At 37.0% G+C, this 121,896-nt stretch overlaps 10 protein-coding genes across 18 annotated transcripts in view; 3 read left to right on the top strand and 7 right to left on the bottom strand.

The window, feature by feature from the left end:
• The first annotated feature begins 257 nt into the window (after window positions 1–257).
• Window positions 258–10,092, top strand: LOC116248348 (origin of replication complex subunit 4). The gene is made up of 17 exons (XM_031621089.2): window positions 258–437; window positions 770–860; window positions 935–991; window positions 1,984–2,031; window positions 3,081–3,131; window positions 3,283–3,326; window positions 3,459–3,522; window positions 3,637–3,723; window positions 4,622–4,713; window positions 4,807–4,891; window positions 4,966–5,054; window positions 5,163–5,272; window positions 5,864–5,956; window positions 6,038–6,102; window positions 7,971–8,114; window positions 8,774–8,862; window positions 9,649–10,092. The coding sequence occupies exons 1-16, from the start codon at window positions 328–330 to the stop codon at window positions 8,813–8,815; spliced, it is 1,272 nt and encodes a 423-aa protein (XP_031476949.1). The 5' UTR covers window positions 258–327; the 3' UTR covers window positions 8,816–8,862; window positions 9,649–10,092.
• A 5,430-nt stretch (window positions 10,093–15,522) lies between these two features.
• On the top strand, window positions 15,523–18,669 carry LOC116248575 (alpha-1,3-arabinosyltransferase XAT2-like). 2 transcript variants are annotated; one of them, XM_031621449.1, is made up of 6 exons: window positions 15,523–15,800; window positions 15,974–16,060; window positions 16,231–16,302; window positions 16,554–16,628; window positions 16,772–16,831; window positions 17,281–18,669. In XM_031621449.1, the coding sequence occupies exons 1-6, from the start codon at window positions 15,644–15,646 to the stop codon at window positions 18,471–18,473; spliced, it is 1,644 nt and encodes a 547-aa protein (XP_031477309.1). In that variant the 5' UTR covers window positions 15,523–15,643; the 3' UTR covers window positions 18,474–18,669. The 2 variants fall into 2 exon arrangements, with proteins under 2 accessions (XP_031477309.1, XP_031477310.1); XM_031621450.1 differs by lacking the exon at window positions 16,772–16,831.
• Window positions 18,670–23,945: 5,276 nt separating this feature from the next.
• LOC116248624 (alpha-1,3-arabinosyltransferase XAT3-like) lies at window positions 23,946–26,734 on the bottom strand. Its single transcript, XM_031621523.2, has 6 exons — window positions 26,456–26,734; window positions 26,198–26,287; window positions 26,013–26,057; window positions 25,823–25,882; window positions 25,627–25,677; window positions 23,946–25,405 (listed from the first exon to the last, which is right to left on the bottom strand). The coding sequence occupies exons 1-6, from the start codon at window positions 26,628–26,630 to the stop codon at window positions 24,225–24,227; spliced, it is 1,602 nt and encodes a 533-aa protein (XP_031477383.1). The 5' UTR covers window positions 26,631–26,734; the 3' UTR covers window positions 23,946–24,224.
• A 6,260-nt stretch (window positions 26,735–32,994) lies between these two features.
• On the bottom strand, window positions 32,995–42,085 carry LOC116246902 (CDP-diacylglycerol--serine O-phosphatidyltransferase 1-like). 7 transcript variants are annotated; one of them, XM_031618813.2, is made up of 13 exons: window positions 41,762–42,085; window positions 39,779–39,966; window positions 38,166–38,231; window positions 37,795–37,854; window positions 36,447–36,537; window positions 36,011–36,065; window positions 35,818–35,897; window positions 35,589–35,705; window positions 35,394–35,478; window positions 34,872–34,963; window positions 33,574–33,827; window positions 33,395–33,483; window positions 32,995–33,288 (listed from the first exon to the last, which is right to left on the bottom strand). In XM_031618813.2, exons 2-13 carry the CDS (start codon window positions 39,934–39,936, stop codon window positions 33,161–33,163), a joined length of 1,275 nt encoding a protein of 424 aa, XP_031474673.1. In that variant the 5' UTR covers window positions 39,937–39,966; window positions 41,762–42,085; the 3' UTR covers window positions 32,995–33,160. The 7 variants fall into 7 exon arrangements, with proteins under 7 accessions (XP_031474673.1, XP_049932323.1, XP_049932320.1 ...); XM_050076366.1 differs by lacking the exon at window positions 41,762–42,085 and adding an exon at window positions 36,643–37,519 and having other exon boundaries at window positions 39,779–39,792; XM_050076363.1 differs by having other exon boundaries at window positions 36,011–36,537; window positions 40,152–42,085.
• A 16,909-nt stretch (window positions 42,086–58,994) lies between these two features.
• Window positions 58,995–81,271, bottom strand: LOC116246918 (DExH-box ATP-dependent RNA helicase DExH3). Its single transcript, XM_031618838.2, is given in 20 exon segments — window positions 58,995–59,907; window positions 59,993–60,084; window positions 60,087–60,102; window positions 60,424–60,576; window positions 60,656–60,715; window positions 64,121–64,429; window positions 65,455–65,603; window positions 65,722–65,791; window positions 66,106–66,309; window positions 68,147–68,341; window positions 68,645–68,917; window positions 69,021–69,188; window positions 74,676–74,806; window positions 74,889–75,048; window positions 75,152–75,340; window positions 76,086–76,181; window positions 77,355–77,603; window positions 77,702–77,789; window positions 78,253–78,410; window positions 80,656–81,271. Coding segments are annotated over 20 exon segments (3,621 nt in total). The 5' UTR covers window positions 81,061–81,271; the 3' UTR covers window positions 58,995–59,451.
• A 2,673-nt stretch (window positions 81,272–83,944) lies between these two features.
• On the top strand, window positions 83,945–85,965 carry LOC116246919 (T-complex protein 1 subunit delta). The gene has a single exon (XM_031618839.2). The coding sequence runs from the start codon at window positions 84,147–84,149 to the stop codon at window positions 85,746–85,748; it is 1,602 nt and encodes a 533-aa protein (XP_031474699.1). The 5' UTR covers window positions 83,945–84,146; the 3' UTR covers window positions 85,749–85,965.
• A 4,391-nt stretch (window positions 85,966–90,356) lies between these two features.
• Window positions 90,357–94,748, bottom strand: LOC116248331 (fructose-bisphosphate aldolase 1, chloroplastic). Its single transcript, XM_031621068.2, has 6 exons — window positions 94,480–94,748; window positions 92,988–93,257; window positions 92,796–92,905; window positions 92,523–92,613; window positions 91,080–91,349; window positions 90,357–90,923 (listed from the first exon to the last, which is right to left on the bottom strand). The coding sequence occupies exons 1-6, from the start codon at window positions 94,642–94,644 to the stop codon at window positions 90,645–90,647; spliced, it is 1,185 nt and encodes a 394-aa protein (XP_031476928.1). The 5' UTR covers window positions 94,645–94,748; the 3' UTR covers window positions 90,357–90,644.
• Window positions 94,749–97,758: 3,010 nt separating this feature from the next.
• On the bottom strand, window positions 97,759–101,841 carry LOC116246675 (uncharacterized). Of its 2 annotated transcripts, none has more exons than XM_031618493.1 (7): window positions 101,732–101,841; window positions 101,183–101,377; window positions 101,001–101,055; window positions 100,769–100,819; window positions 99,429–99,520; window positions 99,253–99,330; window positions 97,759–98,229 (listed from the first exon to the last, which is right to left on the bottom strand). In XM_031618493.1, the coding sequence occupies exons 2-7, from the start codon at window positions 101,236–101,238 to the stop codon at window positions 98,082–98,084; spliced, it is 480 nt and encodes a 159-aa protein (XP_031474353.1). In that variant the 5' UTR covers window positions 101,239–101,377; window positions 101,732–101,841; the 3' UTR covers window positions 97,759–98,081. The 2 variants fall into 2 exon arrangements, with proteins under 2 accessions (XP_031474353.1, XP_031474352.1); XM_031618492.2 differs by having other exon boundaries at window positions 101,677–101,839.
• A 1,981-nt stretch (window positions 101,842–103,822) lies between these two features.
• LOC116246891 (uncharacterized) lies at window positions 103,823–107,326 on the bottom strand. The gene is made up of 2 exons (XM_031618796.2): window positions 106,970–107,326; window positions 103,823–104,611 (listed from the first exon to the last, which is right to left on the bottom strand). The coding sequence occupies exons 1-2, from the start codon at window positions 107,135–107,137 to the stop codon at window positions 104,063–104,065; spliced, it is 717 nt and encodes a 238-aa protein (XP_031474656.1). The 5' UTR covers window positions 107,138–107,326; the 3' UTR covers window positions 103,823–104,062.
• Window positions 107,327–120,535: 13,209 nt separating this feature from the next.
• The window catches only part of LOC116247040 (uncharacterized), a 3,579-nt gene continuing 2,218 nt past the window's right edge, over window positions 120,536–121,896 (bottom strand). The window contains exon 2 of the mRNA XM_031618986.2: window positions 120,536–121,420. Coding sequence (XP_031474846.1) covers window positions 120,872–121,420 — 549 coding nt within the window. The 3' untranslated portion in view covers window positions 120,536–120,871. The remainder of the gene's footprint in view (window positions 121,421–121,896) is intronic.

Raw genomic sequence — 121,896 nt, 5'->3', positions numbered from 1 at the left:
CTCAAACTCGAATTGAAATGAAATTTTCAGTTATAATTTCTCTTTGTGTTCAACAGTTTAGAATTTTGATTATAAAATTGAAACATAAATTAAAATTCGGTAATTGATAAATTAAAATCAATCATAGATAAAAAAAAAAAAAATCTAAAATTCTGTAGGGCGTAGTGAGTTCAAACCCGATCCAATTTCTTCTACCAAATCCGACTATTCAAATTCGGGGCATCTCCCATACAGTACTCCAATCCAAGGACGCGCGCTCTCTCGCCCCTTCAAATTGGCGGGAGAAGGAGCGGCAGAAGAGAGGGAGAGGGAGAGGGAGAGAGGGATATGGCAACGGCAGATTCTGCAACGGATGCCCTCATTCTGATCAGAACGAGGCTCTGCGATCCCAAATTCATCTTCAAATGCTTTTCCTCTGATCCTGATAGCAATTACAGGTTCGATTTCTTTTTCACTGTTCCCCACATCCATTCTTCTGCCATCATCGTCGCTATTCTCTCTTGATATCTCTATATCCATCACTTGAATGTGTATGCCTAGTCATAATCGTCTTCGCCGTCTTTAACATCATTATTACCATGACTACTAACATCTTCTTAGTCCCAGCACTGTCTTCACCCCATAATCCATAAGATGCATTGACTAGGTTTTTTAGTATCGTTGGCCATAGTACCATCATTATCGTCTCTAAGTTCGTCCTCACAGTAATTCTCACGATCATGGCAGCCCTCATCATCTATAGAGTATATTCTTGTATTTTTTCATGCAGCAAGCTAAAATTCGTACTCTCAAATGCGGTGACCGAAGCCTGCAGCAACTCTGTCCTCCTTCTCGGCCCTAGGGGCTGCGGCAAAGCTGCGGTGAATCTCAACCCTGCTGATGGCTGTCACTTTGATGATTATGACGATGATCTTATTCGATTTTTCTGTCGCAGGTATTAGATCTTGTCCTTGATGATTTGAGGACGGAACACCCTGATTTGGTATCTGTGGTAATTGTCCTTTTTTGCTTTCTAGCCCTTGACCTGATATATAAAATTTTCTTCCTGTCAGTGTATTTATGAGAGGCTTAATTGATGGATTGCTTCTGTCGAAGGCTCTATGCTTTCTTAAAACGATTTAAGATGAAAATTGCAATAAATGAAAACCTAGTCCATGTTGGAAACAATGTAAAACATGATCGTGGTCTACGACTCAGTGAGCCCTGATTGCAGGCGTTGACGGTACACTACCATTGTCCTGTAACTGTAAGTGCATTAAACGAACTGGAACCAATCGTCTTTGCGTATAGAGGGCAATATGCAATTTATCCAGATAGGCCGCCATTTCTTGCTAATTATTGTCTGTTGTAATTACGTACAACATTTAATAAACATGTTTTTTCAAATATCACTTTACAAGTTAAGCTTTAGGATAAGGGGAATATTGGTGCACGCTAGAAACAAGAGTTTCAACAGTGATGGTGTGGGATGTGCTATTCCTATGTATATGAACAATGATAAACACCTTCTGGATAACAATTGGTCAGAAAAATTTGTATGTATGACCTGCGCTTTGCCGAGTCTGCTAAACTATACAACTAAGTCACATGAACTCTTAAAAAGCAGTTGCGGCACCAAAGTCGACATAACTTGAGTGCAGGTGTGGTAAAGGACAATTTACTTTATTTTTTGTTGAATCATTCATAGAAACATGGCTTGCTATTTGTTAATTATTAATTGTTAGCTTTGTTGTTTGTGGACAATTTTTTGTATCTCATATATATATCAGGAGTGGATATATATATATATATATATATATACATATATATATATACATACATTATATTTGAAGAAATATAAACATGCAACTACAGATGCATGAACATAAGATTCTGTTCATGCACTTTTACTGGTGGTGCAGGCTCAAGTCGTTTATGATCACTTGATTGCTTTGACCTTGAAATGTTAAGTTTGCAAACTTCTGATGCATCTATTTTTTTCAGGTTCGACTGAATGGAATGCTTCATAGCAATGACCGTAGTGCACTCAAGGTCTTCATTATTTGATCCTCTTTTCTAAGTAACTTATTTCTTCTTTTCCCGAATTGCTCTTATGAGAAAATTACAAACATAAGAAAATTGATGTAGGTAGCGCTCTAATATGCCTTTTATGCTTAAATGTTGCTATTCCGTTGTCTGAAATTTGAATAGTTATTGTCAATGAAATGGCTGCCTCATTCAAATAGTCAAAACCTAGAACTATATTAATGATTTCTTGTATTGCACATTTGGTTGTTTATGACATAACAGAATAGTGAATTGTTTCCTACACTGAGTTTTTGGCAAGAAGTGATTGTTGGTAATATTAATTTATGAAAATCGATTGCGATAGTTTGTCCTCTTTGAGTGCAAATCCTACTGCAGAAGCTACCTTTTTTTTCCAGACGAATGTTTCTGTTGCTTTGTGACATTTATGATCAGTATTATAGAATGTATAGAAAGCTGACTCTCGTAGTTGATTAATCCTCACAAGTTAATTCATTGTAGTATAGCGGTTATAAAAGCAAGGACTTTTTTTCATCTTTACCTTAGGCAGATGTTATCATTTATTAACTGCAAAACCTGTTTATATTAACCATGTACTTGAATAGTTTTGTTAGTTTGTGTTTTTATCTTATTTTGAGGTTCTTGTACTCTGTTAATTTCATTCCCAAAAAGAACTTTTTCCAAGCGTAATGATGTGGAGGTAACTGATGCATAAAAACACATGTTCATGAGTACACATGCATGTACATATTTTTAATTAAATGTCGTCATTTGATGAAGTCAAAAAGCTGATCCATGTAATTATCTCCATGGAACAAGCAAAAATCTGTGAGTATATTGGTTGCATGCTCTGCTACATCCTAAGGAGGCTATCTGACACAAATTATGTACATACTCATGTGGGCGTTTTTCATACTTCATTCATGTGCACAAGCATGGAGTCCTTTCAACATCCTGGTCGCTCCATTATTCAATGTTGTCTATTTTCAGTTGATTCTATTGCAATAATGAATAAAAGTATTCATAATATTAATTTGCATTCGTTATTGTTGTAGGAAATATCTCGGCAGCTGTGTGTGGAACATCAATTAGCATTCTCAAAAATGGTGAACATTTACTTATTTACTTTTTTTTTTTTTTGAGGGCCGGGTGGTTGGGGGGGGGGGGGGGGGGGGGGGGTAAAACTTAACAGAAACTTGTGAAACATTTCAGTGTCTATTATTGGCATACTTTTGAATTAACATGTCTTCTTTACAGGCCTCGTTTGACGACAATTCTGAATTTTTGATTACGATGTTAAGGTATGCACACAATATTTGTCAGAAAATTAAATAAGCTACCATCATCCAGCATTTTATTCGTCCAAATTCTAGTTACTTACATGAGTTTCTTAGTCTTACTCTTCACGTTCTGACATCAGACTTGTTTTGCAGAGAATGTGCATTATCACACAAAGCAATTGTATTTATACTTGATGAGTTTGATTGTTTTGCACAAGTAGGTTTGGTTCCTTCCTGTTTATCCCTCTATTTTTGCTGGGTGTGAGCTCCAGTTTTACTTCTCTGTATTCTGTAAAAGCACATATGTTTTGTTTCATCATGTACATTACAGGGGAGGCAACGGATTCTGTACAGTTTACTAGATGCACTTCAAACGGTACCATCACAGGCTGTGATCATTGGTCTGAGTTGTCGTCTGGTATGTAATTTAACTCTTTATCTTTCTCTTCCTTGCTGTATCAACAACCTCAAAAAACAAGATGAAGCAAAGCCAGGAACACTCAAAACTCGTTACCGTCATCAGAAAAATATAAAATTCAGTTTTATGAAAGGAACTGTAAAAACAAATTCCTGGGAAGAAGAAAGGAAAGCAGCACAGGCAATCTTCTCAATATGTCCATAAACTACAATTGTGCGAGAAAAGGTTGGCAGTCCACTGTTTGCCGTTATCTACGAATGGAGTTCTGAACAGGTGAGATTGACCTAGAAAATGCATGAACAACTAGTCATTTAAGAGGCAAGGGGCCTAAAATCTTAACAGTTCTCTGGTTAAACTTGTGACATCTGAGGAATGTAGTCATCACCTGTTTGGAGGCCCAAGTTAAGGATAGCTCATCAGGGGCACTAGTTGAGACCCTTCATTTATGAACATCACCATTTACATGTTTCACTTTGACTCCCACTTTGATGGGATTGTAGGTGGCCAATCTGTTGCATGGATAATTGAGTTAATTGGCTTTATTTCTAAAATGAATGTACCAGATGGTGAAAAAGGACTTTATGTGCTTTTTGTGCTCATTTTTGTAATTTGAGAAATTGAATATGCTTGATAAAAGAAAGAACTACATGGAGTATTTTTCAATTACATATCTATCCACTCAGACATATTTCATGTGTACATTTTCTTCTACTTGGCAAGCATTTTTCTTATGAATTTTCATTCCTGGAGCTTCTAAGTGGTATAATGTACCATAGTGCAGTAAAAATTTAACTGAACAATTGTCTACTGTTTCTTGATTCTTGATTATATAAGCAGCAAAACGTTCAATATCTTACCTGTGATTATAACTTAAGTATGGTCTGGGCTTAATTTACAGGATGCTGACCAGCAACTAGAAAAGAGAGTTAGATCACGTTTCTCACACAGAAAGCTATTGTTTTTTCCTCCCTCTAGAGGGGATTTACTGAGGTACGTAATCATCTGGTGCTTGACTAATTGTTCCAGCCAACTGGCCTTTTGGTCTGAAGCTTTCATTTTCATTGACGCTAATGTGTTTTGCAGATTATGCAAGTACATCCTAAGTTTGCCCACAGACTCAAGTTTCTCCAATATACATTTTGCCTCTGAATTCAACAAAAAGCTTCATGTATCCTTTTAAGGCTGTTTTCTTGGTTGCACTTTAAACTTCAAAACTAATGGAGTTATCCTTGATGGAGGCAGAAAATATTGGAAAATGAAAGTTTTGCAGGTATTCTGGATTCAATAGCAGATACTAGCGCAACATCTTTTTCCAGCCTGTTGCATTTTCTGTAGGTCCACCGAGTTGCTGTCAATAGCCTATTGCTATATGTTGTTGCTTTGCTCCTTACACAACCTAACCTCAGTGCTTAATTTTACTAACTGGAAGATGTTGCCAGATTTCGTGCTGTTTCTGACATGGATCTAAGGAAAGGGTACCTTACATTTGAAAATTTCCAGAATTCCAAATCATCTCTGCAGAGGCAGCCTAAGATGGACACTCTTCAAGGTGAAACCAGACTAACCTGTGATGATCAAATACAAATTCTAGAAATGTATATCAGCTTCAATTTTGATTAGTTCTTATATAATTATATATCTTATCTACCCGGTGAATTTTAAGGATCAATATCACATACCACCATGACTAAAAATTTGAACTTCAGAATAAAGTTTTGTACTCTAATTCTAGCAATTGCATCATGATGCTTTATGATCCAGTTTCTTATTTGCTTAAATTTTATTTAGTTAATCAAACAAATATATGCAACACATGCAGATATAAACACACACATATATGATTATATCGACTTGGTAGCATGTGTAGGTTCTCCCTTGCCGTAATGTTTATATGCTTAAGTTCAGCTCACTTTAACAAGGGACTCTATGACCAAGCTCTGTGAGCAAGCTTTAGCTGCACTTTTAGGACCATGATGGAATATAGCATCTTCATAAGTGTATGCTTATGTCTTCTAAAAGTCGAACCGAAATTCCAACTTAAAATTCCTAAATATATATCTATTATAGTAGGCAAGTCATGGTTGTTGGTGACTCTTCATTCTTGATGGATTTTGATTTTTTGGTATATCTCTTTAAGCAGATGCCTCGATCTTGGAGCTATACATTCTTGTGTGCATGAATAGACTTGAGAGCAAAGAATCTGAATCATACAACTTCAATTCAATAATGAAAGGTCTGATTGTTATACGGTTATACCATATTTTAGATTGTATTATACAGCTCATGTAACTGAATAAGTTGATGTTTATTGCAGAATATAAAAGTCTCCATGTTGCACATCAAACCTGTGATTATTATGCACAACAAGTTTGTCTGAGGGTAGGAAAATATTTCTTCCAAAAGGATCCCTCCCTTTGCTACAATGCAAATTCCTTTTTTTTTTTTGCTTATTTTTATGATTATTTGTGACAAATTCTTCAATTTTCTGATCACTGTTTTCAATGTCTTACTTGCATATCTGTTGGCGGAATATTATTTAAGTTGGAACAGAAAGGATCCTGCTAACTCTTTATTGCCAATCCCTATCTTTGTGATATGCTTTCAAGTATATTAACTGTTAAAAGTTGAAAGTCTGTGCCTCAGGAGGAAAGAATTAGGGAAGGGAAGGTGGAGGAGATAGAACAAACTTGAAAAAGTGAGAAAATTTGCTTGTGCTGTACTTAGAGGTTAAAGAAATGAGCAGGACAAGGCACTACATTAGTAATCAGGGGAAGGGACCTCTGTCTCACATGCCTATATATACGAGATACTTTGAGAAGCATAATTCACATAGACAAAGAAAAAAAAGGGAAGCTTGTGATTCACCTTTTTTATTTGCTTGCACATGTACGTGTATAATTAACTTTCCCGTCCCTTTTGGAGTAACTGTTTTGGAGAACTTCATACTGACTTAGAAACACAATTGCTATCTACAAGCTCGAATAAGAACAAAGTGCAGAAACTATCATGGTCACTTTCCAAGATGACTGACAATATGAAGACCATGTAAACTGTCCTTAAACATTCTATTCTATTACTTTTCCTGGCAACAGTAGTTACTTTTGACGTAGACAAGGAAACTGAATATGTCTCAATGCTTTCATGATCCGTGGCTCTGTTGTTTCAGGTTCTTCTTGATTAAACCTTCTTGATTAAACCTACTTTGGAACACTATGAATGTTTTTCTCCCTGCAAAGCCTATAACAGAGGTGTAGGTGCTGTTAAGACTATTTAGTTCATTTGATGATTTAGTGAAACTTCTTGCCTGTGCAGACATTTAGCAAGGTTGAGTACATTATAATTAATAATTAAACCAATATATGGTCATTATTTGGGTCCAAATAATGAAATTCGTAGTGCAAATCAGTCCACTTGAAAGCTCTTCGTACAAATTATTAGATCACAGAGTTTTCATGCTGAATAACGCAGTGGATTTAACTGTGGACTTATTGTTGCACTGTGGGCTCGTGCTGTGCTGTCAATACTGGCACACACCTCTACTTGCATGGAGAGCTTAAGCAAACAGAGTTGCAATTTTGTATGCACTTGTTGAAAGGGTTTCACTACCCCCCGTTAGAAAGTCTAATAGGCAACATGTGGGCAGTGTTATTGAGTGGGCCTGTTTATCAAATCAATGGCAAACATGAGATACCTTTGGGGAGATACCTTATCCATGGAGAAAGTTGGCCTTCCAACACCATCAAATAATCCACTTATAAAGCAAGTTCTGAGGCCTGTTTTATCTGAAAGAGAACTTCAGAAACTGTGCTAGAAAACTTGTTGACAAAAAAGATATGCATCTCCACATCTATTTTTCCAGAAAAAGTAATCTCATTTGGGTGTGGAAAACTGAGCTCACATCTCTTTTACTGGATAAGCTTGGTTTTTCAGATTTTTCTTTGCACTCAGATCTTTTACTGAACCCTATACTTAGCTATTCCTAGAATAGTTTCCAACCCTTCATATGTAGTTAATTTGGCTCTAAAGGTTTCCTGGCTAAGAAACAATTTTCATAGTTACATAGTAGCACTTAGAAGGGTCATATACAAGTCTTTGGACCATGTGAAAGGAGTTGGAACTTATATGGGTTTAGTGAACTGTCAGCTGCTTGGAGGGGACGACTGTTAACTAAAATTCATCTACTGACTATCGGTTTCTTTTGCAGGCTTTTGAACACCTTATATAGTGCCAACTTGTTTCTTTTGCAGGCTTTTGAACACCTTATAGAGTTGCAACTGATAGGTTTTACAGACAACAGGAGTCGTACATTATCTACTGAATTTCGTCCTGTGAAGCTCTTGGTATCACCTGATGAACTTTATCATGGATTGGAGATTAACCGTAATTGTCCTGTAAGTTTCTTAATTGGAGACCTAAACCAAATGCTTATCTTCTCATGTTGTGATCTCTACTGATTACACTAGCATGCACAACCATTCCAAATTGGATCTTGAATTTCAGCAGGTTCACTTTCTGGGTCAGTGCAATTCATCCTAGGTTGTCATCTTGGTGATGAGAAACCTGGAACACATCTTCAAATGGGCTTTAATAAAATTAAATTTAGCAACAATTAGGCCAAGTCTTGAATTTTTTGCTTCAAGAACTGTGTTGTCTTATGCAACTGCAAACTGTGGTTTGACCAATACTTTCAAAGTGCTTTCTCATGAACCTTTCATGCATACATATAATTATTGCTATCATAAGAGGGTACAACAATAGAAGAAGCAGATACAAGGGCTCATTTAGCAAATGGAACAGATCTGCCCAAAAACTTGGAGCAGATTCATATGACAGTTTTTTAAGTGTTCTGTGAATATGTTCCAATCTTTGGGCCAATTCATGAAACAGTTACATATTGTTCTGTTTTCCAAATAGACCCTAAAGGTACTTCAGTATTAAATTGGAATCTTGAAAAAAATTTCACGTCTAAAATACCTACTTTTTATATGTTCGAAATTTCAGCAATGGTAATTCTAACACAATTAATTTTGTTTTTTCTTCCTCGATCAAGACCATTCTCCAGAAATTGTTCAATCGGGAGACTTTCAAATGATTGACTATTATTGGTGCTTGCTGGCATTTGTGAAGGGATATCTACTGGTGAGTTTTTCTTATTGAAGTTATTGAAACGCTTTCTCTGTGACCATGCTAGTACGAAAATTGCAGCAATCCTTTTATGATGTGTGTTTGCGTGAGGGAGAGAGAGACTGGGCGGATGTACAATGCTTTTAGGTGCTACCAAATCTGACCAAGTATATTGGCCAACAAAATATGTAAGAGTACTTGAGGTGCTTATTTTCTTGCTTTCTTTTCTGATTTACCGACATGAAGAAATTGAAGGCTGAAAGTATGTAGATCACAGATCAATAAGACGAACTCCCCGGCCAGGACCCTCGTTTTAAGGACCTATCACCTACGTGTTGGCTGGGTCAAAACGCAACTGCCTGTGTACCAACTACAACCTAATCCCATTATTCCAACCTAATTAAGGCTATTTCTGACGAAGCTTTCCTTTTACATATATAATAGATATATTGGAAATTATAGCACTCGAACAGACTGGACAACGGCTGGTCATGCCTGATCTGGATAGAAAATCCATATTTATGCATTAGATCAGAAAATGTTTCTGACCAAAAGATAATGTTCTCTCCTCTGAAAAGTGTAAACATTTTTAAATTAAATATGCAAGTCTAATTCCGATGAGTACATATGGGATGCTATTTGAAGCATCTAATTATAAAGAAAATGTAAGCTCTTTCTTTGGGATTGTTGCGTCATTGTTTTCAAGGCTTTCTCCACTTCTATTCATGACTTAAATGAAAATTCGTGCCTACCTTGTCAGGACTAAGAAACCCATTGTTGCCTTTTATTTGTATATTGCAGATTAGTTCTTGGAGATTAAATATGCGGACGGGAGTACTTTTTCAATGAAACAAGTGCCCTTACCAAATAAATAATGAAAAACTCGATATAATGGCGGGCACGTATTTATTCAGATGACGCCAACCATCGAGTATATGGTTGCAAGAAGGTACTAACTATGTTTAAGTATCGGAAGGATGGATGTCTTGGTATATTCCAAAGTTCGGGATGGATTTGTCAATCACAGAAAGGTTGTGATGGATGTGTGAATTGCCTATAATTTAAGGATGCATTTGGAAAGAACTCAATTTTAAACACTCCCTTGGTTGCGTCTTCCTGCTCTCAGGTCTGTTTTCTGTCCTGATATTTACTTGTAAAACACTAAATTCAGTAACTTCTCATGAACATGCGCCCGTTTTCATGCAATAACACTAGCACATCTCCGTTACAGTATATCTAAATACAATATTGGTTGTCACATCCTTCTCTGTTTCTGACTGTGATCTTCTACAGTTGCTGCTTAATGAGCTGTGGCTGACGCAACTTAATTGCTTCCGTATTAGGCAAGCCAAGCTGTCGGTGCACACACAAACTATATATAATTTTACCAATTATTTATTTGATATATATATATATATATATATATATCGAGAGAGAGAGAGAGAGAGAGAGAGAGAGAGAGCCTGATGACCAAGTTGTCAATTACCAACTATTTGACAAATAAAAAAATCAAATGCAAGAAACAATAGCAAAAGAACTGGCTTGGTGAAGTTTAATATGCTAATATTAGGTAAATTTTATTGATCTAATAAGCAAATGGGGTCGGCAAAGAGGTAAAGGGTCTTGGCTGCTGGACAATCGGAGTTCGAGTCCCCTGGGCACCACTTCTGCAAGCCCAAGCTGGGCGTACCTCCGGTGGTCTTCGAGGCCTTGCGGGTCTTCTCGCTGCTGTTCTAACAAGGGCTAGGGGTTGGCACCCAAAAAATGTAAATGCAGGCTCCTATGATCAAACGGGATTTAGAACCAAAGTTTTTATTTATGAGGGATTTTAATATGGATTAGAATAAAGTATATGAGATTTTCATACTATAAAACTCGTACATATGAAATTTAAAAACATGAACTAACAACAAGACCATATACCTTTTTGTCACAAATATTACCCCTCTATGGTTATTTTCATGAAAACCAACTTATCGATAGGAGTTTTTATTATGATGAACGATAATATCATCATTATTGGGTATAGTCCTAATTATACAAATATGTTCAATTTCAATGATAATGTACAAGAGTTTAGCAATGGAACATGCTTGGCATTTTCTTTCATTCGGATAGAAGCAACGGCTTATTACTGGATTGTACCTGTCTCAAGTATTGGTGCAGACTTTGGAACACTTGTTCAATTGGTTCAAGAATCTACCTCAATATTTGGAGTATATTGTTAAAACACTCATACACTGTTCTTCATGCAAAAGGACCACAAACTCACGGTTTTTACATTGAACAGTAGATCTGAACTTCACTATATTGAGATCCATTGTTTGTTTACATAGTGAATTTCACAACATTACAGATATCTGAGATTACCTCGGTTTTGAAATCTAAGGCGATACATCAAACACAGTCTTAGGTTGTGTTTGTTTCACTGCCGTTATGAGATCCATGGTGATCTGAGATTATAGGATCTTAGATCCATGGATTTAAGATCGGACCCTCCCTCCATCTAATCTTAAATCCATGGTTTTTAACATGTAACATGAATTTAAAATCCACGTTACTCATCTTTTAATGCAGCAGCAGAGCTAAGATCCGCCGCTATCAAACGTAACCAGTTATTTGGTCAAATCCAACTCTAATAATAGCATTTAGGGGCTTTTTGATTCACAAGCCACCTGCCAGTGCCGAGTCCTGATGGTTGGCATTTCTTTTTCACTCTCTTCCAAATTCAAAATTATCACAACCACCCTATGGCTATTTGGTCGTAGATGAAAAAAATAAAAAGTCCAAAAAAAGCCTCCTGCTTTCACATTTCTACTTATTTTTTCTTTTTTTTTTTGGAACTAATAATAAACAACAATAACAACTATAACAATAGAATTTTTTTCCGAATGCCCATTAACGGAGATTGCAGGAACTAAGAAAACGATTGATCGTTTGTCAAGCACCACAAGAGTTTTAAAAAATCAGAATTAGATTGCTTGGTGGTTGTGTTTGAATTGGCAATATTGGTTTTCCTTACAGTACAACGGGCCATCATGTCTGCTTCTAGCACCACGCCATCTCTACTCTCACAATCATGGCTTCCACCACACAGATACTTTTCATCGATTAAATAATTCCCCGTAGTCTCCATGCCTTTGATTCTTAGATTTGTTTTATTATCAAGTTGCTGCAGTTCGCTGGAACAGCAGCAAACCCCAAAATAAGTAATACAATTCTTGATTTAATATGTATGTGTGTGTTATTGTATTTCTCCTATCATCTGTCCATATGGATGTCTCACATAACATACACAGTCTGATGCAGGGGCGGAGGGAGGGGGGGGCCGTCTAGGCCATGACCCCACCCTGGCAAAATGAAAAAAAAAATTACATTGAAAAAAAAAATATTTTTTAATCACTCTATGTATTTTTTATATTTAAATTTAGTTTGGCCCTACCTAAATCCAAAGGTTGGACTGTTCTGGCTCCACCACTGGTCTGATGCATTATATATGTACATACACACATATCTGTGTGTATTATATGCATCATCATTGTAAGATTTTTTGGTATCTTGTAAAACTTGTCAGCCAAATTAGAGAAACAATCTATGAGGCCTTTAGGACGTGAAAATAAGAGAGTTGTTGGCTGTTGTCATTTCAAATTTCTCATGTGTTGCCTACTCATATGTCGTGCATAATAGATATGATACTGAATCTGAACTAAACAACGAATCTAATCTCGTTCGAGCACACGTGGTCGCGAATGAAAGAATGTAAAAAGTGAAACAAAATTGTAAAATATATATATATATATATATATATATATATATATATATATATATATATAGAGAGAGAGAGAGAGAGAGAGAGAGAGAGAGAGATGCCAACTGCTACTAAGACCGCCATGTGACGCAGGGTCCATTAGCACGTCGATCTCACTAGCTTCCCCACCGAACCACCCTGATTCTCTCTCTATTACCAACAAGAACTGACCGTTGGAATTATCTACAATTTTTCCTGATATGTATATTTTTACTATTTTTCTATTTTACATTTTGATTTGGACGTGCGTCTGTAAATATAAGATTTTCATCGCAATCCCACGAAGCCAACAATGGAAAAATATATCCAGACGCCTTTTTATTCGATACTCAGAAACTCGCCCTTCCTTGGTTTGATCCGGTTTCAGATTAGCCGATCCATTGATTGAATGCCATGCTTGAACCGGTACGTGTGGGGTTTCCAATCAGGGTGTCTCCTAGATGACACGAACCGGACGCGTTACGAGACGCTGCCGCACAGGCATTACGTATATATTTTAATATTTTTACCGACATGCCATGCATGTATTGTAACAACGTGGCCCGTTCCCACACTAGGCTCGGGGTCTCGGTTTGACGGATCCCACCACTTCCCTAATAGTTTCAATTCCGTGGCTGGGGCTATTGATTTGATGGATCCCAGTACTTTGTCATAGTTTTGATCTCTATTTAACAATTCCTTTTATAAATCCTTTAAATTCTTCATAATTTTAGACAGAGACTAAATTTGAGTGATGTTATAATTTGCTCCTCTTAAGACACACACGTTAGTGTGTGTGAGTTCTCATGTTTAAGTTTTGAGCGACTCTATGATACCATTGTAACGACTTGGCCCACTCTCACACCATGTTTAGGTCCTTGTTTGATGGATCCCAACTCATCTCCTATTAGTTTTGGTTCATATCCAAAAAAGGATAAAAACCATGACAATAAATCACTTAACAACATCATTAATAAGTCTCTTCAGTTTTTTTTTTTTTTACAATATTGAATACAAGACTAAACTTTTGGATCATTACATATATATTTGAACACAGAACAAACTTTTGTTGGTTGAAAAAGGTTTCTTTTTCTTTACCCCTTGCCTTTCTGAGAAGACATATTCGGACAATTTTGGATAATTATATGCCAATTTTTTAAAATAATAGTATAAACTTTTATTTCAAATATTTTTGCTTTTGCATTTCCTGAACTGCATGAGAAGAAAATCTTGCATATTTTATGCTGATTATATGCTGATTATCACTAAATAAACTCTGTTGGAGCCGTTAGAAGAAGAAGGATTTAGGCAAAATTGTTGAAATCAGATTACGGATCAAAATATTCTTCAAGAAAATTGGCCTTAGCCAAATTGGTGTCCTTGAACTGGAACCATTGAAAATTTTGAATTCCTAAAGATGCAAAACATGAAAGTAAATTTTTTAAAAAATCTAAAATAAGGATACTGAATAGTTAGAAAATCATGAAATTAAAGTGGTGTGCAGAATGATTTACAAGCTCCAATCAATTGGAATTGAGTAATTAAAAATTACTAAGCAAAACGTCAAAATTTTAAGTAATTCAAACCTGGATCGGTGCACCTACCACATTCAAACGTCTCTCTCTCTCTCTCTCTCTCTCTCTCTAGGCATTCATATAAATAAGAGTCTATAATAATCTAGACAAGGAAAAATAAAAGAACCTTCTAATGCATGTTGAGTCTGTAGGTCAGCCTCAACATTTCTTTTTCATTGACAAATCACTGTGTTAGGAACCATGTGTTACTGAAATTTCTATTATTATATTTGCAGATCTCCACTGCCAATGAAAGTTATGACATCTATTTCAAAAGAAGTAAAAATGGAAGTCCTCAGACGTAAACCCTTAAAAGTGGTTGTGTTTTCCATATGCCTTCACCATCCGATCCTGTCAAATTGATGAGCTCAGTTGAAGTTTCTACGAGCAACTAAACAAGAACACGAACAGAACATCCAATGGATTTTTTTTAGGCATTGCGTTGGAGGGTCAGTTTCATCACCTGTTTTTAGCCTTTTCTTCTTGGAAAAAATACCCAATTGGCCCATTGCATTAATTTAAGCTTTTTTTGCAGGAAAATATGGGCCTTTTAGTACTTGTAAGGTGGCATTCCACGTTATATGTTAAGTCTTTTCACCTGTGACAGTGAAACCTGGTATCATGCACAACAGCTCCTCGAGCTCGATTCTAACTCACTTATCAAAACTTCGCTTGTTTATTATAGACGAGTCCAGCTTGAGTTCAAATGTATACTCAAAACGTTAGGCTAGTTGAGTTTGAATTCTACGAACTATACTCGTTTCAACTCAGCTTGACTCAGTACATAATGAATACTGAGAGGATAGTTAAATGAGTAGCAACTAAATGAGTTAATGAGTCAAAAGAAACAAGATATAAATTTAATATAACAAGTTAAACGAGCATGAGCTCGACACTGTACTGGATTGAATTTATGTTATAGAGCTCGAGATGTCTTAACTCGTATGCAGTCTTAACCGTCACTGGTAAAATGACGTAACACCCAAGTCGCCAAGTCGCCCTCTTTTTCCTCCAAGAGCGCTTTGTGAGTTAAGTCATAACAGGAGGGCTTGAATAACAGGAGGGCTTGAAGAAAAGACTGATTTTAAACAAAAAGGGTGAATCTGTCCTAAATTCAAATCAGAAGATAGATTTTAAAAGTGGCAAAAGAAAAGAAAAGACTGATTTTAGAAACTTGCCTATATGGTAGGGAGTATTATGGAGAAATCTCTCGCTTTTCTGAACAGAGTTAGTAGCACATCACTATTTCTTTGTCCGAATATAGGGAGAGAAAAGACGGCCCCCCATGGATGAAAGAAGAAGGAAAGTGTTGATTAAAAGACTACGTGCTGAAGCCGTATAAGAGAAGGAAGGCTTAGTTGGTCGAACGCACATAATGTTTCACAAAAGGTGAGAAGAAGAGAAGTAAGAGAAGAAGAAGAAGCCTTCCTCCACAATGAAGCAGCAGCAGCAAAAGGAGATGAGTTTGCTGAGGAGCCTGAGCCGCCATGAGGCCAGGAAGCTTGGCTATGGTGCAATTGTGGCAGGATGCGCCCTCCTTCTCGTCTTCTTCCTTTCTGTCTTCAGTGCCTTGTTCGGCCCTGTGCATAACTGTAAGCAACTTCTCTATCTCTCTCCCCCCCCCCCCCCTCCCGCTCTCCTCTCTGTGGAGACACATGCACTGCCATCATGCATTTCAAGTATTTCCATCTTCATGGCAGTTCACTGTTTTTCATCTTGCATGGCAACTGTTACTAACAGTAGAAAAAAACAATGGGTTTTGCAGATGAACTGAAGCTCTCCGTTGGGCCTGGCGAGTTCATGGCCAAGATTGAAAGCCCACTTGTTCTACAACCGACAGGTCCAGAGGCAGGTATTGCTCGTCATGAAAACTCAATGCAGTTTCTTGTTTTCTTTTTTTCTCTCACTGTGGATTCCTTTTGTTCTCTTCGTGAAATCTGAAATTTGTGGGTTGCAATTCATGTGCTAGTACAAAATTTCTTGTTGAATATCGCGTATACTTGACACCCATTATATCCGCAGAAGGATTAAAATTGTCAGCAGATGACCTGCGGGTGGAGAACAATAAGGAAACCGCAGGGAGTTTTGAACAAGGTAATGTTCTACTATGAGTAGAAATAGCTTCTTAACGGCATTCTGTGAGGCCAACTATCTCTATGATTCTTATTCAATGTCTTTCTAGTATCACCTGAGTTTGATGAATTAGAGATCATCTTTGCCACTCCCACTGTCCTCAGGTTGGCTGCACATGAAAGCTGAAGGTTGCCAAATTGGCATCTCATTATGCCTTTGAACAAAGAAATTTCTGCATTACAGAGATTCACTGACTATTAGCATTTCTGCAGTGGAATCGGAATTGTCAACAGGGGACAGTAGGCAAAATACGGCAATCATTGAAAAAAGAGACAGCATTGAAGCAGGTGATCTGCCTTCATGACTACTAGCAGTATCTTACTTTTTTGGAAATTGAAATATCATTGTGTGGTATTAGGTACACTAATAGTTAATATTGCTGTCATCGACTTCTTATTGAACGACATCTTTCAATAATTGATTGTGGCAGAGAAACTGAACTCCACACATGCTGGTCCAAGCATGACAAGGACAGGAAATCCTCATTTAGGTAAACAAATATGTTTGAGACATTCAATTAGGTAAAAAGATCGTGCAATATGGACAATGTCATTTTCTATTTTGGTTTTACATAACAACCGCATGGATGTCATTGTGTGGACATATATATGCAATCCATTAGAAACTAGACAAAGTTACAGGAACATCGATATGCTAAAATATTGTCATATTATTAATTTAAAGTTCAAATGGTGGATGTTTAAACCAAAGATAACGTGTCTTCTGATAATCTCGTTAGTCTTAGACTCTGGTTTTTGCCTTATTTTGAATATGTTTCCTTCTTACTTATGCATTTTTGTATTTCTGAAATTTTATATGTAAGGCCGAAATTTCTTACTGTGGTAATACCAACTAAGCATAAAGTTTATTTCAGCATCATTTACATGATGGGTATGTGCGATTTCCTAATCTTTTTGTTGTCTTTGTGTGGTGATGCAGGATCAACAGATCAGGAAGAAAAGAAGATGCCAATTTGTGATTTCTCCAAGCCAAAGTCAAATATTTGTTACATAGAAGGCGATATAAGAATTCACCGGAATTCATCAACAATTCTGTTCGTGAACCCTCGTGCCGAAGTTCCGGCCGATGGATTCTGGAAACTCCGACCTTATGCTCGGAAAACCGATATGCAAGCGATGAGTGGAGTCACAGAACTGAAAGTAAAACCAGTATCGAGTGCTCAAGATCTTCCTTCTTGCTCAGTCAATCACAGCGTTCCAGGTCTTGTGTTCTCCACAGGTGGATACAATGGTAACCTCTTCCATGACTTCACAGATGTTATAGTCCCTCTCTTCCTTACTTCTCACCACCACAATGGAGAAGTTCAATTCATCAACACAGATGGCAAGTCTTGGTGGCCCAAAAAATTTGGCAAGATACTTAAGCGTCTCTCTCACTATGATATCATTGATCATGACAATGATTACAGAGTTCATTGCTTTACAAAGCTAAGAGTGGGACTAACAGTGCATAAGGAGTTCAGCATAGACCCAACAATCAAATCTTTCAATGGCTACAGCTCCATGGAGGAATTCAGGAAGCTAATGATGGATTCCTACTCACTAAGCAGAGACAGAGTCATTCAAATCAGAAACAGGGAGATGAAAAAGCCAAGGTTATTGATCCTATCACGAAGGCGAACCCGAAAGCTCAGGAATTTGAAGCAGACAATCAAATTGGCAAAGAACTTGGGGTTCGATGTCGTCGTCGCCGACGACGGCCTGACACTAAACATGGCAAAATTTGTAGGGGTAGTGAACTCCTGTGATGTGATGATGGGTGTTCATGGCGCTGGGCTCACCAACATGGTGTTTCTCCCAGCTGGTGCAGTGGTCATTCAGATTGTTCCTTTTGGTAGGTTAGATTGGATCTCCACCGCCTTCTTTGCAAGACCTGCTAGAGACATGAAGCTCAATTACTTAGAATATAAGATAAACATGGAAGAAAGCACCCTAGTGGAACAGTATCCCTTAGATGATCCTGTTCTAAAGGACCCCATCTCAATTCATAAAAAGGGTTGGAATTTTGTTGAAGAAGTGTACTTGAGACAGCAAGATGTAAATCTAAATCTGAGTAGGTTTAAGAGTATTTTAGTAGATGCCCAAAAGCTTCTGCAACAACAAACTAGATGATTGATGCAGAAGCTTCTATTATTTGTATGATAGCTTCACTCTCAATTTTTTGTTCTCTTGTATATCAAGCCAAAAATGGAGCTCTGCTTCATTTGTAAGAGAGCTTCTTGTTCTGCTTCTGTATTGGAGTACAGCAGAAGATTTTCAGTTCTTCTGCTATATATCCAAGTAATTATTAAAAGGAAAATTTCTATTTATGGACCAGATTTTACATTCAGTGTCAGAAAAGACCTCAAGTTTTTTTTTTTCTTGAACATCTTCTCCATTTTCTTCTGGCAACCATCAAATGCAGTAGTACACCCTAGTTGAAAAACAGAGTAGCAGTTGCTTTGTCATTGTTCAAACAAACTGCTAAACATCTTGTAGCCACTTATCAAGAAATTTGAAAAAATGAGTTTTTTTTTTTTTTTTACTTTTAGACAAAAATTTGGATCATTGTTGAAAATTTTCTTAGCCAAAAAGTAGTGAAATAATAAGCATGTGCCTTTAGTTGGGCTGTCTGCATCACAAGCTAACCTCTTTATTATTATTATTATTATTTTCATTTTCTTTTGGTAGAAAAAATACACAATGAATATGACGATAACTTCTTCTCTTTTTTTTTCTAGCGAATAACAACAGCGTTAGGTCCATTGGTTGAGCATGAAGACGAGGGAGTTGTTCTTCTGCAAATTTTGAATATTAAAGAAAGAAAGGAAAAAAAAGGAAGTTGGTAGTACATGAAGCGTTAGGCTGTTGTTTATATAGTAGGGTTGCGTGAAGATCCAGACATTATCACGAACCTGCATGATAAATGTCAGCAATCATAAAAGAATAAAATGATTGACTAAAGAATATTATATAAGCAGAAGGTTAACTGAACCTCTCTTATTTTATTCTCGAGGGGTTGGTATTACTGATAGGGCCCAGTTGATAAGTGGCTACTATGAATTTTGAACTTCCATGCTGTCAATTTTTTATGCTGTCAATTTTTTATGATGTAAAACTTAGGGTACTGATATAAAAGTTGAAATATAACAAGGGCATCATCCCGAGCCTTCATTCTGTCGATAGGATTAACCTCTCGCTCACCTGAACCTATTATTTACTTTAGGTGCTCCTCTCTCTTTCTCTCTCTCTCTCTCTCTAAAAGCATTCATTCTGTCGATAGGATTAACCTCTCGCCCACCTAAACTCATTATTTTAAGTTAAGTGTTCTCTTTCTCTCTCTCTCTCTCTTTCTAGAATTGAATTAGAGCCGGATCACAGAAACCTGAATCCTGATGTGAAATAGGTAACACAATAATGGGATCCAATTTTGGATCTGAATATGAGAGGAACTTGTTAACTGCAGTGGAACTCAGGAGTACTGAAAGTTTGTCATGTATATGATGAAATCAAGGGTGGCAGAAAAGCGTATTGGATCTTGACAAAGGTGGCAAAATCGTGGAGTTTTCCTGTGAATACTGCAGCCTGAATGAGTTTTAATCTGTTCAAACTGGATAAGATGTTAACTGTTGCTTGAAGTCTGATCCAGATCCAGATCCAGAATAAATTAGATTTATCAAATAAGTATAATTGGAAGTTTTTTCGATGACCCAAATGCAGAAATGGTTGATTGAATCCAAACTGTTTGTCCAGTTAAAAAAAAAGATCCATTTACGGCCCTGCTATTGATATTAATGTAAGTAATTCAGATATGGATCAGCTAAATCTATTGAAAATCGGGTCCTAGTTTGAATTTAGCAACACACCCAGTGCCAAACCAATTCGATTTAAAAGGCTGATTTAAGAGAGGCACGTGTCATTGCCTAATACTTTTGAAGGAAATTTAAGAATTTTCTTATTATTATTAGTTTTATATTTTCCATTCGTTTATTTAAAAATAAAAGTCTTTAAATTTTCCTTTATGGACTCACAACAAATTTGTCTAAATTGCTCGATTCTGGTTCAGGTCCAGATTTAAGTCTCATTCTTTACTTCTACTCATTGATAAAAGTGTGGTCGTCAGTTTGATTCTCATGAGCAAGTACTCCTCTATACTGCAAACAGTAGATGCGCCACACTCTAGTTGACATGTGTACAATTCTCCACCAGGTACCGAAACAGCTTTGCACTTTAGGGACAAGTTTATCGAATCACCATGAGACCATCGAATCTGGTTGGAAGTGTGTGGGTCCAGTGTAGGAGAACTAATCTGGAACTGTTTAAGGATCCAATTTTTATAAGATATTTGGAGTATGATAGATGAGATGGCACTGGAAATGTAAATAGTTCGGATCCAGGTCTGATCTTCTGTTTTTCAGATTGGTCTTAGTCAGACCTTTTCTAATCAGATTCGGTCTCACATTCGAGTTCAGATTTGAATTTTTGAAACCAACTTCAGATCCAAAAAAGGTGAAATCCAAGGTTTACATGCGTACAATCAGATCAGGTCCTTATCAATACTTGGATTGACGTTAATTAAAAAATGGTACCTTAAAGCATACACTGGGTTCGAGAATGGTTGGGATTCAGATCCATTTCTCTTTACTAAATCAAATGAAATGGATCCAGTTTCAAGTCTATAGCCATGAATCTTGTTGGCATCATGGGTCTGCTCACTAGGAGCAGAGCCAGAAAATTCTGGCTAAAAAGCATTAGGTTTAAAAATTTAAATTTTTAAGAAACACCAATAAGTAAATGAGAAAAATTGTTCAGAAATATCTATAATATAAATTTTGGCTTCCTGCAAGGAGGTAAACATATATATAGGAATATAATAAAATTACTAAAGGTTGTAACAAAACCAGAAAAATTTGTTGGAAGGATACTTGTTTAAAAATACTCAAATTTGATAGGCACTTACATATACAAGGATAAATATTTAATATTTTTATTTAAAAATAAAGAATGTTTAAGAGACTAGTGTGGGCAATTGCCCGCTCCAATCACCATGTGACTATGCCCCTGCTGAGAGATACTAATGCATAGTAAAAAAAAAAATTGTATATGTGAGTTAGTGCAGGCAGCTGCCAACACTAGTCCCGTGTAGTTTTACCATTGGCACTGTACAAATTTTACTTTTACGATTGGGATTCTCAAAAAAAAAAAAATAATTACCCTAAATGTTGTTGTCATTGCCATTTGTGCGCTCGTTTGGTGAGAGAAGCCATATAAAAAGGACCTCAAGTTGAGGGAGTAGCACGAGTTCGAATCCCATGAAAAGTATCTTTCTTTATTATAAGGTCGGAGTTAGGTGTATAGCTCAATATACAAAAGGCACCGGAAAGATTTCGCCAATCAAAGGCCTGCCAATGATGCCGGTGCCGGAGTTTTTTTTCTTGACGCCGGAGTAGGTGCAATCATTTTTAAACAAAAAAAAGAAGAATTTTGGGTGACTGATACCTGTTAATGAAAATGACCGCCGTGGCCCCGGCGGGGCCCACTTGCATGTGTTGCATTAGGGATGTAAACTTCTCTCTCTCTGTCCCTCAACCAATCGGGTTGAGCGGCCCGTTATAGTTACGAGTTAGGGGTGAACACGAGCCCGAGTTCAGTTAGCTTGAGCTTGACTAGGCTTCAGCTTGATAATAGTTCAACAAAAGCAACTCGAGCTCGACTCGACAGTTATATGTTGAGTTCGAGTTCGAGTTCGACTCAATTAAGACTCGACAAACTCGTTTGAATAAAATCGATATTCATCGTTACGTGTTGAGTTCAAATCGATTAAGGCTCGACAAACTTATTTGAATAGAATTGATATTCATCTTTACGTGTGGAGTTCGAGCTCAACTCAATTAAGACTCGATAAAACTGTAAACTCGTTTGAATATATCGACTTGATTAAGTGTCGTATCGACTTGATTAAGTGTCGAGCTCGACTCTTATGTGTTGAGTTTGAACTGAACTCAATTATTTAAACGAGTCAACTCATGAACTCGAGCTCGACTTTTTTTAAGCAAATGACTTTACTCGAACTCATTCACAAGCCGAGTTTTAACGAATCAAGCTCTAGCACTCAACTCGCTGTACACCCCTCCAAGGTTTTATTCTTATGGCATTAAAGAGTGCTTACCGTGGAATTAGAGGTGTCATTATGAACGTCGGATGAATCTGTTCTTCTCTTTCTCTTTTCTCTCTCTCTTTCTGTGTGGTTATTATCCCTCCCTCCTACCCCCATCTGAGTAAAAATGGAGCACTTTTTACGAATTACTTTTTATTGGACCATGTGCTTATTTATAATTTCTCAAATTTTAGACTGTTATAATGCTTATGATAAATGCTAGGTCTGGCTTTCTTAAAGTTCTCCATCTTCAACTTGTTGAGATTGAGATATTATTTAATATTAAAAATTACAAAAAAAAAATAAAAAATTACCGTTGCAAATAGAGAACAATTAATTTGTCAATAGAAGTTGCAAGTGGGATGGATTTGGTACGAAGGTTTTTGTCGGTAGCTTGCAGCCGCAAGATTTGGACATGTGCCTGTGTGCAAGTGCATTTGTGTGTATTATTTAACGTTACTTTAATCACGATTAATATATGTAATTGAATATTGATATATTTAATTGTATATTCCAGATTGGGCATCTATACCTGACCTGCTTTTGCAATTACCCACCTCCAAAGAAGTTTTGTGGCTAACTGATATTCGACCTACTTATTTTTTGGGCTTACATGATTGGGTAGTTCTCTAGGTTTTTCTTTTAAAAAAGAGACTCCTAAAAGTAAATTTTTAAAAAGGGAAAACAAAAATAAAAAGTGAATTTTTTTTTTGGAACTATGTCTCTGATCTATACATGAATCACACTGCGATATTATAAAAAAGTGGTCGTTCTTGGAAACATGTTGGTGGGCTTAAAAAACAATAATAATACAATAGCTAAACAAAATATAGTGCTTCAAAATGTTATATTATACATGTGGTTGGTTAAAAGTATCCCCATTTCGCATTACATGAAAAAGGCGCAATTTTAAAATATTGTAGCTATATATATATATATATATATATATATATATATATATATATATATATATATATATATATATAATGAGGGACGTGGTTCCCCTACGAAATGCCGGTAGACATACAAGTAAAGGAGTAAAGGTTGCATGTGCCATTATGTGTAGGCCGCTTACGTACTTAATAAAAAGAAGGGGAATGTTTTTGTAATTATAAAAAATCCATGTTCTATGTCGTCATTTTATTTTTTTTTTTTATCTTATCAAAAACATATCTTTTTTTATGTGAATAAAAATACTTTTGTCATTAACCATACTGTGCACCCATACAAACATCTCACTAGTTTCAACGGTGGGATAACTTCTCGCTCAACCTAATGAAAAATGACCATTTAATTTACAAAATAACTATCCCCATGACTCTCAGAATTTAGCGACATTACCGACGTTAAAACCCACTGGCAACTTAAAATTTTTTCACGTCCACTGATTTGTACTGCAACTGACAAAAACTCAACTATTGAAAATATTTTGCTATTGTAACATTGAATAAGTTTGGCATCATACATTAAATAAAGATGCAAAGCGTTTGAGAGGTTCTTTTCTGGCTTGATGGGGTACCTAGAAAATATATGATTAAGAAGTAAAAAATCGAGCTACTGTAACAAGTTCGTAGAAGCAAATACATCAATTTTTTCTGATGCAGAAGCTTCTTGGCATCTACTGAAGCATTTGAGAGATTCCTTACTGGCTTGATGGGATACCCAGAACATATATAACCAAGAACTAAAAAAGGAGCTGCTGGAATAAGATTGCAGAAGCAAATACATCAAATTTTCTGATGCAGAAGCTTCTTGGCATCTACCAAAACGCCTTTAAACCTATTCAAATTGAGTTTTACGTCCTGCCTGAACAAGTAAATGCCTGCAGCAACGTTCCAACCTTTCCTGTGCACCGAAATGGGGTCCTTCAGCACAGGATCATCTGAAGGATACTGTTCTATCAGGCTGCTCTCTTCCATGCTTATGTCATATTCCAAGTACTTGAGCTTCATGTCCTTTGCAGGCCTTGCGAAGAAGACAGTGGAGATCCAATCTAGCCTACCATAGGGAACAATCTGAATGATCACTGCACCGGCAGGGAGGAAGACCATGTTGGTGAATCCAGCGCCATGAACACCCATCATCACGTCACAGGAGTTCACAATTCTTGCAAATCTCGAGAGATCTCTTGTCATGCCGTCGTCGGCAACCACGACCTCGAAGCCCAATTTCTTCGACAATTTGATCGTCTCTTGCACATTCCTGAGTTTTCGCGTTCGATTACGTGATAGTATCAAGAGCCTTGGCTTTCTCTTCTCCCCATCTCTGATTTGAGTTACTGTTCTTCTGCTCAATGAGTAGGAATCCATCATTAGATTCCTGAATTCCTGCATGGAGCTGTAGCCATTAAAGGATTTGATTTTTGGGTCTATGCTAAATTCCTTGTGCTCAGTTAGGCCAACTCTTAGCTTTGTGAAGCAATGGACTCTGTGATCATTGTCAAAGTCGATGATCTCGTAGTGAGAGAGTTGTCTTAGCAGTTTGCCATACTTGTTTCTCCACCAGGTCTTTCCGTTCGTGATCATGAACTGCACTTCCTCATTATAGTGGTGGGAAGTAAGGAAGAGAGGGATTATAACGTCTGAGAAGTCATGGAAAAGGTTCCCATTGTATCCAGCTGTGGAGAACACAATGACTGGAACACTGTGAGTCACTGAGCACGAAGGAAGATCCCGAGAATTCATTAGTGGTTTCACTTTTAGCTCTGTAACTGAACTCATCGCCCTTTGATCGGTTTTTCGAGCATAAGGTCGGATTTTCCAGAATCCATCGGATGGGATCTCGGCGTGAGGATTTACAAAGTAAATTGTTGAGGAATCTCTGTCAACTCTAATGTCACCTTCAATGTAACAAAAATCTGATCTTCGTTGTGACAAATCACAGACAGATATCGTTTCCTCTTTCATTTCTGCAGTTGCATCACCAAAAGAAAGGAAATGAAAAAAATCGAAGAAACTCAGAACTATCAACTTGTTGGTAAGTGTAAATCGGGTTACAGAAACAAATCGAAAGTTTTTTATATCATGTATATACTCAAATATATAAACTTACGATCTTAATGCAAAAAAGTAAAAATGAAAGATTTTCTTATGGCCAAAGTAGATAATTAACCTAATTGTGGATTATCACCTGTCCTTGTCATGTTTGGACTTGTCTTTGTCTCCAAAGAATTCAAGTTCTCTGCAACAGGAATAAATATTGTAAGATATATCACAATAACAAGTCAATGGCAGCCATGCTAGCTATCTATATACCTAATTCCACATAATCTCAATTAATCCTAAATAATTACGTGTTATATTATACATTATCAATTAAAGATCACCTGATTGTAAATGGTCTTTTCTTTCAATAACTGTGACATTCTTGGCTTCCCTTGATTCCTCTGCAAGGGAACAGCTATGTGAGGTCAAAGTCTCAATGCAGAGAGATAGCTTTACTGTGCTCTATGGCAAAACGAGGTGAGATGTTGAACATCCGAGTGACAGTCATAAAAATGGTCCACTAATCATTACCTGGCTGATTACTCTTCCTGGTTTTATTCTCCATTTCCAGACTTTCTGCAGAAAAAGTAGATGCTGCATGAACACCAAATGAAAATATGGAATTTCTTGTATAATGCGCTGCATGACCTTACAGTTTACCCCTGTAACTGTAGCCTTCCTTTTGCTTTTAACACATTCGAGGATTGATCTTTTACCTGACAGTGGTTTCATAGTTGATTCTTGAACGAGTGGGCTTTCAATCTTCGCCAAGAACAGATCAGTCCCAATATTCAGCTTTAATTCATCTGCAGAAATTACCATCTTCTCTCCTAAGAAGTCTTACCATATGCAATGATCATGAAATCCAGTAAACAGTAAACTTAAACACAGATAAAAGTGTCATAAGGTTAAAGAAATCAACAATGCATGTGCATGCGCGCGTGCATGTTGGGAGAGAGAGAGCAGTTCTTTACAGTCATGCACAGGACCAAAGAAGGCACTAAAAACAGCAAGAAAGAAGACGAGGAGGAGGAAGCATCCCCCTGCAATTGCACCGCAGCCAAGCTTCCTTGCCTCATGGCGGCTCAGACTCTTCAGCAAACTGATCTCCTTCTGCAGTTGCTGCTTCATTGTGGATGAATGCTTCATCTCTTACTTTCCTTCTTTGATATTCCCACAAACTACAAGATTCGCGCTGCCACTGAGCCTCCCTTCTCTTATTAGACTGCTTCTTTATGGGATCAGTTTGCAAGTCATATTCTTTTGATTCCTGTAGCGGTCCCTCAGGCCCCATGCCCATAAATAACTGGTGAGATTCCGCTAAGCCAAGTGTCCTATCATGAAAAACAGATTAGAAGGTTCTTAATTAATGTTTGCTACTCAGAGAGAGAGAGAGAGAGAGAGAGAAAGTTTCAAATTATGTAAAAACGCAGAAACATTAATATAAAACTTAAATAAATTAAACCCGAGCACATTATTTTTATAGGGTCATGAGTATTGTCATTAAGAAATGTCTTCTTAATTAAATATTAACAATTTTCTTATTATCACATAGAATTATGAAAAGGGTAGTAATCGATTATTGAATTTTTTCTTAGCATTTCCCATAATTATGTAAAGGGCATGTACTGATGATATTAGGGAAGTTAAATGTTTAGTTAGTTTCAAAGGGTACAATTTAGTCGGGCCATGTAAAATCGATTCACGTGGGTACTGTAATTTTACGTCTTAAAATAATAAGATACCGATACCGAACTTAAGTTGAAGAGTGTATCATAGTCATTGCTAATGTCAATACAGTCTAAGATTCTAGAGGGAAAGCCTTCGGATCTCTCTTTCGGGCGATGGATTGTTAGTCTCTCACTCACCCTGAAATGTTTAACTACGGATGATCATGTGCTAAAGATTGTATACTTTGTATTTAAAATGTGTTCACGAAATTAATTGTTGGTGTTTTTTTGTTGACGCTCCTAACCGTATAGACTGTGATACTTGTAGCTGCATAGATTATGACATCTATGATTCAAATCTTACATATAAGATTCATCACAGTTCGATCATTTTATTTAGCTAAATTGCAACAAATTAAGAAAAGTTTGTTAATTTTTTTAGTAAATGAAAACTATATCTACATATTCAAAGAAACTCAGAAAGTTACCCAGTTTCTACATTATAACTGCATAAAAAAGCTAATTAACGTACATTAAACACGATCTGGGTTTTTCTGATAAATGCATGGCTATCTATCTTCTGGAACCCCACGGTTCGAGGCAGCAGGCGTGGCTGGGATTGACCGAGACAACGTTTAGGTGAGATTCTTTAGTTTATGTAGGTTGGTGAAGGAAGGTCAATGACAATGCACGAGATTGAAATATGAAATATGACCAAAAGGAAAAATTAATATGAAATGAAGAGAGAGAAAGAGAGAGAGAGAGAGAGAGGCTTTGAACTGCTTTTTTTTTTCTTAATTTTTCTGGTTGAGAGGGTATCAATTTTAAGGGTGGTTGAATGAGTTGGACGTGATAACAAGAACCTCGCTGGTGTGGACTACAATGGAAGGCCTACACTTTGCACCCTTCTGACGCAATCTTAGTGCATGGTAGTTAGCCCCCCTCCTCTCAACCAATAAGTATATATATATATATATATATATATATATATATCATAGTTAGCCCCCTTCCTCTCAACCAATATATATATATATATATATATATATATATATATATATATATATATATATATATGTGTGTGTGTGCGCGTGTGTGTTCACTGCCATGCATGAGACGATTATACTATAAGCAGGACGGGGTTCTTACCATAGAAAGGAATCCTGACTCAATCACTGATATTATTTTTGTGACAACTCGAATTTGCTTTATTTAGACGTGTATGCTTCATTGCTTTTCATTTTTTTACATATAAATGCCTTCTCAAGGTTTGAAATTTAAAGTTACGGTTTCTCTTAGCCAGAAAATTTTGGCTCTACCACTGTCTCGGGTTAATATAAATAGACATAACTGTTTTTATAATTGATTAGAAACTATGAAGCTGGAAATTTTAGTGGAAGCGTACTAATATGTAATAAATAAAAAATTACCAATGACTGAAATACAGATATATTAGATTAGTCGATCAAGGGCACTAATACATGGTGAGCAAGCTCGCTCTCGGATCCACAGAAAGGAGTACAAATTTAGTAGATGATTAAAAGTTAAAAATTTAACAGTAGTTAAACAAGCAATAGCAATGGTTTTTTATGATGAAATTGTTTATAGTACTTTTAATAACGAAATTTTTACTTTTAACCATCCGGCAACATCTAACATTCAACAGATTTGATTCCTATATATATATATATATATATATATATATATATATATATATATATATATATATAAAGCATACAGATTTAGATGATTCATAATTTGAATATTTCTTGAAAGAATACGCAAATTTCTCTCTCCCGTATATTAATTAATAACAATGACTGATATCATCTCTTTCTTATGTTAATTAATAACAATGATCGAATATCGTGACATAATGAGAATGCAACCCACTGTGTAAGTGCTCCCTGAGTTGGCCAGCCTGGTATGATTGAAAAAGTTGGTAGTTTCCCTTGTTATCGAGAATCATGACTCAATCGATATTGGCAGTGGCAACAACAACCTTTCAACTACATGATTATTTTTTAAGAATTTCTTTCTCTTCCTTTGGACCAATCATATACTTAGAAGCATTTTAATTTTATGTATGGGCCCCAATATCAAATTTCATCAACAGTGTGGAAACATCTACATGACTGATTGGTAGGGCAAATAATCAAAGAGTTAAGTGCGTAAACGTATCTTAGTTGGTCATTTTCAAAACCTACTTTCAAGACGTATGTACTTTCTAAGAATGAGACAAAGTATGTATAATTAATTATAAATAAGAAGTATTTTTATTCTACCTCAAGCCTCAACACTGAGCGGCAAGGTGGATTATACTCAAGGGGTTTGAGGTTTGAATCCCAATGTATTAATCTTTTGTGCTGCAAAGGTAGTAAGCACGACACCCAAGTTAAAAGATGTAGCTTACCTTAAAAGCATAAGGGTATGACTTTGGAGGTTTTATGAAGGATGATTTTCTTCATGTAAATATTATTTTTAAAAGAAAGAGAAGTAACCTTCTATGTTTAGAATTCTGATTCTCTGAACATGGTTTGTGCCTGTCTTACCAGACCCGATCGACAAGACCAAAATCCAAATTAATTATGGTTGTTCAGTTCATGAGGCAGGCTTGATTTGACCGGGGACCGATCTACTGCTGATCTATGACCTGCCCAAGTAGCATTTCTCTGGATCCAGTTCTATATGGTCTGGATATGGCCTCAGAGAGAGAGATATGTATCCAAAATAACAGAAACATGGTTCTTCCATCTCTTTCTTGCTACTAATTGTTGTAACGTAATTAAGCTTTTAATTAGGATATAAAGTTTCAATCTAGCTAGATTAGTTCGTCAGAAAAATGTGGTAAAATAAAATAACTAAAATGTACATTTATATATCGGGTTTGTCATGCATAGAATGTATTGATTGAGTAAATGTGTAAATTATGCATATTGGTGATTATAAGCGGTTCGATCTACTTGGTTAATGTTTCATTTCTTTGTACTCGCTACCAAAAATCTGACACCGACTTTGGTAGCCCATCTTACATTTCATCTTTCTTTGTTGAATCTGAACTGAAAGGAAACCAGAGGACAGACAGAGATGGGTAATAAATAAGGTTGTTAAAACAGATAGTTCTGCTGGCGTCTACTCTCACCGGGGAGTCTCCACATTGGTTTATAGAGGAGTAACCATAGATTTGATAGCACAACTAGCTCTTCACTCACACACATATGGAGAGAGAAATGGAAAAAAAAAAAAAAGGGTGAATGACGCCCAACTGTCTCATGTCATATTTAGTTTTAACAGCTACGAAAGAAACAGACAAAGAAAGTCATGAAAAAAATGGAGAGGGGAGAGAAATCTCATTATCTATGTCATTATCAATCGTACAACACTTAGGCCAATACATCAGGTGGGCTGTATGTGGGGATTCTCTAGCTTTTGAGAGTTATCTGGCCATCTAATTGTTGGTAGACGGCAAAAGAAAAATAAGAAAAAAAAGGTGATAGATATTTTTGTGATTAGTATTAGTTCACAACTTTTTCTCACTAATGTTTTTCTCTCAACCTAGATGGGTAGGTAACTCTAAATCGAAAGACTCATCATTCACTCACTAATATATATACATATATATTGAATGATAACTCCAGTTTTTTAAGTCAGTATTTATCGTTTGATTCAACATGATGGATGGTTAAGAGAAAAAAATAAGAGAAAAACCACCCCTTTTTCATTTTTAACCCTAGAGATTGTGCCGCATTGAAGGAAAATGATCGATTTTCACCATAAAATCGTTGATTAAACCATGGATTTGTGCAGCGGTGGCTGATTCCCATTGGGAGGAAAGAGTTTTTTTTTTATTTTTTCTCCATAAGGTATGAAGTCTTTTGTTTTTTTACCATACATTCATATATTTTTAATTTAGATTCATAGATTTGATTGCTTTTCTTTAAGTTTACCATAGGTTTTCGTTTTTATGTGAAGATATGGTTATGCAATTATGATATACATTATGTTATGTTATGTTTGTTGAGCTTTCTAGAATGATATTGTTATGAATTATGATGTTTATGAATGATGAATTGTAACTTTATAGTAATAATAAGTCTATCATTATGTAAAACATGTTTTTTTATAAAGAACATATTATTTTTAAATTTTACTGATTTTTATGATTTTTTTCAGAAATTTTTTTAATTTTTCTAATTAATTGAAAAAAAGTGATATGGTTACGATACGTTATGATATTTTACGATACAAAGTATCTTAAAGCCAGACCGAGTGTATATGTATGTGTGTGGGAGAGAGAGAAAGAGAGATAGAGAGTGTGTGCGTGAGTGGCACTCAACTCACAATTTTCTAAGCTTTTTGAAAAAAAAAAAAAAAGCTAACGATATATGGGCATAAAATTGAATGTCTCTAGCTTTCAAAATTCATCCAACCATCTAATTAGAGTGGTCTGATCCATCATAATGGAAGTTTAAAAGAAAAACAATAAAGAAAAGGTGATGGACATTTTCATCATCTAGTATTAGTTCATGTATTTTTCTCCTTCTTTTCTCTCAACCATCCATATACTTTAGATGGACAGCGCTACATGGATGGATGACTCTAGATAGTCATAGTCATCATTCACTAGTATGTGTGTGTATATATATATATACACTAAGTGACTAACTTTTTATAGTCATCCAGTTAGATCCATGTAAGTAAGACCGTTTTATCTGGTTTTCTAATGAGAATTATTCATCACACATGATAGACAATTAAGAGAACAACAAAGAAAAAAAGTGATAAAAAGTTAAGGGTATTTTCTTCATCTAGTATTACTTCACCTTTTTCTCATTGTTTGTCTCTGAACCATTGATTTACTTAAGATGTAACACTGAGCGACTATAGATAGCTAAAATCATCATAAAAATGTATGTTATCGTGTGAATTTTTAATATTTTAAATTCATGCCCCCACCTGTATGCAGATTTGCAAGAGTTTAAGACGGAATTTGGCAACAAAAACACTCACATTCGTAGCATTGTATTAATATCCTCTAGCCAAATACCCCTTAAGGGAATGCCAACTTATTCTCTCTCTCTCTCTCTCTCTCTCTCTCTCTTTTACTGTGGCATAGTTGAAAAACTAGCTTTACACATTTTAAAGAAGCTTTTGACAAATCCTTGCCAATAAACACATTCAACACGTTCAGAAAGATGTATGATACAATTACACGGGAGTGCAAAAAGCTTGACTAGATGAGACTTTTTTGAGATTTTGAGTCGATAGTTCGTTGAGTCCTATAGTGTTGTCTATGCATCGGCTGTTGCCCATTTGCTTTTTATGCAAGGATTTTTAGAACTCAAAGTCCATGACGGAAGTCAGAATCATCAATAAATTCTTGAGAATTTCAAATGGAATTATTTAAGCAAGTGAAAATCTAAGATTCCATAGTGAGAGACGCGATTGAAGATGTATCTGATTACAGAACTAATTCCTCACAAAGACCCAGCTCAATCTCTCGCCTTGGCTCAACACCAGCTTGAAATTGGCTGCTCTCACCATGAAAGCAGCAAGACCAGCAGTCACGATAGGACTTAGTCCGTGATTTCTGACAAGCAGTCTGAGAATTACACCATCAGAAACAAGAAAAGCTCTCTGTGTACAAACATCAGTATGTCAGCAGCTAAAATATGCAGCCTTGGGTGCTAACTAATACAATTAGGAAAATTTACACTTTAATAACTAAAAGAATAAGACCCAATTTTGCCAAAGTAAAGAAAATGATCTGTGACCGCAGCTGCTTACTAACGATTTTTTGCTTCATTGCTGGTTGAAGTGGAAAACTAACGAAAGAAACACAACCAAACAAGCCAATATGGAATTAGATTATTTCAGAATTTCAAGGTCATAACATTCATTCCAAGAAAGTCAAAAAAAATAATATACAGAAGAAAATATAATAAATATATACAATATTTCTCAGGCGAGCAAAAGAGAGTGAAAGAATTAAGGAAAAATGGTGGGCTATCATCAGCGCATTTTCTTCCTCAGGCTACGATGGAGATGCCATGACCATACAGCAAGGAACAGCATGATCAATAAACCAACTGAGCCCCAAAAAACTATTAACCAAGAAGGCATTGAGTTTGGATACAGTCCTGTGAACATGACAGATACAACAAATTATGTAACTCAAAATAAAATAAAACTAACATCACATATTCTGGAAAAGTAACCATATTAAGAACAAGTCAAACTGTTTACCCCGGCCAAACTTGATACAGATAAGAAGCTCCACAATGCAGATGGCAAGAGAAAGCCAGCAAAAAGCTCCCAATTTCTTAACAGGTTTCCTGTAAAGGAAAAGAACAAAGATGATAAATTCTGCCGTTATATGTGTCAGTGTGTGTGTAAACTATAAAGAAACAGAGATAGAGAGAGACCTGTCCTTTAAGTATGAGTTGTACTCACGAATGGTTGGCAGTGCAATCAGCCACCAAAGGATCAATCTATAAATAATCACAGGGTTTCGAGGAGGAATCCAGAGACAAAATTTCAGGAAAAAGGTGTTCAGCTCCACGGTCAAAAAAACAATGCACAATGACAACACTTGTATGAACCTCCAAGGACCAAGAAGGGGATGCCACTCATCCTTGTCCCATTGTGCAGGGGTAAATTGTCCCAACGTTCTTTTCACCTTCAATCATAGGAAACCGCAGTCGCAATGAAAATTCTGCCGGTTGAAATTTTAAGAATATATATAAAGTAGAGACTGAAACTCAATAGGCCTTGAATACAAATATCTAAGACTGAATAGAACCACTTCATGAAACCCAGTGGAAAAGCACAACTGTCTGTGAGACCATGCCAATAAGGAGACAGAACTGGTGTTCTACTCGCATGTTTTTGTACTGCCATCAGTACAAGATAAAGGATATAAAAATAAACTCGTGCTGCCAACATAAGTGATCACCCTAAAGTAGTCCATGAAAAATTTAAAATGGTCCCATTTCAATAGTTCAAATCTATGTGCAGTTCTCTTCAACATTCTTCATTGAAAATTAAAGTGAGATAATAATGAAAACCAGGATCAGAAATACACAGGTTCAAAATTTGTTATTTAAAAGGCATAGAAATGCCAGTGAGATACCAAATTCATGTGCTTCAAGTTACTGTTAGGAGTAACTTTCCATTCTTCCCAAAATGCAAACTAGGATCCACTAGATGATGTCAACAAATAGTTTTTTGATCATTCAAGATTAGTCTCAAATTGTTCTGCTCAACTGCCTCTTTCTATCAACAAAGGGTTTAGAGAACACTCGAGGAACATCCCAAATGCTATTTTAATCAAGTAGGGTGATCATGTTCATAATGTGCTATTCTTGCTTGGCAATGGTTGGTCACATATCATGTTGGCTGCTCATCCTTGTTGAGAACTGATGCAGAAGGAAAAACAGAATAAATCTCAAGGATATCAATACTCTGAATGCTCAAAGTTTGTACTGGAATTAACTAAGTCTAGAGTTTACAGTTGAATAATACGATATAGATTTACTGACTACGCTAAAATGCAATATAAATTCAGGCTGTTTTGCTCCATCATTCAAAAATAAGCCTATATATATCGTCCAAAATTTTCCAGCACAAAATGAACTTAGATCCCAAAAAGGTGCTTTATTGACAGTTTAACCAACGGAAAGAAATAAATAAATATAAAAACTTGCAAAAGAAATTTAAATACCTTTCCGATGATGTTAGGCTGTCGACTTATCCCCACCCATTCATAAGTTCTTCCATCAAAGTACCTCACAGTCCGCATTCCTGCCCAAATACCTGGCAATGGCATGTAGAGAATAGGAGTCACCTACTAAAGGGGAAATAACATTGATTTGACTGCGAAGCTATAAGACAACAAAGACTGAACATAAAAAAGTCATTTGATATGTAAGAAGTTCTAGAATGAATAGCTTGAACAAGAGGCACCCAAAAAAGAACAGGAAGCCTAGGCAAGTAATATGCAAAGATGAATCGAGTGACAGGCTTAACAACAATAGAACAATAACACTTGGTGCTTCTGATCACTGACAACTCTATTGACACCCAATAAGAGTTGCTCCATTTGCATGCAGAACTCTCCATAAGCAACAAAAATTTCATTCAACAGATCCATTATTTGAACTTCCTTAAAAAACATAATCAACCAAGACAAGAAGGGCACGCATGCAAGTCACACGTAAAGAAAGGTCAGTTTCCGAAGTCTAACCAAACCAATTGCAGATAAGTATATCCAATATAATACTATCCCACCAACACTCGTTGAAGTTAGGCAACATGTGTCGAAATGTAAGCTGCAAAATGAAAACATGAAACTGTTGGAATGTGGACAAAGATATATAAATTAAAAAACGTAATCTTAGATGTATAATGCTTGAAATCGAGTTAGCTTTATAAGAGATACCTCCATCATTTCAAAGCCAATGGATAAAACCCATAAAAGGGGCTGATTGCGGATCATTATTGCCTTGCCCCACCAACCGAAGATATGAGCAAGTACAAATTCATCAAACAATGTTTCCTACAAAAAATTGATCAATCAAGATCAATAGACTGCAAACAAGGAAAAAAAAAAGTGTGCAATCCAATTAAATCATTATCAAGAAACAATGGACAGGATGGTCAAACCATACATAAACATTTTTAAACCTGCTTGTTGGGTTATCTGACAGATAAATGCGACAATCAGCACCATATGAGCGCTCAGGAAGCTCTGCAAAAGTTTATAGGAACAAATTAGGCTACAGAAATTTCATAAGTCCAGCAAGTTCGAGAAATTCAAAAATATATATATATATAGCCTGAAATATTAGAAAAATACTTTACCAACACCAAGGTCTTGATGAAGAAACTTCATGAACTGCCGAGCATCATCCCGCTTCTGAAAAATTTTAAAGGCTGACAATTTCTTAATAACATAAGCTTTCCTTGGCAAACTTATAATAGAGACTTGATAATTGACAGTGCTAACCTCAGACCTTTCCAGAATATATCCTTTCAAGAAAATAATGTATTTTCCAACAATACAAAACATCACAAGAGCAATTGTAAACAGAAAATACTCAGAACCACCCCACAGAAAACAAAAAAAAGTAAAGAATATCCAGTAATATCCACATCTGCAGAATATAAAAGCATACTGGAGTGATAAAAACATGCTAATGTTAAGAAAAAAAAAATGTATCCTTAGTAGCACATATAAAGTTAACAGACCGCAGTTAAGAGTCCAATATGCAAAACAATATGACAGAAGGGAAGCAACCTGAAAGAGCAAAAAAGTGAGAGCCACAAGATAAATAACTGCCATTCCATGCACCAACCGCCAAATAGCTGGATGTGGCCTAATCAAAATTCTGTTGAAAAGAAACATAAAATGGTGTACATATCAGGAAATCCAACGAATCATCAATACTCCACACTAAATCTGTTAAAGTTAAGAACTCAGCAATTGCACTTACTGGTTACGTACAGCATAAAGTGTAATGTTTATGATGTCAACTAGCACTAATGAGGATTCACCCCCTGAAATGAGATTCTGCTCATTGGTTGCCATCTTCGGTTGTCTCTACCAGTTTTAGAAAAATACTTCTGTTTTGAGAAAAAATTTAAGTGCCATCTAAGCAGACATGACGTCAAAGAAATGTTGATGTATTTCTATAATTTAAAAGGGGCATGGGATCTATTATTTTCCAATCCAAACTATATATTAAGCTATTATAGGTTGCTACAGTGGTAAGCGAGACAAGCCACCTGATTTATGTGAAGAATTTGAAGTTCAAGACATTATGCAAGCACATCGAGGTTTATTACATTTGTGCGTGTGTGTTCAAACTTCAAACATGCACTATTGTACAAGTTGCTGGCTCTGGGTTCACTGGACGCATACCTGCATGAATTAAACTGCTTTGTTGCTCACAGAAATGCCACTGGACCATCACTGTGCAACTTTTTGAATGGGGATTTGAGTCTACCTACTTATTGCAACTTTCACCAAGTCATAAAGTCCACAACACTCAAATCCTTTCAGAAAATGTCCTGAAAAGGCTTTTTCCTTCTACATATTTCTCAGTACATCCTATCAGCATCAAGTGCATAGATACAGATTTCTGAAGTTGTAATAATTCAGAAATTAGCCTCATAGTCATAGACTATTTTCAGTGTATTCCTGCCGCTCCCGAGGTCATCAAATTGCTAAGAACAGTTTAGAAGGTAGTGCTTACCTATCCTAACATAACATAACCTATGTAAGCATATTCAGACCGAATTTACCATGGCCTCATTCCACGTCCACCAGACACAGAAGGTAGATATTGAACAGCCATGCCCATGACTTAGCTGCAACCAAATCCAACATGACTTAAAGATCTCACACACATCGACACACAAAGTAAATTATGGGAGCTGCAGGACAAAGACCAAACCTTCAGGACAACAAACAAATCCTAATTAAACCTACTTTCTGATTCACAAGCTGCTAAAATGTGCATAGAGACAAGAAGAATTAAGCAATTTCCATGTGAATCGGTATCCATACATGTTTAGTATGACCTCAATGTAAAAAAGATAAAATGATACCAAAAGATCACATAGAAGTAAGAGATGCAACATACGTTGAAGGTGCCTGAAGCAAACAATAGGCAAGGAAAACAGCAATCATTGCCAAGACACCCCTGTGGAACCACGAAATGTACAAACATGTCAAATTATGTTCAAAAAAATATCTTATAAATAGAAGAAAACCAGCCATAAAAATTACGAAAGGTTTAAAATAACAGATACATTGAAAGGAGCCTACTTGTATATGACTTAGTGTAGAGAAATAAATTATTTTTCCAGACAGGTTTTTGAATTCTTTTTTTCTCGTGCAATTATTCAAATTTCCTTCCAAGTTAGATTTTCTTGTTTTTATAACGTTGTGAGTCTCAAAGCAAGGTAAACAGCCAGAAGAACGTATTCTTAAAAGCAAAAGAAAAAAAATCACCTTTTCACAGATGTGATGACATCATAGGCTACACTCTTATCTGGATCAAGAACTCCACTGGACCAACTGAAAAAAGCGAGGCCTTCCAAATTAACATATAAACTAGAATCGTTCTATATGTAAATTGCACCAATGCAACTTAAATGGTAATAGCTGCATAATATGTACATGTAACTGATGATAGCTTTTGAATACAGAGTTTGATAATATAGAGCAGTAAACTAGCTGGAAAGGAATAGAAAACCTTTCTACAATTGCTATCAGGTGTCAGCCGACATCAAGGCACGGAGGATGAAATCCATGGTCCATAATCACCATACATTGACTCCAATTAACTTAGTGACAGTCAAATGGATTCTTAACATACAAATTTCAATTTAGGCTATAAACATTTAAAAACTCCATTTCCAAAATCTAGCAGTGCAGCTTTAAATATAGTCATGGATAGACATAAGCATGAATCCTCATTTCAATAATGGATTTCACCAAAAATATGGAACGAAGAACTATCTGGTCTAGTGTATATATTTTTCGTGCAGTTTAAAAGAAGTGGGTTTTTTTTCTACTGCTCACTCTAGTCTCCTATTTGAACATGAAAATTTCTGTTAAACTAAGCAAAAGAAATAGACAAGAGCATACAATGAGAAAGATAAGAAAAACACAAAACAAGAAAAGCCGTTACAGAGAACATATATACACAACAACCAAGCACCAGTCTGATGGAAGAGCCTGGGGAACTGCACTGCTGAATATCAGTCACCAATTCATACGGGGATCTCGTATACACTCAAAACCAGGCAATAAACCATTGTAATTTGCAACATAGAGGTGTGACTCCACTGCTGAATATCAGTCACCAATTCATGTGGGGACCTCGTATACACTCAAAACCAGGCAATAAACCATTGTAATTTGCAACATAGAGGTGTGACTCAGTTCAAATTCCACACAATCGAGTGAAGGTGGGCCCAAAATTTAACTGGGAAAAATTACACTAATAGAATGATGGTTCCTGAATGTATAACAATAGACAGCAGTAAGCAAGAAATGGTGCCTTTAGAGATGAAGCTTTTCAATGGCAACCACAACAGGACCTCAAAACCAAGGAAAAAACTTAAGCTGACTGCAAAGGTTGTGCAGACAAAGTTTAAATAGAAATGCCAGCTGCCTAAATTGTACAAACCTAGGTCAAAGGGACTGTAGATTACTAAGAAAAACCCTCATTCCAAAGCCCTAAAATGCACAGTTCACACATTCTTGTAGGCCATAAAAAAGCAATAGTAAAATGTGTCCCAGAAAATGTCATCTTATACAAGATTGTCTAGAGAAAATACTGTCTGTAATGGTGAACCCAAATCAACATCCCCCCCCCCCCAACAAAAAAAAAACAAAAAAAAACAAAAAAAGGAAGAAAAGAAGTCATCCATTTATTTTTTGCCTGAAATGAGTACTTTAGAAATATTCCATACATGTACATGTGCATCACATTGAAATATCACAATATCACAATCCAATGCTTAAAATGTTTCTAACAAGTAGTGCATGAGATCAGAAAGATTACCAATAAAGAGAAGATCCTGCATAAAAATAATAAAAGAAGTGTTCGAACTTACATGAGCAGACAAGCCCCAAGAAGTAACAAGGTAACGGTGTGAGGCCTGTATGCCCATGCAGTCCATGGATCTATATCATTAACTGCACTTGACAATGTGAGATCACCATTTCCTTTAACACCATCCTTTCGCAATCTATAACATCCATTGGATCCCATAAGCAGCACCCTCCAGCAGGTCACACTCCTCTACAAAGTCATGAGTGCGTTTAACATTAGACTATCGTGAACATCAAAATAAACGCTCGCAAAGACTTATCTTAAAGCAACTAAATTTATTATGTCAATAATAGAATAATCAATCAACCGAAATAAAAAAATAGCAAATTATATTATCTCTTGGATAGACATATCCTGTAGATATGAGATACAACCTTCAAACTTCTTGATCGACCAGGATATATTAACACCTCACAAGAGGCAGCACAATCATGTTGACATGCAGGACCACCAATGCCTACTTTCAGACCGCAAGTTGCAACCTTACATGTTAATACATGATCTTGGCAAGTGGGGTGATGATTTACCTTTCATTTCTGACAAGGCAATCCAAAAATGATGACATTGGAAATTAGGAAAATTGAAGCTCTCAATCCATGATTCAGATAATAGAAAGCTAATATTAGAAACTATGTTGATTAACTATAGATCAGCAAATCTTACTGCTCAAAGAATTTGAAGCAAACCCCAGTTGCCAGTTGCATAGGTGACTCCTAAACTGAAGATGAACATGACCAAGAAATAGATGATGCGATTGCATATGCAAGTAACAAAAGAACCATCTCACCTTGTTTATGTAAATCTTGTGGTCAAGTAACCCATACCATAATATGTTGGAAATACAACTATGACCCAAAAGTTAATAGTTCGAAACAATTGAACCAAGCAAAGGAAGTGGGCAAGCGGGTTAATGACAACCTAGAAGTGGACCAACTGGTCCAATTTGGTGCATCTTTACGGGATAAACCCAAAACAGAAACCGAAGTGTAAGAAAAGCAGGTGATCGTGTGTAGAAATTCCTCAAATGTCGTTTTGAAAATTTGCTGGATGCGGAAGCCCTTAAAAAACGAGAATGCAGCCAAAGAAATAAAAAATAAATAAAAACTGAATGTAGATTAAAGCAATGCCTCTACGACAAGGAAATCGCAGATTTGTAGGATCGAAGTGTATTCATTTTAATGGTCGTGTGAAAGAAAACGCACAAACACACAAAAACACGCATATACACAGGGCTGCAGTTGGGAAATCATGAACTTCTTTATTGTGCATTCACGTTTTGAGACGAACAAGCAACTGCTCTTTCTACAAGATTCTTGTTCATGTCTTAAAATGAACATCCTGGTTGTAAATCAAAGCCCTAGAAACATAAAAAAAGGAGAAAAAGGATTTCAGACAAAACTTGGTGCCTGTCTATAATCAGAAAAGCACGTTTCAAACAAGCATCTTACAACCAGGATTCTAAAAATATCTCATCATGATCTTAATCATTTAATACCATGAGTTCATGTTGCAGATCTCCCACTGCAAATAAACAAGACATCATGCATGCCCAAGAAACAAACTCGTCTGTAATGAACAAAAAAAAAAACTCAAAACTAAAAGCTCCTACAGAAGAAAAAAGATACATCACCACTTCAACTTCCTGAACTCTCTTCAGCTTATATACCAACACCACCATCTCTAATGAAGTTGCTTAGTGCTAATATAAATGAGCAAGAAGAATACACACGAGCACCCACAGACTACAGAAACAGCTGAAAAACAATGCCAGCATCTTCCTCATCAACAAACTCAAAAAGCAAAACAAGAAAACAAATCATAAATAAAGCTCAACCAGAACACGCCAGCAGCGCTTCTCACGAGATAGACGGCCGACAGCTAGAGCGCAAGATGAGAAGACATACGGCGTTATATGACAGTCATGAACAGCGTGGTCTCTTTTAGTGAGAGAGAAAGAGATGATATCACTGCGATAATAACATACATGGGGTATATGAACAGAACTGTTTTCAGGCCAGGACGGCCGACGGGTCCACGCCCCCCAGCCGTCGGATCAACACGCCAAGAAGGATCTTAAGCCGTCCCCTCCAAAGATCTTCTCTCAACCTCTAGAGAGAAAAAGAGAAAGAGAGAGATCTTCCCCTGTTGCTGGCCGTACTCAAGCACACACGAATACACGCCACTGTAGGAAGAGATAGAGAGAGAAACGCCTGGGTGCGTGAGGTTGCAGGAGGTGGCGGTGATGGTGGTGGCTGAAGAGAGAGAAAGAGAGGGAAGGGAGAGAGAGAGAGAGGTTTAGGGGGAGAGGGAACAGGTGGTGAGGTTTTAATAAGGAAGAGGGCTGAGCTGGTACGGTGGTCAAAACTCAAACGTCTCTCTCTCTCCTCAGTTTCTCACTCTACTTCGCTTTCTCTCTCTTGTTTATCTTTCTCTCTCTACCTTCATGGTATTCTTCGATCTTAATTACGCACGTACGCACAAAAAGCCACGTATTTCTCCTTATTTACGGTCCTGTCCTCCGCGGCTTCCTTCCGCGCTTCGAATCGGTATGGACTTTGAATCGGATACAGGCCGAGTCGATACGGATATCGAACCGCTTATCAGAAATTTTGTATTTCGAGGTGCACGCTTATTTAAGTCACAATTAAAAAATTGCGACTAATTTCCAATGCAGGATTGCCACAAAAGGCATGCAACCTTTATTTTTTTAATATTGCGGTTTTTTTCTGTAATAAATGAGCATCAGAAAAATCAAAATTATTTTGAAGAAAAAAGGCAAGAAATTTGAAAACGACGTTAAAAACGTTTTATATTAATTAGTTCTTTTGTGATAGTTGACAGTTACGTGGAAACTCGGTCTTAGTTCGGAACTTCAGGTGGTTTTTTGCAATTTATTAAGTAGATTGGTGCGTCAGGATGACGGGGCGGTAAATTTTTACTATAAATGCAAGAATGCCATGTTGGATTCTCTAGAGAATCTTAACGTTAGATTATAATAAGGGACACGATGGTCTTTTAACATATAATTTTTAAAATTAAGCTTTTTTGGCACTTTGTTATTTATGAAATTTAAACACGTAAGCACTCTTTTTAGTTTTTAATAATTAAAAAAAACTGATTGAAATATGGGAAGAATAGATTATAAGTGCAAATATATTTAAAAAACCTTTTAGTATTTTTAAAAAAATATAAAGTAGGACAGGGCCTATATATATATGTGTGTATGACTTGGCTGTCTTTTTCAGCTGAAAATTTATGACTTACCAACAAAGGGATACTATGAGAATTCATTTTGTGACAGCCTCATCATGTTACCTCCTTTTAAGACATGCTTTTTATTTTATTGCTTTCATTCAATAAAATCATCAATGTATCTCATCATATCATAGTCACGGTCCTATATAGTTGTCTTCTTATATATTTATATATATACATGTATATAATCATCCAACCATTTTGAGTCATATTGTCCAATCACAGCATTTCAATACGATTAAATGCATCGTACGGTGTGCTGTGAGAGATTAGAGAATTTTTATATTCAAACATGTATGAAAGAATCCACAAATCTTGCATTCAACGGTCATGATTAAATAGAGGGCGGGATAGTTGAAGAATTTCACTTCTTCTATACATATAAGATGATATGGCATTTTCATCTTCTAGTATTAATGTTTTTTTTTTCTTTTTGTTTTTCTTTCAATCATAAATATAAAAAAAAAATCTGAAATTGTTTTTTAACTATTTAACATCTAAGTGTTAAACACTTATTAGTTATATATATATATATATATATATATATATATATATATATAAGAGAGAGAAACAAAAACAGAGAGAAATAAGAATGAAAGGGTGGGAAAGAGAGAGGGTCGCTTTCCTACTGACAAAGGCAAATACACAAACTCTCTCTGCACTTGTGTTTCTCATAATGATTGTCATCATTTGTATGTTTTTTGCATGAAGGGGGTGTGACAGCTCCCTCTTTTAATTAATTTTCTCATATTTACCGATTCAGACTTTCTCACCCACAAGTATTTTCCAATTGCTGCTGCGCCTTGTTCCTCAGTGATACCAATTCTCATCCTAAATGCCGCATATTTGATTGCATCAATGCATTTAAAGGGCCCGAAATCTACAATGCCCTTTAATGTATTCGAGACTGGTAATGTGTCAAATTTTAACTGTTCTTAAAAATATTTTAATAATTCTTTACTACATTTTTCATTCCTTTTTGTGAAAAATGTTATATTTTTGGTAGATCCGCAACTGATTCAGTTGGATTGGTGAATCGGACGATTCACCGAACCGGTTGCCTCGCAATACGGTTCACAAACCGATTTTTACAATCAGGTAAGTTGGGCATACTTCTTAATAGACAGAAACATAAATGTGTTTGACCCGGGAATGATTTCCAAGATGGTCCAAACTCAGATCCAAATCCGTTTTGATCCATGCCAATATCCAAACCCTTTATTTTCATTGCATGTATAAATAAAAGTATGAAATCTCGTTATGGAGGATCCAATCTCATGCATTTCATGCATCTAGTTACCTACCCATGTCAAATTGGTAGCTTCATTTTATGTTAGATTTGAGGACCAGGCATTTAATTACCTTGGATATTATATCCCAGGTAATCTCCAATTTTATATCCATGTATACAAAATCTTTTGTTCAAAGATCAAACCCATACTTTTTGTCATAAAGTTTCTCAAAATATATGGGAGCCACCACTTTGAAATTATGTTAACTTTTTACTGCTTTCTGGAAATACTTAACTTTTGTTGGGTCTGAACTGAGCAATTAGTACTGTTCTTTCCTTTTAACAAAATCATAAAGGGTAGGTCGCTAAAAGGCTAGGGAGAATGTACTGAGGCTAGGGAGACTGTAACTAAGAGTGAACATAGTGTCCAACAAGTGTTAGAAATAGATTTGGCCTTTCTTCCTCAGCCATCTTTTTAAGGAACAACAGTGGTGCTTGGCTGGGACCATGTCATCTTTCTAGCTATCCTCCACAATATGTCACCTCCTATGAAGAATCCAATCTTATCATCCTCTCTCCTCGCTCTTTGAGCTGGCATACAGCGAGAGCTCGGTCGTCAATTTGATTCTGATAGATATTCGAAGCATCCGCGCTCTTTGAGCTGGCATACACGAGAGCTCGGTCGTCAGTTTGATTCTGATAGATATTCGAAGCATCCGCGCTCTTTGAGCTGGCATACAGCGAGAGCTCGGTCGTCAGTTTGATTCTGATAGATATTCGAAGCATCGTATCAAGCTACTTTATGCTCAGGCGCAATCCTGGACTCTGGAGGCAAGGGAAAGGATGGGGAACATCGCTTCTTCTGAGTCATTGGTCTCTCTTTTCCTCTCTCACATATTTTTCGATGATGTCATGTTGTGTGACAATATTATCATAGTAATGAGCATTTTGAAATTTGAAATACTATGTACTTGGTGTCTTACATCTAATTACGAGTATGTTTTTGAAGTTACGTGACCTAAGATAGGACATGATCAGAAATTATTGAAGAAGTGGCAGGGTCATATGGTGGTTGGTGTGGGCAACTGCCCCCACGAGCCCCACAAAATGTATCTATTTAATTACTGATCAGATTTAGAGTGTCTGCACTATTTCATAATTGAATTCAAATTTTCTGGATCTGGTTGGGATCTGATAAAATGGATACCGGGCCGCACATAAATTCTAAATCGGGGCGCTTGATTGAGTGAGATTTGATAAAGGCTGATCCGACCCGAACCAAACCGGTTAAGTCTCAGAGAAAGGGCCGGCGGGCCGGACGTCATCATCAACATCACCAATTATTAGAGCACGGGGACAAGGCGACACGGGACGGGGACTGATGGAAGGGCATTTCCGTAAATTGGTAGCAGAATGCAGGGTCACACGCGACCACGTCGCTTTCTTTGGAAAGGCGGGCCCCACCCTTCCCTTCTCACGTAACGCCGCGGTGCCTCGTTTACAATGAGGCGCAGGACCCAGAGGCCACATTTCCCGAGTGACGAAAATGCCCTCGTGCGGTCTTGGAGGAGCGAATCGCTGGGACTCCTTCGTCCCGAGTCGGCTCGGCTTTTTGCTCGGACCCGAACTCGGACTTTCATGGGGTTCCCTGGATTCGAGTCTGGAGCAGGGGAGCCAAAAAGGATCTTGTGCACAAACTAAAATCTGGTTTTTTTTTTTTAAATCAAGTTTGGAAGTCAGTACTTTTATTTTTTTAAAAATTTTAATTCATAATTAATTAATTAATCTGAAATTGACACCTATAATACTATATATATGTGTGTGTTTGTGAAAATTATTAAAAAGAACGAAAGAAAAGGGATGAGTGTATTCTTGGACAAAGATTATAGACCCTTTATGTTTGTGTCAAAAAATACTTGTGCACAAAATATAATTAAACATCCTAATATATTTGTAAATACTAATTTAACATAAAGTAGGCTTCAACCTAAGTTGCTTTTATGAGAAATATGGAGTTTTATCATATTTTGTATTATTTGAAAACACATTTAAACTAAAAGACAATATCATATATATAAGGCTAAATCATAAAGAAGTGCACTAATGATAAATTCCTTCCTCTGTATATGAACATTTGCACATTTAATGGTTTAAATCGACCGAAGCAATGGTGCTCTTGTATTTTCACTGATGACTTTTCGTATAACTTAACAAAAATGCATCCCAAGGAACTCATTTTCGTATATGATGCGAGTTTGCGTACATATGTGTCTGTGTTTGTACGTTTTTGAACATATGCTTAGAAGATTAGTGAAAGATATTTCTTGCTAAGATCTTTGAGAATCGTGACGAGGAGAAAGTGACATGGATAGAAGCACCATTACGTAGGTTCGCTTAGATTGCAAGCTATAGAAAGATTCCATGTGCCCCCAAGTGGAGGGGGCATTGATCCTTCAACTTCATTTCCCACTTGAGCTCGGCTCGAACTTGGTCTCGACTCGGTCTCGACTCGATTGAGACGAATATATCTCAAGCCTGGCATGATTTTGTTACAAAGAGAAAAAAGCACATCTATATTTATAAAGCACATTATCACTTACTCGCTTCTTCAAGCTTAATCGGGTTTAAGGGCCCATTTGATGGGCAGGATATTTCTTGTAGCAATGAAAATAAAATTCAAACTTTTAAAAATTTTTCTTGCTCATCAAACTTGAGAAAAAAAGGGTAAGCGTTTTGTTGGTTTTCAGAGATTTCTTTTCATAATTTTTTTTCCACCTCAAAGGGTGGGAAAAAATTTCCAGGATGAAAAAGGTAACCGTTGGGCTCTCAAGCATTCATCAATCCAACAATTTTCTTTTTTCGTCTTTCATTCATATCAAACTGGGAAATTCGTTCTCTTGAACATAAACCCAAGTCCAGCAAACACAAAGGGGATTTAGAAATCTGGATTTTGTTTTCATTTCTTCAATTCTTGAAATAAGTTTCTGGAAGCTTCATTTCAACTCCATATTTTCAATGCATCAAACGGCCCCTTAAATGAGTTTGAGTCACGGCAACTAGAACTCTAACCTGAGTTGAGCCAGTGGAGCCCACCTGTACTTGGTACAGGTATATTTACAGCCTTTCTACAGTTGAGGCACATTAAGGCAGGGTGAAGACGGTCTCTTCCAAGATTTACCTTAGAAGAAAGTTGGTACCAACACTGTCAGTTAACAAGTACTTGAAGGTCCACTGCTTTTGGCAAACGATACAGCCAAATAGCAAATGATCAAGAGGGCTTGATCTAATTTTATTAAAAATTAGTTTTTGACAATTAAATAATTAAAAAACCCAATAAAAATCCAAGATTTCCACAGCGGCACACACAGCCCATGGGGGCTCTAAACTGATAACGAGGCTGGACCTGTGTTCAACTACATGAGGTGCCCCTCCGTCCCTCGAGGTTCCCAAAATGGCCATGAGCCTCCTAATTGTACTTTTAGTAAGAGGAAGATCTTCTTCCTCATGATCGGCCATCCGCCCTCGCATTAGTGCTGCCTGACTCCTGACCAATCCATCTTTACGATTGTCAGAAGAGAGTATGGGTCACCCAACATATAGAATGGTGACTCTAGCTGTCCAAAGTCACCCAATTGAACCATTTGATTTACTCTGATGGATGGTTGAGAGAAAAACAAAGAGAAAAATGTGATAAGAATTTTAACCATCTATTATTGATTCACATACTTATCTCTTTTTTCCCTCTTTCAACCATGTATGAGATAGTCTCAAGAGTGAATTTTCATCATTTATATATATATATATATATATATATAAAGACCCAACTTCAAGCAATCATACAACATTTTATTATAAAACAAAGCTGACAAAGAAGTTCAAGTATAGATGGGAACAAGAAACAGCTTTCATGGAAGGCTGTCTATTATTGACATCGAAATCTGTCTTTGTAAGTTATTCTAGCGAGATCTAATTGTACAGATATGGTTGACCAGTATATATGATCTCATAACACTATAAAATACACCAGCTATAAAATTTCAATATTGGTTACTTAAAATCCACATTTTCCCATTAATTTTCTTATGTCAAACTGAGAGCTATATGAAATCGCAGAATCAGAGACTTAAGGACTACATATACGTAAACTTTTTAAATTACAAGGGACCGAGATATTATCCTTATGTGTAAAGTATTTTGGTAAGTTAGAGCCTCTGCTCCTCTGGCTTATATGTGGTTGCGCTACAAATTTATGCAATTATGTTTGGTTAAATCAACGTCTCATATTAGGATTTAAAAGCGACTTCTGATTAAATTAAATAGTTTGTAACCATACAGAGCGATGCATTAACATCATGTTCTTTGAGAAGAAAACTTGGCATGAATCTTGAGCGGCAAAGCATAGCTGGTTGAGCTGCCCTCAGTGAAAGCTCGTCATAATCAATTAGATTTCCATGAAAGTGTTGCCATGCATAGGTGGATTTAGCTCTCTCCGGGTACTCAATCAGCCATGAGGGTTATGCAGGGGAGGATTTAGCTCTTTCCGGGTTCTCAAGCAGCCACGAGTGCTGTGCAGAGGAGGATTTAGTTTTGATTCAGGCTGTGAGATGAAATACTCTTCTTGCTCATCCAAAAGGAGAGACTCAGAGTAAATTCTTGCTGCCATGCCTTATAAAATAGATAAACTCATCTTAACTCAAGGGAATATGTATCAAGGAAATATGTATAGATTGATATCATGGCAGCCCAAATTTTACCTCTCTCTAATGCCACTGTATAAGGAATGCCCATTTTAGGAACATATTCTTAGTGGGCAGTTCAAGATCTAAAGTTAGTGAATGCATTAAATGAGGGCATTACCTAAGGCATTTAATGAGGAAGTTATTGGTTCCAAGGGAGCAGACATCATTGTGACATACTTTATGGATGCTGGTACTGGCACCTGCACTATGTCTAATGATATAGTTTATTGAGGGGCCCTTCTTGGGAAGATGAATATTGGGAAATGAATCGCCTTTGCATTGGTGCGCTGTCTGCCTAGTTGGAGGAATTTTTATTTTATCTCTTGCACCCTTTTCCACATAAATGAAGAGTAGATCTTTCTTGGTGAATGCACCAGATGCAAGTTAGATTTACTAATGGAAATGTGGTCCAAATGCGCTTCTAGTTGCATCCTTCAAATTAATCCTAACTTGTTATGGTTTTATCAAAAAAAAAAGAAAAAAAAAGACAATTCGACAACTTTTTTCTTAGGAAAATTTTTAAGAAACAGGTTAGCAGGAGGCTAACAATCTATTACTTTGAAAAAGGGCCCAAACACCTACTGTTCTCTGCATCGAGACTTTGTGTGGGCACCTATCAATTAAAGTGTCAAGATCTGTAACATTTGCAATTCAGGAGAGTAGCACCCATCGAAATCAAACTACCGACACACCTTTTATGTGACTGCTTGTTTGTCCAGTTATACTACGCTCTTTGGGGCATTTAAGGAACATAGTTATAAGAGTGTGGGTAAGAAAGGTACTTAAGTTCATGATGTAGTTAATATTAATGTACTTGATGTTCCCTTTTTTTTATTAATTGGTGAGCTATCTTTGGTTAAGCATTTTATCTTATGTATGATAAATTGTTTTTAGTTTGAAATTCATTTGAAATAAGGGTGGAAACACTTTTTAAAAAAGCAATGCCACAGCTTTTTTCTTATGAAAGTTTTTAAGGAATGGGTAAGCAGGAGGCTGACAATCTATCAATCAGAAAAAAGGGGCCAAAAGCCTACCATTGTCTTTGCCCCAAGGTCGTACGCTGCATCGAGACTTGGGTGGGGTATAGTGCACCTATCAATTAGAGTGTCGTGATCATAATATTTGCAGCTTAGGAGAGTAGTACCCATCAAAATTGAAATGTGACCGCCTGTTCGTCCAATTATACTACGCCCTTTGGGGCACTTAAGGAACATAGTTATAAGAAGGTTGGTAAGAAAGATATTTAAGTTCATGATGTAGTTAATATTAATGTACTTGACGTTCTTTTTTTTATTAATAATTGGTGAGCTATCTTTGGTCAAGCATTTTATCCTATGGATGATAAATGGTTTTTAGTTTAAAAATCATTTAAAATAAGGGCGGAAACACTTTTTAAAGGCAGAAATTTTAACTCATCAACTCCCATAAATAGTAAGGGTCCATGTCAGACCGACAACAACGTGTTTTCTTGTTGATGATACAAAAAAAATAGGTGTTTTTTTAACTATTACCAACACATTTAGCATGTTTAAGAACATTACTTCTTCAATTCAAGGTTTATTAATAAAATGACATGCAAGCGCGCACACATAGAGTACTGGCATGAATTTTAGAAGTTCAAGATGCCTTGATTTTTGGGGGCATTGGAATAAACCCTGGTTAGAAACCCCAACTCCTCAAACCTTTTTGAATTATTTCGCTGAAAGGGGCAGACTCGATGTGTTACGTCACACTTTCTCAATAGTAGAGCCAGAAAAATTGGTTAGAGGGGTACTTGTTTAAAAATACTCAAATCTGGTGGGGCACTCATATATATATATATATAAAGAAAAATATTTAAGATTCTCATTTAAAAATAAAGAACTTTTAAGAGACTGATGTGAGCAACTCACCAGTCACCATGTGGCAATTGCACGTTCCCAGTAAAACCTTTATGGAGCTGTGCTCTTATACCAAAAATGGGGTGAGTTGTACATGCAAGTTGAAGGATATGGCTATCTCACCACCTCGTACCAATGTAATTCTAAAACTGCCAGCAAGGAGAAGAGAGAAAATTGGCTCTCATTTGAGCAGTGAGATAGCCTCCCGCTCACCCAAAATCAGCTTCTTTCATATCAAGGTTATGGTCTCTCTCTCTCTCTCTCTCTCTCTCTCTCACACACACACACACATACACACACACAAACACACACACACACAATGTATGCATGCAAGATGGTATAAGAAAAACTACACTTGATTTAGCATATGTCTCTTCTTATTGAGTGTTTAATAGTGACAATTTTCATCAGTGAACACTTAATAAAGAGAATGATAAACTCATAAAGTAAGTAATTTGTTAAAATTGGTAAAAATTATCATCCAATTCCATGCATATTGTATATTAACGATGAGAAGCGTATGTGTTTATGCATGCTCGAAGTCCAGACAAACTAACGCGCATGTATGTAGTATGTATATATGTGTACGTCAATCTTTAGAATCAATCTGTTTGGCCTACTTGCATGCATAAATATTCAATATAAGTTCGGTACCGTACTAAATAAACCTGTGTCCAGCCCATTAGCTTCCTAACAGGGATAAGGGAGAATTATTGGTTAGGTAGCCAACCAAGTATGATGCATCTCTCTAGAAGGAGAAAGTTATATATATTCGCCCTTTTGAGGTGTCACTTTTGATAAAGAAGATTAGGTACTAATAACCATACACTTTGTAGTACAATCATTAGGACTTTATGCTTCCTGATTATCTGATTAAGGTTGTTAATTCATCGCCTTTCGCGGCCCAACTTTAGGGCTTAAATAATATACAGATAAGTTGGCTTTGTTAATGATAAACCTGTACTAATCATGGCAATTAGGGTTAATGGCAATGTTAGGATCAAATGGGCTTTCTACCCAACAGCAAATCTTCATGTAACCGCGACAAAAATTTCCAATTTATGTCATCTCTTCTGTTTGTGTGTTGGAAAACATGGTTTTTTTGAATTGAAGCTAGTTTTAGAAAAGAACTCATCTGTTTCTAAAGCCAGGTGTATAATATATTAATATGGTTTTAGCAAGTAGAAACACCAAATTTATACTATGTAAATACTTATTTTTGTGGGATACCACCTCTCATATAGTTTTTTATTAATTAAATGTTCCAGAGATGTTACATTAGAAAGGAAAAAGAACAAATTAAGACAACTACATACACTGGGGACACAGCTCTGATATAGTTGTAATTCATACTTCCAAAAAGTCACAAATAATTGATACCCAATATTTATGTGCTGCACCTTATTTTTCTCTTTAGTACTAAACCTTTGCATTATAATACACAAGGACATTTCTTAAAAAAAAAAGTTACACTTTTGAATTTGTTTGATTGTGGGTACCCTTGTCTATTGGCATGAAGACAAATCACAGAGATGGAAAATTTTTATTTTATTCAAAAAAGTGAAAACATTTCTCCACTAAACATAATGTTGCTTTACTGGGTCTTAATGGAACTGTTGGTTTTTATCTTGTAGGATTAGTACACAATTTCAGAGACTACATGTACTTTAGTATTTAAAATTTTGAGTCCTCTAGACAGAAAAAGCTTTTTACTTGTAAGAAAAGTTGGCAGCAAATTCTGTCACCCTAGATTAATTAAAGATGAGATTTGCATAGATAGAGAGAGAGAAGGGGTATATATATATATATATAGAGAGAGAGAGAGATCTTAAAGTACATACTAGCTACTACTGGTTCCTGTGGTACCCAAAAGAACATTTTGAAATTTAAGTAGCCAGCTTTGAGATAGTACATGACAGACATTCTATATAGAACAGTTCGACAGTGGTTCGGACAAAAGCAGTGGGTCTGGAGCTGGACCTAACGAGCTAGGTTCGCTAGCTAGGTAGGCCTGACCAGGGCGTGCCAGAATCGTTACTCTTAGACATTTATTGAACTTTGGATCGGTCCTGACCTATGTCCAGAAATCTTGAGCGCCATATATACTTTTTTCTTTTTATTAACACCTGCTGGGTGAAACCTTGACCAACTACTTCAACTTGGAGGCTTGAAACCAAACCCATAATATCTGGGCGAACCCAAATCTCCATTTTCAAATGAAATTGGATCGGCCGAGCTTCCGATCTGGATCCAGTGCTTTGTATCTAAAGTTTCTGAAATAAGGTCCAAATTGTGTATTTGGACTTGAATAGGGTTTCCATGCTAATGTTTTGCTGATGCAGATCAATGCATGTCTGGATCAGGTAATTCATTTTCCGAGATATTGGATATGGATCTAGTTCTTTTACAATTGGAACTGGGCTTGGATTTGGATCGTAAAAGACATTATCAATCCACTTGCATCCCCAATTCATCAATGTGCCTTCTTCAGCTATCGTTTGTCCTTTCCCTGCAGTGAGGATCAGTTGGCATCTAGCTGATGAGCAAAATGGTTGTGACTACTTCTGTGGCATCAATTTATAGGCAATCACTTGTCAGCAAATATCTTGCTTTTAACATGGCCATTAAATAAGAGCAGCATCAGTACTGCAGAGTCATGAGTGAGAGATGCAACAACTACTTATTTCTCTTAAATATGCATGAAAATGCTTAGAAAAGGACACTTGTGAAGGACCAAGTTTGTCCTCTGTAAACACCAGCTAAATTAGATCACCAAGATTTTGTCAGGAAGAATGAAAAGCTAACTAAATTCACAGTAATCAATCACTCCCCAAAACTTTTGAAAAGAAAAAAATTAGACACTCCCCACGATTTTCAAATGAATGGAAAATTTGCAGCTAGCTCTGTCTCAGCTGTGTTAACCTACAAAACTTATAATAAGACTTTGATTTGACTGCATATAGAAACAACCCAAATTATAATATCACATTTTCAAAACAGACAAACTGTTTTCTGCAGAAAACTTATTCCCCAGAAAACAAATGCACATGCATCTTCATGTGACTCATTTTCTTGGCCATGTGTGTATTATATCGATGTGCATTAATATAGTGTGAGCAAACAATCTTTTGGTAATTTGAAGGGTTTTTATTTCTTGCTGGTCAAAATTCAAACAGGGTATCTGCCAGGATTCATATTTATTAAACATGCTAGCAGATTGCTGCAACAAAATTGTTACATGCTTTGACCGCTTTGGGATAAATGGTGAGTTATCCTTGAATCGAATTAAATATGAGAAAAAGGACAATCAGAGACAGATTCTTTGGCCATTCAAATTTGAAGGAATTTTCTTCATTTATGAGAGGAGTCAATAGTTGAATAGCCTGTCAGTGAGCAAACCAACAAAAAGTTGCAGATAGCATGAATTTAAAAGTATGCCAACAATAAATTTCTGCTGCAACTGAGTGCAGGCATACAAGAACTATCTCTTCTGCAGTCTCCTTGCAGGCAGCAGGTGCTTGACTACCACATATCATCTGTTCATGGCCAGCAGATCCATGATCCTCGATATGCCTCAGTTAAAATCAGGGAAACCTCTCTAACGGAGGCGGATGGACGTTAAAAGTAGCATCAAAATGAACCTTATCAGTGAAAGGAGTTCTACTTCTCTCTCTAGCGCGAAAAGACAAGAGTTTCTGGATGCCCTTTTTGAATTGATACACATGTCTAGATGAGTTTTGGTAGATCACAAACTGTTCAAAACCCAATATGCAAAAACTTGGAAGTGAGTATAATATTTAAGTCTTCAATGCACTTTCTAAAGTACTTAAGAGAGAGAGATAGTTGATAAAATGGAAATATATAACAAAATTTGAGGACAAGAAGTCCCCTAAGTACAAAAACAAACCGCAAAAACAAAATATAAGAAGGGAATATACAAGTTAGTAGCACAATAAAACCTAATAAGAGAGGTAGAGAGAGAGTGGACAGACGGAACAGCAAAGTCACCCAGCAGTAGACGAAGGACGGCGCCGTAGCCGAATAGCAAAGTGAACATCTCCCTACACAAGGCGTGCCATAGACTTCATCGATGAGAAGGTGTCCCTGAAGACCCTGATGTTGCGCTCCTCCCAAATGCGCCACCAAGAAGAAATGAGCCACAACCTCCAGACACGACGCCAGGTAAAAGACATGTGGGATGAGAGACAAAAGAATAAGAAAAGACGAATTGATGGTGGGTTTGGGAGGTTATTAACGAAGGAAGGTCATGCAAAAGTATGGACACTATAGAAGAAAGGACAAGAGGTACGAGACTCAACCACGGCGAGACAGAAGGGACATTAGTTAGTTAAACTAATACCTATGCGTTGTAGGTGGTCAAAAGTATTGATGTGACCAGCAAGAAGAAACCAGGCAAAAGCAGAGAAAGAGAGAGATAGAGCCCAGTCGAGGAGCCAGAAACTTCTAAGAAGCAATGAGAGAGAATCGTCAAAGCTGCGGAAAAAGACTCATAATCAAATGAAAACTCTGAAGCACTGACCCAGCACTATGCCCAGCAAAGCAAAGGCACCTCATGTGGCTGGACCTAAGTTCAGCCCCATCATCAGCCTTGAACCCAGAGTGCGGTGTGGGCAGTTATCTACAAAAAATTATGCACCGGGAAATGTAATGACCAAAATATTCTTGATCAGTAAAAAAGAGAGCCTTCTTATGAGGACCAAAAAAAAGATAATGACAAAGTTAAATGTCTAAAAAAAAAATTGTTTGATGCATGTCTGTTGCGTGCACTACCCTCACTTATAGTTGTCCACATATAAGAAGAGATATTAGAAGAGACCTTATGATAAAAATATACAGCTTTGAGGCGTTTATAATATTCAGAGTAGCTTAAATACCTTCTCCTGCACAGCACAAACACAAAAAAAAAAAGGATTGAAAGGCTACTTTTTAGCGACGGCTGGCTTTTATGTCGAAGATTAGTTTTTACCAACGTCCAAAACAAGATGTCGGTGAACACTCACCGCTAGGATGTTGTTGAAGTTGAACTTCTACCAAGGTCTACTTTGAAAACTTAGGTTCCGATATTGTTTTAGGGTAATGATTTTATGTTTTTGCTTCAAGTTTTTGTGCTTTTATCTTCACGTCTTTTCCTCAAGCGGCAGAAGCAATGTTGCTAAAGCAAAAAAGAGCATTAACTGCTAGTTAGGTAGTTCCTTTATTCTATTTGGTTCATGTTTCCTCTGTCTTCTTATTTATTCTATTTAGTTCATGTCTTATTATTGTTTCTTGTTGTTTATTATATTTGGCTCACGCCTTCTCTATCTTCTTGTTGTTTATTCAATTTGATTCATATTTTCTCTATCTTGTTGTTTTTATACTGGAGGTAACCATTTTAGGTTTCCTGTTTCATGCTTTTTTTCAGTTTTGGTGTAGCTATTTATGTTTGATATAAATGCAATGCACATAGATATGAGTTGATAAAAAAATAACAAATATTCACCTACACATGAAATTGCGTTGATAAATATATCACCAACGTCCACCTATATGTCGATAAAAAATTTTACCGACGTCCAAACATGTTGGTAAAAGTTTTATTACCAACGTTCGTGGACATTGGTAACGATTTTATTTACCTATGCACAGGACGCGTTGATGCAGAATTCTACAGCGACACGCCCACAAGAATGTCAGTGATAGTTTTCATCGACATTATTTACATCATCCACCACCTCTAACGTTGGTAAAACGTTTACCGATATGTCGCCATGTTTTACCGACGTTTTTCAGCCGCCGGTAAGTCCTTGTTTTCTGTAGTGTATGTAGTCCATATTTGCCAGTACTGCTTTGGTTGGCCAGGAGCAGTGGCTTCACCATGCAATGCATGGGGCCATGTTATAAGAAGCTATAGAAATACTATGACCAGTTGTTTTTTATGGTTAAAAAAATAACTGTTATATAAGCAATATCAATAATTTATGGTATGGTAACGGTTTATGATGCTTTTAACAATAATTTATAGTTTATAGAGTTTTTAATAATAAACTTTTAATTTTTGACCATTGAACAACATCTAATATAATATATAACTGTGATGTGCATGCACATGATTTAGTAGGAATTAAACTTAGAACAACTTTTGATCTGAAACATGACATGTATCTCTTTCGGAGAAGAAATAAAGCGGTCAAGGTTGTCAGTATTGTTGAGGTCCGGATCATGATACAAAGCTATTTAATTGGCTATTAAATAGGTTCATATTCTATATTAATTCTCATAGATTCCAATTCTGACTCCCAATAATTGAAATGCCAAGTTGCAGTAATTAGCGACTTTAGAACAGAAATTTTTTAATATTCTTCATTTGTTGATTTAATTTTTTAAAAAATATGTAATTCCCTTTATACTTTTTAAAAACTAGCACCATAAAAAAAAAAAGGAAATAGTTGGCAAGAGGATGCCACGATACGTTACTTCAGCCACCAAAAGCAGCTATCAAACATGACGAGACCACGTGGGAACAGATTCTGATCATAAGCACGGGAGTCCGAACGATCAAGACCGGACAGGTGGGGATGAGGAGGGTCCGGACAGTCAAAATTTTGCGGACATACGAGACGAGTAACAGTCCCAAGTTGTAGACAGGAACACCAACATCACTATCCAAATGAGTTGTCCCTCTAGTGCATTGTCAGCAGAATCAGCACAATTGTGCTGAAGCGTCCCCACCAACAAAAATTAAGCAGCTCCACATGTTAACTGCAGTCAATGTCAGGAAGCGCCTCCTGCCTACTCTTTTCCTGTTATTTTATTTTATTTTATTTTGCGGCCGGCAAAATGTATTTAAGAAACAAGCCCCCACTATCCTTTTCTCGATTAGCGGGCCGAGGTTGGACAGACCTAGCCAGCTGCATGAAGTCATCCCTCTTACTATACTGGCAATATGGTACTGTTGCATTTGACTGTTTGTCCTTCTCAATTTGTGCTATTTTGTTGGAAGTCTTTGTTTCTTCTCCAATCCATAGTCGTGGGAGAAACAGTTTTCGTTTTCTTTAAGTTGCAGTAGTGCCACATGGGGATAGAGAATTTGGGTTGCAAGCAACAGGTCCATAATGAACATCCTTACCTTTTGGCAAGTGAGCTAGGGTAGGCAAGCAATACAAATGGGGTCACCAAGTATTGTAGTTTAGTAACATGAAATACCATCGTCAGTTGTATCTTGCAGTACACAAACTTCTGGCACTCCAATAGTTGATTGGCTGTACCATATGCAATGCAAAAGCAACTACAGTTGTGTACTTGGAATTTGAATCTTGCCCACTTGTTTTCTCAGTTGAGGACACAGGTTTACACTTTACAGGCTTGAGTATGAAACCCTTTATTTAAAACGCGTTTTAATTGCATGGAGAATAGGCTAAGGGTGTTGGGATAGCAGGCTGAACTTTTGCTGTCAGGAAAACAATCAAAACTTAAATCCCATAGGCACCTGACACCCAAGTGGGTGCGGTGGCATTTTCGACCTCTCATTGTATCCCCAAATCCCATAGGCACCATTCTGAGTGCCAACCAAAGCAGGTATAGGCCCTAAAGGAGAGGGCACTAACCATAGAGATACTTTGCCTGGGAAACAAACTTGGGCTTCATCATGAGCTTAAGTTTACATCTACCAAAAAGAGCCAAGCTTAAATTTTCCGAAGCATGCTTAACCCAGCTACAGGAATTTTAGATCAACATCCACCAGTGCCATCTCACACTTTTATGCTCATAAGGTAGCTATAAGGTAGCTGTGATGCATGTCTAAAGGTTACCATACTTGCTGATGCAGTTGCATCTTCCTTCAGGACAGCCCCATGACTGGCTTCCTTCAGCATTTTGATCAGTATATATCGATTTTTATTTGGAAAACAAAAAGCCTCATAACCTTCTTTCAGTTCCCCTGTTCTGGAACTTTGTTGCATATTTTGAAGAAGATACATTGTCTTCCTAATGAAATATTATGCAAGACATTCAGGAAAACATTGCCTCCCTGATGAAATATCTGCAAGTCATTCAAGCAAAGATTCTGAGTTGCCAACAGTGGAAGAATCCATATTACCAATAAAACAGAAGAGCTCTTCACAAAATAATAGTTTCATTTATGTGAATATCGTGATACAATATAAGGGTGTAGGGCAATTGTAGTAGAGATGCAGATGGTAATATACAAGTGATTATGCCAAGACGCTGCCATCCCGATACATATTGTATCCTGTGAATGCCTGAAAGCTTCATCCTTTTGTAGCTGCAGAACTTGGAAACAAAAAACTCATTTCTGCTCAAGTCGATGCTGCCGACATAACATTCTCTCAATGCCAATCATCTGAAAGACATAAATACAAGCAGATGATGAAAGGCCAAAAATAATTTTTTCAGCACAGTAGGAGACCAGAACTCTGTCCTTGGGCTGCTGGCTCACAGTGGAATCAGAAGCTTAGGACCCTCTAGAGTTTAGCGTGAAATTTACACGTCTCCCTAGATGTACAAGGCCAAATTTTGGAACTCACTTCCCGTATGTTGCCTTTTAAAGAGTTCATCTTCTCGGTTGCTGCTGCTTCTTGCTCTTTTTCAATAGCAAGGACATATTTTCAATTTCTTCATGGCTTGTGGATGAACTGCCGGTCAACCACTTCAATGCCTCACTAGCCGCATCCTTCTCTGCAAGTTTTTTGTTCTGACATGGATTTCCGACAAACTGCATGCCACTAAACTCAACTATAGCTCTGAATTGGTTGTTTTTCAATTGCTTTGTCTGATAAGTTGGAGCATCGTATCCTGCTCTTACAACCAGCGTTTGCAACTGGCTCTTTGAATTATCACCCCCAGGACCACAACCTGGCTTTTGGAACAGTGAAGCCCCAAATGTTTTAGGCTTCAAAATCTCCCGTCCAAAAACAAACCTACCTTGACATAAATCTTCAGAAACCAGTAACCTCACAGCAGCAAAGAGACTCTCATAGCCACGAAGGTCCATTTTTGGAGTCACAAGCTGCACATTCAGATACGAGAGGCAAATCATTAAAAACATGATGGAATATAATAATGCCATTGCTAATTCATCGTTGTAGACGCACTTTCTTCTGAATTAGTTCATCAAGCTCCCTTTTGATGCAAATATACATTTCTGCTAAGTTCGGCTTCATGAAGAACTCCAAGTATCCCCCAGCATTTTCAAATGTCCATCCTGCATAAGGAGCCGAACAAGGTTAAGAGAAAAGACTGACGACACTGCTAATAAATGATAAAATCTGATTAACTAAAACCATTTCTGCGAAACTGTTGAGTTGTAGAAGGCATTTGGATGTCATAATTGTAAAGTGAAAAAAAAAGATTTTTGAATTTGAATTGCCACCAAACCAAAATTTTAATATTCTTGCACATAGAATACGATTTATAAGATTTCCAAATAAACTCGTCTTGCGTGAATAGTTTTATCCAAAAACAAATTGTTCAAAATGTTTATTCAAATTGAATCCAAACCCTGACAAGGATGATAGGAACCCACAAGTCCGCCTCGGGAAATGTTTCCACCAAAGAGTAGAAGAATAGAATCAGAGACTGCTGTTGAATCTCGGAGGAACACTGAATTCACTTTTACTTTCTCATTGAAAACGAGCCATGGGTAAGGAATTCTCTGTTCACGGCCGTTAACTGAATTCTGGGACAGCAAACATACAGATTGGTCATACAAATAGGAAAGGAAAAGGCAAAAGGAATTTCAAAGAAAAGGAACTTACAGAGTAAAGCAGGACATGACCATCCTCCATTGTCTTCAGAGAAATCGACTTTTCCTTGTTCTGTAATATAAGAACAAATAGCGTTGAATTTACCAACAACACTCAGATGCTCAATTCAAATGATTATTTCTAAAACTGACAAATAATAGCTGGCAAACCAAGTGTCAGTCCTAGAGTGACAATAGCAGAAATGGGATGAAAAATAAATCATCAGATAGTACCAATCTTGTCGATCCCTATCCAAGAGAATAACCGACAAATGCATCTTACCATATTTTATCACAAAAACTTGTAAAGACAACCAAAAAATATAAGAATTACTGAGCAGGAAGACCACCTTTTGTATCAGCATTAGCACACATGCTGTTATTACAAGCATTAGGTGGAGCCTAGATGATGAGTAGAGCCTAGACTGCAGGGATGCCTACACTGGGCTACGTGATTTAGTACCAAAAAAAAAATGTATAAAGTATAAACTAATAAAATGCAACACAAAAGGTTATTATATACAGTTACACATATCAACACACCTATGTCGTCAAGGCAGGCCTAAGCAAGCCTAGCAAAAAAAGGCAACCAATTTTTAAAAAAAAATTTAGTTGTGTTAATATGTCAAGTTATTTTGATTAACTGTTATTAATATTTGAAATGTGGAAGGTAGTAATATAACAAACATAATCAAATTAAACAATAAAAAATTAATTGTTAACTTCATTGTCTATGCAAAATCAATTGAAGAAGTTTAACGTTACTCATTAAACAATAAAAAATTAATTGTTGACTTCATTCTCTATGCAAAATCCTCAGGTGCATCATCAAGATTAGAAGGAACAACAGGTTCTGTTGTTTCGAGCAGCAGGAGAAGAAGACTGGCTGGAGACAGAAAAACAACTGTTATTGAAAAAAACAGAAGGAAAGAAACAAGCAGAACACCGTGAACACAGAAAATAGAACAGGGGTGGTCGTCGTCGCCGAAGGCCAGGGTGGAGCCGATGAAAATGAAAAGAAAAGTGAAAAAAGGAAAAAAAAATACCGTGACAGTCGCCTCCTACCGTCTGCTGTCGCCGCTGCCGTCTCCAGTCGTCGCTCGGTGAGAGGTAAGAACAGACGAACGAAAACTTTAAGTTTTAAGGGTTTCATTTCTTTTTGTTTAACGTTAAAATGGTTTTAAAAGCTAAAATCAAATAATCGTTAAAAATAAAAACGAACAGATTTGGACTCGGTCAATTTGACCGTGTCCAAAAATGGACGAATATGGCCTCCTGTGCGTTGACCGTACCCGGTACGGTCAACGCCGCACCATCAGCGTACCCAAGCCCGTACCGGTACCGGACGGGTACTTCACCTTTACAGGCGTACCCGTGTATCATAGCCTATAACAGGTATGAGGTATCACAATACTATATAACATACTAACTGACTAACCGTATACGCATGTATAACAGTACACATATAACAACATAATCAATATAAAAATACATAAAAATACATAATTAATACAAAATAAAGTACATAACAATATATACTCGATTAAAAAACTTTAATTGAAAGAGGAGGTGATTTTTTACTTTCTCATGGACTAGGCGTTTAGGTGCCAACACATATCCCATTGCATAAGTGGTAGACTTACGCGACGGGTGTGGACTCAAGCTTAGTCCACGCCTAGGCAAGGCTTAGGCAAGACCTTAACAACATAGAAACACACATAGACACACATGATCACATACAAATGCTGTCAAAGCAAGTCAAATAAATATGCACACAGTGACATCAAGTCATATTATAATATACATATGCTTTTGTGTGTCTGTGTGTATGCACGCATGTGCTCAAGCAGTTAGATGAGTCTAAATCCTGGTTCAGACCAGGTACATTAAGTAGGCCACCCCCAAAAAGGGAAAGCAATGACATGGATGAAGTAGCATACATACTTAAAGAATCGTTTTTTAACAGAGAAAAAAAAAGTTGTTTCCGAAGCACTTCACTTGAAACGAATGAAATAGTCTTGAATTCAATACCAGGGACGTGCTTCCATTTCCACAAGACTGAAGCAGGAGAAAAACTTGTGGACGAAGTAGACAAAAAAGGGGTTTTTCAAGGGCAACTGAGACACTTCCTACTAAACACGCACTTCTGGGCATAACACATCCAGAAACATCACCTATTCACCCATCATCATCATCACGCACAGGTCTGTGCATGAGAACATTTTTATGTCAAAAAAATGATGGGTATACTCGTGTTGCACTGCACATCCTAGCTGAAACTCATATTTGTAGGCATTATTTCTCAATTATTAAAATGAGACCTCCATGTTCAAAACCTATGGATCAGTATAGAAAATCAAATTTCCTGCGGAAATATCAAGTTCTACCAAGTATATAAAGGTTGGTGATCTAACACTTTCAGCTGATGAAATCCTATCTACCCCTTAAAACTATGATTTTTATGTTGCTCCCTAGATTTTGGGCAAAAAGACTTCACTCATGTGGTCAATTTCACCAAAAGACAACAAATGGTGCATGAGTTTCAGCCAGAATTTTAGTTGCAAATTCCAACTTAGTCAGTCGAGTCAGTTATCAATTGACATGTCTTCTAGACCATCAACTAATTGATCAGATTAGTCACTTGATCAGCAGAGTCGCAGACTAACTGCTAATCTATAATAATAGATGTGCAATATTTATGTAGGTATATATGCTTTTGTGTTTATTTTCATATGAATATATGTATATATTTATTTATAGTTAATTGACTTGGACCAAATCAGTAGTCTTCACTACTCCTTTTTAGGGTCTTAACAACATGTGTCCGATTTCTAATGTTGACAACTTAGGCCAGAAATGCACAATAACTCTCTCTCTCTCTCTCTCTCTCTCTCATTGCTGTCAACTGCAGCCGCTGTGGCCACTGGTGCTCCTGCTGTCCCATGGTAAGAGTTTAGGCTTCTTGTTCCTCCTCCTCTCCTTTTTGATATTTTTTCCTCAGTTTATTTTCTGTTTCTCTCCCTTAGCTTCCTTCTTGTTTCAGATCTTTTTTCCCTCCTTTCTTCTTTTTCATCGTGCATAGTGTTTTAGCTATCCTTCATCTTGCTACATACAGTTTTAGAGTTGTGTGTCGATATGTGCTTACCATTATCTCACGGAGAGGGCTAGCATTTTTTACTACATAATGCACTGCACTACAAGTACGACATGAAGCACCAGAATCCTAGACCACCACAGCATCTTGGAAACCTCTCTCCACACCCATAACTATGTCAAAATCGGCACCTAGATTTCCATATGTACCCATTTTAGTCCTTCAGAGAGAAACTGCTAATCAATATAATAGTTCAATCATAAGGCCTAATTCAAGGACAAATTTCAGTTGTAGGACTTCAAAATTTAATGCCAATGTGTTCCTTATTAGAAGAACAGAAAAAAAAAACCAAAATTTAATGATCATATATGAGAGCAACCTTACCACAGCAGAACAAACTCCAGGATATAGCCCAGCACATATGACGGAGCGAATGAGATATTCATCACAACTCCACATATTGCAGAAATCAGCACCATCACCAACAAGACCTGCATCCTTGAGGAGAGAGAGGAATTGCTTCCGAAGAGAATCCATGGCTCTCATTGTTTGGGCAGAAAGAAAGTTCTTCCAGCAGTAATCATAACCAGTACCTTCTGCATCAGCTTTTTTCCAACCAGCATATGCTCGGATAAGTGCAAGATGATCACTGTAATCCTTCGCAGAAAACTGTAATTTTGCAGACTCTGCAAGCTGGAAATTATAAAAAGCAACAAAGAGTTCCATAGAAATAAATACAAGGAATCAAAAAACTTAACATGAAAAAACCAATGTTAAACATGAATTTTAATAATATATTAACAGTCCACAGAAGCAGCAGCAACAGCAAGTGCAACAACAAAAATAGCAATAAAAACAAGTCACAGTGATAAACCAGTGTTTTAAAAAAACAAAAAAAAGTTGATGGCAAATGTATATATAATATCTCCGTAGTTGAAAGATGAGAATAGCAACAAACGCTACGGTTTCTAGCATTTTTCTTGGGAAAATATAAAAGTTAAGAAACAAATAGAGGGCTTGATAAAACATTAAAGAGACCAAAAGAGCAACATGTACCTAAAAATATAAAAAGGTCTCTTTTTGAAGTTCTCAGGAACATGTCATGAATAACTCAAGAAGCAATGGATACATAACAGGACCTTCATACAATGTTTTGTTTCTGGCTACTTTGAGAACATTATCAGCTGGCTCAAAAATAGCAGTACTATCATGATACCTTCAAAATGTTGGCAATATTTGTATCCATGACTTAATCTGAAAAAGGTGAAAGCGAAAGACCTTCAGCCATCTGGATCTCCAGAGGCTGGAGGATTTCTCCATCCAAACCTGGATGGAGAAATCCAGAAATTATATGTGTGTGTCTGTGTGTGTGTGAATGAAGAAAGAGAGAGAGGCTCCAGAGTTTGACACCAGGGTGTATTTCTTGCACAATCTACGAGGATCTCGTACAATTTGAAAAAATAAAAAGAACAAAGCTTATATTATCATATCCCAGTGAACCCCTACCCATCATCTAAGTGTCCATAACAAGAAACGGCATGTAGCAAAAGAGATTTCCTTCTTGATTGCTCGAAGCATGTGAAAAACCCAGCATTAAGTTGAAAAGGTTAAAGCTTATGCAATATATGAATACAGATAAGTCATAAATGCATGCATAGCCTACTAAAAAACTGTTTAACTGCATATGTACGTGATGGAAATTGGAAGCATTTACTAACCTCCTTCTTATCAAAAGGTGTTAGAAAAGGATCTCGAACACTTAAGCCTGCTACAACAGTCAAAATAGGATCTAAGCAGTTGAACATTGCCCCTAAAATGAGCATCTTCCCGAGTTTAGGTTCAACTGGAAGCATTGATAAGTGGCGTCCTGTTCATTTTCACATCACCAGAGGCAGACTTTAAGAATGAAATTCTTTAGATCAAAGAAATGTCCAAATGCAAGAGGTGCTTGAAAAATTAATAGACAAATGAATCCACTGGCATACCAAGCATGGTCAAATTTTCCTTCTCATCCAAAGCTCCAATGATTTTCAAGTACTCGATAGCATTTTGAACCTAGAAATGAAGGGTTAATTTGGAAAAACAAGTCAGTCATGAAATTTAAAGTGAAAACCATGTTTGAATATATGATTTGGAGAAGAAAAGTTAAAATAAAGTAGGAAAAAATGCACCGAATCTAAGACAGGCACAATGTGAATCCTAACACAGATCAATTATCAGGAAGTTCAAAGTGAAAAACAAAAAAAAAAAACAAAAAACAAAACCATGTTAGAGTACATGGTTTGCAGAGGAGAAGTGATGCGCCAAAACTTTAGATACTCATGATAAGAAACCATAACACTGATTAATTCAAAGAAAACACCACGTACCGAGAGCAGTTCTGGTGGCTGTAGGGCCTTTGAAAGGAACTCTGAAGCACTACCAAGCCGTAGAGTTTTAATTTGAAGGCACAGTGACTGCAACGGTGTCCTCAACAGCTCTGGCAACTGGTACTCCGCAAAAGCATCATACACACAACGTGGATAAAGATGATAACATTCTCCAGGCTGAACCCGGCCAGCTCGACCTCTCCTCTGCATCAACAAGCAACACAGGTTCAGGTCACTAAACCTACCAACAACTCCAGCAAAATAATACAATGACAGAAAGCACTGCCACTTGCTGACACCAAACAGAAAACTCATACTGACCCAATTATAGCAAAGAAAGGAGAAACAGATGCCAGTTTCAAAGTGCAGTAAGAATCACATCAGTTCCAAAAACTTGATCTAAGTACTATTTAATTGGTGGATTTGGAATTTTCATAATCTATGCAATTAAAATGCTACACGAGCCAGATGAAAAGCCTGATAAAAAGGCCTAGCAAGCACTTGTTGAGGGCTTAACCAGTCCTACTCAGCGGAGAAAAGGGTGAGGAAAAGACAAAAGAGAGAAATAAAAAGAAGAAAATAAGTGGTTGGATTTCTAAAAAACTCCACCTCAATCAGTGTTATTGATATCAGCAGTGTTGTACGTATCGTACGATATGTATCGTCGCATTTAAAAAATATGAGTACACCATCTGTATCATAAACAGGTGGTCTATTGTGCTTGTATCACACGTATTGTACGATACAGTTACAATACATTGCGACACGTTACGATATGTTGGTTTTACTGGTTTTTCATTATTTTTTGCAAATTTTTCTATTTTTTCTGATTTTTTTTTTTACATATGATATAGTTACAATACATAACGATATTTTACAATACAGCGTATCTTAAAGCCAGACCGATACGGCTTACAATACGCTTTTTACAACATTGGATATCAGTGCATATTGGCCGATACGCATCATATTGCCTGCAAATCAATGCGAAAAGAAGTCCACAACAGCCTTTTCCTAGTATTAGCTGAAAAGGGCCCGTATTGGCCGAATCCACTAATGATGGCCAACAGCCATGTACTGGCTGATATGTGATAAAATAATACAAGTGTGACTTTTTTAGCTAATATTTTTTAATGCCCAATATGGCCTGATACAAGCCAATGTCGTCAGCAATATGCATATTTTTTTCAGGATTCCTATTCAAAATTGGAACCAATTTTTTACAAGTTAACATCAACCAATATACCAGAAGATGCTCAGCTCCTAGGCAGGCTTCTAACCACAAGATATGGCATCCAAAATTTTGGTACATCCTAGCTACGTGCATATGTGCAGATGTGGGGTGATTACAGGGGCAGAGGTGTAACATTTTCCAAAAAGCGTAGTGCATTTGAGACGAAGGTACATGTGTGTGTGTTTGTGTGCATGTGCACACGAAGGGGTGTATGTGTGTCTGTATGTGCATATAAAAATGACACCAAATTAAACTTAAGATAAAATTTGTGAAACTGCTTATAACACTAAGATAAGCTTTAGGCAGTAAAACAAAAGAGTAAAAACAAGAGATAAGAAAGAAATTTAGGGCCAAATAAGAAAAGTAATTTTGCAAGAAAAGAAAAACACACTACCACGCTATAGAGAGAAAAGGGGACAAGGGACTTCCCTGTGGACTTGCCTATCCACCCGAGACCGGATCTAATAATGACATTTTGTCTTCATGGAGAAGATAAATGAAGTAGAAAACATATAGAAAAGGGAATCGGTGCAAAGGCCGCACAAAAAATGAGAAGACCACACAGAAGCACATGCATGAAGATGATTGTTTTACTCAGTTTCAAAAAAATAATAAGGTGATCTCCGAATGCTCCATATAGACAGCTTAACCAAACAATTGAGAAAACCCAATTTGAATAAAACAAGGTCCACTCATATTTAAATAGAACTAGCCAAGTGTACTGGGTTATTGAAGAACAGAGATGGTTAAAACTTGGATTAATATGAAAATTGAAAAACATGTTGCAGAATTTTTTTGTTGCTTTACCTGACGAGCAGAAGCCTTTGATATCCAAGACGGAAGCAAACATGGAGTATTATTCAATGCATCATAAGATGTCTCTTTTGCCTTCCCACAGTCGACAACAAAAACCACATCATTGATTGTAATGCTGGTCTCAGCCATATTAGTAGCAAGAACTATTTTTCTAATGCTACCTTCTGGTTTGTCAAAAATTAACCTCTGCATGAAGAGAACAAACCAAATTCATCAGAATATTGAAGTAAACAAGGTTGATAAAGAAAAACTGCATAACAGGTATAAGAGAAACCACCCTGAGGAATTTAATAAATTACATTGACGAATTGGCAACTGCGGAAAAATTAACAGCCAGCAATTAATGACCAATCTATGTAGAGTATACAAGCCAAATAATGTGAAATCTCAAACTTCAGCTAAAATACAAGTTCCCGTGTACCTCGTCTGGTATTAGAAGCATCTTTAATATAAATATTCAATAAAGGGGAAAAGGTAGAACCATATTACCTGCTCCGAGCTAGCCATGGATCCATGGCATGCTAGCAATAGCACTTTACTGGGATCTCCCAGAAGAGGGTGAGAATGAAGCTGCTCTTTGAGAGCATTAATGTCATCCCATCCAGTCATAAATACCAGAACAGCACCAGGCCTTTCATTTCTACAAATATGGCACAGCACATTTTCGATGAGGTTAAAACCTATAGAATCAGAATTCCAACATGATAAGGACTCGTGGGTTCTTGGACTGTATTTCTTGAAGTCAGCGGTCTCCAGTGCATCCTACCAAGGCAACATTAAGCAGAACAATGACAAAAAATAAAAAATGCTAGAAGAGCCACAAGTTTAGAATGTACTTGCTATGTAAAGTGAACAGGCACCTTACCTCAACAAGAGTAGCTATTTGACTCTTCCTTTTCCGAAGAGCTTGCTTTTGCATTTTCCACATCTTATCTTGTCCATAATCATCTATTTGATTATATGGGGTCAAACGGTACCCAGTAACTTCAAGAATGTTCTCCAAAAAATGGGTGCGAACTGGATGAGTGAATCCCTGAAATAAGGTTCCAAGTACTCTAAGCCTCCAAAAAGCCTTAAATACTGAACCAAAACATATCATGTGAACCATAAACATCTAAGGATAATATAGAAAAAAAAAAAAAGTGAGTCACAGCAGGTTTTCCTCCATGAACTTAATGGACACACAAAGAACTACAGCACTTGGAATGGGCACTCGGAAGATTCCTCATGATCGAAAAAGATAAAGATCAAATAAAAACTTCTCATTAATGTTAAGGTCCTAAGGATTCGATTAGGAACTCACAGCAGGGAAGGAACCACATATCTGACTAAAGGTCAGGTCTATGTCCTCCAAAAGGAGTTGCTTAGGGAGTCCAAGACAAGTTAACGATTTTTTTCTATAACTAAAAATTCCAACTGGCTAGCATATTTATGCCCATAAGCTACCAAATCCCTGCACTTGAGTCCCCTTCTCTATCTTCCACATTAAATCGGTTTCCAAGTTCAAAATAGAATGCAGCTCAAGAATAGTGGAAACGGTAGTAAAAGGAAGGTCAGCAAGATCATAAGCACAGTCTGTGGATCCAGGACAACTAGTACCCCATCTCTCTTCTTTGAAGGCCTCCAATTCAATCCCAAAAAATTATCAATTCTGTCAAGAAACCTGCAACTTATTCAATATTTCCAAAAGGAGGATTAACATAAAAGAATGCTTTAATTAACATGACCAGTGTAGCTAAAAAGGCCCTAGTAAAGGTAGGTCCTGTATCATGGTCTTAATTTAGGAATCAGTAAGGGAGGGAAAGAAAGGTCAAATGTTTAAGTCGGAAAGAAAGGTCAAATGTTTAAGTCGTACCAGCACCTTCTCATGCATGCTCTACTCAGTAAGAGACCATTCCTTTGTTATTATAAGGACTTGAACAACCAACAGCTCACCAAACATTACTAATTTTATTTATTCGAGATAACTTGAAACCATAGTCGACCAATATATTTCTTGGCAGGCTTTTCTCCAGGGCATTTTCAGCATAAGTTTTCTCTTAGGAAGATCTTAAGAGGACTTAAACAGTTAAACGTGAAAAGTTCACAGAAAAAATGGAGAAATTTTATTGTATACTAGGTTTTCTGACTATGTTACACAGATATTCTTATAAGCATAAATCATGTCTATGCCAAGGATGTCCAGACATCAATACTCCTTAGTATGGCTATGCCTTCTTTCGTCATTCAAAAGAAGATAAGGCTTTGAATTTTCCATCAAATTAAGCAAAAGGATAAGGTAAGGGTTGAGGTGCTACCCTCCTGCGCTCCTTTTGGTTAGACAATAAATGAAAGAAGGAAGAATACACCTATACACACATAAAAGGAGTAGAACAAAGGGAGTGGTGTACTCGAATTTATTGTCTAACCAAAGAGGAGCGAAAGAAGGTGGTACCCCTACCCTCTCTTTTTTTAATTCGATAGTACACTACATTGAAATCCCACCTTTTAATCCTTCTCACGACACGACGCTCATGTCGGTGTCCATGACTTAACAACATTTAAAATCTGCAAGATGTCCATGCAAAATATTGTGTATATTTCAGAATAATATTGTCACATTTTACATTTTTAACAGTAGTTTCAGAATATCTTGATATTTTGCTAATATCATTGGCTAATTTCAAAATGGCAATAATTTAACATGTTTCCAAATTATCAAAAATGTCTGCAACTGTTCTTATAACATTGAGAACGTTTTTAGTGAGCCAGCCGATTGAGCAAATTCCAGGTGTTTAGAAAGCTGCAAGCAATCATTCTCCCGCATATTGAGGGGGTTTTGAGATTCCTTGCTTCTCTCTAATATGGATAATCCTCCTATACTGCATCAATCGATGCCAACAACCAAATCTATGTTCTGTTACTTATTTTGTGTTCTTCTAGAGTTACATCCCCATCCTCCCTTCCGCTTAGAAACCCAAGAACAGAGGACAATTACATGAAAAATATATAAGTTGATAATATAGAGCTCTGTCACACGAGTACTCCTGTTAAGGAGGAGTACCCGCACGGTACCGCCACGACACCTGTACTGGTACGGGTACGAGGCTGCGTATGGCAGTGGTGCGGTCAATGCAGCACCGGGTACGGTCAACATACCCGGGATCAATTTTGTCCATTTTCTGACTCGGTAAACTTTGATCGAGTCCAAAGTCGTCCAGTTCTTTTATTTTAACGATTTTAAGTTTTTAACGTTTTAAACATCATCTAACGTTAAAATGCTCGAAAACCCTAAACCCCTGTGACGACTTCCTTCGACGCATTTCACTCTTGGGTGGACGAACGGCATCTGGGGCGACTGGCGACTTGGGTGGACGAACGGCGGCGACGGCAGACGGTGACCAGCGACGGCAGACAATGACCGACGACGACAAGCGGCGAACAGTGACGGTATTTGCTTCTGTTTTCATGATTTTTTCTATTTTCTGTCAATGCGTTGTTCCCTTTTTTGGTTCACGATCGGCGACGGCCAGCGACCGGCGACGATCGGCGAGGGCAAGCTGCGAACAGCGACCGGTTCTTTGGTTCACGATCGGCGATGTTCCCTTTTTTTTTCTGTCTTGCGTTCTCTATCTTTTCTCTTTCTATATTGGTTTTGTGCATATCTTCTTTTTATCCCAATATTATGCTCAGCTGCTACAATTATTTAGCATATGGGATGCGTTTGTTTGCGAAGAAAATCGTGACTGTCTGGGGAAGTTTAGTGACTGATCTTCTGTAAAAATCATGACTGTTTGGAGAAGTTTAGTGACTAATGGTCTACGATTTTTGTTTTTGTGTATGTCTTTGCAGCTCTTGCTAGGTGTTTTTCATATAAGTTGTAAGGGCTGATAAGGGAAAAGAAACTATGCCTATAAGTGGAAGTGGAATTGTAGCAAGCAGCAGTAGTAGTGTTAATACCGCTGCAGTAGAGAAGGATAATCCATCTCAGTCTCTTTGGTGCTATGTGAAAAAACTAGGAAAAGGACCAGGTGGTGGTGGGAATGTAATTTTTTCTTGCAAATTATGTAATATGATGTTCACTGGCTCTTATACACGTTGCAAAGCACATTTCTTGCATATCTCAGGCGTTGGAATTAGACCATGCCCGAAAGTTACCAAAGAGGAGATTAAGATATTCAAAAAAGAGCAGGATGCAGCTGAGACAAAGAAATCTTCAGCCAAGTCAAGTGTATCTGTTCCTATTTATGCTATTGAACAAGGTAAAGATGGTTCAAAGAAAAGAAAAACATTAGCACAAACATTCAATAATATGGGAAGGGCAGAGATGGATAGAAGGATTGGAAGGTTCCTTTTTGCAAGTTCACTTCCTTTTAATGTAGCCAAAAGTCCTTATTGGAAAGATGTTGTTCCAGGTTTGGCTAATTGCAGTTTGAGTGGCCATGTACCCCCGAGTTCAGAAAAGTTGAGAACAGTAATTCTTGCAAAAGAGAAGGCAAACATTGAAAAATTATTAAAAAAGAAGAAATTTTTATGGATACAATATGGAATATCCATTGTTTCTGACGGGTGGACTGATATAGAAAGGCGGCCCCTGATAAATTTTATTGTTTATTCACTTGATAGACCAATCTTCTTGAAATGTGTTGATGCATCTGGGAAGTATAAAGATGCTGAGTATTTAAAAGGACTATTTATTAAGTCATCAAAGAAGTGGGTGAGGAGAATGTTGTGCAAATTATTACTGATAATGCTCCAGTTTGCCAATGAGCAGGGATAAATTTGGCAAGTGATCCCAAGTATAGTCAAATATTCTGGACTCCTTGTGTAGCACAAAGTATAAATCTAGCACTTAAAAGTATTTGCAACCCATCAAAAGATGATCCAAATGCCGGTTTGTTGTGTTCATGGATTAAGGAGCTTGAGCATGATGTCAGAAACATCGGAAATTTTGTTGTAAACCACAATAATGCTCTTGCTATATTTAATAGGCATTCTGATTTGAAATTATTGAAGGTAGCAGAGACTCGTTTTGCATCCATTATTGTAATGATAAAAAGAATAAAGCAGGTGAAACATGCATTAACACTTATGGTGACTAACAATGATTGGGAGTTTTATCGGAGTGATGACATTGTGCAGGCTCAAGAAATTAAAAAATGTATTTTAGATGATGAATGGTGGCATAAAGTTACATATTTTCTGCAGCTTACAGAGCCTATTTGGCATATGCTGAGAGAAGTTGATAAAGAAGTGCCCATGCTTCATAGAGTTTATGATATGTGGGATAACATGATTGAAAAAATTCAAAACATCATATTTAGACATGAGAAGAGGAATGTTGCACTTGATGATTCTGAGTTTTTCGATCATGTGCATAAAATTTTAGTAAGAAGATGGAACAGAAGCAATAACCTTTTGCATTGTATGGCACACTCCTTAAATCCCAAATATTATGGACAAACATAGTTGGTAGGAGGCACTGGTCATGTTCCTCCTAATCGAGATCCAAAAAAATCAAAAAATAGGGAGATATGTTTGGGAAGACTATATTCTAATTCTCATCGGTTGAAGATAACAAATAATGAGTTTGCGAGCTTCTCTGGTGGAAGAAATGATTCAGTACAAGCTGCAATGGCAAGAGATGAAGAAAATTCTGTTAGTTGGTGGTTATGTTTTGGAGCATCGACACCAAATCTCCAACAACTTGTGTTGAAGTTATTATCTCAACCTGCAACCTCTTCAAGTTGTGAAAGAAATTAGAACACTTATTCTCAAATTCACAACATCAAGAGAAATAAGCTAACTAGTAAGCAAGCAGAAGATTTTAGTTTATGTCCACTCCAACCTACGCTTACTTTCAAGTACTTCAGATGATTACATGTATTTCTTTCTTTTTGTATCTTTGATATGTACACATATGCATATTATGTTGGTTGTTTAAAGTTAATATTAACTTAAATCATATTTTGATTTTGTTGCAACTTGCAGTTCATGATCATCCAAGTATTGGGATGTTAATCCAAATGACATTGACATGGAACTTGAAGGAGAACATGATTTGCATGCTCTTAATATGGACCTTACAGAACCTGTTGTTCCTTCTAATCTTGATGATGCGACTGAGGAGAATGAGAATCAAGAAAACTGATGTATTTTGTATGTTAATTATGCGACTGAGGAGAATGAGAATCAATCAGTCTTGTTGTAATTTTTGAATATGTTATTTTGTTTGTAATTTTTTGATATATATCTACATGTGTGAATATGTTATTCTGTTTGAAATTTTTTGACATATATATGTATATGTGCATGTGAGTGTACGGCCGTACCTCCTCACCCAAGTTTTTTAAAAATGGTCTGGACCCGTACCTATGTGACATAGATATAGAGCAACAATTTAATTTAACATGCTTTTGGTTTTAGCTGTAAATTGGCACAAGCAAAAATTCTTTTGGCACTTGGAATCAACAAGGTTATACAGCAAAACAATGGTTGCAGCTCCCAAAAAAAAAATAGATGTTTTCTGTTGTGAACTTACAGGGATATGTAACAGTGGAGGCTTGCCAAAGTAGGACAAGAAAAGTTCGGCATTGATAGTTGCACTCATCAAAATCAACCGCAGTTCAGGTCTGCGGGGCAGTAATTCTTTCAAGACAATAAGCAGAAAATCTGACACCAGTTTGAATCACTATTAGGTAATGTATTTGTTACTAACCCAAATTCAACCAAATATTAAAAGACTAGTAGCTACCTTCGTTCATCCCACGTTCATGGATTTCATCAACAATAACGTAAGTTACACCTTTGAGTTTTGGGTCAATAAGTAATCTCCTTAAAAGTACACCAGTAGTGCAGAAAAGTAAACGAGTATCCCGCCCTTTGACACCCTCCAAACGAACCTTATAACCAACCTGTGGAAGGAACAAAAATATTTTTGGAGATATCATAAACCTTTGAATCACTAAACTAAGAATTTGAGGCGTAAAATTACATATTTACGAATGAAGAACTCACAGATTCACCCAACTTCTCGCCTCTCTCAGCAGCAACCCTTTCAGAAACAGCCATAGCAGAAATACGTCTCGGCTGGGTACAAACAATGCTGCATGTTGCTCCACGGCCAGCATCTATCTCAGACTCTAAAATGTATTGTGGAAGTTGTGTAGTCTTACCACAACCAGTTTCACCAGAAACAATGATAACCTGTGAAAATAGCAAGCATCGACTCAAGTTAGCATGTCCTCCTAAGCCGCGATTTGCAGAAGACTAACATAAAAGTAGAAAAATCTCACAAACTGGAGAGACCTAGGATAACTCACGGGACCAGTAAAACCAGTAAAAGAACAAGAGAAAAGAGAAAGATGCATCTACATACACGTAAAAAGCAGAGAATTTACCCAGACACTGGTACACTAACACTAATGGCCATGGGTGGACTCGCTTCAAAAATTAACAAAGTAAAACTTGCAAAGGATTCCAATTTCCCCGAAGGAAAAGCAAAGGAAAAAACACTCATAAATCTCCAAATGCTCATGAAATCTGCCAATGAAAAAATAGAAATAAAATATAAAACAAGCCAGAGGAAACTAAAAACATATCACGAAAAAAGGTGTATAAAACAGGGGAGTATGAATGAATCATGCTTAACCAGTCATTCTACTGCAAAGGTTGTATCTGAGCATACAACTTTCTAAAATAAGACATGGAAATAAAAGTTAAACGATAAGACCCCAGACCCGATAATTGGTAGATGTGGTTTCACATGCTCGTAAATAAGGATCATAAGCATTTTTTCAGTGAAAATAAAGGTAAACGAAATGATAAAGCTTCACAAACAGCACATACATATTGTAGAAGAGCATATACTTCATTTTATTAAATTCTGCTTGTTAGTTAAAGAAAAGCCTCCTTTTAAGTGGAAAAAGCACCTAGTTGACAAAACTCAAACCTGATTCTGCATAATAGCTTTTAATAAAGTATCTCTTTCCTTGTATGCAGGAAGACTTCTTCTAAACTGAAGCATCTTCTGGCCCTCAGGAGATTCCTGTCGAACAGAAGACCACTGTTATGTACATGAAGACAATCTCAGCAGAACCAAATACCATCTACTGTGTGCCTGAAAATTTGAGTCAGACTCAAAAATAACCACTATATGTACATATAAGACAAAAAAAGCAAGTCATGTTATGATGTGCTATCTGCAAGGTGTTGCAAGGCCTATTTCTACCCACATGTTTAAAACTTTAAAATTACAAATGCTTCAAAACTATGAATAAATGCACCAAACAGCAAGTCAGCAAAGAGGCTTGACAAGCTAAATGGCAGACTAGGAATACAGGTAAGGCATGTACAATCAGTGACATAAGAAAACAACAAACATATTTTTCATTAACTATGTGCACAAAAAGAAAACATAACTTTAAAGATAATGTCCACAGCATGGAACAAGGAATAAAAAGACGGATCCTTCATCGTAATGGTGAAAGGCACAAATAAGTGTCTTGCCTAGCAACAATCAGCGGCAATTCATTTAATATAAACAAGAAATGTTACTTTTATATTTTCCTATACCTTAATATAATTCATGGAGAACAATGTCATGTTTGAAAAAGACATTGCATTCGCAACCTACAAGTTCTCAGAAGGCAATGCCACATGGATATGCATCCCGAAGCAGGGACAGAAAATACTTCTTAGAACATGATGGTTCTCAAAGATTAGGAAACATCTATGAACACATGCATCCTCAAGAAGAAAGAACAAGCAGTAAACAATACATGTGTGACTTAGAATATCTATAGGTAGACCATGTCAAATGCAACTACCAATTTGCAAGCAGCAGAAACATAAAACAATGATGACAATACTTTCTGATAGAGCTGAAAGGAATATGGGTGCGCACACACACATGCATCCCACATGCAAAAAAGCTTTGATGGTCAAGAATCAAGTTTTCCTTTAAAATCTATTTGAACCACATGAGGAATTCGGGATTCCTAACAAATACACAATATGAAAGCATCTAAGCAGTCAAATAAAATTTAAAAAAATTTATTTTTTACCTAAGGTGTCTGGATCTGTCTAGGAACTAAAAAACCTGAGAGTTCTCTTTCAAAACACAAATATATGTATGAGAAATGCATTTGTCAGAGCCGTTTTTAGTCATGCCAACAAATGTTCTTGGCAAAAATACCAAATCAAAAGCCCTAGGATGTACCTGCCAAGCTTGTTGTTGTTCATGAAGTTGAAGACTCCTCCTCCTCAGAATTTTTTCCAAGATTGCACTAGTGGGCATCTGAGATTCACTTTCATCAAAAAGACCATCATCACTTCCATCTGGGCTAATATGGCCATTCGAATTTGGAACTGCAGCATCAGGCAAACCCAAAAGACTTCTAGGCTTTTGAGCAAAAAAATTATCCAGTAGATTGTCCACCTTCCTTTGCAAAATGGTAGGAATTATAACCTGCTAAATCAAACTGACTTTGATCAGCCACCACAAAAGTAATTCTTCTTTCATGTCAAGCAAGCAAGTCAATTTCCATCACCAACAAAGAGTTTTACCTCTCGTTGTGGTCGTTTATCATCGAGATCAGGCCTGTAATTTGGTAATGGAAATTTACTGACAACCACAATCCTTGAATACTGCCGGCTGCCATTTTCCCATTATCTCATAATCACGAGTCCGAATTGTACAGACAGGAAAGAAAGAGAACAAATACAAACAGATATACTCATATATGGAGTGATTGAATGGTGTGCCCCCAATTTTATGTATGCCACTATGCCTGTATCTGCCACCTCAAAACCACCCAATTAAACATAGTTTATTTAACAAACAAAAATATTTGAATGACATCATTTAAACATGCAAGGAGGCAGATCATGGGCACAAAAAATCAAAGCTCACAGTGCACCAAAAACTGTTCAATTAAAATGAATTATTTTTATTCCCCAAAAAAAAAAAATCAAAACGCCCTGAATCTGTTTATGCCATCAGATTTAGTGAAATAAATGTTGTTTACCTTGAAACACACAAGGCACACCAAAAAAAGGAGAACACCATTCAACTTCTCTCATATATGAATTATCAAATGAACTAAAGCAAAAGACACCTGTGTAAACCCATTCTGTTAGCCAAGGCTGCTATCTGGTCATAGTCTCGCCTATCTTTTCTATCTCTGGACACTACTTCTTGCTCATCATGGTTGCGGATAAGCATATTCAGTTTCCACTTCCAGTCATCAATGTTCTCAAGAGTCGATGATGAATCCTGCTTCAATTTTGCAACAAGCAGAAACAAGTAAGAAAAGTACTTGCAGTAAGAGTCCACATCACATATGTAGAAAGCCAAAAAGTAGCAAGTTCTTCTTGGCTAATTGGATCTTGTAAACCATAATGCATTAAAACAACCAGAAGGTCAGTACAAATGCACTTGAACAAACAGAAGGATTTTGTAACATTAGACATATTCTTTAAATACATATAAAATTATTTAAGAACCTATAGATAGATGAATGTAGTGTAGCAATCCAAACTAATGCAAAACTGATGTAAGGGGAACATGAAATAGTTTAAATACCTCGATTGGACAAGCTCCTATTATGAGTTAGATAGATGTGCACAGCTTATGCAGTCTAATGTGGAACAGACAGTGAAAACTATCTTCTCGTGACCTATCTAAATCCGATAAAAGTGAAATTCAGCATGAACACCATGAACATAGTAAGAGTATATTAGCTTCCTTCCTATTCCACCAGAAATGCTATTAGCAGATGAAATAACAGCCAAAGGCTTCTTTTATAGTTGCCGTCATAGTCACAAAAAACTTCTGCATTTTAAACAGCAATGTTTCTCTCAGGTATAATATGGCAAACTTGAAAAACACGGGAAAAACACAGTAAATTTTTAAAAATTAAAAAAAATGAGGAAAAAATAAAATAAGTGAGAAATTAATAACACAAACATCCAAAAATAAGTATATTTGCAACAAATAAAAGACAGAAAATGAGAAAAAACAGTTTGACAATAAAAAATGAAAAAAATGAAAGAAAGAGGAAAAAAACGTGTTTTTTCGTTTATTTTTCATTTTAATGTTTAAAAAAGCAGCATTTTTTAGTTTTAAATGGCTAATTATTTATCACGTTTTTTTCGCATTTTTTGGGAAAAACACCTTTTTTGTGCTATGGTTGCCATATGGTTGCAGCTGCACCTACTACGAGCAGGGGCAAAGCAAGGAATTTTTCATGAGGGCGAGCAAATTTATAGTTTCAAAATTTTGACGGAGGCTGAAGTATCAATTTGCAAAATTTTTGTATTAGGATACATAAAATTTTTTAGAATTGATATGTTTTTTTTTTTTTGAGGGGGGCCAGGCCCTGCTGGGCACCCCCCCCCCCCCCCCCCCCCACCTTGGCTCCGCCCCTGAGTAGGAGATGAGTCAAACCAGTATTGAATGAAATCTCAGCAAATCTTTCTTCCTCAGCTGCCAGCAAGTGGGCAGTTGCAAATACACTTACCATGTACCATTAGACAAATACCCTGCATATTCAGTCAAGTTTAACAACCAAAATCCTTGTCTAGACTTCAAGACACATTCAGTCCAGAATGTTTTACCATTGTAAAAAGGTTAACTCTACATGGACAAGGTTTTCTGTTTCAATTTCCTTAGTGCAATCTTACATATCATATGTGGCACACATTCTTTGGGTAATTTGTTTGGTGCAATCTCGCAGATCCTATGTGGCACACATTATGTCGTGATAAGTTATGACCCACATCCGCATACACCCTCTGTGCTTTTTCACTATTAAAAACAAGTTAATATGCTCCGCTTAGCTCAAAGCCTCAAAACAGCATCTGGCATTAAATGCACTGGTCGAGTGATTTGAGCATAAGATGGTGAAGATCAATTTTACCCGTGCAAACAAAAACTGAGGTGTAAATTAGTCACAATTTCGGGAAAAATAAAGAACTTACAGTAAAAAAAAAAACATTATTTGAGAATAAATAAATGAATGCCTTAAAAGATGGACCTTTCATCAAAAGCAAGAAAATCCAACAAGCCAAGTTTCTGAGCAACATTGGCCTAGTACAAACCAGCAAATATTGCAAAAGCAGAAACTGCTATATTGTCACAAGCAAAAATGACCTGATTATATAGGTACATTTGTTTCTTGAGAAGTAGGAAATCAAACATGGAACCTAATTTTTCCACATCCTTAAACATCATAATAGCATCATTCCTTCAAGTTAAGCAACCAGTGTGACAGTGTCCATCTAAACAATAAAATCACCAAAACCAGCCACCAAAAACAAATAAAGCAAGTGAAAGGAAATACAATTCAAATAACCGGTCGTCACCAACCCGAATTCAGGCTTCAAGCACGACAAACAATACGCAGTCGAGAAGAAACGATCAAGCACCAGGTGAATTGAACCACAATATCCATAAAAACTGTCGATCGAAGAATTAAAGGATCAAAACTCCAATGATAATCCGATTGGAGAAACCCTACCTTGTTAAAGTCCGGCTCGCGGTCGGAATCCTCCTCGGAACCCTCCTCAAAGGCCAGACGGCCATAGCTGGAGCTAGGGTGCAGCGAAGGAAAAGTGGGGTTGGAGGGGATGAGATAGCTGTCTCTCCCCTTGGAATCGAAATCCCAGGAGCGCGCGGGTATGCTGGCGGAAGAGGACGACGACGAGGAGAAGGTGGGAGCAGTGATGACGCTACGAAGACGAGGGACGGCGGGCGCGGCATAGGAGGAGTGGGCATCCTGGCGAAGCGGATAGTCCCTCATATTGGACGACGGCGGGGGCGGCGGGAAAGAGAAATGGTGGGGATAGTGGACCAAGAGATCAACAAGAGAGAAACGGTTTCTGGACCAATGGTAATGGCGGTAGCATTGATAGGGGAAGCGCATACACGCATCTATGTATTGAGTACAACCCAGAGAAGAGAGGAAGTAGTCATGGGATAGAGGACAGAGAGAGAATCTCTCTCTTCCTCTCTCTCTCCCCCTCGCTTGCTCTGTGTCGCCTGTGAGAACTTCTCTGTGTCGCTTTCTCTCTCTTCCATATTTCTTGTGAGGGTTTTTCAGCTCTCTCTCTCTCTCTCTCCAACCGCCAACTGAGACAGAGATGGTCCATGTACACATACATTCCAAATGGATTTGATAAATAGTCGAACTGATCCGATTGAACTGAGATCTTGAGTGCTCCAAAAGCAAGATCCCTTAAATTTTTGTTACAAAAAATATTTGAAACGAGATATCAACACCTTCATACATTTGCAGAGACTAATTTAATGTAAAGTATAAAGTAAGTTTTAATTCAAGCATTGTATTAATAACATCTATGCACCTCATATGCAGAGACAAATAATTGTATTAACATCTATGTAACTCATATGCAGAGATGCATATTTATAAGGTTGAAACTAATTAAAATTTGGACATGCCGCATCTATCAAACAGTCATTAACAAGAAGGATGCATGGAGCATGCACTTGAGAGACTTGGACCAAAGCATATTAAAGAGTAAGTTGAGACGTATCAAACTGATGCCAAGTTGATGTTAAGCAAAAATGTGCATAAGTGGTTACACGTTTGAAAAAAAGATGTGTACATGGTGATTTAATTATACAAACAGAGTTGTTTTTAATGATATTTCCTTTTAACTTGAAACCATATGTAAACTTGGTTGATATTTTTGCTAGCATTTTTTGACATGTTTGTTTAATGATAAGAAGATTTCACAAATACAAAACTTAGTTGAAAATATTTTGAGTTTCTTTATTTCTTTTGTTGACTAATGAGTCTATACAAATTCATATAATTTTAAAAATACATGCAGATGAAACATAAATTTCATAAACGAACGTGTACCTTATGATACCTATATGTCATAAGGTACACGTTCGTTTATGAAATTTATGTTTCATCTGCATGTATTTTTAAAATTATATGAATTTGTATAGACTCATTAGTCAACAAAAGAAATAAAGAAACTCAAAATATTTTCAACTAAGTTTTGTATTTGTGAAATCTTCTTATCATTAAACAAACATGTCAAAAAATGCTAGCAAAAATATCAACCAAGTTTACATATGGTTTCAAGTTAAAAGGAAATATCATTAAAAACAACTCTGTCATGACCTGATTGAGTTAAACTTTGAACGGACATACCATGCAACACAAGTTATGGTAGTGTGTGTTGCATGGTATATCGTTTAAGTTAAACCCAGTACCCAGCTCGACTCAAGCCTGGACCTGAAAAAACAAGACCTTGTTCGGCATAAGCTCGAATCGGGTCCAATAATGGTTTTCTATTTATTTTTATTAATATATATATAATATTTTATTACAAATAATTATTCTTATATATTATTTTACATTAAAAATATTTTTTTGATGTAATGAGGCCGGACCTGGGCCCGAGTTTAGATGTCAGGCCGGCCCAGGCCCAACTCGTTATTTGGCAGGGCCGGCCCGGCCTGATGCCTATGCTTACTTGCAAGTTGGCTCATGTTCAATTAATCAACTCGTTGGACCAAGCTTAAGGCAAGCGAAGAAGTATGAGTTTAATCAATTCAAGTGATGAGCTCCTTGATCATGTTTCCATCCCCAAAAGATGGTGTTTGATAGACAAATTAGTTGCACATTTTTTATCTTTCCATTTCAATCTCATTTTATTTCTGATTACAGGAAAGACAAAGAATCTCATGTAGTCAATTCTAAACATGAACCCCTGCAAAAGCCAAAGATGCAAATGAGTAGGGTTTGAACTAAGGGAGAGTTTTGACAATTGAAAACGGCTTGAGGTTGCTCATATATTTAAATTTTGAAAAACAATAGTGACCATGTATATTTGAGCTAATTAACTATATTGTATTGTTGTTCACTAGGTCACTAATAGTGCCAGTTTTGAACCAAACTGTACTAGCTTATTATTGGAAATTGGTGAAAATCATCAACGATTTATAAGAGGGTTCGTTAAATAATTTGTTATGATATGTTATTAAAGGGTTGTTTGAAAATAATAACAAGATATTACTGTTTCATATTTGCTCAAAAATTAAGGTAAGTGCATAAAATAATCTAAAATATGTACCATAAAACTTTTTATAATTTTTTAGGTAGATGCATCAAATCAAACAGCAACATTTTGTTACTATTGCCAAATAATCTTTAGAAAAATAAATTGTAACACTCTGCATTGAAATGTAGTCATGTATTTACAATTATTGAAAATTTATAAAAAAATGATTGTTTAATTATTTGTATTGATTAATACCCACTTATCCTTTGGATCATGGATTTTAAAGTAACAGAGTTTAAAGAAAAATCAAATTAATTTGTATTGGACACACATTAGGAATAATTGGTAGAAACCAGACATCAGACCCTTGAATTTTTTGGTAAAAAAATAATTTTAAGTAAAATGTAAACATCGTAATATATTCATAAAAATGAACTTGATATAAAACATGCTCTGATTCAAGTCGTCTTTAAGAAGAATTTAATTTTTTTTATTAACAAAATATTGATGGTATGTGGGCCATTTATTTTTTTATTATTTATCTAAAGTCTAATAAATAATCTTGCATTAACATGCTTAAGATTATCGATTCGAGAAGATTACATTGTAAAAAAAAAAAACATTTTACATTTCAAATTAAGGGTCCGGTTTTTATCCGATTGGTTTCTACCAATTTCTCCGCACATCAGTGCTCATATTTTTTAGGTTATTTGTTTTGTTTGCTTTGCGGGTTCTGTGGAGTTCGGGTATTTGATCCAAACACAAACCTCCAACGAAACGACGGTTCGAGACTGAGACTCTCTGTCTAGGGTTTATGATTGGTCACCTCCCTTCTTTCCCTCCCTCTGCAACTCCATTTCGTTGAACTCTGGGGTTAGGGTTGGGATTTTCTTCCCTCTTCCCAGATTTGCGTGTATTGCTTGGATCAGTATAGGATTCGACCGGAGGGACTCTAGCAGCGGCGACGGCGATGGCAGCAATAGCGGCAGCGGCGCCGGCGAAGAAGACGACGGAGAGCTACTTCGACACGAAGCGGAAGGACGATGTGCGACACGCGAACATCATCGCTGCCCGAGCTGTGGCTGACGCCGTCCGCACCAGCCTCGGACCCAAGGGAATGGACAAGATGCTCTCCACCGCCTCCGGCGAGGTGATCATCACCAACGACGGTGCCACCATCCTTAACAAGATGGAGGTCCTCCAGCCCGCCGCCAAGATGCTCGTCGACCTCTCCCGGTCCCAGGACTCCGCTGCCGGAGACGGCACCACTACTGTGGTCGTCATTGCTGGATCCCTCCTCAAGCACGCCCTATCTCTCCTGGAACGTGGCGTGCACCCGACCGTCGTCTCTGAGTCCTTCCACCGTGCCGCCGATAAGGCCGTTGAGATCCTCTCCTCCATGGCCAACCCCGTTAGCCTTGACGAACGACAGTCGCTCATTAAGGCGGCAACCACCTCCCTCAACAGCAAGGTCGTCAGTCAGTACTCCGCCCTCCTCGCCCCCCTTGCCGTCGACTGCGTCCTGTCCGTTGTCGATCCCGAAAAGCCCGACATTGTTGATCTCCGCGACATTCGAATCGTCAAGAAGCTCGGGGGAACCGTCGACGACACCGAGCTCATTCGGGGCCTCGTCCTTGATCACAAGGCCAGCCATGCCGCTGGTGGTCCGACCAGGATGGAGAATGCGAAAATCGCCGTTATCCAGTTCCAGATTTCACCACCGAAAACTGATATTGAGCAGAGCATCGTCGTCTCCGATTATACTCAAATGGACAGGATTCTCAAGGAGGAGAGAAACTACATTCTAGGTATCATTAAAAAGATCAAAGCTACTGGTTGCAATGTCTTGCTGATCCAGAAGAGCATCCTCCGCGACGCGGTCACCGATCTCTCGCTGCACTACCTTGCCAAGGCCAAGATTCTGGTTGTGAAGGACGTCGAGAGGGATGAAATCGAGTTTCTGACTAAGACCCTGAACTGTTTGCCCATTGCCAATATCGAGCATTTCCGTGAGGAAAAATTGGGGTTCGCCGAACGGGTGGAGGAAATTTCCGTTGGGGAAGGGAAGGTAGTGAAGATAACGGGTATCAAGAACATGGGCAGGACTTCTTCTGTGCTGGTGAGGGGCTCTAACCAGTTGGTTCTCGAGGAGGCTGATAGAAGCTTGCACGATGCACTCTGTGTGGTCAGATGCCTGGTGAACAAGCGGTTCTTGATTGCAGGAGGCGGGGCGCCAGAAATTGAGATATCGAGGCAGTTGGGTGCTTGGGCTAAGGTTCTCCAGGGAATGGAGAGCTACTGTGTTCGGTCATTTGCTGAAGCACTTGAGGTGATTCCTTATACTTTGGCGGAAAATGCAGGTCTGAATCCTATTGGCATTGTTACCGAGCTCAGGAACAGGCACGCCCAGGGTGAGATCAATGCTGGGATCAATGTCAGGAAGGGGCAGATCACTGACATTCTTGAGGAGAATGTGGTTCAGCCATTGCTCGTGAGCACAAGCGCCATTACTCTTGCCACCGAGTGTGTTAGGATGATTTTGAAAATCGATGACATTATCACCGTCAGGTGATGCTATTCTAGTAGAGTTGTGATTCCTTTCACTTCGGAAAGAAAGTCTTGATCTTCTTTTAATTATTCTGCGTGGCGGTCCAAGGTACTGATAATTTTTGTAGCGTGTTTTTAACAGATCAGTTGTATCTTGTTATGCTATTACAGATAGTACGTTTCCTGCAAGATTGTGATGCAACAATTTTCATGTTTGAATTTGATGGCTTGTTTGATGGTTACATGTTTTTTCTTTGACTGTGCCTCGTTTCTCTGCATGAGATTTTAGCTACGTGAGTTTGTTCTGAACGGCAACTAACTACATTTCGTCCCTTTGCTGATGGTAGTATACAAACACATAATTTCTGTTCATATGATTATGGACTGGAGAATTAATATTCCACAATTGTCGCTTAAACTGTAGTTCCTCACGCTTTTGAACACCTTCATTTGGATTGCTAATGGAGACATGTTTAGTAGCTAGTGGTTGTGTGGATGGTTAAGGATTAGGGTTGTGGGTTGATGTGCTTTTAGGACAATTTTTGCTTTCCTTGGTTTTGTTTATATCATTAAGTTGCTGTTCAATACCCAGATGTTACTATTTTTCCTCACGCTTTTGAACACCTTCACTTGGATTGCTAATGGAGACATGTTTAGTAGCTAGTGGTTGTGTGGATGGTTAAGGATTAGGGTTGTGGGTTGATGTGCTTTTAGGACAATTTTTGCTTTCCTTGGTTTTGTTTATATCATTAAGTTGCTGTTCAATACCCAGATGTTACTATTTTTGGGGTTTTAGAGTTAGCAGGAATATAGACGGACACACTAGCAAGAATGCTTGTCATTTCTTTGAATGTGAAAGCTGCTTGGTGATGCTCATTTATGGAAATAAGGTTTCCTGGATTGGAAAATGACTTTACAGAATAAGAATTATGGTTCAGTGTATTTGTATATGACATGCATACAGAGATGTAATTTTGTAAACTAATAATTTTCTGGATTTCATGAATGACCATGGAACCGGTTTTCAGATGTGGCCTCCTTTACTCTTAGTTATTAAAGTTAAAGCTAGTAGCTTCTGTTATGTGTCATACTCATAGGTAGTGAGCTGGTATTGATATTAATATACTTTTGAAAATAAAAGCTAGAATATGCAATGAACGTTATTTATAATGCCAATGTCACATAAGGAGTGGACAACGCTTTTTTCATCTTCTGTTGTTTTAATAGTTCCACAATACACCGTTAAACCGGTTTCTAGCAAAAGGTGAAATCAGGCAACAATATGGAACTCACTTTGGTGTAGAATTTTGCACATAGTGAGCCTTGCAGATAAAAATGAATGTTCAGCATATCGACGACACACTACCACTTGGCTTTGACCTACCTGACATTCTCGGTCTTGTCTCTGAAGTTCTTTAGTAGTTTAGGTAGTTTAGTCATTCTGCCACAGATATTCCTCATAGATGTTACATATATCACAAGTATCTTGAATTGAGTAAATCTACACTTGCCTGATATAATTTGCGAAGTGCTTGGACGGCTTGAACTGGAAACTGGGAATGGTAAGACTGTACACTTGATTTGAGCTGCGACTTGTCTTTCTTGTTCGTCCAACTTGATCGAGCACTGCCAAAGCAACCAATGTATGTTTGGGAGGTATTGAATTAGAGTGAAACTGCTAAACCACTGAATGCCAAATTTTTTCGTATTGTATGGCAGTGGGGGCCCTATTCTACAGCATTTAGTCACCAACAGACTGTTTGCTTGTGAAACAGTGTCACCCGAAGGATTCAACTGCTTACATAAAACAGACCCATTAAGCTGGGTTTAGATAGACTTTACGGGATTATGTTGCGCCATGAACCCCTTTCAACTTCTTAAATTCAACCCCTTCTGGCTTTTCTTTATGATGTGCATGTTGGTGTCAAGCTGACGGCTATCAGATTATGCTAATAGCCGGTATCCTGGGAATGGGGGTTGAAGTACAGTTCTCCTGCAATCAGGTGAAGGTGCACACGCAGGTGGTCACTCGTGTAGATTGGAGCACTTTACACGCGGCATAATCTTCCCCATGTCAACTCCAGTTTAGTTCCAGTGACCAACCAATGCCTTTCACATCTTGCGGTCCCTTGGTCATGTCGGTTATCTCCACAAATACAGGTCTTCGTTGTGCTAACATGAGAGAAGTTCTTCCATATAACAGGCTCAAAGCACCTGCTTTCCTGCTCTTCGGGGCCCTGCCACCACTTGGGTGCTCCAAAAGCTACATGAGGGTAGAGTACGCCTTTAGGGCGTGGTCGTGTGTCTCATCTGTAACCTGCCGTTCATGGTTGAGGGTGTCGTCCCTTAAGCATCTTCCACCATCTTCTTCTGTCTCGTGTTTTCAGCAAAAAATTCTGCCGTGCCACATAAAAGGCGGGGAAAAGTGTTGTTATACGACGCCCGCCTAGGGCCTCTTCCGATTACGCTCCTGGTTTTATTTCAGTCAATTGAGATTTATCTCGATCTCAATTCTGACCTCTTGATTAGGTAAAAGTCGATCTCAAGTGGGACCTCTGAATTTTAAAATATATGTTATTGGCTACACTTTCTTTTTTCCTGCACTTTCTTTTTTCCTGCTAAGGATCGTTCAATTAGAACATCCAAAGAATTCGACTCTTGAAAGAGATATGGTTCTCAGCAGGTTGGTTGAATGGTGTATGTTTTCAGTTTTTATTTTTTTAGATGTTATTTATTTGGACTACAAACACCGAGGTCCCAAGATAGCTTTGGATTCCAAAGGCAAAGAAAAAAAAGAGAGCTTCGGCCTCTCAATCAGGTGGGAGTTTCCTTCCACTCACCCAAATAAAACTACACTTTATTTGTGTTGGCAACAATACTAAATAGAAATATTGGAGTCAATCACTTGGGAAAAAAAATGCTAAGAAGGAATGGAATAACAAAGATTCAATTTAAGACACTATTTATTTCGACAAATCAATGCAGATTGCAAAAAATGTGGACTAATGGGTGTACATGTCTCGATTATAACATTAAGTTTTGCCCGGCTTGTACAGGTAAAGACGAAACAAATGAGACATGTTGAAGCACTGTCATTCACAATAAATCTCCCACAGGTTATTTCAGTTGCCTAAGCGTATTTTCATATTTGAATGTAAAGCTATTTGAAATAAAGTTATCTATCCAATGCTATGGTACGTTAACGTATCATAGTAGTGTCATATTGCTACAGTTACCCGACGCCAATTGGTCCTTCTTCCCTCTCATAAAAGAGGCAGAAACAGGCCTTGTGCTTTCTTTTAAAATCAGGCTACAAACACGGGTCAGCCTAATTTGATGTTTTGACATATTTTGATGCATAATACATCAAGTAGCGCCATATTGGTCGGCATCAACCAGCTTGAATACGTAGTTTTGCGATAATTTTTTTGACAAACATTTAACATTTCTTTTACCATTTTGTTGGAAAAAAAGCCTATCTAAACTGCATTGACCTATTGAGGCATTGGATTACGTTTTTTTTCTTTTTTTTTAAAAAAAGAAACTCGTTTTATAGATAAAAATTAAGCCAACAAAAAAAAAACCGCAAAAATAACACTCTTTTTAAAAACTTCAAAACGGAAAGATCTCCTAAACACGTGAAAAAGAAATATAGTTTCTTCGTTTTTTATTGCCATTTTTTACTACTGCACTTTTTTCTCTTTGTTTTTAAAATTATTTTTTCTTTTAATTTTCCTCAAGATTTTCTTGAGAAAACAGCTTTGCCATATTGCACCCATATCATTTAAAACCCATAAAATGATATTTGTGAGAGTGTTCCACAGAACTGACGTACAACGATACACTCTTGATAGAACTACCAAATGCGATTCATTCCATTATTCGGTCCCAATGCGATCCATTTAGCTGATTGTGACCGACTTCGGAAGCCCGAGCTCTTTAAGCTCAAGCAGTCAAAAGACACAAAGAAAAAGAAAAAGACAATTCATCAGAAATGATGAAAGATTGTCAGACCAGCCGGGGACATCCATCGTTGAAGTTCCATTCTTAAAATAGCCAGATACAGGTAAGCTCTCCCATTTGCAGATCCTCTTCTTTCCGATAGTCAAGAAAGAAAATCTAAGTTCTAAGCCCCCGAGCAGAGCCGCGCTAGAACTCTCCGAAGTCGTTGATCTGTGAAACATCATACTTGTTCTGGAACAGGATGTTCTACTCTACGCATTCAATGGCGAAAGCTGGAACACAAGATACATAAAAAGCGTTCCTTCGAAAACAAAGTATATGAGCTTCTTGTGCCGGTCCTTGCAAGAGAAGTCTCAAACAAATTAACAACTATCATGCATTTATAAATCTGCATGAAGGGGCAGGTCTCAGCACCAATAGTACGCCAGTGTAGCAACAATCAAACAAGCTCTCTATAGGTCCTTCAAGACCACAATTGTAAAGTAGATGTATGAGAGAAAGCGTGTGTGCTAATTTAACGCTAATACATAAATTCGTTTAGAGCCCATCTGCCAAAAGCAGTCAATTAAATAATCAAACAACCAAACGCAACGCATATTACTAACAAAACTGGAGTCCCATCCATATTGTTTTCCTACATAACATGGCAAAACTATATGAAAAGAAAATGTATGGAATATTTAATAGCTTTTCATTGCTTCATGCTTGTTCGCCAGTCATGAACCATACAGACGGTCGGAGCAGCAATGCCTTCCAAAATCGCCAGGAGTCCCTTAGAAGCTCCCTTTATTTAAAAAAAAAATCAGCTTTCGACACCCTTTGAACCTAAGATCCTAGCATAGAAAAACTGCCTAAAGCTTGGACAAAATAGAGAAATGACAACCAGAACTGGAGGAAGTCAGACCTCCAGGAGATTGGGATACTTATTGTGTTGGTGCTGATCATAGTCATAACCAGCTTAGTATGTGTAACCCTTAACAAACATTCCCTTCTTAGCTTCTTCACTCTCACCCTCGCCTGTGTAGAGACCACGCTGTGCCAGAGAGTTAGCCTTGGCACGCACCAACAGTGCCTTCTGTGCTGCCTCCACGTTTTCAGGACGGCCCTTCCATGTCTTCAGGACTGAATTTTGCAGAGCACGTGCGTATGAGAATGAAACATGCCAGGGGTTGGGGGATTGGTTCATTGCATTCAAGTTAAGGGTTGCTTCCACCTCAGATTGGCCTCCAGACAAGAACTGCACAGAAAATTGAACATAAGCAGAAGATCGTGATAAATCAAAGCGAAGGCCATGCGATTAAACATGATGAAGATACAACGTCATCAACTGAATTAAGATGGAAACAAAAGAAAAAAGAACGGATCATCAGAAGGAAGGGCAAGAGTAACTTGCCATAATTCCAGGAACAGCTGGGGGTACCCTCCTGTTGAGCATCTTTAGTGTGTACTTGGCAATCGTTTCTGGGGATGCCTTTTCTTTCTGTTCAGCTCCAGGACATACCATGCTAGGCTTCAAAAGAATTCCTTCAAACACGACATTGTTCTCTGCTAGGTAGTAGAAAACCTCAGCCCAGACCTTCTCTGCTACTTCAAGAGTTCTGTCAATTGAGTGGTCTCCATCAAGAAGAATCTCAGGTTCCACAATTGGCACAAGACCGTTGTCCTGAAAATGAATTGGTTAGTTTTGAGCTCACCAGATCCTGCACAGTAGAAGAAAACTAAAAAATTGCAGGCATGAATGTGCATGAGATTATCCGAGAAATTACCTGCAGACATATACCTATAGCATATAAACTTAAATTGTAGTCAGTCCATATAATCATCATTTGCCATGATACAAGAGTAAAAAACAGGACACTTTAGCTTGGTTTGTGAAAATTTTGCTTTTATATCTCATAGTTTTTGTCCTATTGTGACTGTGTTCACTTCCTTAGCTAGCATATCAGTACTTCACGTTCCCATCTCCTAGTTTTCCTCGTATTGTAACGTAACATAGTCTTTCATGTTCCATGAATATTTTAACCCTATAAGCATCTTCTTGCATAAAGAAATGCAAACTTCTTTTTAGGGCCACAATGCATGGAACCTAAACTAGATTCTTGAAAATCCCAAAAATGCAAGTGCACTAGTCCTCATGGAGCTTCTGACTGAGCCTTTTGCTGAGGACAATTCAGACAGGTTAGAAGGAACATTTAGTTTTCATTATCGATTTTCAAAACTTAAAAAACAAGATGCAGTCAACCGAGACACAAAACAAAGTTCCAACATCTGTTACTCCATCACTTCTCAACATAACCTAACTTGCTTTGCCGTAGAACCATCCACATTCCTGATTTGCGAGTTCAATGTACTCTAACATTCTCATATCAGCACACTATGTAACAGATAAAGCAAGAACAGAAAACAGGAGCTGATTGCCTAAAGAAGCTACATGATCTATATCTTATTTTATGTTACCTGTCAAAATAATATGAATTTACACTAGCAAAAGTTAGTCTCAGACTCTGAATGAAAGACAAATAACTTCATAGAGCAGTGCAGCTATGAAAGGCTGCAAACCAGAAGAAAAGCTTTTCCTTATAAGCTTGCTTTTGAAAAGCATAAATGACAACAAATAGATCTAGTAGAAGAGCTCATGTTTTAAACCATTACCCAATCCACAGTTCAGAGATGTGTCAAGTGAACCTACTTCATTTCATGGCATGCAATATGCAGATAGGAAGTGATGACGGATCTTTTGATGGACAAAATTAGGCCTTAACTTGTGGGTTATCTAATATAAAAAAAGTGAACTAAGAAGCTGCAAAAACATTGAAGTGCAGTCACTTGGAGGTACCTGAGAAATTGCGGCATAACGAGCAAGTCCCCATGCTGCTTCCTTGACAGCCAAGGCAGATGGGCCACAAGGAATGCTAACAACTGTACGCCTGTAAATGTGAGTTTATGTTCACAAGTTAAATATCTTTCATGTTAAAGTTCATATGGAAGCTGTTTTGAAAACAGTGACACTGCGCTTCAGTAAGTAAATAAAAGTAGAAAACCCATCATCATGAGATTCTAAGCATCTTTTTCTCGAAAGGTCATATGTAGAATGTGTAATTGCCCTCACCATTTCGCAAAACGAGCTCCCTGCTTGTAATACTCGGCAGACCTTGAAGCCAACCCATCCAAACCTTGGCACCATGACTCATTGTTGGATCCTGGCAGAGGAACCAAGCCCTTGAAAAGGGAGAAACAGAGGCATTAGTTTGCACTCTGCAGACAGAAAATCAGTCAGGTGATACCAAGTAACTGGAATTACCTTATCCACTTTAATTCCCGGTACAATTTTCTCATCATGCAAGCAATCAACGAACTTCTTTCCATCTGTTGTTGACTGATACAGAGTCTCCTCAAAAAGAATTGCACCAGAAATGTATTCCCCAAGCCCAGGGGTTGTAAGAAGGAGCTGCCTATAAGCTTGGCGGTTGGTTTCATTGTTCTCCAGACCAATTGAAGAAAGCCGTTTCCCACAAGTGGCGTTCGACTCATCTATAGCAAGAATACCACGACCAGAAGAGGCAATGGTTTTCTAGACAAACACGCAAGATGAATCAATATGAAGGAAAGCCTTGTTTATCCATAGAGTAGGCAAAACTCCATCAGCGGCCAGTAACAAGTAGTAAGGGAACTAACAGTGAACAGGGCCATTGAGCACTCGAACCACAATGTACCATTCAGGTTAACCAACATAGACATGGTCATTTTCAGATAACCAACCACCTGTTACTAAAAGTATATGAAAGATACAACCAGACCCAGGTGCCGTCAGAATCTTAGGGTCTGTCTAGCATAGGTCACGTCTTCATGTGTCCCAAAAGGAGAAACCAAAAACAAATCGAGCAATACTGGAGCTTAGGTTTGGCTAATAAGTTGAATCATGAGGTCAGAATCAGGCATGGTTTCAGGATGCTCTTTATCAGGTTAAAACATTTCAATAAGATGAATCCCGCAGCAATGAAGATAGAAACAACGGAAAAACAATAGCACCTTGTAGTTAAAATGAAGAATCAAAATTTCAAATTACGTGCAATTTAAATGCTTGAACAATCCGATGCCCAATTTTTTTTTTAAAAAAGATAGAAAACAGAACAAAAACGTCAAAAAGCAATTTGGTTTCAAATTATAAAAAAAAATCTTAAACGTTAAGAAATTGGAGAAGACAAGGCACCGCAGCTTTTATTGCATTTCAGTCAGAACAATCAAATACATCCGTTCAGGCAAACAAACCCGTGATATTCGTAATTTAAGTCGGCAAAAATTGACACGCATTATAAGGGGAACCAGAATTTTTAATAAGTCTTAAGACGAAGTTCCCTTAGATAACAAATCATGATCCTTTGGAGAAGATCAGCATATTAGAGATCAAACATCAAAATCCTAGAAACTAAGACCAGGAAAAATAAATCACTGCCTGAAAAGTCATGGAAAACAATAATGGAAACTCTTTACATGATAAAACAATCTTAAATTCACCAACAAATCTGAACTTGCAACAAGAAAAAGCAGAATATTTGCCGAAAAATTGGATCAAAAAGAGAAGAAAATGGTCCTTCAAGGAGGACCATGAATCAAAGTAACAAAAAGTCGAATTTGAACTAAAAAAAACCACAAATCATCTACCGCGACGGAAAAACATTGACTCGACCAAAAGAGAAAAATCGACCGAATTTATCACAAACCAACAAAAATCACAAGTCCGCGTCATCGAAATCCATCACATACACGAGAGAGAGGGAGAGAGAGAGACTCACGGCGGTTTTGACGAGCTCCTCGGTGTAGGCCCCAGTGGCGGCCCTGACGGACAGCGAGAGCCGGCGGGTCGGCAGGACGGCCGTGCGGTTGATCGGCCTCCTTCCCAGCCACTGGGAAGAAGAAGCATTGAGGTTTCCAAGAGAAGAAGATGCCGCCGCTGCCATTATAGATACCGGACCGTCGTCTTCGCCTGCAACTCCAATCTCTCTCTCTCTCTCTCTGAGGGAATGGGGAATGGGGAAGGTGAGCAATGGCCGCGAGCCCCTTCGCTGCTATAAATATACAGGGGCTCCTTCCGGGAAGCAAGGATCGACTGCCAACGTTTTTGAAATCTTCCTTGCAGCATTTCTGGAAAAGCCTATTTCACGTCACCCTCAAACCCAGCAGCCATATGGCTGCCACGTGTAGTAGGCGTTCCTTCAGAACTTTCAAAAATTCAAAAAGGCGCTTCGGTTTTACCTAAATTACAAAAGCAAGTTCCAGTTTTTTTTTTTGTTTCTGTTTTTATAATTTAGCCGCTAAACGGCATTCCCTAGGAGGCAGTAAATAAATTAAATTTATATGTGTGTTTATTTTCCTAACTCGAACAAACTTAAGTTTTTTCCTTTTGCAGTCGTACTTATTGGTAATTGGAAAATCCACCTAGTTTTGGGCCGTGATTGGCAACTTACCATAAATCCATTCAACAAAACAAGATCCTGTAGTTTGAAAAGTATTTGCATTTATCCTTGGAGAACAAAGTTGTAAAGATAAAGTTTTAACTTGAATAACTAATTTGGATAATCTATTCATTTCGACAACTCAAACACGATAAATAGATAGAAACAAGGGAGACACCAATTTATCAATCACCTAGTTAAGGGCCAATCCAAATAACATAACATCTATAAAAAATATTTTCACTTAAAACAATAATACTGTAAAAGCATGCAAATTTTTAATATATATACATGCGCCAAACATTCATGTGCCTGATGGAAATTGTTAGAGCCATTAATGTTAACGGAGTTAAAATTTTACATATCCACTTGAAAAAAATGAAAACATAGTTATATCTTTCAAGAGATTGAAATTGAAACAAATGAGTTTTCTAAATCAAGAACCATTGCCTCTATTGAATGATATTTCACTATTTTCAAAATATAATAAAATTTTTATTGTACTTAATTTTTACTATATGATTTTGTTAAAATCAATGACTTATAAAGTATGATAGTTACCTATGTTCTAATATACATATTGAAAAATTGAATGACTATCTAATTTGTACCATCTAATTCAACATAACGGATGATTAAGAAAAAAATAAAAAGAAAAAAGTGATGAACATTTTGTTATCTAATATTAATTTACACTTTTTTCTCTTTATTTTTTTTTCAACTATTCATCTACTTTACATGAACATTTATATTTATACATTATATTTCTCATTTGCTTTTGGACATGCATAAAATTCATTAACCAAGCAAGATTTTATTACTTGGGAGATCGCGAGCTTGATTTATGGGTAACGAAATAATCAGCGTCTCCTTCCCTGCTCGTGCGGATCGGAAGACACAAAGGCGGCCATTGTTACCTACCGATCCGGATCCTGGCTTTCTAGGTCAAGGGGCGTCATGCTGATTTCAAGGCCATGACTCATTGCAAGCCACGTGTGCAGCTACAAAGAAACAACCTGTCTCTGCTAGCACCCGCTTAATTGGCTTGACCTAAGGGTGTTACCACTTTTCGTGAACCATCGACCTGACTTCACTGGTGGGTTGGTGGGAGACTCGGAGAGAGGGGCGAGCTCACCTAACACACATGAGTTTTTTAAAAAAAATGATGAGTTAATCGGCAACCCTCCGGCAAATGCATGGCAGGTATTTACAAAATCTGAAATCATGAGGGCCTTCTTTGTAATTAGGGGAGAAAAAACTTGCCAAACTGGTCATAGCCCAAGTCACCAGACTCTTCTATTTTACTGCCGCATCTCAGTCCGCATCGAGTCGAGTGCACACCGAACATGGGTGCGGTTTCGACTCATACCCGAACCTAGTTAAAATATCATATTACTAAATTATTTATATAATATATATTGTTTTGATATTTTTCTATGCAATACAATTATTTAAAGATTGTAAACATTAATAACTAAATTGTAATAATATGTTTATTTTATTATATATATAATAAATTAAAAATAAAAATAATAAATAAAATACCTTCACCTCACCGCCACGAGATGTACCGTTCCGGCACCCGCACCAACACCCTCACCCTGCACTATGGTGACATAGGTTTCTCCAGTTTTGTATTTTCTCTCACTTTTTTTCCTCCCTGGCTTGCTTTTAGTTGTTTCTGATCGCATGGAAGTTGCAAGTAAGAACGTTAGATAGACCGTCTTCACGCCGCCCGTTGACGGAAAGGTTAGCTCCTGATTGTGCTGCCGATGGTTGCATCAACCAGGGTGGTTGTTTGGGCTCATCTCCCATCCAACAGGTACAGCAAGGAGTAAATGGTTCTAAAAAAAAAGGGAGAGATTCTTGCAAAACCCATGTCACAACATGTGTTTGTGCGTGCACGTGGATATGTGCATGTCTATGCATGAACAAGAAGCAGCCAAATGCGCAGCGAATCTTTAGGTGTTAGACTTAGATCCGTAAAAAATGATTTAAGTCGTTGATTTAATTTAGATTGGCAGTTGGAAGAAACTAAAGAGTGCATTTTAGTTATGCATTATTAATTCACATATTTCTGTTTCTTATAGATCTAACACTCAAGAGCATATATATATATATGTAAAAATTGAAATGTCTTTTGAGAGTCACCCAATCATTTAACGAAAGCTCTCTTCTAGTATCAAAGATGGTTAAAAGAAAAACAAGAAGAAAAAAAGTCAGTATTTTCACCATTTAGTATTAATTCACACAATTTGTCTTTGTTTTTTAGTTGCAATCAAAAGCTCTAGATGAACAGTTCTCATTAAATGACCAGATGACTCTGGATCATTCCCTTACAAATTTGGAGCGATGGGGATGCACCGGCTGAATCAAATGGCTAAAATGCTATCAGATTTTTAATACTTCCCTGAATCAGACGTATAGAATGCTGTCAGATTTTTAAAACTTCCCTGAATCAGACGTATAGAATGCTGTCAGATCTGTGCTAATGAGTGAAGCAGAAACATCACAGCCTTCTTTTTCACCTTACATGCCACCACCCTTAGTCAAGATTCACAAAAAAAACTCATTCACGCAATTCCTCACTATCAAGGGAGAAGAAAAGGGAACCTGGAATACCCAAAAAATTGATACTTTAGAAGAATTTAGAACTCATAAAAGGCACAAAGTCTTATAACATGTATTATTGGCAGTCTATTGGGGATTACACAGGCATTAAACGAAACTAGAACAGGGGCAACAGAATTGAGTTGCTGAAGATACAGAAAACAGAAAATTGGCCTGCAAAATAGAAATAGTTGGCAGCATGCTGCAATGGGCTGGCACAAGCATTATTGCAGATTAGAACTGCAGTGCAAGAAATGCAGGCTCGACACACGAAAAATGAAGTAGGCTTCGCACAAGAAAGTCTGGAGGTTGCACGAAAAAGAGTCGGCTTTTCAATCTGACGAACCAGACTTTTCCTCTGTAGGTGCTGCCCACTGCTGGCAGGCACGGGCTCTTGTCCAGGGATCCATTGCAGGCCTCTGAGGGATTTGGGGAGTAGCTGGTTTTGATTGCCTTAGCTCATTTTCTCTGTCAATAAACCTGCAGATACTAAAGAATGACAACCCATGCAAATATAATTCACAAGCACTTTTTAAACGAGCACATGATTTCAATAGATCAAGCATCGCGTAAGGCTGGAAAAAGCTAATACAAGGTACTCAAACCAAAGGATCAGACGCAGTCGAGAAGCTAATGACTAATGAGAAAAGCCTATCCTCTTTCCAGCTAAGGAAAGGAAATCTTAAGGCAAGACAGTCATTGGTACTTAATTTTTCATGCTCCAATAGAATAGCCACCATAAAATTAATAATTAAGCAGGACCTTAGAAATGAAAATTCCTAAAAGTTTGGCACATCAAATACATTAAACATATACTCCTATTTCTTTTCCTTGACAAGCACAAAAGTATTCAGCACAACCCATCGGGCAAAGCACGATGTGCAGGTCCAGTTCCAACATCAGCAGTTATACTCATGTATGCACAGTGCTAATCATGACTAACTATTCATATTTGATAATTGAGGTCATTCAATAAGGAAGAAGGAGGCCCGACAAAGTTGCCACATGCATGCTTCCTTCCAGGCCTAAGTGGCATAAAAATTTGGCTCCAACATGAAACTATGCTAGTAGGATAAATATATGTACCTGACGAGGTAGAAACAGAACCACAAAAGAAATCTTAGTATGCTTCAACAAGACCAGTAAGAAGACAGTTTCCTGCAGCCCAACTTTCAACCTTCCATACTTGTTTAATAGACAACCTATTAAAATGAACTTAAACCTTTCCATAAAGGATCTGGAAAGTGGAAACTCTGAAAACAAACACCCTCTACCTCAACTATATCATCATGATAATCTACAATCTTCAGATAAAGTATTTAGGAATCTAGAAATCACACACAGGTTCAGCATGCAAAACCACCTTCACCAATTGTATTGTCATCATACCCTCCATGTTTTTCAGCTTATTTGGTTATTCATTTGTTTGCCTATTTATAATGTAATGCATGTACACATGTTTCTGTGTCAGTGTCCATAACTATGTCCTTGGGAAGATCTTACTCAATATATGCCATGGGTGCAGCATCCCCAACTCGTATTCGTGTTCGAAGCACTCTTGTATATCCGCCACATCTGTCCCTGTTAAAATAAAAAAAAATGCCTCCCAATATAAATGATCAAAATCAAGAACAAATTACAAACCAAACATCAACAGTGAGATGCTGAGAAATACAGACCTGTAACGATAAGCAAGTTCAGTAAAGAGTTTATGAATAACATCATCACCTCGAACAAAAGCAGCAGCTTGCCTTGCAGCGGAAAGAGTACCCTGAATATTGTGATGAGATGATTAAACAGATTTAAATTAGTAATCAAAATCCTGGGCATGTGGACAATTAGGCTTAAATTTTGCTATAAGAAACATATAAATGTACATACACAGCCCAAGAAACAGTCTTAAATATGAAAAGGCTTCCAGCTCCCAGATATGTTCTAGTCGGAGCAAATTTTGGATTTATTTTTCAAATAAATAACGCACAACATCGTACATGCACATTTCTAGGTTCTGAGAGCTTGGAGTTGATTTCAATAACATGATACAATAGAACAATTTCTCAGCACCATCTTCTTCCCTTCAACCCAGAGGTAGAAAAGGATAAAAAGCAGAGTGAATTGGACAACCAGAATTACCACAGAAAAGTTGAACACCAATATAAGTGGAAATTTTTAGGTAAATGGTACAAATTTTTGGAAGCTAATCTTCTGAGAGTAATCAATCTCAGTATACCTACAAGGTAACAATGTGACTACAAGGTAACATTGTGAATTACTGTTTTCTGTTGATCACAACGCCTCCCATGCCTGTATAACATGACACTAACACAAACAAAAAGATTCTGCAAGTTGTAGACAATCCATTTGGCCTGAAAACCTCAGAGCCTTCAGACATGATTGTGCTCTGTCATCAATGGGTTTCTTTTTTTTCAATTATGAGTTTGTGAGTTCATTTCTAATCTGCTCAAAGAATTCTTACACTTCTTTTAATCTCATCACCTGAAAACCACTTTCAGGAATTAAGATTAACGAATCCATCTCCAGCCATTTATGTCCATTGAAATATATATTTGCATGTGGTTGAGATGATTCCAGTTTTTGAAGATGTTATGAACTTGAAAGACATTTGTTTTTGGCACAAATAAGAGAATTTGAAAAAGGAAAGGAAGAGAGCACAAAAAACAGAGTACAACTTCAGTGTCGAGCAATAAGCTTTACAGTTTGCAAAAATGCTTAAATAATTATAACTAAAAATGAACGTTAGGAATAATGACATTCATGGATTCATTCAGATATTTTACCATGGAAAATACCGCAAGGTCATGAAAATAAAGACAACATTAATAACTAAATTCCTACTCTTCCTCAACATAGCTGCTTTCACACAATTTGTGACATAAAATATGAGCAAGGAAAACGTCAATTTACCTATAAAGGAACCCATAAAACTGAAACATAGACAATTGGACAAAAACCTGGCAGTTTCATTGAAAAGGAAAGGTACAATCAAAACTAAACTGACCTCCTTCCCAAGTTGAACCATGTTATCTGCGAGGCGCCGAACTTCCTTAGCCTAACAACCACAAAAAAGAGAAGATCAAAACCCTCAAAGAAAATTGTCATTCTCACTGGCTAAATAAAAAAAAATCAGCAGAACAACTAAATGATCGTAACAAACACATCCGACCAGTCCACCCGACCAGCCCATCAATCACTAAAGATGTATGTGACAAGAAAAATAGGGAAACATCCACCTTCGCAACTGTCGTTTCGATGCGCTCGTGCTTCACTAACTGCGAAACCATCGTCCTGTAATCAGACAACCAAGAATCTATGAGTACTCAACACAAATAATTGCACCATTTACTCTGACAAGGGCAAAAGTAATCTAAGAACGCAAAGATTGGCAAAAAGAAGAAGGTATTCAATTCGATACCTAAGCATGGACATCCGATGGGCGGCATGACGGCCGAGCTTGCGAAACTTGGTCATGGTGGTAGAAGCCTAAAGAAGCAAATAAGAGTATGAGAGTGTCACCACTCGGAGAAGACACACTGCTCTCCTTTTCTCTTTTCTTCTGGTTCCAGGTTTTGCCTATCTGAGCTCGTCAGCTGCTTCAGGACTATCTCATCTGCCATTGCTCAAACATCAGAAATGCGTTAACACGTCAATTTCGCACTCTCCACTAACTTTTCTCCATCACCACTCAAATGTTTGCTACTACGTCAACAATAAATCCACCAAAGAAACCCAGCAAGAATGAGGATTCCAACAGGAAATGCAATTCTCCTCGAAGCAAATGAATACACTGTTTCATATAAAGATCTAATTCATTTTTCATTTTTTGTTCTCTCAGCAACGAACTAAAACAAAAGACCGGCTACAAGAAAGGACAACATCCAGGACAATTTCAAAACCCAAAATACTCACACACAAAATAGTGTCTCCCGATGAAGGATGATAAACCGCCCGAGAGAGATCTTACCGGCGCCGGCGCCGGTCGGTCGATGCCGGAGGAGGTAGGGCACGGAGGGCTTCAGGGCAGAGGGGACTGCGAGCCGCGAGGGAGGGAACGGTTCGGGTTCTTGTGAGACCCTAAATGGGAGTGGATCCATGAGTTTTCCGTGGATTTAAAATCAAATCCAAACCGCACCAAGATCGGATCAAATTTTCGCGTAATCGCGGGTTTCTACGCATGGACCATCGGGTGGATCAGATTCTGTCCATTTAGATGTATATGTGGTTTGTTATCCGATCCACTTGACTCAGATCCAAAGAGCCTACGTTTGTTTATTTCAGATCTTTACGTTCAGATCAAATGATTTGAGATCCTTGAGGTCTGACTTATAATAATAATAATAATAATAATAATAATAATAATAATAATAATAATAATAATAATCATCATCATCATCATCATAATAAAATAAGAGCTAAAACTAGATAGGAAACATATATATTACGTAAATCATTTTCAAGTTTAAATATACTTTTCGTGATCACCCAAAAAAAAAAAATAACAGCAGCCCGTAAACCATCTAAATTTGGACAGTAAATTAAAAAATCAATATTCTTGACAAAAGCAACTTTAAATAAAGCATGCTTTTATAAAAAATAGCAAGGTCTTAAAATATTTCTAACAAGACTTTAAATGGTCGTGTTTTTATCTTTGACTCAGGTGGTCTGGGGTTAAAAAGAAGAGTTAAAATATTCATCAAATGTTGTTGTGATGTACATTCCACCTAAGGGGTTTTCTCCGATTTGAGTCAATTCTTTTAGGTTTTCGTATGGTTAATATGTGAAACATTACACTCAATTGAATAAGGTTTAAAAAGTCCACATATTATGAGTTATAGTAGGAGCTGAGATGGCTATTCTGGTTGGTTCGAGCTTTTATATATATATATATATATATATATATATAGAGAGAGAGAGAGAGAGAGAGAGAGAATTGAATGGAGTCACACAGTTAGGTTTGGCATCGGGTGCCTTGGCTGGAGACCTGAAACCCAAAACTTTTTTTAATATAGAATATATTTTTAATAATAAAATATATATCATTATTAAAAGTAAAATAATAATAAATAATGTAACAGGCTGAATCCTGTTGACTCGGTATGTTATTGGGCCCACTCGAGCTGATTTTTTGGAGCTCGAATCGGAGCAGAGCTATGTGTGGGCCATTGCCCATTCCAACCAACACATGCACTTAGAAAATTTTTATCAGGAAGGGGTTGGATCTGTCTCCAGCCAGATGTGGTGCCTACGGCAAACTCACTTTAACGCTCCATAGGCACCAAACCCACTAAGGTAAGTATCCCTTTGATAAAATTTTCTGGTTTCGCTATTGCCAGGTACTTGTCGGTTAATCGGACCCGATGCATAGCCCTATACGCAACCATCTAATAAGGGCTATACAATCCATCATAATGAATAGATAAAATACAAAAAAAAAAGAAGGGTGATGGTCGTCATGTAATATTAGTTCTTACATTTTTCTTTATATTTTTCTTTTAACCATCCATCTGCATTAGATAGACGGTCTTAATTAAAGGTCTGAGTGCCTTTGAATAGTGTTAGATTCATGTGAGTTGATGGATCCTTGAGTTTGGCCTAGTATCCCCACAAAGAGACTCTTAAAGATCGTGAGTTTTAGCAGAAAATTTCATGCGATGAAAACATTTTAGAATCTCTTGGGGAAGAATTAAATAGTGGCGTCAGTGAATCCTATTTAGATCCGCTATATGATCAAACTGCTCTAAAAAAAAATGGGCATGAAAAAAATTTGGTATCTGCTTAAAAAATCAGATGGGATTTAGGTTTCAGAAATGACATCCAAGTAAATATTTGATTGAATTCGGGTTTAGATTCAGATCGGACATAGGTTTAAGCAAATATATTATACAATGTTCATACATTTTGAAAGTTGTACCTCAACATACTGTATTTTGGTTTGGATTCAGTTTAAAAGCCGGATTTAGATTCAAATGTGAATTCGGATTTGGATTAAGATATGGTATATATTTTTCTTTTTTCACATTGGAATCCGACTTCGGCTCAAAAAAATATAAACATGGATACTAAAAAGATTAAATCCGTACTCAAATCCGACCATTGACATCCCTGAAAGTGAAAGAGAAGACTTGAAAGAAGAGAAAAGATCATGGACACTTTACTTTCCCACCAGAAACCAAAGTTTCCAGTGAATGAATCATGTTCCTCAATCAATAGAGTCAGTCTGATAAGCTCTACGAACTAGCAATTCTCTACATGATTCAACTTGGATTGAATCCTCTCTCTCTCTCTCTCCCCCTCTCTAAACCATCTCTGCTATGTCATTCTTCTCGGAGCCATCATCCAAGCAGCTACCAAGAGGAATATCAAGAAAATAGAGCAGGAACACCAGAACAATGCAGCACAAGAACATGGGTATTGGACCAAACACCCAAAGAAACAGAGGGAACGAGAAATAGAATGCCCTTAGTCCCAAAGACCAGAAGTAGCTTCCCCGGTTAACGGCCCTCCCCACGTAGTCTGGACTGAGAACTGGTGAATGCTTCTTCAGCGGCACGTTGATGAGGATTCCGGCGTGGCTGTAGTACCGGATCGACTGCACGTTCAGTAGGAAGGCAGTTAAGAAACAGAGGAGGATGGAGAAGAACTTGATTGACAGTGCCAATCTGCTGGTGCTGCCTTGGAAAAGAACAGTTTCTGCACCAGGTTTGGACGGCAGGCCGGTGACGTTACTCGTCATCAGGACGGCGATCAACGAGCTGAGCATGATTGCAGTGGATGCTATGAGTGTTGATGCCATTATGTTGTTCCTCAGAGTTTGAACTGCAAGTATGCCATTTTTACCAGGATCCTGAAATGAAAATTACCAGATTGTGGTATCCATTTTTCGTGAGTAATACTTTCATAGTTCATACAACACCATAAGCAAACACTCGTTTCACCAAATTCAATTTACATGGGAGTTGCTAAATAAATGTATTCTAAAGCAGACTGGTATTCTTACAGCAGTAACAAATCATTCCTCAGGCAGAAGATCACTTGGGTAGAGGCTGAAACTGGGGAATTTGAAGAACGAATCTTTTGGGTCCAAGCAAGTGTTCTCAACAAACAGAATTTTAGAATCTGATGGTCCTTTCTTCCTTCAATTATGTTATTCCAGACCGTTTTACAAGCAAAATGCAGTTCCTTTGTGTCTGAACTATCAGATGATCTGTGTTTTTCTTTCTTCCCCTGCGTCTGAATCAAAGGGCCCCTTTTCATCCCTCGGAAGTGACATCCATGTGAATATATCCAAGGAACATACAGAAAACAGTTGAAACATATGATGCTAATTCTCCATGTTACAAACGTTAATGGAGATTGTTCTACGGGAAGTTGGAATTTGATATGACTGTTATGATGATAAAGCAGATGGTAACTAAATGGTGGTGCACAGAAGGGCAGCAGACACTTATTTGCCACGTTTTCATATTTTAAAGTAATAATTGGTAGCTAAGGTTGACGGTCAGGGGACTCGGAAACGCACTTGCCTTTCCTGTCTCCACCACCTCCATCCCCACGCCACTACCTCCATCACTGCCGCCTCTACCACCACCACAAAAGCTGCTGCCGCCATTGTCACCATCACCATCCACCATGACCCCACTTCTTATTTCACTTCTAGTAAGAAGTTATGGATAGTTCTAGAACAACAGTCACTTTTCTCACAGAGAAGAAACAGGTCTGTAAGTTTCCTTAAAAGGCGACAACAGTTCCCTCTTCTATATACATTAGATAGGAAACAGTTACAAACAGTCAGTTTTCTTAGGAACAGGGCTAGCAGTTTCAACGCTTAGCAAAGTTTTGCAGTTGGCATTCATGTTTCACAAAATCACAGAGTAATACAGTGCAGAACAAGGCCGGCGGCAGAGATCAGGCGGCACCGAGGCGGGTAGCAGCAGATGAAAGGAAAAAAAGGAGGAAGAAAGAGAAGGAGAACAAAAGAACTGGAAAAAAACGACAGTATGGGCTAGAGTTTTACAACATTTCATTCACTTGGTTGCCCAAGTGGTCTAGCCTAGTAGATATTCAGGGCTAGGATAGTATGGGCTCAAATCCCTCACGAATTTAACAGATTATGAGCCGAGTTTTCATGGACTTTAGATAACGTTTCAGCAGACGTTAGTTGGTATCTCCCCCAGAATCGATGGCGCTTCCAGTTTAGTTGCAGATCATTTGAACCAAATTTCTGCCTCTTTTAATTGTTGTTTTGTTTGCTATTTTCTTGCTTAGGTATAAATAGGGTACTTTATGCTCCTAATTCAAACATGCTTCTCAGCAGTTTTAAAGTTTTTAATCGATCATTTTCGATTTCTCAACAGCTTTTACATATGCAGTTCAGATTCTGCACATCTAATCCAAGCTTACTTACATCGAAATGAAAAAAGAGCATCTAAAGAATCAGCCCTGACAACATAGCATCATCCTAATTTAAATCACCTCTGAAAAACCAACATGTTGCTACAGGAGGATGTAAACCTTTTTCGTCTGATCTCGCACCAATCTTTGTCGAACCTTTGTCTATTCTAACAGCCATCATCTTTTAAGGTACACGTAAAGCTATCCCTCATCTTCCATTATAAACAAAAAATATTTGTTAATATTTTGTCAGACGACCTTCCTGTACAGCAAACTTGAGAAGGGAATAAAAGTACAGGTTCGGGGTTCCTGTAGGGGGCTTTAATCCATTGGGCCTCCACCAACAAACATTGTTTCATTCATACTTTGCATCATCTGTGCTGATTTTGCGTTTGTTTTTTGAGGATCAACCTACCAACATCTGAAAAACTGCTTACGAAAATACAAGATCCAGTAAAGTGGGACCGGGAACTGTTTATAAATGTTTTTTTTTAGTCCTAATGCTGACTTCCCCACTAAGCAATGTTCGACTTCCTATTGGAAACTCAAGGAAGGACACCAAGAACCTTTTTGGGAAACTAATGACATATCAACGGAAACAAAGAAAGCAGGAAGAACCGAAGGATCAATACCATCTTTTTCTTTATTCAGGAATTGCAAGCAACACCATCGACCATTTCTTCACATAAACAAAACAAAGAACTCGATGAAAGCAGAAGTTCTTCGCCCTAATTCTACACATCAAAACACGAACGCGAGAGAGAGAGAGAGAGAGAGAGAGAGAGAGAGAGAGAGAGAGGATGGGGCTTACTTCCATCATGGTCTTCACCCAGAGCTGCCTGTTGACGGCGTTGATGCCAATGACGGTGCACTTCGGGTGAACCACGATGCGGTACGCAAGCCAAACATGGTAGGCCACCATGAGACCCAACCCCAGCGGCACAAGAATCCAATCCAACTCATCTTTCTCCATCATCATAGACACACAGACACACACTCTCTCTCTCTACAGATCGATCTCTCTGTAACCTGTGAAATGACTCCACAGGTCACACACTCCCGCCCTCTCCCTCTCTGACTTGTAGAATGACTCCCCACCACTTTCTCTCCCTGTCTCTCTCTAACTTGTGAAATGCCTCCAGGCCACACAACTCTCTCCTTCTCTCTCTCTCTCGAATGGCTGATGAGGTGCAGCTAATTTATAGGGAGAGCTCCGAACTTGGCATTTGGTTACGTCGAGAGATGGGGAAAGAACAGGGGTCCTACGTGGAAGCGTACGGCTCTGCCACGTTCTATGTTTTTCTTTTTTGCGTGTTCTTCCTCCCATTTTCCTTTTCTGCATTTGCTTGTGAGGAGTTCGTTAAAAAGGCGCCTGGTTTTAGGGCTTCTTCTTTGAATGTTGCAACAGTTTTAATGGCAACCAACAAACTCTCGCTCTCTTTCTTCCCGTTTCTTGCGTCGAGGAGAGAAAGGTTTCGACGCTTCGTCTCACGTCACGCGATGGAGTCTAACTGCGTTGCGGGTCCCGCACGGATCTGTTCTCCATTTCTCATGCACGCCCATTTTGGTTTTCGTTGTCACCGTCTATATGAGAGAGAGTGAGAGAGAGAGAGAATAATAACCTAGCAATCTAACGAGCAACGAGAGGCACTCATATATGATTGGTTGAGAACAGAAATAAAAAAAATAAAAAGAGAAAAAAGTGTGAACTGAATCAATTGCTTTTGTTTTTCTTCCATCCAATCATTGTCGTGTTCTTAAGTATTAATTTGTAGATATCTATTTTGTGATTTTTTTTTTTCAAAATTGTCATTTGTTGGTGAAAACAACCATAATAAGTATTATTATTTTTGTAGTGTTTATTCTTATTGAAAAATGAAGTCGACTCTTACTAGCATGATATCTCTAAATAAAAATAATTAAACTATATAAAAAACAAAAATAAAAAAATTTGCTTTAGTATGCACCAATCAAATAATCAGATGGCAGCTCATCATATAGCTGCCATGGTCAATATCGCTTTATATATATATATATATTGCATGAACGGTAACTTTAAAATTAATGAATCCCACAATAAACCAAAGTTGAACTGTTAGATATATCAAGTCGGACTGTTGAAAATGAAAGTCCTCAATCAAAATAAATTAAAAAACGAAGATATTATTAATTACTATTATTACTTTTACTGGCTTCTTGGTGCAGGGCGCATGTCTTTGATGCTAGGCCTTATATGTAATGATGATATTGTATAAAGAGTTCAAAATAGACTCCCAAAAGAATTTCATAACAAGAATATTATGTTTTTGGAATACAGGTTCCTATCTAAACCATATAATCTAAAAGTTTCATGTTTTCATGTAATTATTAATATATGTGTTCCAATATTCAACAATCAAACATTGGACCTATCTTTCCTGAAATAAGAATATAGTGTTTCCGAAATCAATTTCAAGATTACAAGGCATTTGGTAAGAAAAACATTGCTACATATTCATCAAATACATTATCAAAAAGTGAGAGCTTTTGTTTCAACTGTCAAGAAACATTATGTAATTACAAATATTGTTTCTAGATCCAACAAATCACTATGATTCGGAAACGAAAAATGATTTATGAACTAAAACATATGTTTTAAGGGGCGCATGCACCCACGTCTAGAACTTGGTTATGACATCTTATATTCCTCAAAACTTTAGCTTTTCATTTTTCGTTATTAGATATGCATAGAACACATTCAATATACAACTTTTTGCTATTTTACACACATACACATAGCGGAGGCAATGTCACATGCACTCTTTAACTTAGGTGCCATGCTCTACCATTTATTGACATAAAAACATAGTGCCTACAAGAATCAAATAAATAAAACTAAAGAAACGAGATATGCTATGCCCCTTGAAGTGCTATTATCTTTCTTTCTTTACTTAAGGATGAGTGATTCATTCCACCGCCCCCTGGGTTGTTGCAAGAAAAATCTCAAAAGGACTTTATCAAAAGTTTTGTTTCTGTCTACCCACAAGATCTTTCCCCAATCACAAGAAGTCCACCTTAATTCTGCTTGCCCATTAATATAAGATGATGCTCATTGGACTCGGGCGCTGACTACCTGCCTAGCAACCATGTCATCTCCCACTACACCAGATAGAGCCAAAATGTGGGCTAGTGTAGGCAGTTGTCCACACATACTCACATGAAGTAATTACTAGGTATTGAAGGGCCTAATGGGTAGGGGCGGAGCCAAGGTAGGGCCGCATGGGTCTTGGCCTCACCTCAACTTTTTTTTTTTTTAATTTACATGTAAATTTTAGAAATTTTCATTTGTTCTATATAAACATTTTGAAAAATGATATTTCTACCCTGGTCAAGATATTTAAAAACTTTAATTCGTCTCCCTCTTGAAACATTTCTGGTTCCGCCGCCCTTGCTAATAATGGGTTAGTATGTACTAATTCCCCCCAGTAAAAGGTTTCTGCCTCTAACACCAACTTCTTTGAATCCTTCCATCATACCTTGATCTTTTTGCTCCCACTTCGAAATCATAAGCTCATGTCGCAACTTTTTTTTTTTTAAATATAAGTATACGTTAATACAACAATAAAATCGTGGGGAGCGAGATCCCAACAGGTTTGCATCGGAAGCATACATTAAAGCAAAGTTGGTGCCGGAGTCAGAAACATTACCCCGCACAAGTTGTTAACCGCTTGCTCACCCCAGAACTCTTGTCCTCTCAATAAAGTGGCCTCTTGGTAGGTAAAGAAGCAGAAGTTGAAGTACATAAAAATGTACATTGCCCAAGTGCTCAAGTGACCAACATCATTTTCCTGGTTGGTGGATGTCCATTATTATAACATAGTGGGAACCATAGGGAACCCTTTTCATGATTCCAAAATTGGGGGCTCTCAGCACTCCTCTTGAGCTCATAACAATGCCATTTATCACTCTTTTAAGTAGAGCCATGGAACTAGCACTGCATATTTTTAGCAGCCTCAAGCATAAGGCTGCAAGTGGTGCACCTCCCTTTTCAGGTCGCCCAAGCTAGGCCACTAAGTTATTGGTGACATATTAATGGACACTATCTCAATCCCACAAGTCCACTTGGAATTATTTTATATATATATATATATATATATATATATATATATATATATATATATATATATATATATATATTAAAAGGTATAGCTGGAAGAAGCTGAAACCAAATGACATGACTCCTTTAGCTTTTGAAACTCGTGTTACATGTCGAAAGAACATGCATTTATACAGATATCTCTATGATTTTCAAAATACGGATCACATTAATTTGTGTAATGATCTAATCTGCTAAAATAAGCTAAAAAATGTAAGGTGTGCTAGAATCATTATAATTACGAAAATGAGATTGGTTTAATTGTACATATAATGCATGCAGCTGCATGTGTTATATATATATATATATGTGTGTGTGTGTTTTTGAGTTGAAAGGTATACCACTGCTATTGTTCTATTGTTGATGTCGATGTAACTAGGACTATTAAGGCAAGAGAATGAAGGAGGAGAATTGGGCATCTTTTTCGGACAGTGGGTTGCTAACCTGTCGACCAGCTTAGGGTTACTTCATACCATTACATGTTTATATGGAAATGGATTAAATAAGTCTCATTTTGAAGAAATCAAGTCTTTTCCTTCCCTAGAATCGACAGTATCTTTAAGATATGCGCTAGGTGCTTTAATAACAAGGTAAAGCGTAAAGCCTACTAAAATAATGTCATAAGGTTAGGGTTATCATGCACTATATACTAGACTATACATACTGAATAATTTATTCGAATTTGAGTTGTCGCACTATTTGGTTGTCTTTGAGCTCAATGTGGCACATTCTTACACCGAGTGCTGGAGCGCACTGCTCAAGGCTTAAGTGGAGGACGCTGCACTTATGACCTCCCATTTTGAGTAGAAAATTGGTCTCAATTGCACCCAGTTGTTCACATGATAACTATGATATTCATGGCACTTTCCCTAGCCCTTGTAGTCGCCTTCATTTTTTTTTTTTTTGCTTGTAAGTGCTGCAATTCAGCTCTTGTAGCTAGTCTTTTCACTTTCCCTCTTTTTCCTTTTTTTTTTTTTTAAAATATGATAGAAGACAACAGAGGAATCAATCAAAAAATAAAGGTAAGAGTAGCGGTATTCTTGTTTTCAACATGGCGATGAGACTAGTCGCAGATACGAATGTCCATAGATCCGATTTGAATTGGATATCTTATCGAATCAATCCAAAAGAATTGGATGTGAAAAAGAAAATTGAATATCTGATTACGAAATCAGATCAGATTCAGATTGAAGAAATGACATCCGATCGGATTTAAATTTGGAGTCTGATATGCAAAAATATCTGATTGAATTTAGATCGGATTTAATTTTTGGATAAATCTCCTATATCTAGTGCTCTTATATTTTCAAAATTGGCAAAAATTCAGTTTAAAATTCGGATTCGGATTTAGATATGAATATGAAAATCGGATTTGGATTGTGAAATCGGATTTCAAATTTACATTCGGATATGACTTTTCTTTATTCTTATTTGCCCATACCAGCCCCACAAAATTAATACTCTTACTTTCACATTGAAAAGTTTTTGAATTAATACCTCAACAACCAAAAGTTTTGCGCTGCCACTGGCCCATGGATTGAATATTTGATATAAAAACATTATTTTCAGTGACTGTATCTAGGTATCCAGCCTCATGAGATGAGACCCAAGTCACTGCTCCAAGGTAGTGACAGAGCTACATGGTGACTGGCAGTTGCCTACGCCAGCCTCTTAAAATTTCTTTATTTTTAAATGGGCATCTTCAAACATTTATCTTAGTTATATATAAGTACCCCACCAGATACGATTATTTTTAAATGAGTACTCCTTCGGACAATTTTTCTCGCTCGGCCACTCCTCCAAGGCTAATTGAAAATTTGTTAATCATACATTTAGTGTCACATGGAAAAAAATTTCTAGTTTCAGCAATGTAATAAATTTCCAATGCACGTGAGAACCCAAATTCCTCATACATATATTAGCCAAAGCCAGGACCAATAATAAACCTCAAAATATGATTGTCAATTGAGGTTTTCAGCCACATTTCATGCTGATGTCACTAAAAGTCTCATGTTAGGGCATTTGTCGTGACTGAAAACCTCAACAGCGACGGTTTTCTTGTCCAATAAAACAGTTTTAAAGCCCCATGGCCATGGTCTTAGCCGTGGCTCATGAAGATCGAAAGCAGGGGCAGAGGGAGGGGAGCGGGGGCGCCTAGGTTTTCAAAGCAACTCTTTTAAAAGGTTTTCAAACTTTTCTGATTTTTTTGCAAATTATGGAGGCAAACATGAATTTTTTAATGGTTTTAATGATTTTAACAAGACTTAAGCATTGAATAGTTAATTAGATCATTTGGAGAAAAAATAAAAAGAAAGAAAGAACTACAATTTGGTAACTTGTTGCATGACATAGTTCAATTGTTAATATATATAGTTCAATGGCTATATATATATATATATATATATATATATATATATATATATATATATATATATATATATATATATATATATATATATATATATATATATATATATATATATATATATATATATATATATATATATATATATATATATATATTGAGATATTCACATATTCGGATTCACAAAAAAAAGGATCGAACAATTCCAGATGAGACTTTTCCTTCTAAAAAAATACTCTTATAACTCTGAAGCAATATATATTGAACGGTGAGTTTGGACATGACCGTCCGATCCTTTTATATATATATATATATATAGTCCTACGCACAATTGAAACCGGTGACATACCAGAACGTGTTAGGCCACAAAATTTCATGGATGAAAATGCCTTTATTTAAATAAAAAAAGTTTTTGTAACGAAAAAAAAGACGAAAAAGTCAAAAGACCTAAAAGAATTATAATCCAAATCCGATTTTCAAACGACATTACACGACGGAACTGAAGTGCACATTATTTTGCATTAAGAACCAACTTTCAAGATCTACGGATCTTGGATATAGAATAGTCGTCTAAAATTGAATTCAAATCTAAATGTGATTGGATATTTATTTAAAACCTAATCAGATCACATGTCGTTTTTTAAATCTGAATCCAATTTTACTTCTTAGCTGGATGTCAGTTTTTTTTTTTTTCTATATCTTTTTTTTTTCTTAAACTATTTGGGCAGATATCTAATCTAAATCTGATCCATTGATTTCCTTAATAATATCCTTCCTATACACATTCACTGATAGCAATTATGTACATGCATCGCGTAAATATGAGTTTATGGAATATATAAAGCAAGTGAATACCTTTAATTTTGGAAAAAATAGCTTAGTTTACATAGACTTATGATTGATCCATATATTTCATATCTACTTAGTTCATTAACACAGACAATAAATTCCAATTTCATCCTCTTAAGATTCTTCCCCAAGCTCGAGTATTCGGCGTCTGCCCCAAATCAAATTCTTTTTCCCTTATTATAAGGATCAGGTTTTAACTTTTCTATAATTATGGGACTTGTGAAAATAATATGCACCACAATGAGCCGTATACTGGAGCTTGGGGAATCTTAAGAGGACGAAATTGGAATTTATTGTCTGTATTAATGAACTAAGTAGATATGAAGGTGCAGTGCGTGTACAATTTTGGATAGAATGAGAGACGTCTCTCTTTTGAACAGCCATAATGGCTGTGATTTAAAAGATTGAAGCATATCAACGCCTCTTAGTTGGGGGTGATATTGGCTTACAGGTGATGTGCATGTACACTGGAGCTATGGGAGTCTTAAGAGGATGAAATTGGAAGTTACTGTCTGTATTAATAAACCAATACTGAACAATTTAATAAGTGACTCATAATTGATCTATATATTTCATATCTATATAATCTCAAATCCATAGTTTTAATATCAGACCTCCTTCTGTCATACCTTAAATCCATGGTTTTTAACATGTAGCATTGATCTTAAATCCAAGATTCACTATTTGATTAAATTGAAATCTCCCAAAACATACCTTTTTATGCAGCATCAGATCTAAGAACCAAGGCTATCGAACACAAACTGAATGTATGAGATCCGAGGATTTGAGGTCTCACCTTCATTCAACTTGGGTCAGAGGCCCATAGAAATTTTATTTTACGACGCATCAGTCGACTTTTGGAGTGTAAATGAGTTGAAGGGCAAAGGGGATGCTTTTGGAAACAACATATATAGTCATGTTTAGACCACACGTAGCCCACACCTGCTTCAACTCCTGCTTTGAGGAAAATTGTATGTAAAGACCACACATCTATCTCCATCTTCATCAATGGATAACAAAAGAAAAAAGAAATAATATGGTAGTACACAAGATTAGACCTCTTGGGCTGCTTTAATTTTACTTCATTGGTTTGTCAAGGGAACACCATCCTGTAAATTTAAGCCTGCCCACATAGAAGGGAAGACATAGGTTCACGGATTGGAACTTGCAAAGAAGAAAATGTGCACTAGCAATGCAACTGCATTCTAAAGACAATAAGTGCAAATCCAAAACCAATGAAGGAAAAAAACAAGACTAAAGCATGGGAGAGTGCATTCTTGAGACCATAAGTGCAGAATTGAAAGTGTAAGGTTGTGTTTGGTTCACCATAGATCTGAGATCCATTGTGATATGAAAACTCTAATATCTCAAATCCATGGATTTAAGATCGGACATCTCCCCACAAATCCGATCTTAAATTCATGGTTTTTAATATGTAGCATGAATTTGAAATTCATGTTATTAAGATCCTCATTTGTTTAAACTGAAGATATCTCAAAACATGTCTTTTAATGCAACCTCGGATCAAACACAATCTAAAGGGAAAAACCAAGATGAAAGATAGACAGTTGATAATGAATGAGTTTTGAAGACACAGAAGAAGCATCCATATAAAAGAAGAAGAAGAGAAAGTACAAAAAACGGTTTGAGGTCTCTCTCTCTCTCTATATATATATGTTCCGTAGATTGGTCAAAGTTATTACTCGAGCCTCTATATATCCTTGTGAGCTCTTTCATTGCACCTAGAGGTGAAGATGTCTTTCTTTTATAGAATGTTTTTTTTAATAAAATTATATTACGCCAAAGAGAAAATATTGCCTCTATTGCTGTATTATTTCTAGGAAAATGTGAGATTTTGGAAGATAATTGTATCTATAAAAGATGCCATTTGTTGATATTTTAGGATATTATGGATATAACAGTCCATTTTGAATAATAACGTACATAGAAACACACGATCAGATGATACTTTCAAGATATGTGATCATTTATATGGAGTGAGAAATTTGCACTAGGCATCACCATGCACATAAAACTTTAAATAATTAGATGGATACTGGTGAACAAAAGCATGACATCCTCTTATATATATCAGAGAATTGAATGGGTCCAAATGATCGTCCTCATATCTCTTAGTTAATCCTCCAGTTGGCCAGCGTTGGGACGTGGCCTTAGTCATGCCCATGTCATTATCATGGAGGAGACTTCACTAATCCATGATGATGTTAAAAGGGTCCATTGATCATTTATAATAGCTGTTAGAAAGATCTCCTGTCAATACTTAGAAATTAGGATAGAAGTCAGAAGATTACAATGCCTCTAAATTTAAAAAAAAAAAAAACTTTTGGAAAAGTGAAAGGAAATTACTTTTGGCAAGACTGCCTAGAAAATTTGTTTTTGTACTTGTTGCAGCAGTACTCGTAACCCTAGATCAGTGACTAGACTACCTAAACAAGTAGTTTTTTAAATAACTATCTAGTGAAAAACTTGGCTTAGTAACTAAGGACCAGCAAATAAATACATTCTCTAATTTGTGATAACTATTCTTTAGATATTGAACAAAAGCTTCATATGCACTATATTCAAGCGTCAGCTTATATTGTTAACATGACGTCATTGACCGTCTTATCCGTATTATCCTAAAAAGTTTCACTTACATCCAAGTATCGACTCCTTCATAGACTGCAGATGTCTGTTTTATAGATTTTCCAAACCTTTTCCTTTTTCTTTTGGTCTGACGACCTGACGCCAGGTATCAGATTGAGCCCAAAAGGTTTGACCTTGATAATTTAGATTAATTCATGTTATGTAAATATGGAAATATAATTTTTTATTATCAAACTAAGAAATAATTTTTTTGAAAATTTATTTCTTAGTCATCACACACACATCAAAATGAGAATTAAAAGATTTTTTCCATTCATTTATTTCAGGAAGCTTATTTTTAGAAATTTTTTGCCAATTCCAGGTTTTAATCCATCAAACTGAAAAACTTAATGCCCTTTTATCTCTCAAATGGTGGGGGCCACTCTCCTGTTCACCACGGCAATGAACCGTGGCTCATTTTGCGGCATTCAAATGTCTTTTATTTTTTATAATAAAAGCAAAAAATTTCTATTAAAAAGAAAATAGAATCATTGGATGTTAATGGATTAGATTTGGATCGGATATAACATCAGCATAAATGAGTAATCTGGTATTGTTTATTAGTATTGGAGTTCGGATTCAGATTTAGGTATACAAATACTAAATGTTATCCAATTTTTTCCATGTAATATGATTCAGGTGTCCACTGAAATTGGGTATGAAATACGAAACAAATCCGCATCCAGTTTTCTGAATCAGATCTGGATTTTCTTATGGAATACAACCAGTCAAATCTGCATATGAATCAAATGTTAGATTATATCTTCGGGTGGACATCTCTAGCGATACCTAAAGATAGAGATTCGGGTCACTAGTTGGAAAAAAAATCCAAACTACTGACGCCTTCACACCATAGTCCTCGTGATGCACTTAAACTTTATTGGATGCTCGTGGATCTTGTCCATGTCCAAACTACACTCTCAGTAATCCTGTTTAACTGTTAAGCAGTGAATGGCAGATTATACAAGACATTATGAATGTAAAGAGAGCTACTTGAGCCGAGCCTGACACCCAAAACCCAAACACAGGCCGATTAAATTAAAAGATATTTATTTTTAATATAAAATATCATATAAATATAATTAATTGTAACAAATATTATAAGTATATATAAAAATCAATATAATTAATATTAAAAAAATTTATCGGGTCGAACCGGGCTTAGTCAGGCCCACCCAGGCCGGCCTTTCGATATAAGCTGGTTTCCAATTCACATCTGATGACTCCCTTTGTGATAGCATGTTACCTAATTTCGACTTAATTAATTAAATCTTTTTCTATTGTTCTCTCTTTCTCTCTCTCTCTCTCTCTCTCTCTCTCTCTCTCTATATATATATATATATATATATATATATATATATATATATATATATATATATATATATATCCAAAGAGCCAAATATAACTGGTTAGGCAAGGGATGAGATAGGCCTCCTTATTGTTTCCCTTGATCGCAACTCTTCCTTGTAGCATTGAGATGAGCAAAAGGATAATTCTGTCTCCCTCAACCACTACTCTTCTTTTTAGCATTGAAATGAAGCATATATATATATATATATATAAAGTTATGGGTAGATACCAGACCACTTGGATAAGAGATAAAAACCATTTATGCACTAGCTTAACATAAATCATGCTTTAGTTTAAGTATTTTTATCTAAAGTATTTTTATAAAAAAAAATCTTTCCACTATCCAAATTTTGATGTTGTGAGAACAGTTCATCTCTTTTATTATTAAAAAAACAACTAACTTAAGGTATGTTTCTCACCGAATTTATCTTAAAATCATATTTATAACCATAAGGTTAGATTGCAAAAAAATAATAATAGACAATAGTTGATTTTAAAAGGGTCTGTTTTTATTTTTCTTTATCTAACTGGTCTAGTTTTTACCAATCTCTCTCTCTCTCTCTCTCTCTCTCTCTCTCTCTATATATATATATATATATATATATATATATATATATATATAATTTGATACCAATAAAGAAACACCTGAATAGGCAGATGCACTTATCTGTGTGGAAGTGCAAAATATAAAATCAGATGAAGTTTTAAATGGGTTGGTAAAAGAAGATCAAAGAAATTAATCACAATCTCTTAGACGCTCTACAGTTTTAATGATCTTTGTTATGTTATCTTGAAATTGGTAATAACAGGATGCAGGATGCGTTAATTTAGGGAGAGGTGACAAAATGAAAACTTATTATAGGAGACAAAGCATCACCAATCAACAAAGACATAAAAGAAATAAAAGAGACATAAGAAAAAAATAGCATTCAAAGCAAGGACAAAAAAAAAAATATAAAGAATAGTAACCATAACCAGAGCAAAAGCACGAGGGGAAAGAAGGGAGAGAAAGAGGCAAAAAGAAGAAGAACTGACATTTTGCCTTACTGCCTTTGTCAACTCCATCTGAATTTTGTAATTTTATGACCAATTCGTTCTTTTGTTCTTTTAAGTACAGTCGGCACTTTACTTACACAATCTGTGTCATCTGAAAATCGGTTAGTACATTCTTCCTTTGTTTCCAAATTGATAGTGAACCCCAAGCACAAGTTTTAAGAAGAAAGATATAAAAGAAGGTGACTTGATTCCTGTTCAAGAGAAAAATTCAAGAGGTGAATCAAAGGCTCAATCGAAGGTTACAGGACAGATAGCAAAAGAGAAAAGATCATGCATTTTCCTGTTATATGCGAATGATTCTAAAGTTCCACCTTCTCTGCCTAATTCTGGAGATTCTAAAGTTCCATTTTCTATGTGTAAGGTAATTTGAAGAGACAGAGCGGTTGGGTTAACGAGGACAGCGATCAAAATTTGGCCAAGCAGAGAAAAGCGGTAGTAGTAGCATCTCTAAATCTTTCCGTGTTTTCCTATTAAGACACCAAACAAGATTCCTACATGAAGAAAACAACTTCACCATGTTCTTCGTGTCCTATTTCATACCTGCTTTTAACTATTTGTGTCCATGGCTGTCAGAATATTTGCATCTGGAAGAGTTACAAAGGACCATGAGAATCACTTTCAGAATGAAGAATGATAAATGACAGTAAAATATTCATCACCACGCACGTAAAAGCTAGCTCAAGCTCAATATTTAAAAAAATTATCGTGTATTTTTGCCATATAACGTTATAAACATGCTCTTAAGAGTAACTAGATAGGAAACATATATATTACGTAAATAATTTCCAAGTTTAAATATACTTTTTTGTAACAAACACAGAAAAGAAAAAGTAACAGCGGCCCTTAGACCATCTAAATTTTGACAGTAAATTAAAAAAAATCAATATTCTTCACAAAAGCAACTTTAAATATTAGCATGTTCTTATAAAAAATTAGTCTTAATTTAATAGCATGGTCTTAAAATACTTCTAACAAGAGTTTAAATGGTTGTGTTTTTATCCTTGACTCAAGTGATCTGGGGTTAAAAAGAAGAGTTAAAATATTCATCAAACGTAAGGGGTTTTCTCATATTTGTGTGAATTCTTTTGGGTTTTCGTATGGTTAATATGTGAAACGTTACACCCAATTGAACAAGGTTTAAAAATTCAAGATGTCATCAAGTCCACATATTAGAGGTTACAGTAGTTGGGAAATCATGCCATTTTGTTCGGTCAGGTCCGAACAACCAATTCAACATATAGGGGTGTTCACAAGGGCAGCTCGACTCTGAAAATCCACAGCTCGAGCACAGTAAGGTTTAAACTCGAGCCGAGATGGCTATCCTGGTTGGTTCTGAGTTTAAATGAACCATTTCATATATATATATATATATATATATCAAAGAGAGAGAGAGAGAAAATTGAATGGTGACTCTGATTTTTTAAAATCACATTGAGTATGGGGCCAGTTTGGAACCTGGAAACCCAGGCCCGAGCCCAACCTGAGACCCAAAATCTGAGCCCAGGCACAACCCAATTAAAATAAAAATTAATTTTAAATGTAAAATAGTTTTTTAATATAAACTATATTTTTAATAAAGAAATATATATTATTATTAAAATAAATAACATTTAATAATGTATCGAGTCCATAAGAAACAAAAAAAAAAGGGTGATGAATATTTTCATCATCTAATATTAATTCTCACATTTTTCTTTATATATTTTTTTAATGCATCAGATATCAGATAGTTTTAGTTTTAATTAGATGACTGGGTGATAATAAAAAAAGTTTGGTATCTAATTAAAAAATGGGACGGGATGTAGGTTTCAAAAATGACATCCAAGTAAATATTTGATTGAATTCGGGTTTAGATTCAGATCGGACATAGGCTTAAGCAAAGATATTATACAGTGTTCATACATTTTAAAATTTGTACCTCAACGTACTGTATTTCGGTTTGGATTCCGTTTAAAAGCCGGATTTAGATTCAAACGTGAATTCGGATTTGGATTAAGATATGGTATATATGTTTCTTCTTTCACATTGGAATCCGACTTCCGCTCAAAAAAATATAAACATGGATACTAAAAGGATTAAACCCGTACTCAAATCCGACCGTTGACATCCCTGAAAGTGAAGGAGAAGACGAAGAAGAGAAAAGATCATGGACAGTGGACACTTTTACTTTCCCAGCAGAAACCAAAGTTTCCGGTGAATGAATCATGTTCTTCAATCAATATATCCAGTCTGATAAGCTCTACGAGTTAGCAGTTCCCTACATGATTCAACTTCGATTGAATCTCTCTCTCTCTCTCTCTCTCCCTCTCTCTCTAAACCATCTCTGCTATGTCATTCTTCTCGGAGCCATCATCCAAGCAGCTACCAAGAGGAATATCAAGAAAATAGAGCAAGAACACCAGAACAATGCAGCACAAGAACATGGGTATTGGACCAAACACCCAAAGAAACAGAGGGAACGAGAAATAGAATGCCCTTAATCCTAAAGACCAGAAGTAGCTTCCCCGGTTAACGGCCCTCCCCACGTAGTCTGGAGTGAGAACTGGTGAATGCTTCTTCAGCGGCACGTTGATGAGGATTCCGGCATGGCTGTAGTACCGGATCGACTGCACGTTCAGTAGGAATGCAGTTAAGAAACAGAGGAGGATGGAGAAGAACTTGATTGACAGTGCCAATCTGCTGGTGCTGCCTTGGAAAAGAACAGTTTCTGCACCAGGTTTGGACGACAGGCCAGTCCCGTTACTCGTCATCAGGACGGCGATCAACGAGCTGAGCATGATTGCAGTGGATGCTATGAGTGTTGATGCCATTATGTTGTTCCTCAGAGTTTGAACTGCAAGTATGCCATTTTTACCAGGATCCTGAAATGAAAGTTGGCAGATTGCCATATCCATTTTTTCGTGAGTCATACTTCATAGTTCATACAACACCATAAGCAAACACTCGTTTCACAAAATTCAATTTACATGGGACTTTGCTAAATAAATGTATTCTAAAGCAGACTGGTATTCTGACAGCAGTGACAAATCATTCCTCAGACAGAAGATGACTAGGGTAGGCTGCAACTGGGGAATTTGAAGAACGGAACTTTTGGGTACAAGCAAGTGTTCTCAACAAACAGAATTTTAGAATCTGATGGTTCTTTCTTCATTCAATTATGTTATTCCAGACCGTTTTACAAGCAAAATACAGTTCCTTTGTGTCTGAAGTCTGAACTATCAGATAATCTGTGTTTTTCTTTCTGTCCCTGCGTCTGAATCAAAGAGCCCTGATTCATCCCTAAGAAGTGACATCCATGTGAATATATCAGAAGGAACATACAGAGTAACAGTTGAAA

The sequence above is a fragment of the Nymphaea colorata genome, chromosome 2 (assembly GCF_008831285.2).
Source record: "Nymphaea colorata isolate Beijing-Zhang1983 chromosome 2, ASM883128v2, whole genome shotgun sequence".
Lineage (NCBI taxonomy): Eukaryota > Viridiplantae > Streptophyta > Magnoliopsida > Nymphaeales > Nymphaeaceae > Nymphaea > Nymphaea colorata.
This window is presented reverse-complemented; position numbering and strand designations above follow the sequence as displayed.

Coding starts and splice junctions, on each gene's coding strand:
- LOC116248348 (XM_031621089.2), top strand. CDS start 328: ATGGCAACGGCAGATTCTGCAACGGATGCCCTCATTCTGATCAGAACG. Junction 2,032..3,080: donor ATGACCGTAGTGCACTCAAG/GTCTTCATTATT, acceptor TTATTGTTGTAG/GAAATATCTCGGCAGCTGTG. Junction 3,132..3,282: donor AATTAGCATTCTCAAAAATG/GTGAACATTTAC, acceptor TCTTCTTTACAG/GCCTCGTTTGACGACAATTC.
- LOC116246902 (XM_050076363.1), bottom strand. CDS start 39,936: ATGGGATCCAATGGATGTTATAGATTGCGAAAGGATGGTGTTAAAGGA. Junction 33,484..33,573: donor AACTCATACTTAAAGGACAG/GTCTCTCTCTAT, acceptor TTTCCTTTACAG/GAAACCTGTTAAGAAATTGG. Junction 33,289..33,394: donor CTGTATCAAGTTTGGCCGGG/GTAAACAGTTTG, acceptor TCATGTTCACAG/GACTGTATCCAAACTCAATG.
- LOC116246891 (XM_031618796.2), bottom strand. CDS start 107,137: ATGATGATGGAGAAAGATGAGTTGGATTGGATTCTTGTGCCGCTGGGG. Junction 104,612..106,969: donor GGGTGAAGACCATGATGGAA/GTAAGCCCCATC, acceptor TTTTCATTTCAG/GATCCTGGTAAAAATGGCAT.
- LOC116248624 (XM_031621523.2), bottom strand. CDS start 26,630: ATGAAGCATTCATCCACAATGAAGCAGCAACTGCAGAAGGAGATCAGT. Junction 25,883..26,012: donor CAGGAAGAGTAATCAGCCAG/GTAATGATTAGT, acceptor GTTCCCTTGCAG/AGGAATCAAGGGAAGCCAAG. Junction 25,406..25,626: donor TCCAAACATGACAAGGACAG/GTGATAATCCAC, acceptor ATGCAACTGCAG/AAATGAAAGAGGAAACGATA.
- LOC116248575 (XM_031621449.1), top strand. CDS start 15,644: ATGAAGCAGCAGCAGCAAAAGGAGATGAGTTTGCTGAGGAGCCTGAGC. Junction 15,801..15,973: donor GTTCGGCCCTGTGCATAACT/GTAAGCAACTTC, acceptor TGGGTTTTGCAG/ATGAACTGAAGCTCTCCGTT. Junction 16,629..16,771: donor AAGAGACAGCATTGAAGCAG/GTGATCTGCCTT, acceptor TGATTGTGGCAG/AGAAACTGAACTCCACACAT.
- LOC116246675 (XM_031618493.1), bottom strand. CDS start 101,238: ATGACCAAGTTTCGCAAGCTCGGCCGTCATGCCGCCCATCGGATGTCC. Junction 99,521..100,768: donor TGGTTCAACTTGGGAAGGAG/GTCAGTTTAGTT, acceptor CACAATATTCAG/GGTACTCTTTCCGCTGCAAG. Junction 99,331..99,428: donor GAACTTGCTTATCGTTACAG/GTCTGTATTTCT, acceptor TTATTTTAACAG/GGACAGATGTGGCGGATATA.
- LOC116248331 (XM_031621068.2), bottom strand. CDS start 94,644: ATGGCAGCGGCGGCATCTTCTTCTCTTGGAAACCTCAATGCTTCTTCT. Junction 93,258..94,479: donor AGGAGCTCGTCAAAACCGCC/GTGAGTCTCTCT, acceptor GTGTTTGTCTAG/AAAACCATTGCCTCTTCTGG. Junction 92,614..92,795: donor GGAGCTCGTTTTGCGAAATG/GTGAGGGCAATT, acceptor TCACATTTACAG/GCGTACAGTTGTTAGCATTC.
- LOC116246919 (XM_031618839.2), top strand. CDS start 84,147: ATGGCAGCAATAGCGGCAGCGGCGCCGGCGAAGAAGACGACGGAGAGC.